The sequence below is a fragment of the Acinonyx jubatus genome, chromosome B2 (assembly GCF_027475565.1).
Source record: "Acinonyx jubatus isolate Ajub_Pintada_27869175 chromosome B2, VMU_Ajub_asm_v1.0, whole genome shotgun sequence".
Classification (NCBI taxonomy): Eukaryota; Metazoa; Chordata; class Mammalia; order Carnivora; family Felidae; genus Acinonyx; species Acinonyx jubatus.
In genome coordinates, this window is record NC_069385.1 from 143,964,384 (window position 1) to 144,080,602 (window position 116,219).

At 42.1% G+C, this 116,219-nt stretch overlaps 1 protein-coding gene and 3 long non-coding RNA genes across 5 annotated transcripts; 1 reads left to right on the top strand and 3 right to left on the bottom strand.

Annotated features, from left to right (window-relative positions):
• Positions 1-50,651: 50,651 nt before the first annotated feature.
• LOC128315712 (uncharacterized) lies at positions 50,652-95,751 on the bottom strand. Its single transcript, XR_008298774.1, has 3 exons — positions 91,884-95,751; positions 57,410-57,533; positions 50,652-53,659 (listed from the first exon to the last, which is right to left on the bottom strand). It is a non-coding gene; the product is annotated as an uncharacterized LOC128315712 (long non-coding RNA).
• On the bottom strand, positions 80,231-89,803 carry LOC128315713 (uncharacterized). Its single transcript, XR_008298775.1, has 3 exons — positions 87,389-89,803; positions 86,740-86,875; positions 80,231-84,934 (listed from the first exon to the last, which is right to left on the bottom strand). It is a non-coding gene; the product is annotated as an uncharacterized LOC128315713 (long non-coding RNA).
• On the top strand, positions 94,798-114,718 carry NRSN1 (neurensin 1). 2 transcript variants are annotated; one of them, XM_027040408.2, is made up of 4 exons: positions 94,798-94,973; positions 96,716-96,794; positions 103,599-103,839; positions 113,267-114,718. In XM_027040408.2, exons 3-4 carry the CDS (start codon positions 103,627-103,629, stop codon positions 113,663-113,665), a joined length of 612 nt encoding a protein of 203 aa, XP_026896209.1. In that variant the 5' UTR covers positions 94,798-94,973; positions 96,716-96,794; positions 103,599-103,626; the 3' UTR covers positions 113,666-114,718. The 2 variants fall into 2 exon arrangements, with proteins under 2 accessions (XP_026896209.1, XP_014920278.1); XM_015064792.3 differs by having other exon boundaries at positions 94,805-94,973; positions 103,642-103,839.
• LOC128315714 (uncharacterized) lies at positions 95,755-103,691 on the bottom strand. Its single transcript, XR_008298776.1, has 3 exons — positions 103,573-103,691; positions 98,694-98,827; positions 95,755-97,924 (listed from the first exon to the last, which is right to left on the bottom strand). It is a non-coding gene; the product is annotated as an uncharacterized LOC128315714 (long non-coding RNA).
• Positions 114,719-116,219: the final 1,501 nt, after the last annotated feature.

Sequence of the window (116,219 nt, forward strand, 5' to 3'; positions counted from 1 at the left end):
TACAGCCTTTAATTTAAAATCTAGTTTGTCTGATATAAGTATGGCTACTCCAGCTTTCTTTGAGCAAAGGTATTTTTAAATGATAATCTAAAACCATTAAAAAAATGTTCTACAGGATAACAAAAAAAGCCATAGTGTGTGACATGGCCCAGCCATGAACACTGTTAATATAGTCATGATAATGTAGATACAGAATAGTTATCTTTCCAGAATTATGGTAAAACTATGTTGGGAGGAGGGGAAATAGGAAGCATGCATGTATTAGGATAGAGCTACTGGCTTATGTATAAAAGAAAACTAAATTTTCATCTTCCCAAGTGCAAAACCAACAGATAATTTTTAAAGATGAAAAATCAAGAAGTAGCAATAATACCATGTTAACTAGAGTTGCATATGTCAAAAAGTGGTTTCCTCTTTCTGTATTCAAGAAACAGAAAAGAATCGTCATATAAGGACTTTAAGAGACAAAACAGATTAACATAAGGGAAGGGAAACAAAAATAATACAAAAACAGGGAGGGGAACAAAACAGAAGAGACTCATAAATATGGAGAACAAACTGAGGGTTGCTGGAGGGGTTGTGGGAGGGGGATGGGCTAAATGGGTAAGGGGCACTAAGGAATCTACTCCTGAAATCCTTGTTGCACTATATGCTAACTAATTTGGATGTAAATTTTAAACAATAAAAAAATAAAATTTTAAAATTTTAAAATTAAAAAAAAAAGTGGTTTCCTGTAAGAAGGGAAGAGGGTTAGGTGACATGGTTTTTACTAACAAGTAATGTAGAAATATTTGATCCTTAAATATATTCATGTATGTAATTTTGATTTAAAAAGTTAAAACTTAAAGAACTTATTTAAAAAGAGTAACATAAACCTATCACTTAGACACATGGAGGTAAGTACTAAAATAACTAACCAAAAGACTTAAAAATGATTATCTCAGGGAAATAAGAAACATGCAAGTCCAGCTTTGACTGAAAAATAATAAAAATATGAATAAGTCCTTCTGGAGACACCTTGGTGTGAAAGTGTCAAGTAAAACTGGATCTGATCAGGAGAGAAAGGGTTTTATCTCATTTCAATGTTAAAGCACAAGCTAATTATTCCTACAACCAAAGTAATGTTTTCCCCTTCAGGGAGAGCCTTGTTATTTCAATTAGACATATATGCACTAACAGGCCCATAAATATTTCTAATTAGCTTGTTTGCTTCCATTTTATGAGACCGCTTTCAAATTAGCACCCACATTCTATAGAAATGGAAGGAGAGTACACGAAGCTTGTAATTTCCCTCTCAAGGAAGGAAGAAGGACAATAGATCACATGTCCAAAAAGACTACTCATTAGACTCAAGCCATTTATAGTGCATGTTATTTGGAGAAACCTACTTGTCAGACTTGAACAAAAGGCTAAAAGTGAATCGCAGTTTCAACCAATTATTTTCAGGTCTTCAAGCAAACATGATAGAAGGGTGTAGGCAGAGCATTAGGAGAGACAAGCATGATGCTCACAGCTCTTCCTCCTCAAGCTGTGATTTCATCTGGCCTTCCCTATTGAAGAAAAACCACAGGGAGCTCTCCCAGGAGCCAAAAATGGTCCCGGAAATCAAGGATTCAGAAGCACGTCAGAGCCTCAAAAGGCAGATGAAGTTAGCATGAGCCACCTTCGACCACAAAGGAAATATGCTTCATGTAGAGATGCCTGTAACCTAAAAATTTCTCAGTAAGTTACTGTCATTGTCACAATTTTGAAACTTGACTGAGTGGATGTGGCTTAAAGAACAGAAAAAGCAAAATAATAATAACATTTTGATCCTACAGGAGGTGAATGGGGCAAACAATCTGAGGTATGTGTCAAAGTAAAGATGAATAAAAGCTTTGATATGGCATGTGATTGTGTGAAAAATAATCCCTGCACTTCACTGAGTGGTAACTCTGTGCCAGGCACAGTCCTTGACATTTGTACACATTATCTTAAACAACTACAACAATTCTGAAGAGGTTGTATCATTCGCCTGAATGAGACTCTGAGGCTCTGAGAGAGGCAATGGTTTCTCCAAAGTCCCTTGAATGGTGTGTAGGGGTCACTGGGTTAGCCCTCTGTCTGGGTCCAAGGCTCTACCCATTTGTAATTCTGCCTCTCCTCCACTTGGGTAACATATGACAAATCATGTCCCTCATGAACTTTTTCAAAAATCATCGTACTGTATCCAGATGGCCATTTAACATAAGGACCCGTTACTTCCAGTCTTTAATTAACAAAATCTTGTGTTGGAAAAGCCAGGCAATTAGCCCAAGACCACACAGCTAATAAAGAGCAGAGCCAGGACCTCCTCCGACTGGTGGGGTTCCTACCAGTCTTCTCAACCATCACACCATCTACAAAAGATTAGGCCCAGCATCTATCCTTCTGTGGAAGTTCTAAAGTGAACCCCCTTTTAGGATTAGAATAAGGTGACCATATACAATTTATCCAAACAGGAAAACTTTTGAGGGTGAAAAGGGGTACATGAGGTATAACGCTGAGCAAAATACATACAGCAGCCTGTCCCAAGCAAACTGGGAACCTGTGGTCACTCCATCTAGACAAAGGGCCCTAACCATTACTCCCATGGAATCGCTCTTCCTTGACAGAGTAGGGAAAATATATCTACTTCAGTTTTATTGCTGTATTTGCTATCGGGTGGGAAGACCTTCTATCTTAGAGAAGTGATGCATGCCTCGTGCTTCATTTGCCTTTACGGGTTGGTGGTTGGCCGTTTTCCAGAGCAGCGGTCAGGAGACACCAGCACACGAGCCACATTCTGTTCACCTGCCACCCGTTTTTTTTATAAATAAAATTTTGTTGGAACACAGCCATGTCCAGTTGTTTATGTATGGCCTCTGGTTGCTTTTGCACGACAGCAGCAGAGTGGAGTAGCTACAAGAAGGACCATATGGCCCAAAAGCCTAAAATGTTTACTATCCGGCTCTTTTTAGAAAGTGCCCCTATTTTAGAAAGTAAAATCCAAAGTCCTCAGCAAACATGTGAGGCCCTCCGTGATCTGCAGCTACTTCTGCCTCAACCTCACCTCTTCAAACGCTCTGCTTTGAACACTGTTCTTGTTCCCGGCACCTGCCAACTTGTTGAACAGCTCCTTGCACACCCTTCTCGCCATGCCTGGAGTACCCACATTCCCACTACCCATGCTGAAGAGCACTCTTTGGGATTGTCATGAGGATCTGATTCTTATGTTTTGCAATACAACCTTAAGTCATCCAACTTCTCCTATTTTTTCATTTTGCAATCCATTAAAAAAAAAGTCTATTGCTGTGTGAAACAGAAAGATTGGCATGTGTTTGTAAACTGTAGAGTGCCAAACAGAGAAGGTTTTAATATTAAAAGACTTAGCTGTTCAGGACCCTCCCCCATCATTTCTTTACCCAACCCAAACCCTGGCTACCCACATGAGAAGACAATAAATCAAGAAGCTCAAACGAGAGCCTGAATGGCTATTTGGGATTATTTCCCACACTGGTTCTGACAATCTCAAATGGAGCCCATTGTAGCTTAAAAGATGGTGCCCTGAAAATGAGAGTGACTTCTTCTACAAACCATTGTAGCATCTTTGTTCCTTACTGAACCCTAGATTTAGGATTGGTTTTTTCTTACCACCTTGTTTTATACTAATTCCAACTTTTCCTTCTATATCTATCTGTACCACTGGATGGAATGTTAGTCATCGAGTTTATGATAGCAGGGGGAAAAAATACATGTTAAAAACACACTCCACGCACACCAAATGGATCTTTAATTTTAGGCTGCCATTCTTTTCATGGCGCTCTTCTCAAGAGTTTCCTGCCCTGTGAATAACAACAGAGCGTCTGGCCCACTTTCCCCTTACGGATGCCTGAACTGGCACAGGAAGCATTTATCAGAAGGGAAAGGTCTTCTCAAAGGGCTCACTGACTTTTTGTCACATAGCTTTTTTAGCTACAAAAACGTGCAAAGGAAATCCTATCGCACAAATGGTTATACCAAACTAGAATTGAGCATGAAACACTAATACTTAACTTTATAGTTTTTGACATGAGACCTAACAACACAGAGAGACATATTCAAAACCAAAATCAAGTTTTTATGCCGAGTTCAACTGTCCAATTTCAAATCCAATCTTGGTCAATATGTATTTGGGGCTGGTAGGGAATCTACCTCCTTAATCCCAGAGTTATGCCGGTAAAACTTAATGCCAGAAAATCTCCCCTGCCCATCCACAGCAGGCAGGGTCACCTGCTACAGACTGGGGCTAAGAGCATGAAGAGTTCATTGTAGAAATGTTTCCATGTATGTGTGTGAGTTTCAATATGTACCACCTTCAGGGTACCATGTTCCCAAGTTCAGAATGGAACAAGATAACTAATCCAGTTCCAACAAAGCCCATGGGGTCTTCCCACAGGAGGCAAATGTGAGACTGCCCTATAGAGATACTTCCAGAGTACTTGGACTCTTACTGCAAACAATTATAAATAAAATTGCAATGGCGGAAAGACTTAACTGTAAGAAATAAAACTACACAAGCATAAGAAGAGTGACAAAGGTTTTTCTGAGTATGATACAAAACCCAGAAGCCATAAAAGAATGAATTTGATTTTATAAATATGCATATTTTTTCTTAAAACATAAACACTATAATTAAAGTCAAAAGACAAATGAAAAATTGGGTCGTGGGAACCAAAGTTTCTAAACTTCTTAAGAACGCAACACAGAGGACCTATTTCCTTAATATGTAAAGATCTCCTAAAAACTCCATAAAGAAGTACACAAAGGATGTGAACAAACATTCACGGAAAAGAAAACACAAGTGTTCTGATCATATGGAAAGATGCTAAATAGAAGTCCAAATGAAAATGATGCTATACCATTTTCTATATGTTACATGGTCAGCAACTTAAATGTTTTGTAATATTTGGTGTATTACTCAATACACCTCCCAAGAGGAATTTGACAATAGGTATCAGAAATTTGAGCACAAGTGTGTATTAGCTTACTTTATAATTTTATTTTATTTGCTAATATTTACTGAGTGCTTACTTCGTGTAAATTAACATATACATTATTGTTATTCTCATTTCTTAAGTGAAGGAAGTGAAATTTTTCCCTAAAATATTAACAACTGTTCGGTGCAGCTCAGGAACTTAGAAAGCACCCAGGCTTCATCACGGAAGCAGATAAAAAATACATTTCAAGAAATAGACACAGAAAGACAAACACTGCACAAACTCACTACTATGTGAAATCTAAAATAGTCAAACCCTGGGCACCTGGGTGACTCAGTTGTTTCAGTGTCCAACTTCAGCTCAGGTCATGATCTCACAGTTCGTGGGTTCAAGTCCCGCGTCGGGCTCTGTGCTGACAGCTCTCAGAGCCTGGAGCCTGCTTGGGATTCTGTGTCTCCCTCTCTCTGTCCCTCCCCCAACTGCACTCTGTCTTTCTCAAAAATAAATGCATTAAGAAACAAATAAATAAAATAAAATAATCAAACCCATTGAAAGACAAAGTAAAAGGGTGGGTGCCAGGGGCTCAGGGGAGGGGGAAACGGGGAGTTTTTGTTTAACTGGTGTAGGGTTTCAGTTTTGCAAGATGAAAAGAATTCTGGAGATCTCATGTACAACAATACAGTATAATAATACTGTTTTGTAGAATTAATTTTGCTAAGAGAGATGTTAAGCATTCTCACCACACACACAGAATAAAGGTAACTATGTGAGATGGATATATTAACTTGATTTGGGGTTTATTTCAGGATCGGTATGTGTATACCAAATCATCAAGTTTTATACCTTAAATACATACAAGTTTTAATCGTCAACTATATCTCACTACAGCTAGGGGTGGGGGCAGGGGGGAAGAGGAGAAGCCTCTGCCATAGACAGAGATAGGACTGCTAATGACAAAACAAATAGCCTAACGGAGGGAGAGCATTGATAGAAGTGAGAACCACTTACCAGTCAGATACTTTTTTGGTTCCAATTTCTTCGGTAAATGTTTACATGCACTATCATGTCCTCCTCGTAAAAACTCCTATGAAGCAGGTGCTATTACCATAAATGTCTGATGAATCAGAATACAGAAGCCTAGAGAGTTAAATGGTTTCAAGTGTGCATGCTCACTAGGTGACAGAGCCAGGATTAGAATCCAGGTGAATCTGATTCCAGAGTCTGAGCACAGAACTGTTACATAGCACTGACCCTGACGGTAATAAGCACTCCAGTGTCACAGAGAATCAGCCAAGGGACATCTGTATGGCCCAGGGTTAAGCAGGAAGACAGATGTATCAGAATATATAATATACCTGCCTTCTCTGGCTTTGAAGTTGGGCCAACCAAAAATGCATTAATTGGAGTAGCCATATGAATGGCTTCTCTGGGCTCATTCCCCAAAGCAGCTGAGCTATTTGAGCGGGTCATAATTTTAGGCACGTCTTCCACCCATACCAATTTTAATCTCATGGTCACTATATGAGGTGGTACTTTCTAATTACAGATAGCAATACAGATATTCAGAGAAATAGGGTAATTCATTCAAAATTACGAAGTCAGCCAATAATAGGGCACCTGGGTCGCTGGGTAGATTGCGCATCCAACTCTTAAATTCTTTTTAATGTTTATTTATTTTTCAGAGACAGAGAGAGACAGAGTGCAAAGTGAGAGAGGGGCAGAGACAGAGGGAGACACAGAATCCGAAGCAGGCTCCAGGTTCTGAGCTGGCAGCACAGAGCCCGATGTGGGGCTGGAACCCATGAACCATGAGATCCAAGACCTGAGCTGAAGTCAGATGCTCAACCGACTGAGTCACCCAGGTGCCCCTAGCATCCAACTCTTGATCTCAGCTCAGGTCTTGATCTCTCAGAGTTCAAGGCCTGCGTTGGGCTCTTCATTGGGCATGAAACCAACTTTAAAAAAAAATAATAAAAATAGATTTAAAATTTTTTAAAAGAAAGTCAGCCAGTAATTAAGCTCAGGTCTTTTGTAAAATAGACATATATCCTCTGGGATGTCAGCAAGGACACACCCAGAGATATAAGACCACCTTGAGAACCCACAGCAGCCAGCACTTTGCTTTACTTAAAACATACAACATAGACTTGTCATTTCTCGCTGTAAAAGTTGTGGCGTTCTTTTTTATTTTTTCAACCCGGACATGGTTAACTGATTTATAACCAAATTAACATAAGGCCAAATTGAAACCAAAGAGATTAAATAATATGTATAAACGTCACACAATCAAATCAGGTTTTCTAATTGCCCAGTGTTATTCTGCTCAAGGCACATCTCTGTGTTACAGAGGTTTCCTATGGTTCTTGACATGCAAAGACAGATGTGTTTGCATGCTCTCACATGCTTAATTGTCCTGGTTTCACCTTGTGTTTCATTTTCCAGCTAAGTATTTTATAAATAAATATCTCCAAGAATTAGAATCACTGAAGTTATATAAATCTCACCAGCAAAAGGAAAGTCAGCTTGCTGGTGACTAGTTAGGATTTTCTCCTGTTTTCTTTTCTGTTTTTTTCTTTCTTTTTTTTATAATGTGGCTTCTGATTGTTCACAAAAGCCACAGCTTGAATCACATTTATAAAAATATCACTGAATTACACCCTCAAGGCAGGAAAATTGGCTTAGTAAGTCATGATCTCAGCCTCTTTTCAGTGCCTGTTAATTCTATAATTTCATCATATTTTTTTTCCTTTTCTTCCCTGCATCTGGGGGAGATAAGGAAAGGAAAAAGGGGAGACAGAGAACACAAACCATGCCATGATTTTCTGAGTAAATTGAACAAAAGTAATGTCACAAAACTGGGTTATATCCCATTATCGGGACTATCCAGAGCAATAACACAGCCTATGAAGAAGCTGAAAAGCTCCTTCATAGTGGTCAAAGGGGAAAACAGGTATTGAACTTGATGGGATTTTATCTCTGAAATGGATTCACAGCTACAAGTAGCCAAAGAGGGTCGGAACAGCCTAAGTGCCAAATCCCGCAATGCTGACAATATAAAACCGCCTTTCGTTTCCTGAGTGTCATTTTCTGAGAGATCTCCCTGTCTGTCCTTCTCTCTTCCTCCATCACACGCACGCACACACACACACACACACGAATACACGCTAACTCAAATGTAATGTTGACTCACCAACATCCAAAATTATTCGGATATTATTTTAGCAATGATTCCACAATATTTAGAATGACATAAAAATCCAGTAGGAATATTGTTTTTACCATTTCTTTATGAATAACTGAAAAAGAAATGTGGAAGGTAACAACACAAGCCCCACATCCTTTTCATGTCCTAGATTTCAGGACACAAAATGCCCCATCTTGAGGTAAGAAATAGGACTGAACGTAAGTGTTGGTACCGATCCTGTTCACGACTTTGTTATTATCTACCCATTAGTTACCTGTAAATTACAGTGGTTGATGAGATTTATCAGCTCTCAGGACTGATTATATTTTAGTTGGAGTCAGGGGAATGCTGCCTCACCCAAATCAATCATCTCAATAAAGTATGTTCCAAAGTATAAACACCGAAAAGCTCTTAAGCAAAAATCTCCATGCAAGACCCATGCGTCAGTCAATTCATCTTAATCTACCAAGAGTGGGAGTTCTTCCTTTCTCTCTGTTTCTCTCTTTTTCCTACTTCTTCTTCTTCTTTTTTTACTTATTTGTTTTTTTTTGAGAGAGAGAGAGAGAGAGAGAGAGAGAGAGAGAGAGAGCGAGCATGTTCCAGTGGGGAGGAGGGGCAGAGAGGGAGAGACAGACAATCTCAAGTAGGCTTCATGTCCAGCACAGAGCCTGACTCAGGGCTGGATCCCACACCCCTGGGATCATGACCTGAGCCAAAATCAAGAGCCAGATGCTCAACCGACTGAGCTACCCAGGCATCCCTCTTTTTTTCAATGCGTATTTATTATTTTTTTAGTGTCTACACCATGCTGGGCATTGAGGATACGAATCTGACGAGATCAACACCAAAGAATTGCAGAACCACCCACTGAATGATTTTTGCTTACGTGAGAAAGGTCCTCTACTCCAATTTCTGGTCATTCTGGTATCATTTAAAGACAAACGATTAAACGTTATCAGCCAGCTACTGTAAATAATGACCTAATAGCTGCTTGCTAGGAAAAACATGTTTACTTAGTTCTGAAAATAAACTTGATACATTTTTGGTTTTCCCATGAAAAATGCTTTGTGTTACAGATTACAAATTCATGATCCTAACAATTTATCAGCTTTATCAGCAGGTGTTTTATTTTCTTCATTCTTCTTTATACAAAGGCAACCCAGGCCGTATCATTCTCTGCAAGTGAGTGACCTGGAAGCAAGTCCTTTCAAATTTCATGCCACCCGCCATTCTGGCTTCACATCTCATGACATCCTTCCCCAGGCCTCCCCCACCTTGCCACCTCACTCTAAACCATCTGTGTTAAAGTCACATAGGACTACCTGTGCAAACAGCTCAAGCACAAGTTCTGCTTCCTGTCTCTTGCCTGTTTACTTTGGGGGAAAAAAAATGCCAGCTTACCCTTTAAGTTTGAAGTCAAATATCACTTCTCTATGATACATTCTCTGACACCCCCTCCCCCCCATATCCTAGCAGAGTCTCTCACACAAACAGGGTGAGGTACTTGATTCCAGAGGGCATCGGCTGGCATGATCCTGAACTGTCATCCAGAGGTCTCCGCATATTTCTGAACCACTGGGTGAGATCTGCATATGGACTTTAAACCAGAGGGGTTTCTTTAACTGTTGTTGTATGTTTTGCTTGCCTGTTTTGGTGCAGCGTGTTGTCTAAGGCTTATAAAGGAAGCAAATCTGCACCTATCCCTGAAAGGACACGATGGGGAAAGCATGGAATTAGCAAATACAACTTGGCAGTAACTTGGAGTAACTTCTTCAGTTTTACAAACAGAGCTTGAGAAAATGGTATCAGACCCTACCACAAGAGAAACTGCAGGCAACATCCAAGGCAACAATCCTGAGGGACGTAGGGGCTAAGAGTGCTGGTTCTATAAGCAAGGTAATCACAGCTACCTAAATATGAACCTTACCATACATCTTCCAAAAAAAACAAACTATACAGATAGACAAATACAAATAAATCCACACGTTTCATACTTTCAACATATATGGATTTTAAAAATCACTACAATTTTAAATTCTCTGTATTTAGAAAAATAGATACCAATTTTCAGCAAAGCTTTCTCTAGAACTCCCACCATGGCCCATTCAAAACAGGGATGGGGGGGGGGTTGAGGGGAGGAGAGCAAAAGCGGAAAAGGAAAATATCCAAAAAAAGTGTGCAGGAGATGTGGGGGGGGGGGGGGAGTTCATTCAGCTGAAGTCACCCTAAGTGATAAAATACCGGTAAAGAGTATGGGAAGATCAAGGAAGCGATTTAAAATTGGAATCTGTGCTGAAGGAGACAGTCTTGGAAAGAAACATTCTGGAGAAAAACAGAGTAAAAGGGAAGGAAAGAGGTGCCCACTGGGGACTGGTGGAAGGAAACAATGAAGGTTACTTTACGATCCATCCAGAGGATGTTCTGAAAGGGGAAAAAAAAAAATGAAAGACACCCTGTTACTTTACTGCCCTTCCTGGCCGCGCCCTCAAGCCTATTAAAGACCCTGCAATCTTCTACTCTGACAGAAGGTGGCAGTCTTGGACAAGAAATCTGGGAAACCACTTTGCTCTACCAAAGCAAACCAACCTATAGATGTGAGCAGTTCGCTTCTATACAAAGCTACTGTAAACAAAAACAAGAGAAAGAAAGAAAAAAAAAAAAAAACAGAAAATGAACATTAAAACTTTCGGCTGGTAAATTTCTCCCAAATAAGTAAGCTTTAATTTAAAGAAAACTAACACAAGCAAAACTGAATCATGTATCCTCAAACATGCTATGGCACATGCGAAAAGATATAAAATTTGAAGTTCGAAACTAAGAATCTACATGGAGAACAAAACAAGAAGAAATGAAATAAAAGTTGGTAGGTTTCAGAAAAGAAACAGAGGAAGATAAAGTCATAGCACAGAGTAAGCTCAGTTATAGGATACTTACGTAATTTTCAAAATAGATTTGAATGAAAATTTAATGAGCAGCATTGGAGAAAAGTAGGAAAACAACAAAAAGAATAAAAAAATGTTTTAAAAAAAAAGAAGCAAAAGGAGTCTGAGAGAAATTGGTTGAAATGGAAATTAGGCAACGAAAAGTCAACATAGGTATAAGTGGAGGCTCCAAAGAAGAAAAACAATGCAGTGAAACAGAAACGGTATTTTGAACTATAATTGAAGCACACGTTCCCTTTCCAAAAATACGAGAAGACCTGAATCTACAAATTATAAGAGTCAACTAAGTACTTGGGAAACTGATAGAGAAAGATCGATTCTAAAACTTATCCTAGTAAATATTCAAATTTAGAAATTTAAAGAAATCCTCAGGGTCTCCCCCAAAAAATAATTTACAAGGGCAAGAGAATTTGGCATCATATTTCTTCAAAATAAATATGTAAAGCAAGGCAAGAAGGAAGATGCCTTTGTAAGGAGGCCAAGAGAAGATAGTGTAAGCCAGTGGATTTTATATTCAACTGTGCTATCTTTTAAGTATCAGGACTACAGAATTAGAGTTTAAATTTGCAAGAACTCAGTGAAAGCTATATCCATGAGCCCTTCTTACAGATAAGTGTCTTCCAAGAAATAACTAAGGAAACTTAGCCCAAAGCCTTCACATTTCTGAAGAGTAAGAATAAGTAATATATTACATACCATACTCTGATTACATTTAAAGGAATAATCAGAGGAAAGTCCATAGCCTAAAATACTTCTACAAATAAAACAGTAAATATAAATTAATTACATTGGTAAAAGGACCATGTAGATTTCATTTCAGTTCTAATAAAGATAGGAACAAGGGTGGCAGAGTAATATAAATGACATATGTTCTGACAAAGCAGAATTTAGCAATTATCATTTTTAAAAAGTAAAACTAGAGGGGAATAGAGTAAAGTGGAAATAGGTCATTGGTCCCACTAAAAAGAGGGAGTTAATGGGTACCATTAAAAACTATCAGGCTACATATCAAAGGTTAAGCAAGAAACAGAGGATTTTTTTATTTTAAAAAGTATACATACAAAAATATGAGAAAATGAAGTTTCCTAAATTTCAAATGAAACTTTAGAAAATGAGCAAAGAAAAAAAAATCATATAGAGAGAATAAAAGATAATATACATACCAAATTAGATGACATACTCAATAACATTTAATGGTCCGAACTTATCTACTAAAAAAGAATTTTCCACTTAGCTCACAACAACAACAACAACAACAACAAAAACACCCAAATATGTGCTAATTACAAAAGACACACCCAAAGCAAATTCAGTAAGTCTAAATGTATAGAGATGAACAAATGTATATCACGGACAGGGAAATAATAAGAAAGCAAAGGATGTAATACTAATATCAGATAAAGCAGAATTCCATCAAATAGCACTAACGTGATCAATCACACTACTGAGTATTTACCCAAAGAATACAAAACACTAATTCAAATGGATACATGCAGCCCTATGTTTATTGCAGCATTACTTACAATAGCCAAATTATGGAAGCAGCCCAAGTGTCCAGCACCTGATGAATGGATAAAATATTCCACACACAGTGGAATATTACTCAGCCATAAAAAGGAATGAAATCTTGGGCGCCTGGGCTGCTCAGTTAGTTAAGCATGCAACTCTTGATTTCAGCTCAGGTCATGATCTCACAATTCCTGAGTTTGAGCCCCACATCAGGCTTCGTGCTGACATTTCAGAGCCTGCTTGGGATTCTCTCTCCCTCTCTCTGGCCCTCCCCTGCTCGCTTGCTCGCTCGCTCTCTCTCTCTCTCTCTCTCTCTCTCAAAATAAATAAATAAATAAACTTAAAAGGAATGAAATCTTGCCACTTGCTACAGCATGGATGTAGCTAGAGAGTACACTGCTAAGCGAAATAAGTCAGAGAAAGACAAATACCAAGTTATTTCACTCATATGTGGAAATTAAGAAACAAAACAAATGAGCAAAGGGGGGAAAAAAGGAAAGAAACAGGCTCTTAACTCTAAAGAACAGACTGATGGTTACCAGAGGGGAGGTGGGTAGGGGGATGGATGAAATCGGGGATGGGGAGTAAAAGTACACTTGCCATGATGAGCACTGACTAATGTTGGAACTGTTGAATCACTACATTGTACTTCTGAAACTAATGTAACAGCGTATGTTAACTCTACTGGAATTAAATTTTTTAATTTAGTAAAATTAAAAGGAAAAACAATATTAACATGACCAAGAAGGTCACTTTTTAGTACTAAAAGACACAGTTCATCCTGAAGAAAAACTGTTTATGAATATTTAAAAGCAACCACTTTGGTAAAACAGAAGCTACAAGAAATGTCAGTAGACATGTGAAGAAACATATGAATAATATGAGACTGTATCACATTATTCTCAGATAAATCAAGAAAACAAAAATAAATATGGGTAGAGAAAAACTAAACATAACCAATTACATAGATCTTATGGCTATATATTGAATTTTATACTCTGACAATAGAAAATGAAACTTTATCTCGAGAGTATACAGGACATTCATAAAAACTGTCATGTATTACATGAAAAAATATAAATATTCTGGAAAGGTTACAGTCAAACTGCAATGAAATTAATAACAAAAATTTTTAAAGCTCCATCACCTGGATTTTTTTCTATTAAATAACTTTTGGCTAAAAGAGGAAACAAAAACTAAAATTACAGAATTTCTAAAGAATACTTTTGTAACAAATAAAAGGATGAAAACAAATGAATTAAATGCCCAACTCAAAAAGTGAAAAAGAACAAAGTATACCAAAACTAATGAAATTAAAGGAAATAATGAATATGAGAGGAGAAATTAAATAACAAAAGAATATCATACCAAATATATTATTTTCGTAATGTAATAAAATATACAACTATTAGCTACCTTAATCAAGAAAAACAAAAGGAAGAAAACATTAATATACAAGTTAACAAGAAATTTATTTATACAAGAAATAAATAAGCACCAAAACAGCCAACATCTTTGAGTACCATAAAGCACTAATTTGTACACTTCTATGCAAATAAATTCACAAAGCTCAATGAGGTATATTATAGGAAAATACAGTCTAATAGATTAGATCTATTAGATTAGACCTTGATAGATCTCATTAATTAATCATTTTCTCTGTTTCTACTCTGCCAACTGGGATGGCTTATTCTTAACTCCAGTTCAGAGAATAAAAGCAGAGAAAATGATCAAGGAAATATCCCATAACAAAGCACCAAATATAGATTGCTTCATAGGGAACTATGTCAAACTTTCTAAGACCCAATGCTGTATTTTTTTTTCACAGAATACAAACTGTGAAGAAGCTTCTGAATTCTATTTATGAAACAGTTACAACACTGACATCTAAATAAACCTAATAAAGATGGAACAAAAGAGAAGTTATAAATATCACTTATGAACACTGGTGAAAATACAAAATGAATTATTAGCCAATCGAAACCTGTCCCACTTTTTTTCCCCAGCTTTATTGAGGTACAACTGACATACCATATTATATAGGTTTAAGATGTATGCATGTTGCTTTCATATATTATGAAATGATCACCACCAGAATATTAGCTAATACCTGCATTCACCTAGTTACTATTTATTTCTTCTATTGAGAACAGTTAAGATTTCCTCTCATAGCAACTGTCAAGTACTTATTACAATATTATTAACTATAATCCCTATGCTGTACTTTGATCCCCAGAAATTATTCATCTTACCACTAGAAGTTTATACTGTATGACCAATATCTCTTCTTCTTTTCCTTTATCCCTCAGCCTCTGGTAACTACCATTCTAGTCACTTTCTATGAATTTGCCTTTTTACGATTCCACATATTAGTGATGTAACACAGTAACTGTCTTTCTTTGTCGGATTTATTTCACTTAGTACAATGCATTCAAGTCCCATCTATGTTCTTGCAAACAGCCCGATGAACTTCTTATGGCTAAAAAAGATTCAGCTGTGTGTGTGTGTGTGTGTGTGTGTGTGTGTGTGTGTGTGTGTGTGTGTTACAATTTCTCTCCCCATCCATCCATTCATTGATAGACACTTAGATGTTCCAACATTTTGGCTATTATGAAGAATGATGCCGTGATCATGGGAGGGCATATAGCTCTTCAAGGTCCTGTTTTCACTTCCTTTGGATATATACCCAGACGTAGGATTGCTGGATCATATGGTGTTTCTATTTTTAATTTTTTGAGGAACCTCCACTCTGTCTTCCACAGTGGCTGCATCAATTTACACTCCCACCAGTAGTGCACAAAGGCTCCCTTTTCTCCAAGTGCCAACACTTGTTAGTTCACCTTTTTGAAGGTAGCCCTTCTGACAGGTGTAAGCTGATAAGCCATTGTGGCTTTGATTTGTGTTTCCCGATGATTAGTGACGTGAAGCACCTTTCCATGTACCAGGTAGCCATCTGTATGTCTTCTTTGGAAAAATGTCTACTCAGTTCCTCTGCCCATTTTTCAATTGGATGGGTTTTTGGTTTTTGGTTTTTGGTCTTTTGGGGTTTGTTTGGTTTTGTTTCTGTTTTCAATTTAGTTGTGTAAGTTCCTTGCTTATTTTGGATATTAACCACTTGCCAGATTTCCAAATATTTTCTTCCATTCCATAGGCTGCTTTTTTCACTTTGCTGATCATTTCCCTTGCTGTGCAGAAGCTTTTTCATTTGAGGTACTCCCACTTGTTCATTTTTGCTTTTCTTGCCTTTGCCTTTGTTGTCAAATACTCATTGCCAACACCCATATCAAGGAGCTTATCCCCTATGTTTAATTCTAGAAATTACATGGTTGCAGGTCTTATGTTCAAGTCTTTACTCCATTTTGAGTTGATTTCTGTGTATGATATAAGGTAGAGGCCCAATTTCATTCTTCTGCATGTGGCTGTCCAGTTTTCCCAAAACCACTTATTGAAGATGCTATCCTTTCCTGATTGTATATTCTTGGCTCCTTTGTCATAACTGAATTGACCATATATGTATAGGTTTATTTCTGGGCTCCTATTCTATTCCATTAATCTGTGTCCATTTTCATGCCAATACCATACTGTTTTCATTTTTCTTTCTGCTATTTCATTGTTAGTATACAGAAATGCAACTGAATTTGTATGTTGATTTTGCATTCTGTAACTTTCCTGGATTTATTAGTTTTAACATTTCTGATGGAGTCTTTAAGGTTTCCACATATATCAGCAAATACAGACCATTTTATTCCCTTTCTGATTTGGATGGCTTTTATTTCTTTTTCTTGTCTAGTTGTCCTGGCTAGGACTTCAAGTATTATGTTGAATAAAAGTGGTAAGAGTGGGTGTCTTGTCTTGTTCCTGATACGAGAAAAAACTCTCTCAGCTACTGAATGTGATGTTAGCTCTGGTCTTCTCTTACATGCTCTTTATTATGTTGAGGTATATTCCCTCCATACTCACTCTGATAATTTTTATCATTAATAGATGTTGAATTTTTTCTTTTTTTTTTTTTAAATTTTTTTTTCAACGTTTATGTATTTTGGGGAGAGAGAGAGACAGAGCATGAACGGGGGAGGGGCAGAGAGAGAGGGAGACACAGAATCGGAAACAGGCTCCAGGCTCTGAGCCGTCAGCCCAGAGCCTGACACGGGGCTCGAACTCACAGACCGCGAGATCGTGACCTGGCTGAAGTCGGACGCTTAACCGACTGCGCCACCCAGACGCCCCTGTTGAATTTTTTCAAATGCTTTCCTGCATCTATTGAGATAATCAGATGAATTTACACCTTGTTTTTTTAATGTGGTATATCACATTTATTGATTTGCATATGTTAAACAATCCTTACATCCTGGAATTAATGCTAGTTCTTCATGGTGTACGATCATTTTAATGTGTTGTTGAATTCAATTTGCTAATATTTTGTTGGGCATTTTGCATTTAAGTTCATCAGGGATATTAACCTATAATTTTCTTTTCCTATAGTGTCTCTGTCTGATTTTGGTATCAAGTTAATGCTGACTTCATTTAATGCATTTTGAAGTAGTCCCTCCTCTTCTATTTTTGAAAGCGTTTGAGAAGAATTGGTTTTAATCTTTCTTTAAGTAATTGGTAGAATTCACCAGTGAAGGCATCTGGTCCTGGACTTCTATTATTGGGAGGTTTTTGATTACTTATTCAACCTCCTTACAGATTTTTCTATTTCTTCATAATTCAGGCTTCGTATTTTCTAGGAATTTATCTATTTCTTCTAGGTTGTCCAACTTGTTGGTGTATAATTGTTCAAAGTAGTCTTTTATGATCCTTCATTCTTCTGCGATATCAATTCCAATGTCTCCTGTTTCATTTATAATTTTATTTGTCTACTATTTTTTTCTTGGTTAGTCTAGCTACAGACTTGTCTATTTTGTTTATACTTTCCAAAAACAATTTTTTTTCAATGATCTATTACCTCTTTAGTCTCTATTTCACTTACTTCCACTCTGATCTTTATGTTTTTTTCCTTTGTTAACTTTGGACTTAGTTTATTCTTATTTTCCTAGTTCCCTGAGGTATAAAGTTAGCTTGTTTATTTGAGATATTGATTTTTTTTTCTTAATGTAGGTATTTATTGCTATAAAATCTTCTCTTACAACTGCTTTTGCTATATCTCAGAATTTTTGGTATATCACATTTCTACGTTCATTTGTCTCAAAATATTTTTTCTTTCATTTTATTTCTTCTTTGACCCACTGGTTGTTCAGGAGCATGATATTTAATCTCCACATATTTGTGAATCTTCCCATTTTCTTCTCATAGGTGATTTCCAGTTTCATACCATAAGGATCAGATATGATGCTTGATATGATTTCAATCTTCCTAAATTTACAGAGACTTGCTTTGTGCCCTAATATGTGATCTAGCCTGATTATGTTCCATGTGCACTTGAGAAAAATACGTATTTTTCTGCTATTGGGTGGAATGTTGTATGAATGTCTGTTAAGAACATCTGGGTACTGTGTAGTTTGGGCCCAGTGCTTCCGTATTAATTTTCTGTCTATATGATCTATCATTGAAAGTGGAGTTTTAAAGTCCTCTACATCTAATGGAGCGCCTCGGTGGCTCAGTTAAGCCTCCATCCAACTCTTCATCTCGGCTCAGGTCATGATCTCACATTTCGTGAGTTTGAGCTCCAGGTTCATGAGTCTGAGCCTCGCATCCACCTCTTCACTGACAGCACAGAGCCTGCTTGGATTCTCTCTCTCCCCTCTCTCCCTGCCTCTACCCTGCTCGCACTCTTTCTCAAAATAAATAACTAAACTTAAAGTAAAATTAACTCCTATTTTATTTTATTTTATTTTATTTTATTTTATTTTATTTTAACTACTACTATTATGTTGTTAATTCTCCCTTTAGGTCTGTTAATATCTGCTTTTTATATATTTATGTGTTTCTATGTTGTGTACATAAATATTTCCAAATGTTATCTTCTCTTGATAAACTGATCCCATTATCATTATATAATGCTCTTGTTTACTTTCTTTGCCATCTTTGATTAAAGTCTATTTTGTCTGATTAGTATAGCTACCACTGCTTTCTTTTACCTTCTATTTGCATAGAATATCCTTCCCTATCCCATCCCATTCAATCTGTTTCTGTAAAGCTGAAGTGAGTCTCTTGTATGCAGCATACCCTTGGGTCTGTTTTTTTTCATCCATTCAGCCATTCCATATCTTTTCATTGGAAAAGTTATTACATTTACATTTAAAGTAATTATTTTTTTAAATTTTTTTTAATGTTTATTTATTTTTGAGACAGAGAGAGACAGAGCATGAATGGGGGAGGGTCAGAGAGAGAGGGAGACACAGAATCTGAAGCAGGCTCCAGGCTCTGAGCTATCAGCACAGAGCCCGACGCGTGGCTCAAACTCATGGACTGTGAGATCATGACCTGAGCCGAAGTCGGATGCTCAACCGACTGAGCCACCCAGGCGCCCCTAAAGTAATTATTGATTGGTATGGACTTACTTTGCCATTTTATTATTTTCTGGCAGATATGTAATTCATTTGCTCCTTTCTTTCTCTCTTGTTCTCTTACTTTGTGATTTGATGGTTTTCTACAGTGGTATGTATAGATTTCTTTATCTTGTGTGTATCTACCATGGGTTTGTATTGTATCGTTACCATGGGTCTTACATAAAACAATTTATATTTTCAACAGTCTGTTTTAAGCTGGTAACAACTTAACTTTGAGTGTATGCAAAAGCTTTACATTGACATTACCATGCCCACATTTTATGTTTTTGATGTAATCATTTATATCTTTTTACACTGTGTCTATTAAAAATTGTATATAGTTATTTTTAATTTTTTTACTTTATTACTATAGTTATAGTTTTTTAATATTGTATAGTTATTTTTAATACTTTTGTTTTAACATTCATACTAAAGTTATAAGTGATTTACTCACCACCAGTATGACATTAGACTTTTCTGAATTTATATATCTACCTTCATTGATGATATTTACACTTTCATGTTTCCCTGTTACTAATTACATCTTTTGTTTCAATTTGAAAACATGCCCTTTAACATTTCCAGTGAGGCCAGTCTAGTGGTGATGAACTCCTTCACTTTTTACTTGTCTGGAAACTATACTTCAATTCTGAAGAACAATTTGCTGGGTAAATTATTCCTTTGGTAGTTGTTGGTTGTTGTTTTCTTTCTTTCTTTCTTTCCTTCCTTCCTTCCTTTTCTTCCTTCCTTCCTTCCTTCCTTCCTTCCTTCCTTCCTTCCTTCCTTCCTTCCTTCCTTCCTTCCTTTTTCTTTCAGTACTTTGAATACATCATGTCATTCTCCTCTGGCCTGCAAAGTTTCCACTGAAAAAATCTGCTGGTAGTCTTAGGGGTGATAAATTACTATTTTCTTGCTGCTTTTAAGATTTTGTCTTTAACTTTCAACAGCATAATTAAAACATGTCATGGTGTGGGCCTCTTTGGATTGGTCTTTTTTGGAACTCGTAGGCCTCCTAGATCTGGATGTCTATTTCTTTCCCCAAATTAGAAAAGTTTTCAGCCATTTGTTATTTCAAATAAATTTTTGCACGCTTTCTCTCTCTCTTCTCCTTCCCAGACCCATTTAATATGAATATTGGTCCACTTACTGTTGTCCTTTAAGTCTTCTAAGCTAATGTCACTCTTTTTTAGTCTTTTTTCTTTTGGTTCATCTGACTGGATGAATTTCACTACCTTGTCCTTGAGTTTGCTGATATTTTCTTCCAGATGATCTATCTGCTGTGGAACCCTTCTAATGAATTTTTCAGTTCAGTTATTATATTTTTCAGCTGTGTGATTTCTATTTGGTACTTTTTTGAATTTTCTATGTCTTTGTTAAAAGTCTCATTGTATTTGTGCATTGTTCTTCTGATCTTGGTGAGCACATTTATGACCATGACTTTGAATTACTTATCTCCATTTCATTTAGGTGAGTTTCTGAAGCTCTATCTTGTTCTTGTTTGGAACTTATTCCTCTGTTTCTTATTTTCCTTGCCACTCTGTGTTGGTTTCTACACATTAGATAAAACTGCCTCTCCCAGTCTTAGAGTAGTCTTGTGTAGATAAACCCTGTGAATCAGCCTGGCCTGAGCTCTTGGTTTTTTTCTTAAGCCTCTGTGATTTTCCAATCATCCTCTTTGTTCTTGGTGCCTCCTAGGACTGGAGGGTATGCCAAGACCAGTCAGTTTCCCAAACAAGAGGATTGCAGTCACCACCTAGATGACTGGAAACCACACCCACAGACAACAGTGGAGAACAATGCAGCAGGGACCCTTCCGTGGAAAAACTGAAAGGTGTCTTTGCCTGCTCCCTCTGCACTTGGGCTGGGTGAACAGCTGTGGAGTGGTTCTCCTGTACCCTTTAAGAACTGCCTCAAAAGCTGAGATGCCAGACATGTACAAGATATTGGTAACTTAAAACAGGCTAGAGAGAATAGACATAGGGCACATCCACTGGCTTCCCTCCCCCACGGAGGATGGAGTTAGCTCCTGGATGCATGCTAAATTTCAAGGAGACCCTCAAGCAGCAACTTTTAGTGTATGCAAATAAACCCCTTTCAGGAAAGGACTAGGAGGTAGGTGTTTTTTGTCTCCTCCCACTGAGGACAACAGCCACTGTGAATCTTCTAGAGCCCATTAAGAACGGTTTCTTTGTTGGCTATAGTATTATCAGTCATGTGGACAGGAGCCCTGTTGGCTTTCACAACTAAGTGTTTTGGGGATACATTCCTTAGGTGGGAGCTTTTGGGGCACTAGCTGTGGGGTCCAAACCCTTCAGTTCTCAGAGAGAAGCTGGTTCCTCAGTATTTCCTACCCTTTTTGATGTGGGTAATTTTCTCATTCACCTAATGTTTAAGAGTTGATCTGTTAGTTTCTCTGGTGAGAGTGGCTAACATTCTGTTACAAAATGATTATGAATTATGTTTTCATTGGCTGGGAAAAACTTCATCACTCACTAGTAGTAGAGAAATCCACCTTGTAAGTGAAAAACTTAAGCAGTTATGAACAGAATACTAAAACAGAATAGCATTCCCAAACTCTGGAAGAACTGATTGATAGTATTTTAAATCAAAACACTCCGAATTTTCAGATAAATTAATCTACTTGGCCTAAATTTTACCCAGAGTCCTAATGATATAAAATCTACATAAAACAAATTCTCATAAACTCTCATAAGTTCTCATAAATTTGTTGCAAAAAAAAAAAAAAAACCTGTGAGTCTTATACTATACTTCTCCACCGACAGACTCCAGATTGTCACATTATGATTAGATCATGTATACATGGAAATGTATACATGGAAATACATGTACACTTAAGATAGAACACTGCAGCTTACTGAAAAGCCAACAGAAGCAAATAACATCTAACCCTAGGTTTCAGAGATTATAATGATGATATCAGGTCTGCATTACTTCCTTCTGAGACTTGTGGATCAAGATTCATAATAGGACAATAGACTTATACCCAGACTTACCACTCATTTGTTTCCTTTTTCTGTGACTGATTGCTATATTCTTTCCATGGGTTTTGTTTGAGGTACTAGACTTTTACAAAGGCTAACCCTTCTTGTGTTTCTCTAGACAGACTTCCTTTCCGTAAACTTTTAAATTCCTTTATTTGCTATTACCAGACAATGGCAATGGCTGACAAAATTTTCATCTGTTTTCATTTCCTAGATCCCACTATTAGAATGAACCTCAATACATCAATATGTCTTAATTGGACCTACGTCTCAACAATTTTCTCCTTCTATTTATTTGTCACAGAGCCTCAAAGAAACTCAGAGCCTGTCAGTGATATAAAGGAACATGGGACTAATAATATAAACTATCATCTAATTATTTCTCATAAATCTATATATACAGAAACAATTACATTAGTTGTTTAATCACACCCAGGGTGAAACCAATTAAATTTTAATAGCAATTTCTAACAACCTCTGTGTCTGCTCAACGTGCATCCTTATGATTATTCTTCTTAGAGGATCACAGGGCTTTCCCATGATAACCCACACCAACATGTGTCCTAGGCTTTAGTGTGGCTCTCCAGCCTTTCCCAGTGCTCAAAATGAACGATTAAAAGTCTGATATAGTTACCACGAGGGATCCAAGACACCAAATTTCATCAGTTCTCGAAAGGATTTCTACCCTCCATGAAAACATATAATCTGCAATTAATCTCCAATTTTGCTCCAAATAACAAATAAAACAGTTGAAATTTTAAAGCCAAAAAAACTCAACATAAATTTATGATCTGGGATATTCTAAAGACAATGAAATCACCTTCAACTATGCAGTCATCAAGCAAAATGGGAGTTTGGAAAATAACTCATACCTAGAGAAACACGTCAGGAAGAGTGGAATAATCAATTAATCAATTGAGCAGCCTCTTTGGTTGACCAAACTGAACTCTGCAGCTTCTTCTCATGGTCAGGTATACACCAGCTAAAGATGTGAACATACTGTGGATTTCAAATTTGCTTATGATGATTGGGATTACCCTCACCCTTGTGGCCTTCTTTCCTATCTTGTATCTCAGCGCTTCTATATTACAATACTGTCATTATCCTAAGCCAGCCCAAGAGTGAAATTTCTGGATCACAGTACATATTTATATACAACAGGTGTAATACCAAAGACTCACCTAAGTGATTTTAGGTATGCATTTTCCCACCTGCAATGATGAGCCTTCCAGTTAGTCATGGTCTTGTTAATATTTAGAAGTGACAGTCTTTAATTTTAACCATTCTGGTGGATACATAATGGTATAGTGCCATGATTTTAATTCACATTTTCCTGATGAAAAAAACGTTGACAACAAATGTTTGCTCACCCTTTGGATAGCCTCTTTGCTAAAGTGTCAGTTCAGGTCTCCAAACATTCCCCCTCCCCCCACCCTCAAGTTACCTTTTCTTATAAATTTGTAGAAGCTCTTTATGTATTCTAATATAAGCCCTTTCCACTTGTTGGTATCATAAATATCCCCTCCCAGTCCGTGACTTGCCTTTCCACTCCCTTAAGGGTATCTTTTGGTGAACAGCAGTTCTTAATTTTAATATAACTTTCTCTTTAGTGATTTTGTGTCCTATTTAAGAAATCTTTGCATATCCCGAAGTGATAAAAATAATCTCTTATTTTTTTCTAAGTACTTTCTTATTTTATATTTCACATTAAGATATGCCTTTCAAATGGTATTAAATTTTGCTGTGATATCAGTGAGGATCAAGTTCCACTTTATTCCCATGTGAATTTCAAATTGGCCCAGCACTATCCAATGCAGAGACCGTCCTCTGGAATATCACTTTTATAATAAATCGAGTGTCCATTGCATATGGGTCTCTTTCTACCAACATAAAATAATAATCACTGTAGCCTCGTAATAAGTTGTGCTGTCTGATAGAGGTGCCCTCCAAAATTGTCTGGGATATTCACAGATGGTCTTTCCATTTCCATAAATATTTTAGAACTAGCTTGTGAATTTCCACAAAGAAACACCTACTGGGGTTCAGACTGAACATATCCTCCAGCTCACTAATCTTGACTTCTGGCGCTTTCAGTCTGCTGTTATACCCATCGGATAAAGTCTCAGTTACAAATACTGCATTTTTATTTTCCAGTTCTAGGATGTTCATTTGTTGCTGTTGTTGTCTATGGGTTCCAATTCTCTGTTGAAAATCTGCATATTTTTTTTCTATTTTGTCCACCTTTTTCTTCATATTCTCAAACATGTCACTCCGCTATCTTAACCGTAGCTGATACCTCTAATCACTTTATCACCCATGTACCATTTTTGCTATCTGTGTTTTACTTCTTGCTTTTTTTGCCCCTGGTGCTTCAGCATGCCTCATCAGTAAGTGTGTATCACCTGCTTGACATTACGGATAAAATCCTGTGTAGGACTTGAGTTCTAGATTCCTCCAAGAAGGCTAGCTTACATTGAGTGTTTGTTTGCTAGGTTTTTGTCTCTTCACTTGTCCACTGCTGTTCTGAGTTGTTCTTGTCTCATTTTGTTTTCCAGGCAGGTGGCATACCAGCGCATCCCCTGATCCCGCCAAGCCTTTGTTTTCAGCATGAGAGCGAACTATTGCAGTGTGCCTTTACTACGGGAGTGCAAACCTCCTAAAACATACGCTGCACTTCTGGAGTGTGGCCATTACTTCCGGAGCCTCTGGAGTCCCAATATTAAGCCCAGAAGACTTACCAAGGCGTTTATCTTGGGGAACATAAACTTCGTGCTCTTTCTTCCAAGTGCCTAATTATGGCTGAAATCTCTACTCAGCTATTTTGACTCCCAGCTGTTGTTTTCTGCTGTCTCTTTGAGACTCACTCTGTACGAGTGCAGTGGAGAAGCTGGGTTGACTACTTAGGGGAAGTTGTGCACAGATTTTTGGGGCTCCTTATCCATAGCTCCCTTCTCAATGAGATTTTCTCTTCTCTAGCATATTGTCCAGCTGCCTTGAGGCCCTGAACCCCAACCTGTATGCCAGCCTACTAAAACTGCCACCTTCTGACTCATGTCCAAATAGAGGGTTTGTAGATGTGATAACTTACCATCCCCCAGTGAGACTTAATGAACTGGTTGACTGACGAGCAACACTGACAACCCGTATCATTTTTGTTCTTCCAGTCATTTTATTAACTGGAACATTGACCTAGAATCATGCAGTGCTAAAACTAGGAAAGATCACACACAGTTCTCATTCCACGACCTTCATTTCAAAATGGGAAAAACAAGCTACACCTAGAGATTAAAAAGGTCAGAAATCTAATATCTTATGAAACAAACAATCTATTTCCAGGACTTTAAATGGACCCTCTTTCATTGGGTTCCATCCATTTAACCGTTTTCTTCTCTCTCCCATTCTGATGAAACTTTTTAAATTGCTCATGAATTTTTCTAGTTACTACCACAAAATGACAATGCTACATTCTCACTGTTCAATCTGGTTATTGCTGAAAGACTTATCTCTAGAAGTATGACGGTTACTTCAGCAAATTTTGGTAATGTTATTCTCACTGCTCTCCTTATCCTTGAAACAACAGTAATAAAGATTTCTTCTCCAGCTGAATCCAGGAAAATGTTTGCCTCATTAGCTCAGGAAACACTATCACAAGCTAATTCATTCAGTATTACAGGCAAGAAAAGGTAGCATATGGCCCCACTTTGCAAATGTGGTCCCAAGACATCAAAAAAAAAAAAAAAAAAAAAAGGAACACATTCATCTATGTTTCTGCCACTGTGGAATTAACGTCCGACAAACAAAATCTATACACAGTAACTGTCACACAAAAGTAACTTTCATTTCTTTCTGAAATAAACAACTTAGCTCACAAATTCATTCACTTTCTCATGAAAATTTGGTTATTGTTAGAACTAGAGCCAGAGTCCTGTGGGAGAATTGGTACAGAGGCAGCCAGGGCTAAGTTTCTATTCCTTCAAAGCATACACAGACAATATATTGTTTTTCTCCCTGATACACAGAGATATCTACCTAATAATGAAATTGTAAACAGAAGCTACATTAAAAACTGCTACATGTAGATCAAAACTCAATTTCTTTCCCTCCTGGCCAAACAGACAGTCGCTGTGTTGCAGTCACTGGAATGTGGTCAATTGCAAGCCTGGCCCATAAAGACCTCCCATCCGTGATCTCACACTCTCTCCCCATCTGTCAGCTGCAAGCAGAAAAAGGCCCTAAAAGGTGGTAAAGCCATACAATGGAAGATACGTACAGCCCAGAGTAATCTGTGGAGAAGGGTTCCAAACCCTTGTCACTGCCTATGCTATTTTTTAAATATCCTATATAATAGCACAGTATAGGAATATAATGGATTTTTACTGTTCTTGTATCAAAAAAACTTGCCAAATCAATTAGTGTAAGTAATCTCACTGTAAGTGCTTAGTATTTTCTATTCATAATCACTCATAATTAATGATCATTTTGTTTCTTAATTCTAATGCTTACAACTTCAGTGTCCTTTCCTTGACGTATCATACTGGCTATGTTCTCCAGTAAAATGCTGAATAGAGGCGGTAATAAGTGGTATCTTTCTTATGCTTAATATACAAAGAAACCTGGCTTATAATTTTTGTTGTAAGCCTTCTCAGGCATGCATTAGATTAAGACATTTCCCTTTATTCATATACTGCTAAGAGATTATTGTGAACAAGTACTGGATTTTTGTCACATACTTTTCTGCAGCTATTTAATTGACTTCATGGGTTTCTCTTTTATTAAATGTAGTGAGTGAGACTGATTGAGTTAATAATATTAAATGAATTTCACCCTCCTGGAATAAAACGAGCTTAGCCTCAGGGCTCCTGGATGGCTCAGTCGGTTGAGTGTCCGACTTCAGCTCAGGTCATGATCTTGGAGTTGACGAGTGCGAGCCCCGCGTCGGGCTCTACGTGGACAGCTCAGAGCCTGGAGCCTGCTTCGGATTCTGTGTCTCCCTCTCTCTCCACCCCTCCACTGCTCATGCTCTGTCCCTCTCTGTCTCAAAATAAATAAAACATTAAAAAAAAAAAAAACAAGCTTAGCCTAATGTATTCTCATTTTATATTTTGTATCAAATTTGGTGTTCTCTGTGTTTTTCAAGATACTTCTTCCATATTTGTCAAGATTTGCTAGTAATTTCCCTTTCTTATAATGTCCCTATAAGGTTTCAGTAGTAAATTTATGTTAGTTTTATTAAATGAGCTGAATAATGATTCTCTTTTTATTTTTCTGGAAGATTTTCTATTAGTGTTTGACTGAATTCATCTTTAAAGTCATGGGTACCTGTAATATTCCTTATAGAAACATTTTAAATTACAGACTGACTATCTTTAATAGGTAGAAGACTATTCAAATTTCGATACCTTCTTATATCAGTTTTATAAAGTTGAAATTTTCTAGATATTTGTTCATATTATCTACATTTTTTATATTATTGGCACAAATAATGTGTTGTTCATCACACCCTTACATTATCATATCTGCAAGATTTGTAGTAATGTCCCCTTTGTTATTTTGACTTTATGACTTCTTTCCTTTTTTGTAAACTCAGTCTCACAAGGAGTTTATCAATTTGACTAGTCCCATCAAAGAACTAGTCTTGGGCTTTGTTGATCTCTAGTGTATGTTTGTTATTTTTATTAATTTATACTGTTAAAATTTTATTTCCTTCCCTCAACTTTCATTGGGTTGATTTTTCTATATTTTCTAAGTTTGTGAAAGAGATGCTTAACTCACTAATATTAAGTCCTTTATCTTCCTTAATCCATGTATTTACACTAAATATATCTAAGAACTTCTTTAATGCCATCTCCCACATTTGATACGTAGTTTTCTTAAATTTGAATCTGATAATACAGATAACTTACAACACTTCTGGTTCTGCTTCTATAGTCCATTGTTTCTGTTGGATTAAGTTTTCTTATCCCCTTATGTAGCTATTTATTTTTTATTGTGTGCTAGTCATTTTGATCTTAAATTTACCTGTAGAAATAATTTTGCTTTGGAAAATTAGGATTAAATAAAGTTCCTCCCCCACAAAGAAGTTTTTTATTTCCTCTTAGCAGATTCCTAGGGATATTAGCAAGCTATGAAGATCTTTATCCGATTTTAGAGATTGTGGGTTTTCTTGAACCACCTAGGTGACTCTAAACTGGGCTGCAGTATATGCAAAAGCTGTTTGAGCTCTAATTTTCTCTTAATCCTAGGGGCAGATCCATCAGGCTCCCACTCCAAACCATAGGGAGTTTACAGAGTGATCTTTGTAAGCCCTTAACTACAACTTAAGACCTCTTAGCCACATGACTATAAAAAGTGTTTCTCAGAATTCACTTGAGTTTCATTCCGTTCTGGATTAACAAATATCCCAAGACCAATAAAAGCCCCTACTGTTAGACTCACTTCTCTGAATTCGTCTTCCCTAAAATATTGCCTTAATATCTCCTTATCTTTCTTTAACCCTCCAGCTCCTTTTTAGAAGATTTTTTTTCTTTTTTACATTTTACCCAGCTTTCTAATTGCTGTCAGTGGAAGAAAGAACACACTGTATATACTGCTTGTTAGCTAACGTGACAATAAATCATATTAAAAAATAAATATATAAATAAAAGTAAAGTTAAAATTAAGTTATTTACATATACATATATTTTAGACTCTTAAACAAGTTATATTTCTTCCCCCAAATTAACAATATATTAAGTTGAATGTTATCTTCAAAATCAATATAAATAAAAGTTGGGCCCTTGGGGTATCCCACGTTCCTCAGGCTAGATCATAAAAATTGTCAAAGTAAGAAAATAACACTCAATGGTTCCACATTCTGATGTTCCATTTATCCTTTTGTTGGAAGCATTTTATATGCTTGTTGTCGTTAGAATGTAAGCTGTATTATGGAGAATTTAGGACTTTATGAATCTTATTTTGTTGGTATAATCAGAACATATGCTCTCTTATGGACAGCCAGTAAATGATCAGATTATTCCTAGAAATAGAGACAAGGATTGCTTACAGGTGGCTTTAATCTACCCTTGTAATATCTATCAACTCTCTGCTTGCCACCGTCCATCATCCTACATAAAGAAGATCTTAGGGGCACCTGGGTGGCTCCATCGGTTAAGCATCTGACTTTAGTTCAGGTCACGATCTTGTGGTCTGTGGGTTCGAGCCCCACATCAAGCTCTGTACAAACAGCGCAGGACCTGGAGCCTGCTTCGGATTCCATCTCCTTTTCCCTCTGCCCCTCCCCTACTTGCATTCTCTCGCTCTCTCAAAAATAAATAAACATTAACACTTTTTAAAAATCAGATCTTAGTGCAAAAATTGTTTTTCTTGACTGCCACCTGGGTGGCTCAGTCAGTTGAGCATCCCACTTTGGCTCAGGTCATGATCTTGCAGTTCATGAGTTCAAGCCCCACATGGGGCTGTTAGCATAGAGAACACTTCAGATTCTCTGTCTCCCTCTCTCTCTGCTCTTCTCCCACTCATGCCCACTTGCACACACACTCTCTCTCTCTCCCTCAAAAATAAACATTTAAAAAATTATGTTTCTTATTCAAATTGAACTTCAAAACAAACTCCCTTGACATAAATTCAAACCATATTATTGTTCTAAACTTTTCTTTTTTTAATTTTTTAATGTTTATTTATTCTTGAGAGAGAAAGAGAGAAAGCATGAGTGGGAGAGGGGTCGGGAAGAGAGGCAGACACAGAATCCAAAGCAGGCTCCAGGTATGAGCTGTAAGCACAGAGCCTGACTCAGGGCTCAAACTCACAAACCGTGAGATCATGACCTGAGCCAAAGTCAGACACCCAATCGACTGAGCCACCCAGGTGCCCCTGTTCTAAACTCTTCTTAAAAATTAAATTCTAGGGGCGCCTGGGTGGCTCAGTTGGTTAAGTGTCCAACTTCGGTTCAGGTCATGATCTCTCAGTCTATGAGTTCAAGCCCTGCATCAGGCTCTGTGCTGACAGCTTGGAGCCTGGAGCCTGCTTTGGATTCTGTGCCCTACCCCCCGCCCCTCTCCTGCTTACATTCTGTCTCTCTCTCTTTCTCAGAGATAAATAAATATTTTTTAAAAATGAAATTCTAGACCATGATTACTATCAGTTCTATGGGGGAACACTTCTACTGTCCATATGTAGCACATTGATTCAGAGCAAATGTCCACTATCATGAAATTTATATCTGACTCAAGTAGAGCTTTTGCATGAGAAACACAAAACTTTTTCAAGTCTTCTGGAACACCTAAACCTAGTTAGGATGTAACAAAGGGTATAGGATAAAAAAATTGTCTTGATAGTACTCTGACATTCTATCACCAACTTCTAGTCCCTATGTCGAGATATTTTCAAATAAATTTCTTTAAAAAAAAAAAAAAAGGCACCATAATGATAAACACATCAGTCACTGACAACCCTAGAGATAAAAATTTACAGACAATGCCATCTTTGTTCAACTAGATTGTGTCCTAGAAGAAATAAGGAATAAACATTTAGTAGCAATAGATGTGCTAAACATCTTACGTATACTATCTCTAGCCTGGAAATAACCTTGCAAAGTAGCTATTATCATCCTCAGATAAGGAAACTGAGGTTCAAAAGTTCAAAGCATTGTCAAGGCAGGCAGAATTCAAGCCAATTCTCCAAGTCACTTCTCTAAGACCTAAAGTCTGTGAGGTCAGAAGATACCCCTTCCAGGATACAACTTCATGCTTCTTCTCAACTACTTTTTCATTAATTTTAAAAAATAATTATTGATAATCTACTATGATTCTGAAATATTCTGAGCATGGGAAAAGCTGTAGAAAACGAGAAAACAAGGTTCTTATGCTCATAAAGCTTACATTATAGTACAGAAGAAAGACAATACTCAAATAAACAAATAATTATTTTGATAAAGATAGATGTTTTGGAGAAGGTGAAATGAGAAGTGAGCTAACTGAAATAAAGGACTTAGACAAGACCTTTCTAAAGGGGCAACTTTTAAGCCAGGTCTAAAATGATGAAATAGGATGCAAACAAAGATTTAAGGAAAAAATGCTCCCAGGAGAGAGAACAATAGGTAGGTGCAAAGGCCCTGAGGCAATGCATCCTCCACCCCAGATGCCTACTTTTTTTTCACATTTTCTCCCTCTTTTATTTCTTTTTAATTTAAATTCAAGTTAGTTAACATAGGGTATAGTCTTGGCTCCCAGAGTAGAACCCAGTGATTCATCTCTTACATATAACACCCAGTATTCATCCCAGCAAGTGTCCTCCTTAATACCTATCACCTATTTAGCCCATCCCCCCACCCGCCTCCCCTCTAACAACCCTCAATTCTCTGTATTTAAGAGGCTCTTATGGTTTACCTCCCTCTCTGTTTTTATCCTATTTTTCCTTCCCTTCCCACATGTTCATCTGTTGTGTTTCATAAATTCCACATATGAGTGAAATCATATGGTATTTGTCTTTCTCTGATTTATTTCACTTAGCATAATATACTCTAGTTCCATCCATGTTGTTGCAAATGGCTAGATTTCATTCTTTTTCATCACCAAGTAGTATTCCAGTGTGTGTGTGTGTGTGTGTGTATACATACATATATACATATATACATATACATATATAATATATATGTATGTATACACATATATATATACATATATATATACATACATACACACACACACACACACACACACACACACACACACCCCATATCTTCTTTATCCATTCATCAGTCAATGGACATTTAGGCTTTTGCCATAATTTGGCTATTGCTTACAGCTGTTGCTATAAACACTGGGGTCCATGTGCCCCTTTGAATCAGCACTCCTGCATCCCTTGGATACACTCCTAGCAGGGCTATTGCTGAGTCATAGGGAAGATCTATTTTTAATTTTTTAAGGAACCTCCATACTCTTTTCCAGAATAACCGCACCAATTTGCATTTCCACTAACAGTGCAAAAGGTTCCCCTTTCCCTTCATCCTTGCCAACATCTGTTGTTTCCTGAGTTGTTAATTTTAAGCCACTCTGACAGGTGTGAAGAAAAACCTCAGGAAAAAGTAACTAAAAAGATCTGAAAATGTTGCCCCTTTCAGAGGCCCTTATGGTTTACTAAGATACAAAGATAATATAAAGGAGAAAACTCCAAAAGTGAAATCCCTCCCAGGGAAGCATTTAAGAGGAAGTTAGCATCACTCTGCACCTACCAAAAAAAAAAAAAAAAAAAAAAAAATCTGACATGGGTTATTGCCCACTCAGCCCTACCTGTGCCTCCTGAAGATTCTCAGTGGAAGACATACTTTGCTGCCAATTTTTCACATCTGAAACAGGAACTGAGAACTTCATAGGCACAATATCCTTTCCCAGCACAGGAAGCACCCAAGGTACCAATCTGCCACATTTCAGTGCTTTGTGAGTTGGACTTTTGGAACAGAGACTACTTTTCCCTGCAATAACAGTATCAGTTGCAAATCAGACTCCTAAGGAAGTCTACCCCAAGTTAAAATGCTGCTGATAGTCTACAAACTAGCAGTGGAAAATAGAGTTATACCGCACAACTAGGGAATAAATGGGGGAAAACATATTGAGTGAGAAGTAGTTTATCTTAAATGGCATGGCATAAAGAAAGCCAGGTTTAGGTTTAAGGATAATTAATTGTGAAGAGTCTTTCAGTCAACCTTTCCATTTCTGGCAGATGACGGAATAGGTTGCTTAGTTACGTCTAATTTTGCTCCATAAACTTTGGCTTTCCTTATTCCTGGTATAGTTGCCATACTGTTTTGTTTTCTGGTTTGGTTTTTTTTTTTTTTTTCTTTTTCTGATGCATAACTACCCATGATTAAAGATGGTTGACTCGGTACTCTTTTCAAGCTTGTGATGGTATTTAGCATTCATGCAGGTTGCAGAGAAAGTGGGGATAAGAGAAGAGAGCAAGCTGCAAAGCAGAAGTCTTCAGAGTTCAGCACAAATCAGAATTCCTGGGAGGAATTCCTGAAACTCCGATTTCTGAGACTCCTTCCTGTCAGACCTGCTGGTCAGTAGGTGTGGGGCGGGGCAGAGAACTGGAGCTTCTAACTACTTCCCAGGTGACACGTGTGCTACTAACCCCGGGATGACACTTTGGAAACCACTATCCAAAACACAAAAGGTCCAAGCTGCAAAGAGAACTGCAATTTGCAGCGGGCACAGCTGCTGACCCTGTGGGTTGAACCTGCCCACGATGGCTAGGGACAGATCACTGACTGACGGCTGATTCTGTGGGTGAATGGCTTGACAAGGACCAGTATGTGAGGCGGCAGCCTTTTCCAGTGCTTTGAAATGCCTGAGAGCAGGTGAAGGAATTAATGGTTCTTCCCCAAGTTTTAGGATTCTCCTTCTTCCGGTATAAAGAACACCTTCGGGGACTATCTGGGGTAATTTTGGCAGCTGACTTAACCCTTTCAGACCCAAAGCACACTACTTGAAGGCTGTGATTTAACAGCTTACTAGCAAACATGGATTAAGTATCTACTGCTTGCAAGACAAGGTAAAAAATCAGAAATGGGGGGGGAGGATTGTTTCATCTAAAGGCAGAGCAGTCCTGTGCATGAACAACTGAAGTCACATCCTCAGAGCGATACAGGTAGAATGCGGTGAGAGTTTAAATGTAGGAAGGATGCTTCTACCAGTGAAACAAGTCAAGCACTCGGACAGACGTAAACCTGAGCAAGACATAAGGATACGAATTTTGGCAATTGGGAGCAAAAGAGGGACATGACGGAAGGAAAATACAAATCCAGGAAGACAGAACAATGTGGAAAAGTGTTAGGCAGGTGAGAGTGGAACATCAGGAAAGCAACCAGGAATTCTGACGGGCTGGAGTGCAGGCCGCCGGAGGAACAGACAAGGAAGATTATCACGAAGCCCTTAAATATCAGGAGACAAGTTTGAAAGCGACTAGCTATCAGGGGAGCTCTGAAACTTTTTAACCACAAGAGTGATCATGTGGAACTCTATTTTAGGATAACTTACTGGGCAGCAGAAGATGTGGATGTGTGAGAAATCTATTATAGTAGCTAGGACTTCCCCAGGGTGGGAAAGAGCAGTGACAGATACCGTAGGTAGAATCATGATTACCAGCAACAGATTCGAGGTCAAGAATAAGAGAGAAAGACAGAAAGGAAGACAAAAAGGACACTGATGTTTTAAACCTCGGTAATCAGCCAGTTGGTAGCATCTCCCAACAGGAACATGGAACAGTCTAAAAAATATTCTAATACTAAGAGAATTGTGGAACTGCAGGTAACATATCCTCACACCATAAGGGAGTCAGACTTGCCTTGAACTGCAACCCTGAAGTCAATGGTCATCAATTTTTACTTCAATCTGCATGTGTGACTCTAAATATGTAACTAAAGTAAAATGTCAAGAAGCAGTATTTAACCTTCCCAAATATAAAGCACTCTGGTACTTTCTATTCTGTTCCATTTCACTTTTTACATATACTTGTAGCCACCACCGGCTTGGTTTCCTGGCTCCCAAATGGGCTGTACCCCAGAGTCTGGAAAACACTGTCCTGAGCTGTAAGATTCAGCAATTATGTAGACAGTATAGAAAAGGAATAGCAACCATTATCAGATGTAAGGGGGAAACACATAGAAGCAATGCATTCTTACTCTCTAGAATGTTGTAGACTACTTCTCCAGAAATGTAAGACACCTATACCTATAAATATCAAACTTTTTTTTTAAGTTTATTTTGTTTTTTATTTTGAGAGAGAGAGTGACAGGGAGTGGACATGGAGGGAGCAGAGAGAGGGAGAGAGAATCCCAAGCAGGCTCCACACTGCCAGCATGGAGCCCGATGCGGGGCCTGAACTCATGAACCATGAGATCATGACCTGAGCTGAAACCAATAGTTAGACGCTCAACCGACTGAGCCACCCAGGCGCCCCTAAATATCAACTTAAAATAACGGACAACTCCTCCGATAAAGAGGAGAGTACACTCTGTGTCTATTTTAGCAAGATGCTCACAATGCTGGACAGAGTTTGTCAGTGCTCCTTATGAAAACTTAGAACTGTGTAGAAGGACCCATATTTATAACCTCATAAATTGAAATGAAGGAAGCTAAGCATTTACATCTCAAAAGCAACCTTTATGGAAGGATCGTTTCACTAATTTTAAACAGAAAGAATTCTAGTAACAAAATTAACCCCTTGACAGAATCACCTAAAGGGAAAGTAGGTTTAATTGTGAATACCATTGGCAATTTCCCTTCAGTCAAAGATAGAACATTTTAACAGGAAAGATGTTCCAAGGAAAGACATCTCCATTTATAAAACTGCTATTTATACCATACTTTTTAATTTTTTTTAATTTTTTTGAGAGAGTGCGTGAGCCAGGGAGGGGGGACGGAGGGAGAAAGAGACAGAGAGAGAGAATCTTAAGCAGGCTCCATGCTCGGCCAGGAACCCAACATGGGGCTCAATCCCACAACCCTGGGATCATGACTTGAGCCAAAACCAAGAGTCAGATGCTCAACCGACTGAGGCACCCAAGCACCCTACACCCAACTTTTTTAAAGTACGGGGACAATGTGAGAATGCTGCAGCCAGCAATGGTACAACATGCCTTGTTCCTCAACTGGGCGTGACTGGAGGGAGAAGAATTGCCCAGAGACACGCTGGGGGTACAGTCTGCATGCTCACCAGCTTTTACTAGCCGTAATACATCACTTTAATGAAATAGGTTCCACATGTGCACTTACTTCCATGAAGAAAGACTTGAGAGAAACAGACAAGTGGATTGGCTTGTCATAACCAACTCCTATACAACTTTATAAGGAGTAGAATAAAACCTGACCCCAAGTAGCCATTAGTATGCACGGTATTGTGCTAAGCACTTTCACACATGTGATCCTCTAAGAACCCAACAAGGTACACTCCAAGAAGTGAAAATAACTCAGCAGAAGCCAAATATCTGAGAAGTGCAGAGCCGAGATGTAAAGATAAGATTCCTTGCTTTTGTAACCTCCTTCGTAAGAAATATAAGGACAGTTGCACAAGAAGCAGGTCAATTGATCTCCAGTGTATCCTTTGTGGAGCTTTATTCAGAAAGGTAACTGGCTTCAGAGAGGATGTTTGAATATACAGTGTACACAGCAGGACAGGCAATCAAGACCTTCAACAATAAATCTTCCCAGATGCTTGGCTGGTGAGATTGTTTTCTGCACTTCTTCCACCCCCTAATCTGTCTACCTCCCTCCACCTTTTGGTTTTCATTTCTTTCCATCAGTAGCCATGGCAACATCCAAAGATAAAACACAGGCAGGAGATTCTCACAAGCATCTGAAAACATGGCCCCTCGCCAGCATTTTTCGTCAGTATAATGCCGGCCCAACACACCGCACAAACACAGCAGCACCCTCCTCCTTTCCCTTTCATTTCCCACCCACGTAGCGGCAGCCAAGGCCATTTGGGAGGCTTATGAGCTGACTGGTGCATTTGTACTCATAAACTTGCAGATCAGTCTTTCACTGTTTCAAAAAAAAAAAAATGTTTGAGCTGGAAACCTGTGGATTCATCTCACTACTCCCATTAACTCTTTCCTAAGAAATAGGCATTCTGTTCGTTGTTTGCCTTAATCGGAGGTGAGTGTTTAAACCACAGCACTCCTTCTGGCTTCCCAAATATGCTGCACATGCAGTGAAATGTTACCACAAACAGGCTCTTCCGAATTTCTCAGCTAGACTGTGACTACAGAAAGATGGGACAAAACAGGTGTGGTCCAACGTGTTTTACTTAACAAACAGCCTTGATTAGATTCATGAATATCCGGTTCACCCAGCCAGAATACCTAATTATTGACTGCATGGTTATAAATCAGAGGAGATTACAAAACAACGGTTGTCTGTCTGGAACACAGTAGAACATGAAGAGTTTGCAGGAATGAATACAGTGTGGATGAGCACACTGTATGTATGCTTGAGGATATGTGTGAAAATAAGTCTTGCTTTAGCTTTATTTTATTTCTAATCGCCTAATTTGGTACTGATGATCGTTATTTAGACTTTTTTTTTTAATTTATTGGCTTTCTTTCCCAAAGTACTAAAGACTGTGTAATGCACAACAACCCTTAAAAACAGTGTACTTCACGGGTGCCTGGGTGGCTCAAACAGTTGAGCATCCAACTTCAGCTCAGGTCTTGATCTCATGGTCTGTGAGTTTGGACCCCGCATCGGGCTCTGTGCTGACAGCTCAGAGCCCGACGTGGGGCTCAAACTCACGAACCGTGAGATCATGACCTGAGCCGAAGTCAGACGCTCAACCGAGACACCCAGGCGCCCCCCCAAAATTTTTTTAATGTTTGTTTATTTTTGAGAGAGAGACAGAGAGAGAGAGAGAGAGAGAGCATGTATTTGTGAGTTCTTATTAAGTTATAGCCTTCAATGCTTTATATACCATATCTCATTCATTCTTCCTGCCATCTTACATGATACTGTTCTGGGTTTGTCTCAGCTCATCAATAGGCAATGCTCTAGTTAGACAAGCCCTGTGTTTCTGATGATAGCAAGATGCCCTTCAGCAATGACCGTCAGGAAACTTTGAAAAATAACGTTTATTTCTTATAAAACCTGGTGATCCCACAGCACACATAGAGCCACACAGTGAGGGCGTGCACACTGATCTGGAGTTCTGCTTTTATCGGTGTCCACGATGGAGGTTCAAGGGTGGTGGGCTTACTCTTCATTGGTGTATTTAAAAGATACGAGAGGGAATTTAAAGTGAGGGAGGAGAAATAACAAATGCCCCAAATGGTCTGTGTATCAATATCAACCAAACTTTCTCAAACAAAGGAGTGTCAGCTGGGGGACATCGCCTGGCTTTTTACTAGTTGTGTGGCCAGGCAATGTGTGTATACACAGCTGTCTTTGAAGGGGATGCCTCTTTGAAATGGATGCCTCAGCAATCAAAGCTGAAATCAGGCACTTACATTGCAAAAAAGAAAAAAAAAACTGTCGGGGCTTACACTGATGGACGCATTTTTATGACAGAGGAAACAGAGGCTCAGAGAGATTAAACCACTTGTCTGAGGCCACACAGCAAAATGGTAGCAAAGTGAGAGGGAGGCCCAGGTCTACCACTGCCCCATACTCTTTCCTCCCATCTTTCTGTCAATTACCCATAACTTCAGTCACCATCAATTGCATAGCTTTTGAAGTATTCCACCAACTGTGAGCCCTCCTTCTGGTGCCATATTTCTTACCTGCATTTCCTCCATTGAGTCCACTGGCCCCTCATCTCCTCTTTTTTCAGAGCCCATCAGCAATGTCAGCACAAAATCCTTCCTAGCTCATCCACTTCAACCGTTAGCTCAGCCGCACCCTTGATTCCTACAAATCTGTTTCCAATTCTTCAACTGTACCCATCATGGCCCTCATCAACCCTTGAGAGACCACCAACCAGTGATGAAGAAAGCCAAGAAAGCTTGTGGACTGTTTGCACACAAAGCAAGGCTAATGAACTCAGTTTTGTTCTCACTGTTCCTTGCTAAGCCTTTAATACATCCCAATTTGATTTACAGTCACTTTCCCAAACATTCTGTCCTCAAACTCCTGGGCAAAGCCCTTCCTAGCCTTATCTCAGCAGTAAGCTCACATTACATTTCACCCAACTGAGGGAAGCCCATTGATGAGACATGCACAGCTTTTCCCTCTTCAGCTCAATCATCTTTTCTCTTTCTTCCATCTTAGGGGGAGAAAAATACTTCATGTATCGCCTTTCCACAGATTAAAGGACACAAAAAGGCAATAATCAGTCAAAGCCAGAATGTGAGACATTCTACAATATAAAGGGCTCAGGAGGTACCTGGGCAACTCAGTCAGTTAAGCGACTCGGTTGGTTAAGTGACTTTTGATCTCAGCTCAGGTCATGATCTCATGGTTCATGGGATTAAGCCCCACATCAGGCTCTCTGTTGACAGCATGGAGCCTGCTTGGTATTCTCTGTCCCCCTCCCTCTCTGCCCCTCCCCTGCTCACATTCTGTCTCTCTCTCTCTCTCTCAAAATAAGTAAATTAAAAAAATAAATAAAGGGCTCAGGTTTTTCAACTAATAAAAGGCATGGGAGAAAAGGGTTATTGGGGAAGGACTATTGCAGATTGAAAGAGATTATTAAAGAAATAATAACCAAATGCAGCATATAGACCTCATGTCGATGCCAATTCAAACAACCTATATGTAAAAAGCCATCTGGAGACAACTGGGGACAATTCAATGTAGGCTGGATTTTAGATAACAGTGAGAAGTTGATATTAATTTTGGAAGTCTGATAATAGCATTACGATTAGGAAAACTAAGGTCTTTATCAGCTTAGAGATGCATACTAAATTATTACCAGTGAAATGATAGATGGTACCTGGAATGAGTTTCAAAATACTTGGACAACGTTTTTTTAAATACATTTATTTTGAGAGAGAGAGAGAGAGTGAGAGAGAGCAAGAGCAAGTGGGGGAGGGGCACAAAGAGAGAGAGAGAGAGAAAGAGAATCTCAACCAGGCTCCTTGCTCAGCACGGAACCGGACACGGGACTCAGTCTCACGATCGTGAGATTATGACCTGAGCCAAAATCAAGAATCAGACACTTAATCAACCGAGCCACCCAAGCGCCTCTGGCAACATTTTCTTCCCAGTGTCGGAGGATAGATGAAACAAATTTTGGAAAATACTGGTAACTATCCAAAGCTGGGTGATGGGTAATTATAGACTGTCTCTATAGATGAATTATAGATTGGGAAATTATAGATTTGTCTCTGCCCTTATGTATGTTTAAAAATATACACACTAAAATTTTTGAAAGTAACAAGGCAACTGAAAAACTTTTAAAAACTGCTATTTAAAAATTATTCTCTTTCTCGAACATGGTAAGTCTACCTCTGTTTGATCATTCCTCCCTCTGTCTTCAAACAAGCCTCTTCTGTCCTGATCTTCTCCGAACGGCACTGTTTCTGAAAGCTGTAATTATCTCCCTCTCTCTCCTGAAACGCTTACATTTCAAGAAAGGAGTCCAGATCACTCTGCCTTTCCAAAATGACATTCACTCCCCTCCCCTCCCTCCCTATCTCCTGTCGCCCCTGGCAATCTGACTGTCCTCACTGTCACTTTTCCAACTCAAGAAAATTGAGGTGCTAAGCCACTATCCAACACACGAACAGAGGTCTGTCTCTCTCAGCCCGCTCCTTCTGCAACCACCCATCCCTTCTCGTCTAGACCATTCTAAAGACTTGGTTTACATTTATCAACTCACATAATCATCCCAACAGTCCTATGAGGGAGGTACTATTATCATCCTCATTATACAAAAGCGGGAAATTGAGGCTGAGGTAAGTCAAATAACCTGTCCACGGTCACACAGCTAGTAACTGGTGGGGCTGCAAGCCCGGACAGCCTGACCTTTGGTCCACGACCTTAGCCACCACACAAATCGTCTCTTTCTGGAGGCTAGCACAGGGTTCTTCTGTTCACGAGCCTGTGTGCACCGTGCACAATGCCACAGGTGATAAAAATATTTGGGACCTGAAGGTTCTTCCGCAGTGTTTTGCTTGCCCAGAAGAATGACCTTTTTGCTCTGTTAACGAGACCATCTAATAATTAGCACGGTCAATAAAATCATGACACAGTTCACTTTATTTTTAATAAGGTCATCAGCAAACTGATCCAAACATGACAAGCTAAGAATGAAATAGACAAAACAGCTTGTCAACGGGCAAGTGCTTTATTCCCTGACGTTTCCTGAATTCAGTATAAACAATTCCATCTGAGATAACAGTGAGGTGAAAGTATTTTAGGTAATGATAACGTGGCCTCTAGAGATACTATTTGTATAAATGTTGGCATTTCAAAAAATTTTTAAAGTTTATGTATTTTTGAGAGAGAGAGACCGAGCGTGAGTGGGGGAGGAGCAGAGAGCGGGGAGACACAGAATCCGAAGCAGGCTCCAGGCTCCGAGCCGTCAGCACAGAGCCTGACGCGGGGCTCAAACTCACAAACCGCGAGATCACGACCTGAGCCAAAGATGAATACTTAACTGACTGAGCCACCATTTTATTTCAAATGGAAGTAGATGAACCATCACCTTCCCCTGATGAATCTACTTTTCTTTTATTTCCAGCAGCTCCCCACGGGAATGAAGTCTGGGTTCCTTCAGGAGGCCCCCTGCCTATGGGACCAGCCTCATCGCTACCAGGGCTTCCTGAAGTCTTCCACACACTCTGTTCGCAGTTTCTCTGTGGGCCTTCTGCGCAGGCTGCTTCCTCACCAGGAGCACCTTAGCCTCCCGTGCCCACCTCTGACCCCATGCTGAATCAGAACCTCCCGGGGCTCTCCCTCTTCACCAGAGCTCTTGCACATGCTCTCACATGTATGTCTGTCACTCCGTTGTGACTCTTTGTATCCACATTTGGGGGAGCTCGGCTGAGCTTAACTAGACTGTGGGAATTTTCACAGTGTCTGAGCTCTGTCAGATGTCAGAGCAGCCTACGAAAACAACAAGACAAAAATGAGGGAGTCCAGCCCTCAATCACTTACTGCAACAGAAGTCAAGAGTCTCACACCAGAGGAAACACCAACTCTTCTCATTCCATTTCACCCCAGGGGACAGAGCTACAGACAAGGGGGTCCCTCTGCTGCTTGGACTCTGAAGCGGGATGCAGGGGGCAACAAGGTGGGCTAGAAGTGAAGTAAGTCATAGTGGGGAAAAGTGTCTTCAAGTTCTTCCCCTCATTCCCTATAAAGAGAGCTCAGCAGGGGTGGGCGTCTGCAGAGGGCTCTGTCCAGGCCTCAGTGAAGGGACCAGGAAAGCAGGGATCACAGCCAGGAATGTAAACATGCGAATGATCGTGACTGCAACTCCTTTGAGACTTGAGCGCACCGGCTGGGACCCAAACCCAGTGCGGCGAGGACAACTTCTCCCTGAGGCTGGTCATGGAAAGCCTTTGTAACAGACTTTAGTGGGGCATGAAAAATCACACCCACGCTTTTAACCTGGAGCTGGACTCCTCACACATCAATCTGTCTGCCCTACTGAATTTTAACTTCTCGAAGGCATCAGCCATGACTTATCTTCCCTTCTCCATACACAGTGGGTGCTTAACCACACGTGAGAGCTTGTGGATGGAGTGGGCATCTCCATGTGGATCCAATTAGAAAACCACTGCAATAGAACATTCTTGGCCTCGTTGTGTTATCTATCAAATCTTAAAAGGTACAAATTTAATAAATTTTTAACAATGTTGTTATGCCAAGATCTACCTGAATCAAATCCATCCAAAAAAATCAATTATAGCATTTTTTTGCCACCCTGAAAAAAAAAATTCTTCTCTGGTTTAGTAGGTCCAGAAATGAATGCACAGAACTGCTATTTACCCTTGCAAGCTCATCTTGTGCTGATTCTGGTGCCTACGACAAAGGTCTCAAAAGGACATCAATCTGGTTTATATTCAGAATGTAAGGTTGACAGTGATAACTGGTTTGCTTGTTTTTGTTTTTTTTTTTTTAACCTTCCCTCCATTCATCATTAATGCCAGGCATCTCAGGAATATCTGATTTTGTTTAGCGGACTTGTTTTCAGTATGATTATCCTTGATAATGCAGATTCTAAATGCTTGGAACCTGCGTGCCTTCAAGACATTTCTCCAGGCAATCTACAAGGAAAGCCATGGTTTCAACACATCTAGAGAAGAGCTGGGCTTACGCCCCGATCTACCTCCAGTATATAATCTGGACCCTGGCATATAAGAAGGACCCAATTTGTCAAACTGAATTGACCTACACTTCATCATGAATGTTTGATATTTAAATAACTGTCCGTTTACTTTGCTTTATTTGGAGGAAGAGTATCTTATTTTAGGGAGCATGATCTTGTAGAGATGGGAAAATGTTCCTCTCATCCCTTCCAGGTTCTTAGGCCAATAAATTGACACAAACTGATTGACAGTAGAAAAAGCAAAATTAATTGTGTGTATTCAGGATCCCCACAAGGACATGGGACTCAAAGGCAATCTGGCAATTGAACCTTGAATGCCATCCTGGGTAAGGAGAAGGAGGCAGGGTTCTAGAGCCAAAAGGAAGGCAGGCAAGTCACAAGAAAAGCAAATGTTTGGTGAACAAATGATTGCCACACTGTGCAGTAAGCCTTTCTGATACAAAAATTACCTCTGGTAATAGTTCTCTTCCTTGTACAGGTCCTCATCTAAATTCTTTCAGGCAGGTAAGGAGGAGTTAAAAAGCGCTTCCTGAGTCTGCTGAGCCTTGATTGCCTTCAAGCCAAAATAACCCATATGCCAAAGTTGTATATTTTGGGGGTCAGGTATTCTGTTACCCCCTAGTCTCTGAATTATGACTCCCTGACTTCTCTATTATTTCTTCACATATATTATTACATTAATAGCGGCTCAGCAAACCACAATAACATTTCAGATTTTGTCATCTCACACTATCAGTCTCACTTTTGACAAAATGGGGAGATATTAACTTTCGACCACACATATTTGCAGAACACTAAGCTTCAGTAAAGTTGAAGATAGTATCATTCGGTTTTATTAATCACCTCCCAGCTGGTGTCCCAAGTATCCTAAAGAGATTGTTACCACTTCTTTTTTGCCGATTAACTTTAAATCATAGAGTTTTTTTCACCCACGTCTGTTTTCTTTTTCATTTGTACATTCCATCAGGTATTAATTAACTTTTGCGGAGACCAGGAAAACAGGGTGTTTGAAAAAGGCTTGAAAAATGTGATATATGTATAAATACACGGCACAAGTAGTAAAAAGTGCCAAATCAAAGTCCTGAACCAAAGCACAAGCCTAGAAACACAATTAATGCCGACTGAACTATGAAAAAGAGCCAATACACAGCTTTTAAACTTTAATTATTGCCTGTGTCACAGAGAAGGGGAAAAAACTGTCTTTAGCACTTTGTGTACCTGCTAAAGACTCTAAATGGAATCAGATATATAGGTATTTCTCTGGTAGTTACAGAGGTTAGTATCCAAGTACTGTGTGAAGACATTAATTAAATCCCAATTTCAATCTGTACTAAGACACTGCTCTCTTGAAGCTGTAAATAAATGAGACCTATTCCAAATAGATTCAGTGCACTGCACAGCAAGGAAAAACAGGAGTTTGGGCATGTGGACAAACGCACTGTGAATTAGCTCTTTCAGGAAAAAGAAAAATGAAAAGGTGGAAAAACAAAACTGAGGTCTTATCACAGTACTAATGAGTCACAGATCACAGTACTAATGGTGTTGGACCTCTCATACACGAACATATATACATAAATAAATATATGTATATATATATTCATTGTCATATTATACATAAATATATATTCATACATAAATATATATATTCATACATATATATATATATACATTTAAGTTTATTTATTTTAAGAGAGACAGAAAGCATGAGCAGGGGAGAGAGAGAGAGAGAGAGAGAGAGAGAGAGAATCCCAAGCAGACTCCACACAGTCCGTGCATAGCCCTAGGTGGGGCTTGAACTCACAAACCATGAGATCATGGCCTGAGCCTAAGTCAGACACTTAACCTATTGAGCCACCCAGGTGCCCCTCACACATAAATATATGTTAAGCCGCTACTATCTGTGTAGCAGAGAAACATATAGTGTCCAAAGGCCTTCATAATCTGGTTGATGAAAAAACACATAAATTCAGAAAAAGGCATTGTCACAACTGTCTACCTACAAGATCAACATACAAAAATCAATCACGCTTGTATACACTTATCACGACCATGAAGAAACTGAAATTTTTAAAACACAGTATTATTTAAAAATCTCTTCGAAGGAGATTAAATACTTAGGCATAAACCTAACAAAATAAGTACAGGATCTATATGGAAAAAAATTACAAAATGTTAATGGAAGAAACCAAAGTCCACATGAAGAGAAATACTGTTCATGAATTAGTAGACTCAACATAGTAATGATGTCAAGTCTCTCTAACTTGATCTATAGATGTAATGTAATTTCCATCTAAATCTCACCAAGATACTTCACAGACACAGACAAGTCTATTCGAAAATTTACATGGAAAGACCCGGAAGAGTGGAAAAAATCTTGAAAACGAATAAAGTGGGAAGAATCACTTTATTTGATGTTAAGGCTTTTACTATATAGCTACAGTAATCAAGAGAGCATGGTACTGACAAAGAGATAAATACATGGATCGATGGAGTAGAGAATCCAGAAACAGACCCACAACATCATGCTTGGCTGATTTTTGGCAAAGGTGCAAAAGCAACTCAACAGAAAAAGGATAGCCTTTTCAACAAATGGTACTGGAGTAATTGGATATCCATCAGTCAAAAATGAATCTCAACTCAAACCTCAGACTTTATGCTAATATTAACTCAAAACCATCACAGGCTTAAATGTGAAACAAAAAAAAAATGTAAAATTTTTAGGAAAAACAGGAGAAAATCCTCAGGACGGAGGGGAGGCAGAGAGAGTTCTTAGACTTGACACCACCAACAAAATTCATTAAAAAAAAATGAATTAACTGAACTTCATGAAAATTTCAAATCATTTGTTTTGTGAAAGACCCTTTTAAATGGATGAAAAGATGAGCAACAACAGACAGGAAGAAAATATGTGCAAATCACATGTCTGACAAAGGACTAGTACTTAGAATATATAAAGAACTCTCAAAATTCAACAACAAAACAAACAATCCAGTTAGAAAAGGGACAAAAGATAATAAAGGAATGTCTTATTATATAGAGAATATACAGATGGCAAATGAGCACATGAAAAAAATGTTCAACATCACCAGCCAATAAAGAAATGCAAATTAAGGCCACGATAGGATATCACTATAATCTACTAGCACCAGCTAATGAAAAATCATGATAACACCAAATGCTGGCAAGGATACAGAGAAAATCAATCTTCTATACACTGATGATGGGAATACAAAATTATGTTTCTGGAATATTTCTGGAATACATTTGGCAATTTCTTATAACAACTAAATATGCAATTACCATATGACGTAGCAATTGAATTCTTGGGCATCTACCCCAGAGAAGTGAAAACTTATGTTTACACAAGAACACACAAACAAATGTTGACAGCAGCTTAATTTATTATATAGTCAAAGGTTGAGGCAACCCAAATATCCTTCAACAGGTGAATGATCAAACAAATCATGAAAAAAGGCAAAAAGTGAGTATGTGAGGTGATGGGTGTGTGTTAATTAACTAGACTGTGGGAATTTTCACAATGTATATGTATATTAAATCATCAAATTGTACGTGTTAAGTATGTTATAATTTTATTTGTCAATTATATCCCAATAGAGCTAAAAAGAAAACTCTGGTGTATACTTATCTTGGAATACTGCTCAGTCATAATTGGGAAAAACTATCAATATTGACAAAAACTTTCATCACATTCCAACTTCAACAGATGTAAAAGAAAATGGATTCTTCCACTAAGATATACTTTCACTGCTTTAAAGGTTTTGGATACGATGGGCTATTGCCGAGTCAACTTCTTCTTTCAACAGATAGGAAACCTGAACTTTGACAGGTAAGAAACGTACCTGAGGCCACACAGCTAGACAGAGGAACAGAGAGCAAGCAGATCAGATATGTCCGACTAACTAGTTGGTAAAATGGAAGTGATTGTAACTTTGGGAGAAACCAAACATATCTTGGAGTCCTTAATGTCCAAAGAGGGGAATTCTGAGCCACATTAGAGACAGACTTGAAATTTTGGAAAAGTTGCCACTCCCCCCCCCCAAAAAAAAATCAGAAAGGCTATCTAAAAGCAGAGCAAGTAAAGGCCCATATTAGGGGAGAGATGATTACACAGATATATGAAGAGATACTTCTTAAAGACTACATACAACAGATAGAATGAGAAAGACTTCATCAATGTTATACACCAAATGAATGACACAATCCTATCATCCTGTAATGTGAGTAAGGTCAGAAGGACTGGACCCCAGAACCACCTGCAAAATGGAAATAAATCAGCAATAAGAATAAATAAAAATTCAAATACAAATAGTTAGCAAAATAAAGCGATTTTTTTAAATTGTCCCATGAGAAAAAAGAACAAGGTTTTTATCCATTTCCAAAAGCAGCTGGTTTTATATTAATTTGACCAGAGAAGCAAAATAGATGATTATTGACAAAATTGGCAGATAATAAGGTCAAAATAAAAAAAAAAGAGAGAGAGAATGTCTGCACTCTTTGTTGAAGACATGCATCTTTAGTCATAAAAGCATACAGCAAACATGTTATAAGGGAACAGGGCCCAATATTCATCTATTCTTCACCCCTTCTCCCCCCTAAAAACTATTCAGGCTCACACAATATGCTAGGTGCTTTTCAAAGAGTGAAAAGTGGCATAAGCATGGCACAGAAGACAAAAATGTGACAAGGATCTAAAAGTGACAAAACCAGGTGGCACCTTCTTCCTTAAAAAGTTCATTGATTTAGTGCAGGAGACATATTAACTTCATTGTCGCCCAAACAAACGTAAAATCAGATTTCCAAAGTGCTATGGAGGAGAAGCATGTGGTGCTCTGACTGCACGCATTGGGAAGATCTGATTGAGAGGAACAAAGGAGTGTGTGAGGAGACGGTTAGGAGAGGCTCCCTTAGACAGGGATGATTGAGCTGAGATCTGAAGTTGACAGTGAGCTGCATTACGAAAGAGCCTGCCTGGCAGGGGGAATTACCAGTGCCAGATCAGGGAAGGAAGCAAGGTGCGCGTGCTCGGGGACAGAAAGAAGACCGGTGTGGTCAGGCATGACGATGCAGGCAGGGTGCAACGTAGCTGAAGAGGTGAGCAGGGTCAGCCTGGACTGTGCTTTCTAAGCCACGGTCAAGATTTTAACTTTTATCCCAGAACAAAGGGAATGTTTTGATGGGATGGTATAATCAGATTCATACCTCAGAAGACCACCACACCTATCAGGAGGAGTCCCAGGGGCCCAATTAGGAAGCTACTGCATTGGCCGAGGTGAAAAATGATGTACTTTGAACTGGTGGGGGAGAAGTGGAGCTAATTAGAAGTGGAAAATGTGAAGAGTATTTTTAGAAAATATAATCCATTGAATTTTCTGATGGATTGGAAATGGAGTAAGATGTTCTTGACTGTTTTCTAGTGTCCCGGTTGGCTGAATTGACCAGATGGTGGTGCCCTTCACCAAGCTAAGACACAGCAAAGAAGACCACAGTTGAGTCTGGAAATCAAGAGTTCAATCCAATTTGAATTACATTTGAGACATCCAAGTGAAGATGTCAAATTGGCGGCTGGATGTGTGATTCTGGCACCTAGAGGCAAGGTTTCAATCATGGAGGAGATTCTAAGAAAGCCTTTTGCTGATCCCAAGATGTTAGTCTCCTACACACAGATAGAGATTAATATAGAGACAGAGATAGAGAGACATACATAGTATATATTCAGGTGTTAAGAGAAACTGTAGATAGAATCTTGGATCTATGGTTCATAATCGTTTAGGAATCATGCATCAAAGGATTAAGTACCAAAAGAATGGAATGGCCAAAAATTTGAAGGGAGAAAGGTTGATTCCACAAAGATAAACTGGTGAGTTCAAAGATAAGCACCAAAGGACTCTGGAACAGATGAGGAACGGTACAATTTGTGGGCTCTTCAAAAGGAAAACCATAATTACCAAGTGCCAAAACAGGTCAAAGATTAGTCAAAGTCATTCTATCTCATTAGCCTAAAATGTTAACGTTAAATTAGCCTAAAATGTTAGCATTAAAAGTTAGCATTAAAATATGTGAGAACTAAGACCTGGATTTCAGCAAGTCACTTGACAAACACTCTCAAAATACCCTTAGGAACAACGTAAGGTGGGTAGTGATAATGTTAGAGGGACTGACAGCTGGCTCCCAAAAGCAGATTTATGGTCCATCAGGAAAAAGGTAATGGTGGTCTGCAGGGCTTTGATGATAGTCCTGTTCTTTTTCTAACATGATTACAACATTCAAATTTTAACATCTGGCTACAGAAAATGATTATTGATAAAAGTGCCAGATAATAAGATCAAAAGAAAAAAGGATACCTCGAATCCTAATGTTTCCACACAAGTCCATATTTTCTCAACTAGTGATTTGGCACCTCTTCCCAAAGACGTTTTCATAATGTCTGAAGGTATTTTTTTGTTTTCATAACTTGGGGAAAGGCAGGGAGGAAGTGATGCTACTAAAATCTAGTAGGTAGAGGCCAGAGATGTTGAGAAATAACCTATAATACAGAGGAAAGCCCATCCATGCCTCCACCAACCAAGAAAGAATGAGACAATCCAAATGTCACTAATGAACCGATTAGAACAAAGGGTCAAATACAGCAAAATTTAATAAAGATCTTTATAGTATTCTATATTTACTTCCTCCCATTATCGACTGTATAAGTCACAGGCAAGGAATTAAGAGTCACTTCTTTCCACTATAATAGAGCCTGGAAGGAGTCTTCTTATTCCAGATATTCATTTTAAGAATATAAACCCATTCCCACAGGCTGACTTATCTCTCAGTGCTTCTGTTTCTTTCTTTGTATGAAAAAGGAGGTTGAACATGGTCGTGTTTTATTATAGGCTGGAAACTGGTCCCACCAAGAGATATCCACACCTGAATCCCTGGAGCCATGTTTGGATAAAGGGCTGTTTGCAGATGTGATCAAATTGAGGATAGTGGTGTGGAGGTCACCCCAGATTATCTGGGTAGGTCCTAAGTGCCATCACAAGGGTCTTAATAAGAAAGAAGCAGAGGGAAATGGCACCACAGAAGAGAAGGAGGCACTGTGCTCAGGGAGGGAGAGATTGGAAGGATGTTGTCACAATCCAGGAATTTGAGCAGCCACGAGAGGCCGGAAGACACGAGGAATGGATTCTCCCCTAGAGCCTCTGGAGGGAGCACACAGCCATGCCAGTGCCTTGATTTGGATCCAGGATTACTAATTCCAAACTTACTAACTCCATGCTTCTACAACCACGAGAGAATACACTGTTTGAAGCCATCGAGTTTATGGTGATTTAGGACAGCAGCCACGGGAAACTAACAGTTTGTTAGGAAGGATCTTGAGAACAGGAACTTATCCTGCATTATCCAGGTGGTCTCTAAATGCAATCGCATTCATAAGGAAGATGCAGAGGGATTCTGGAGACAGACCCACAGAGGTTAAGGCAATATTAAGACGAAGCAGAGACGCAGTCACAAGCCAAGGAATGCCAATGGCCCTGGAGGCAGAAAAAGGCCAGGAGTAGACTTCCCCCTCGAGCCTCTGGAGGAGGTGTAGCCCTGGGACTTCTGGCCTCCAGAGCTATAGGAGAATAAATTTCCAGTTGTGTTAATTAGTCACAGCAGCTACAGGAAACTAACACAATATTCTATGATTCTAAAAATAAAATGGGGAGATATGATGTAATAACAGCAAATAACTTATATAACTAAAGTAACTGAGGTCTTCATGTGACCCCACACTCAGTTACATGGCTGTCGCCTTCCTTAACAAAAGACACAATATGAGGAAGCTGATGTCCCGTTTTCCCCTACAGTGTTCACTCAACAGTGCCATGCCCAGTCCTCCACGGTACAACTTTAAAGACACACTGGCATAATGAAACTTGTTTAAAGGAAAAAGACCAAGAAGAGAAATCAAGCCTATGACGAAGAGCTGAAAAAACTAAGTACTGTCAGTGCATATCCTGAAAACACTTTATAGGAACATGGTAGCTGTCCTCACACCACACAGAAGACCTTGTTGTGGGAAAGGAAAGAGGTGCTATTCTCTGGCTCTAAAGATGGGGACCTGGACCAACGGAGAGGCTGTGTGGATGCAGATTTGGGCTCCACAAATTAAAAGCCTCAAATTTTTGAGTGCTGCAGCATCGCCTGGCACCTGAGGGGTGAATGAATGGATACCTACTGGGGAATGCTATCTGGGGGATTCCTGAAAAAAGTAACAGATAAGAAGCCCAAGGATCCATTCAAATATCATTCTGTGTAATTCTACCGCCATGAGGAGAGTGGAATGAGGCAAACTCCTATCCTACAACATCGGAAGATGTATTCATTTATTGCTCAACCTCCTCTTTTCCAGACCAATAAACGTTGGCTTCTTTTATCCTTACTGGTAGTTTTATCATCTAACATGGCAGCAATCTTGACCTTCTCTGAACACTCCAAACTCCAACTCTTGACTTCCCCGGTTGTGGGGTGTAGCGCAAAACCCAGCCCTGAATCCGGGTGTGACCAACGATAAGCAGAACTAGATAACAGCAGTGTATACTGTGTCCCCGTTAAAGTACCTACCAACCCAAACTCGCATTGGCTTTTCTTTCTTGCTTTGTTTGAACATTCTATTTATTTTTGAGATAGAGGGTGTGAGTGGGGGGCGTGGGGAGGGCAGAGAGAGACGGGGACAGAGGATCTGAAGTAGGTTCCATACTAACAGCAGAGAGACCAATGTGGCTCGAACTCACCAACCGTGAGACTGTGATCTGAGCCAAAATGGATGCTCAACCGACTAGACCACCCAGTCCCTTCACATTTGCTTTTCTAAAATGGCGAAGCAGGGGGACCTGAGTGGCTCAGTAGGTTAAGCGTCCGACTTTGGCTCAGGTCATGATCTCAAGGTTCGTGGGTTCAAGCCCCACATCGGGATGTGTGCCGACAGCTCAGAGCCTGGAGCCCGCTTCAGATTCTCTGTCTCCCTCTCTCTCTGCCCCTCCCCTAATTACACTCTGTCTCCCTGTCTCTCAATAACTAAATGAACATTTTTAAAAATTTTAATAAATAAATAAAATGGTGAACTGTTCAACCTTTGCATCTTCCCTGAGTATTTCTGAACTTCATTTCCTAAAGCTTGCTGATCCTTTCCATATGAATAAGGTAACACTTGGCAGGAACTGAACTTAGTTCTATTTGTTTCTAACCTCAAATGCTAATCGTATCCTCCAGAGGGCTGGTGTCTTCAGCCAACTTACACTGCACTTTCTGTTCCCTTTCTCATGTTCTCCAACCAACTAGATAAATAAGACAGAACCCAAGGGGTAACTCTCAACCTTCCTCTTTGGCTTTACCTATAAAAGAGACAAGTAATCTGGACATCAAAGAACCAGTTATTTCAGAAACAGAAAATCAAACTACTGGTTGCCTAATATTTTAACTGCTTCTGGACCAGCAGAGTAGTTATCATCTCCTTCTAAGCTGAAAGTGCTTCATCAATGACCATTTTGTGGGCATGACCTATCATGACCATGGCTCCAGCCTGTGATATAATTACCCAGGAGAAATCAAATCTTTGCCAGTGGTTTCCAAGTATTCCACAGAAGCCTACAATTCTAATATTGGTTCCCTTTTTTAGAAAGAAATTCTTGAGAGGTACCATTAATATGCATTATCACTTACAATATCCCCATTGTGAAGTTGTGATCTATAATAAAAAAATATGTATCTGGTCTTCATCCACATTTCTGGCACATATCTCTTAAAACTCTTAGAATTTGTAGGGGCACCTGGGTGGCTCAGTTGGTTAAGCTTCCAACTTCAGCTTAGTTCATGATCTCATGGTTCGTGAGTTCAAGCCCCACATCGGGTTCTGTGCTGACAACTCAGAGCCTGGAGCCTGTTTCAGATTCTGTGTCTCCCTCTCTCTCTCTCTGACCCTCCCCTGCTTGCACTCTCTCTCTCAAAAATAAATAAATTTTATACCTATTCTATATCTATATCTATACACACACACACACACACACACACACACACACACACACACTCTTAGAATTCACTAAGTGATGAGAGCATTAAAGGTGTCTTCTGTTATGTCGATGAAGTGACACTTGGAAAGCCCTTGGGTAACCTAAGGAGAGGGGCTGGCTGGTTGCTAGGAGGGAAAACCATGTGATTAGAAGGCGAGAACTTTGAGTCTCAGCTGTGCACCTCAACCTCCAAGGACGAAAGAGGAGCTGCCAGTTGAGTCACAAACAGTCGACGATGTAATCAATTGGGGTGATATAAGGAAGCTTCCATTAAAAAGGACAGGGCTTGAAGCACTTCCAGGTTGGTGAACACATTGGTTGAGATTTGAGGACAGCTGGTACACTCTGAATGGTCGTGGAAGCTCCATGCCTTTTCCCTACACCTTGCCCTATGCGGATGTTCTACCTGGCTGTTCCTGGGTCACATCCTTTTATAATAAACTAGTAATCTGACAAGTAAAGTGTTTCTCCAAGTTCTGTGATCCACTCTAACAAATTCATGGAACGCAAGGTTGCTGTAACCTCCAATCTATAAGCAGCGAGTCAAAAGCATAGGTAATAACTTGCATTTATGATAGGTGCCTGCAGTGGGGAAGGGAGTCTTGTAAGTCTGAGCCCTTACCCTGTGGGACCTGAAACCATCTCCAGGTGGGCGGTGTCAAACTTGAGTTGAATTGCAGGATACTCAGCTGGTATCAGAGAATTGCCTGGTGTGGAGGGTGAGGGGGCACAACACACTGGAACTAGGTACAGAATCAGATCCCTTAAAAACACAAAAGTGGGGACTAAAGGGCACACTACCAAAAAAATTAGATCGACAGCTACTTAGACTTACTTCCACTGAATCAAAAGACCTAAGAATTTGTACATGCAATTTTTAGTTCAGTTGTCCTGGAACAAAATTGATAACCTGTTTTAACGATATGTCAAATGTATTTCTGAAACACACAAATAGCAAAGGTTTATTTGAATCTACTGATTGTAGTATGCAAATGAATTATCAAGTCAAGATATTCAACTTAAATCTAACCTTGCACCTAAAAATTGGACATGAAATGTTCTACCCTAAGGTTGTTTTCTTTTCTTTTACATAGACAGAGCAATCCACTCATCAACCAACATAAATGCACTGAAATCCCAAACGGTACATGATTGTCACTAATAAAAATGATTAGGATACATTTTACTCATTCATATAAAAATACCATGTAAATGCTGAATAATTATAAGTCATTATTTCAAATCTGATTTGAGAGGCAAAGCATCTATATTTGGCAAGATTTATCCTCTACTCCTAATTACTGAGCAAGCATGAAATTAACTATAAACAATGACTGGCATCTTATTTACAAAAGCTTTCATATTTTCATGCTATAACATTTTATGCTAATATTGACAGTTCTTATTTAGTATATCTCATGGAAGAGTCGTAAAAGTTGAGACAATGAAGGGCAAAAATATTTCCTAGGAAGTAGAAAACCAACTTGGTTTCCATCAGCAAGATAAAGAGCCTGCCTTCAAAAGCATGATCAACTGGTATATTAAAGTAAGTTCACTTAAGCCAATTAGGCACAATTTGTTACCACAGAATACATTAAACTCCAATCTCCCCAAAAGCTAAATGGCTACATCTTTCCTTCATAAAGGAACCCTATATTCCATCAAGTACTCCAGTAGTTTTCAAACTATTTTAAGGGTCCTGAGGAGTCCTGCTCTAGGTCAGAATCTTATACATGATCCTTCCAGTACAAACACAGGTTCTGCCTTGTGGCGGGGGGGGGGGGGGGGGGGGGGCTCACATTGAGAAAGCTGCTCTCCTGGGGCGCCCAGGTGGCTCAGTCAGTTGGGCGTCTGATTTTGGCTCAGGTCACGATCTCACGGTTCATGAGTCCAAGCCTCACATCGGGCTCTGGGCTGACAGCTCAGAGCCTGGAGCCTGCTTCAAATTCTGTGTCTCCCTCTCTCTCTGTCCCTACCCGACTTGCTCTCTGTCTCTCTCAAAACATAAACGTTAAAAAAAATCTAAAAAAAAAGAAAGAGAAAACTGCTCTCCTGAGATTTAGCTTGGAGCAAAGCCAGTGCACCGCAGTCTCCAGAGGGAGTGACTATCAGGGGCCCCGCCTGCCTCGCACTCCTACCCGCCAGCCATACTCATACACATTTGCATTCCCAGTCTAGGCACCTCCATTCAGAAGCCTCCTTGTGTGTGCTGGGGAAAGGGGGTGCTCTCCTTTCCCCTAGACCCCCGGTCCATCAAATGGCAGGAGGCTTTAATCTGAGTCTCCCTTAGCAGTGAGACCATCCCCTGCTCCCCTGTGTGCTGATCCGTCTGACTCATAAACTGGGGAATTAACACTGACATCGGGGAATTAACACTGTTTCTTTTTGGTCTCTTGCTTTCACTATCACAGTAAGTGAATAAAGGCTACACCGCTACTTTTCACTGGGCCTGTTTTCCAACTGACCACCATGACACCTGGCAGCTCTCCATCAGGCCCAAGAGTTCCAAGCCTGGAGGATGTTGTGAGAGAGAACAGAAAGGGTAGGTAACAACAATCTTCCGGGCAACCCCCTTCCCAGATCACACCTACTGGTTTCAATGAAATGGTTCTGTGTCCAGCTGTTTTCTATGGTCAGCTGAGAAAAGGATTGTTCAAGGCTCACCATCATGCCTGGCACACAGTAAGAGATCAATCGATTAGCTATGAATACTGCAAATTTGAACATCATTACACTAGTAGTTCTAGCTTCCAGATTCTGAATACTCAGGCCATTTTGGAAAGGAAAGAGCCCAGTATAACTAGGCAGATCGTCACTCATTATGGAGGCCTCTCCCTCAGACCAAGGAGGGCTCAGCCATCACAGTAAAGGGGATCCCACAGTAAAGGAATTTTCCACTCAGAGAGAGGGAAAAGATGGAAACATGCCTTACATGGACTCAGTGATTAAAAGACACAAGAGTTCTTGCTAACACCATGGTCATCATCATACCCCAATGGCTACTGTTCAATAAATACCTACATTGCAAATACACACCAGAGAATTTTCATGTTCTCAAAATTAATCCTTTAACAAAACCCTGAAGTATAATCTGCATTTTATAGACTAAGAAAGTAAAACTTCAAGGGACTGAATAACATTTCCAAGGCCACATAGTAGAGGATGAATTCCAACTATATTCTAACCAGTTTTATTACAAAGGCTGTGCACTTAGCTGCTACTTGATAATGCCCTCTCCACCAATGTTCCAACTTGCACAAAGTGAACAGTGTCTGTTCTATGACTTACCCTTGTATAGGGCACCTTAATAACAGACAAACTAATTCTTTCAAACCACCCACAAAAGAATATTTCCAGAGTCGAAGCAAACTAGCCATGATTGGCTCCGACATATGCAGCTAAACAAAGCCAACAAACAAATAAAAACAAAATCTAATGACCTAAAAAATTTTCAGTCATTGGCCCAATCCACGTGTGATGTCTTTTTAATCTTTCTACCTAACAGTCTCCTCTCCAAGAGTGAACGATGAACATGAATCCCATCAGCAAACTGCACAAACATCAGATTTGACTTTTTCCTTAACTCCCATGATCACTTTCAATTGCTCTAGCTACACTGTCTTGCTTGTCCTGTGATCAAAACCTAGGTCTTCCAGGAGCACCTGGGTGGTGCAGTCTGTTAAGTGTCCGACTCTTGATCTCAGCTGGGGTCGTGATCCCACATTCGTGAGTTCGAGCCCCACATCAGGTTCTGCACTGATGGCATGGAACCTGCTTGAGAGTCTGTCTCTCCTTCTCTCTGCCCCTCCCCCACTTGTGTGTGCATGTGCTCTCTCTCTCTCTCTCTCTCAAAATAAATAAATAACTTTAAAAAATTAGGTCTTCTGATTGTGACGACAAAAAAGAAAGATGTTAAACTAGTGTCTGTGGGTCCTGAACACTTTATCTTAATGTTTTTATTGACCTGTGTTTTAATGAATTCACAGTTAAGATCCAAATCCCATAAAGTACTACATATGACTTCACCTGTTTGTCCCCATCACCACCCTACTACCTTGACACCCATTCCTCACTCCCAGCCTATTATAAAATGCATATATTCCAGGAGAGAATGTAAACTTGAGGCAGCATAATACTTTAAAATTAGCCCACTATCCAGCTATTTCTCTTGAGCTAATTTGCATCCGTGAACAATGAAGCCAACAACGAGTACTTCTGTGTCCTCATAAACACCTTGGCTCTCATTCATCAGTATGACTTCACTGTTACCCACTTCCCAGAAAGTAGATTTCTCCCACTTCTCCATGACTTTCAGGGTCAGTTAAAAGCTCTATCTAGCTGCTAATCCATTCAGCTGACATTCAGTGAACTGTCACTGTAAGTGGTATAAATGGCAAATTTGCTATCTCCTAGGACAGGCGTCACGCAGTCTCTACACTCAACCAAAATACAGATGCTCAGTGCACGGCAGGGCATGGCTGACTCACCCGGTGATGGATGCAGGTGATTCATCGTGAAAGCCAAAGACACTACCAATGCGGACGACCCTGTCTTGCCATGTTTTTTCAACGTGCTAACTCAGTTTTAAGGTTGGTGGCTTCCTGTGTGGCTCTTTTTTTCTGCCTGAAAAGAATAAAGACATCCAAGTCAATTCTAGCCAGACTGGCCTCCATCCTTCCTTATGTTACTCCACGACCATAACAGGCACTGAGTCCAAGCAGGTGCTGCCAGAACCACACACACACCTGGAGCATGGTGACACTCTGTGCTCGTGCCCACCACCTTGTTGAGATGGGATGATAAACGAAAGCACAACCATCTCTGCCCTGTGTCCCCCAGGATCGGAAGGAACAGAGGTCAGTGAAGTAAGAAACGGGACTCCAGACAAGGAATATTTGTATTTTAAAGGGGGGGTCACTAAGATGATGCTGATTGCAGCTCACAAATGTTGGTAACTCTGCAAACTGTGCCACAATTGTTACTATTACTTATGGCGCCCTTACTCTGTGCTAGGCATTACACTCAGTGTTTCATTCACATTATCTCACTTTATCTCACAACCCTATGAAGTGGGAGAGAATCATTCTCTGTTCCTACGTGTGAGGTGGTAGCACAAAACAGCAAGGAGATGGAACCTGGAGCCAAACTGCTAAGAGGCTCTGTCCCCTATTAGCTCTATCACCTTGGACCTGCTCTATGGAGAGGTTTTTGTGATTCAAGGTGTTGACCTGTAGAAAGCATTCAGCAACATGCAGCCTAGCTAGGATTATCGTCACGCCATCGGTGGTTAACTGGGAGCCACAGAGTAGGGATAAGGGAAGCAGCAGGTGATACGATGGCTCCCCTGAGACTGGCCCTGAAGGGGCACTGCTAGTAGGATGGTTACCATTGAGGGGCAGCCCTCATCAGTGGTGTTAACACAGACCCTCAACCTTCATCTGCTTGTTTAGCCATCGACAGACCGAGAAAAGGCAAGAGGAGGAAATTTCTCTAATATCACTAAAACCAGACCCTTGCTTCTGGGAAAAGAATGCACCCACAGCTCCAGTCCTTACATTCAAATTTTGAGGCAGTGGCAACTGTCTCTTCAGTTCTTATTTTATCAACAAGATAGACATAGTTCTTATTTTATCTAGGGTTCCCTAAAAGCAGAGCCTGAGACAAGGATTTGGTGAACATGATTTATTGAGGGGGTGTTCTTCAGGAAAATCCTGAAAGGGAGGGAGGGAGGGAGGGGGAGGGGGAGGGGGAGAGGAGAGAGAGAGAGAGAGAGAGAGAGAGAGAGAGAGAATCAGGCTAGAGAAAGGAAAATAATTGAGCAAGGATGTGGTCTCAGACAAATGGCAACCTCAAACCTGGTCCACAGAGGATTCTAGAATATAAATCACACCACAAAGTTGTCCTTGCCTTGTGGCAAGGGGTCTGGTTGTCTGTACCCTCCTATCAGTGAGCCATTGGCCCTCAGCTACTTCCAGGGTGAATGGCAGCCAAGGGCAGTTCCACAAGAGGGGCAGAGGGGCAGGTGATGAGCCTTAGGCAGCCAATCCCCAGGGTACCTGGGTGATTTGGACAGGGCACCAACAACACCTACTGTAGTCCATCACGCAGTAGAACTATACAAACAAAGTAGTTGCCCCTCACACCCTTTACACAAGTAGATGACTCCATAAAGAAAGACTTTAATCCAAGAGATTAAATGGCCAATTTTCCTTCTTATATTTTAAAACAATCAAAATAAAATCTCTGAATCTCACAGATCAACCCACATCAGGCAGACTCCCCAGGGTTCCTTGTTCTAGCAGGGATGTAATTGGCTAGGGCTGATTTCAACAAGAAGTTCCAGTTAACAGGCTTCTTGCCCACCCCCTGAATAAATCTTTTCTTCTGGCTTAGCTTTGCTGAAATGGACACGGGCAGAAGGAAATCACTTATAACACTTATTGGCAGGCTACCATATTCCCTCCCCCAGAGAAAGTCAGGGTAGGGAAGGGTGGTCCCGACTTTTCTTCTTTGTGGAAATTATAAGAGTGAGACAGTCAGTTACAGGAGTGTAATTAGTGTTATTAAATCACTGTTAGGGGATGATTATGCCTTGAATTTAGAGGTCACCTCCCCATAGGGACTTGCAAAGGAAAAATCCTCACCCCTACATTGTCTTACTCATCCTGACAGCACCTTCTGTGAGACAGGCAGACAATCTGCTGTAGTGTATGTGGTCTTCCTGGGCAAGCACACACTTTTAATTTAGCATCCTCTGCTGTTTCTCCTAGAGGACTTGTCTTCCTGCATCCCTTTCTGGGATGTATGCAGGTCTGGCTGTGTGAACGTGTGACCTACACAGTTGCACAAAGGCAAGTAAGTTGCTTCACACTTAGAAGGGCCTCGGATGTTACTCTCTTAGAACTCAACAATTTCTGAATAAGGAGACACATATTTTCATTTTACACTGGCCCTCATAAATCGTGTAACCATCCATGGGTGTATGTCTTGAGCACAACTTGGGAAGTATGTGAGGGTGGGTCACAGCAAACCGACTGTAACCTCCACAGGGATTGTGTACCCCAGGGATACGGTAGTAGTCATTAATACTGCCGATCAAGAATTTTGGGTTTTCCTTCCAGACATAGGTAGGATGGACTGAAACTTTCTGTTGAAAACATGTGAGCAACAATGATGATGTCACAAAGTACCCAGGCCAGTACTCCACTTGCCACATGCCCTTTCCCCTACCTTGGTAGTTAAGATGGAGCTTCCCTGGGTGAGTCCCTGAGAGAGACAGAGCCCCCAGACAACCTGCAATAAACATGTTCTATGAGCAAGATAAACTGTGGATTGAAGCCACTGAGATTGTAGGGTTATTTTTTCCCATGATGTAACCTATCGTGATGGGCACAGAAGATCATGCACAGATTATTAAGGCATCCTTTGCTATACTCAGAGACTAAGCTGGGGAAAAGGAGCAAGGTGCAAGGCAACAATGTTTCTGATAATGAAGAGGAAGACTCCCACACAAAGATATGAAGGATTGGCAGAAGCCCACAGGCTATGGCTTAATTTATTTAGTCCAACTAGTCACCATGGAACCACAGAAAATACAACATTTTGCAGGGTTCATTTGTAATGGTCTCAACAACAAGTAAATTTGTATCACAGAAAAAAAAATCTGATGTAACTTGTATGTTCTTCCATGCCTGCCATTTTGTTTCTCAAATACTCGGCAAGCGCCAATTGCTTCTTTTTGAAGGATGAGGAAAAGAAAGAAAGATAAAATGACCCTCAAAGACCCCAAAAGTTTCCTGGGGCTGACTGGCGAGGCTCAGCAAATAAAAGCATTTTAATAAAATCTTTGAGCTTTGGAGATGTACCACCTTAAAATAAAAGCCCAACCGATTTGATATTTGTCTCTGTCCTAAGCAAGGAATCAAGGTTACTGTGAATGTACAGTGGCCCCTGGAACAACTCTGTAAAGAAGGGTCTGCAAGCTGGAACAGCAGCAGCGTTCTCTTATTCATGACCAAATGTTTCCAGAGTGATTAAACTAGCATTGTAAATGTATAGTCCGTATCAGCTGAGTGACAAGGATTAAGTGAGATTCAGATTAAAATGCTAAGTGAGTGAGTCCCAAGATCAAGCCAGATATATAGATAACACTAAGAAAATACATGCTGAAAAAGAAGCGTGAAAACAACCACCTAGAGAAAACCTCAGAAATAACAAATTGTACTAGAGCAAGTGTCTTCAATGGCAAGTACGCCAGTGAGGGCTGAAATTACCTTTCTGAAAGTACAACTGTTTAGCAATGTTTAGAAAAAATATGCAGCCAACCAAACAACTTAATCAACATGCATGTTCACAGTGAATTTGGTTCTGAAGGGCATGTGCCACTTTGGCATGTGGATAATTTTAAGCTAAAGACAATCAATGGCCATAAAAGCCAGGAAGAGATTTTAACTTCACTCTCAAGTACCTCTAAGAATTTAGAGGGACTGACCCAGGAAGACAGCTATCATCAGAGACAACCACAGAGAGTCTGGGCCAGGTGTAGTAACCTGTAGGGAGCTTGGAAGGGCCTATATGTTCAAAATACTCTCTGTGTCCTCTTCTCTCCCACTGGCATGGCAAACATTTGTTTACCAAACATTTGCTTTTCCTATCTTCCTGTGAATTGTCTTCCTTCCCTTTGAAGCCCCACACCCCTATCCTGTTCCTTAGTTTAGGATGGCATATAAGCCAACTTGCGCTGCGTTCCACATCTTTGGGGATCCCATATGTAGGAAATTAAATTTGTTTTTCTCCTGTTGCTCTGTCTTGAATGTCAATTTTATTAACAGACCAGCCAAAAGAACTTGAAAGACTAGAGGAGCCAAAAGAACTTGAAAGAGTAGAGGAAAATTTTTCCTCCCCTACGGTTTAGAATAAAAGGTACGATAATAAAATTCTATTTCTTTGACACAATAAACATTGACAAATTTCAGAACAAAATATAAGTTGGAAACCAAAAATTACTATTGGAACTGGTAGATTTGCTACTATAAAAGAATAAAAATGCTTTGAGTCATATAGAGCTTTTCTCCCAAAAAATCTACAATCAAAAGCCAAAATGAAAGTAAATTTATTATTTACCATATACTACGACTATAATAGAATAAAAAATAAGACACCACGAGAAAAAAAATCTGCAGCCACCATATGAATAATGTCTTGCAATTGTTTTTGTATATAATGAATATAGAAATAATATCACATATCCCTTTGCCTTTAATGATGTTTAAAGTGATCTGAGACACTGATGAATAAATACAGTTTTTGAACTGATACCCTCAAACCTCTGTCTGTGACTGTCTCATCTTCTCTAAATCAGCTCACATTCCATGGAACTTAATCCCATTGGTCTGTAGCTCTTTGCTACAACCTGCATTTCCGCCTGGGAAACTTCCCCAAGTGGCTTCACAGAAATAGTCCTTCTCAGACTCATCATACACTGATATGTGCTCCCGGGGGTGAGTACATACACCCTTCACTCCTGAAGCACCGAACAGGAACAACGGAATGGTGGTGGTTCTCTTTACACACTTGGTGCCAAATGAGAACACAGACGTGCCTGGGATAAAAGAAGTCGCAGCACAGTACTTAAGAACAAGGGCTCCGAGTCCATCCAACCTAAGTGAAAACTGCCTATCGCTCTAGTTTCCATATCTGTGCCATGGGAATGGCAGTAACACATATCGCTTCATAAAACAAATAAGCCTTGTACAGAACTTAGGGTTTATCTCACACATAGGAAGTCAGCAACATATGGTTGCCATTGTGATTACAGTGAATTCTCTTTCTGGGAAAAATTTAGAGACACCCCAAGGCTCTTGGCTCCTCCTACCCGCTTTAAGGAACCACAGATCTCTACTTTTGTGCTAAGGATACTGCTATAAAATAGGTGAACAGATGTAGCTGTCCCAAAATTGGACAGAAAGATAAAATATAGACTGTCGAAGAAAGGTCAGAAAGAGGCAGCTGCACAGGAAGGGTAAGATGAAAAGAAGACTTAAGGTCCAACCCCCAATGAGGTGTTAAGTGGCCGGTGGGAGTGATCCCTGCTGTAATCCAATTAACATTTAGCACCTAATTATCACTTCTCAGTGGTGTACAGACTAGATAATTGTGAACTGCAACCTCCCAGCTACACAGGAAATGTTTGGTGCTTAGCCACATATCCAATCATTCAACAGGGCACTGGCTATCTAGGAGCCAGAAACAAGAGATGTAAAATATTACTCTAGTTAACTAGTAAAACATCATCTCTCTTCTGGATCTAGCCTGCAGTTCAGCAGATTCTCACCAAACAAAATGTGGATGATTTAATCCAAGATTTCCTTCTAAACTGTCTTGTATACCAGCAGTCATGAACACTGAAGAAAATACAACCTGAGATTCCAAACCTAGATTTTCCTTCACATGGGGTGCAAAGCCATGCTAGTGATTCACCAACATTTTTTTCTGGGTGGGATGATAAATTCCTCACCCTCCAGTCTTCTGGGAAAAAAATTTTTTTTCCTCAGTATCTAAACGAGACACCTGCTGATGGGGACGTAATGATGACTGAAACAGCTCCTACCCGTGAGAAGCTCTAATATGAAATTCTAACATGGAAGACTAACAGAGAAGGTAAAGATTTTCAATATAAGTTTAACAACAACCAAAAAAAAAAAAAAACATTGTGCAAACACATGAGGCAGAGAAATTAAATCTGCAATGCTATCTATGTCACATCTCAAAAGTAGGAGAAAGAAAAGGAAAGGCATTCTGGGCAGAAAGACAGGAAAATAGAAGACTTTGAAAGGGCGGACCTACGCCGGCCGACTCCATCTTGTTCTGTGTCCTCCACCTTGAGTGACTATGTCCCCGACATGCCCCCTTTCCGGGAAAATTGCAGAAACCTCAGACCACGCCTCCTCCCCTTGAGTAACCTCCCACTCACCCATTCAAATTTCCCGATCAAAACATGCCCAGCGACCTGCGTTAACAGGACTCCGACCCTTCCCCAGCCAATCAGCTGAGGCCACAGCCATTACCTCACCAACTGCCCCCAGACCCCAATAAAACCTTTGTGCTTTTGAAACTCGCTCTCTCTCCCCAGCATCTCACCACTGCGTCGGTGCAGGTAGGGGATTGAGCTCGAGCTAGCTCAAATAAAGGCTCTTTGCTTTTGCATCGGACTCGGGTCCCTGGTGGACTTTGGGGATCACGAATTCTGGGCATAACAATTTGGCACGTGTGAGCAAACTGAGGTTTATTGTGTGTGACGTAGAGTTGGGGGTGTGACGTTGGAGACATAGGCAAGAGATGTTGAGGCAAACATGACATGAGGATTATGATAAAAGAAACCTAGGCATTTGGATTTAATCCTGTAGTTAATGGGAGCCAATCGTGAGTTTTGTGTTTTTCAATTTTGTTTTTTGTTTTCAGGTTGTTGTTTTTTTTTTTTTTTTTACATTTATTTATTTTTGAGAGACAGAGAGAGAGAGAGCATGAGTGGGGGAGGGACAGAGAGAAGGAGACACAGAATCAGAAGCAGGCTCCAGGCTCTGAGCTGTCAGCACAGAGCCCAAAGCAGGGCTCAAAGCCACAAACCGCGAGATCATGACCTGAACCGAAGTTGGACGCTCAGCCGACTGAGCCATCCAGGCGCCCCCAGGTATGTTTTCAAGATAAGGAAGTGCACAAAGAGCTGTTCATTTTGAAACATCACAGTAGGTACAGAGAATGTAGTAGGAAGGAAGGGAACGGAGATGGTGAAGCCAAGCAGGATGTGGTTTTGACAGTCCAGGGAGGAAAGGCTGGGCATGTAGGCAGAGGAGAGGGAACAGAAGACCATTTTAAAAGGCATTTAGGACTTGCAAACCCAAGAAACGAGTGATACTGGAGGTCTAGGATGAGGAAGGGAGTAAGCTAAGAATACATTCCCAGTGATGAGTGGGGGAAAAGCCATCCTGCGGAGCAGGGAGGGATGGAAACAGAAGCCCTCTCAAGTCTTGAGTGAATGCAAGTGAGATGGATGAGGCTTTCCCTCATCTCCTTTATGGAGAAGGTGAGTACCCTCAGGATGACAGTGTGCAAGTCATAGAGTAAAATGGAGTCTACTCATAGCATAAAATGAAGCTAAGTGGGTCACTTTGGGTCCGTAATTCACTAGCTTGGCCTCACCTGAACCACCTCAGTCAACCAGCATCAGGCCAAAAATTTTCAAGTGACACACGTTTACAAAGTGCACATGTTTGTCAGGTAAAGCCAGGAAGCAATTGTTTCCAAGAGCCCTGCCTTAGCCTCAGTTCCCCAGAAAGCAGAGCCTGAGACAGACCCGTGTATAAGAAATTTATCAAGTGGGATTCCAAGAGCAGGAAGGGAAAGCAGGGAAGAGGACCAGTCAGCATGGAGACGTCAGCCACTGCCATGGGCAGCTGGTTGTTCAAACCTCCAAGCATTGGCCCAGGGTGCCAGAGGGCTTCCTTGCCTCTCATTCACCCCTCACCATTATCCCTTTTGATATTCAATCATTGAGTAACTAAAGGTATGCAAAACACATTGGTAACATGCAAAGTACTGTAAAAATATCCATTGTTATGTGTACCTAGATCAACACATGTTAAAGTAGGTCTTATTCTCCAGGTTCAAGAGAGCCGGTCTAGCTGTGGGTGGCCATCTTGTCCTCCTTCCTCTCATAATTTTGCACTCTACAGGGTTGAATAGTGTCTCCCCAAAATTCATGTCCACCCAGAACCTCAGGATGCAAGCTTACTTGAAAATAGGATCTTCGCAGACACCACCGGTTGTGATGAGGTCATCCTAGGTTAAAATGGGGCCCAAACCCAATGACTGGTGTCTTCATGAGAGGGAGGAGGAGATCCAGGATACACAGGAGAACAGAAGGCAACATGAAGAGAGAGACAGAGATTGTAGTGACACATCCGAAATGCAACACACACCCAGGATTTGTTACAACCTGCAGAAGCCAGGACAGAGCACGGGCTGGTTCCCCCCTCCCAGCCTCCAGAGACACCAACAGCGCTGCTAACGTGACTTCGGATTCCAGGTCTCCTGAACTGTGAGAGCTTGTTTTAGAGCCACCCATTTTGTTATGACAGCCCTGAAACACTGACATGGTTTTCCATGACAATTCCTTGGCCAGGGTACGTGAGTAACTAGGGTCCTGTGCTGGGGCTGCCCAACCAGACCTCAGCATCCACACAACGCACTCAATCAGACCTCCACGTCCATAAAATGCATTCGACCAGCGGGTTGCCGTAAATTTTCCAAAACATTCCACCAATCTGTGACCAAACAGAGAGCACGCATCATCCAAAACACACACACACAGGTTTTCACCCTGGAGAGCTGAGTTGAATATTTCTGTGATTGAATGCTACTAACCTTCAGAAAACTTGAAGAAGGACTCACAGACAGTATAATACACACACGCTCCAAAATTGTTGAATTTGTCGGTGTTTTAGAAAAAGAATGGGCATTCAACTTCACATTATAAAACTGTTTGGTTTGGGGCACCTGGGTGGCTCAGTCGGTTAAGCATCCGACTTCAGCTCAGGTCATGATCTCACACTCCATGAGTTCAAGCCCCGCGTCGGGCTCTGTGCTGACAGCTCAGAGCCTGGAGCCTGTTTCAGATTCTGTGTCTCCCTCTCTCTCTGCCACTTCCCTGCTCATGCTCTGTCTCTCTGTGTCTCAAAAATAAATAAAAACATTAAAAAAATTTTTTTAAAAACTGGTTCATATTAGGGTCCCTGAAGAGAGAGGAGAAATAGGGGTGGTGTATGAGACAATGCAAGGAAAAAGAAAGAAAAAGAACAGCATAAACACCCTATTTTATCATTCCTAAGACAAATATTCTTTCACGGATTGTGCTCTGAAAGCAAGAGGCATCACACAATTGGGCAGGTTTTACGATCATGGCGTAGTTTTCCGGTCCAACTGGCTCTCGGTTCATATAATATACATTGCATTGTCACTGTGGGGGGAAAATGCTGATTATGAGAACTCTCACCTCAGGGTCACTGCATACCGTTCCTGTTCAATCCAGAGTAAACTCAAATAAGAATTCAACAGAACTTTTCCAGAGTTCCAGGATGAGTAGCAACATTCACAAATCTTCCACTGCTCTTCAGAGGCATTAAAAAGCCTCTCTGTAATTACTGTGGCTAACAGCAATCCAGGGCTCAGCCCTAGAAACATAAGTCTAGCTTCCACTTCAGGGTTTACACCTGAGGCCCAACGCTTTCCTCCACTCCTGTTTCCAGTCTTCTTTCCTGGACCTCCTTCATTAAGCTTCAGGATCAATACCAAGTGAACACATAGTTTCCCATCCCACTTTCATTCTCACTTGAGATCTCTTCAGTTCCCTTTGCTATTAGAGATACTGAGAATCTCTCTGGAAAATACTCAAAAATGATTCCTTGTTTCAGACTGAAGCACTGGTAACTTGTATGAATGTACACACAGTCAGGAAAGGACGTCTATGAACTGTGCCATTGTCAGCCACGACTCCTGTGGCTTTATTCTGTTTATCAAGTTGAGCCAGCAGTCACTAAACACCGTGCTGATACAGAATCTATACCATGGGTACTCAGAGAAAGCGAGCATGGCTAACCTCAGAGAGCAGGGTTAGAAAATAGTAGAGGATGAGCACTGGGTGGTATATGGAAACCAATTTGACAATAAATTTCACATTAAAAAAAAAAGAAAAGAAAAAAGAAAATACTAGAGGCAAATGAAACACAGTCCTAAAAAGGCTCCAGAAAGAAATTTTCCTTAGTTAGCAATGTGCGTTGAGAACTGACCTCTGAAATAAGTCCCAATCCTTCCCTTTCTCCCTCTTTCACTCTCATTCTCCCTTACACACACACACACACACACACCCACACACACCCACACACACACACACACTCCTACCATTTTAGCTCTGCATTCAGGGAAGAGAAAATATTCCACTTTGTGACACCCATCACTGCTATTGCTATGTGGCTCACAAGCTAATATATGCAAAGCATTTAGAAGTATGCCAGACATATGGTGAGTACTATGTAATTATTACAGAACAATTATTGGCACCACATCCATCCATTTATATATTTCCACACACAATAACAAATTATTGAGAATCCCTTAAATGCCTAGCACTGAAGCAGGTGCTACAGAAATAAAGAGAAACTAAACTGATTGTGAAGCTGTTGGTGTGATGAAAGTACATGAAAACAGGGATGGTGTTCGTTCAAATCCTTCCGTTAATCGTATGAGTTCGGTGTTCTTACCCTCACGACACTCATGAAGAATTCGAGACTCAGAGAAGTGACTTGTGAATCCACAGCTGGTAATTCAGGAAGTTAGGACTTGAGACCAGGTCAGTCCAAAGCCAAACCGGTTCTGTAGCTCAGAGTGCATGATGCATGCTTGCTACAGCCACAGAAGACGCCTGGCTCAATGCTTTGGAAAAGGAAACATAAAAGCAAGATAGGACTAACTCCACCTGGGAAAACCAGTGGAAGCTTCAGAGAGCAGGTGACCCTGGAGCAGAGGGGGATTCATAAAGAAGGAAGGCAGGGGCACAGAGGGCACTTCAGCTTAAGGAGCAATGCCCGCTATCGAGGTTTGGGCGATGGAGGCCAGTGACGTCGACAGCTACTTAAATCCAGTACCTCCCGTTTCCTTGTTTGGGACAGCTGATCTGCTCCCCTCGGGGAGTATTTATCGGGCGTGTACTCTGGAACAGGCACCGTATTAGGCACCGGACTAGGCACGGTTATAGGTACAAACAAGATTCCAAAACAGGCTCCAGCTCCAGGGACCTCGAGTAAGGGGCTGAGCAGGCTAGCTCCTCCTTCAGCGCTCAAATCCACGTGGGGCTCTCCTCCTGCCCCAGCCTGGAAAGCAGGTATAAAAGGTTTCTGATCAAAGCATGTTTCCTGTTACCCCAAGACTCACTATCGAGGTGCCTGCGTGGCTCAGTCGGTCGGCTCTTGATTTCGGTTCAGGTCATGATCCCAGGGTCGTGGGATCAAGTCCTACGCTGGGGTCTGCACTGAGCATAGAGCCTGCCTAAGATTCTCTCTCTCCCTCTGCCCCTCTCCCCACTCACACACACTCTCTCTCTAAAATTAAAAAAAAAAAAAAAACATTATAAAAAAAAAGACTTTACTATCTGGAATACCAGAATACAGGTTACAAAAAATACTTTTTTTTAAGTTTATTTTGAGAGAGAGAGAGCAGGGAGGGACACAGGGACAGGGAGAGAGAGAATCCCAAGCAGGCTCCGAACTGTCAGTGCAGAGCCCAATGCGGGCTCGACCTCATGAACCATGAGCACAAATCAAGAGTCAGACGCTTAACCTACTGAGCCATCCAGGCAGCCCCCAAAATACTTTTGTTTTCAGAAGAGACAGACATTTATCAGTGCCCTAAATAACAAATTGGAAAAATAATTAGGAATCTAGTGTAATCTAGACTATATGTACAAAATGTGATCTGAAACTGAGTTGAGAGTGGGTACAACATTTCCACGGATAGAGCTGACGATGAGAAAAGTCTAAGCTGGAAATAGGAGGTAAGGTCACACCCACCTGCAGGGTAGCAGAGTCAGAACCTTAACACAGGTACAGACCACATGTTAATAAGCCTTTTCCTTTGAGCCTGTTAAACATGATGAAAGGCATCTCCTTGGTTCTGGGGATGGAAGGAAGGTGCCTGGGAAATCTAAGGAGTTTTTAATGAATTTGAAAAACTATTACATCTTCTATGATTCTAGGACACAGCATAATTAAACCAATGGCAGCACATTCTACTTGTCCCGCAGAAAGGTCCCTGGGTGAACAGGATGTGTCCCCATTCCTGCGGGTTCCACAGTGAAGGCTGATGGGCAAGCATCGAAATAAATGCCATAGCTACTACTGATGACAATAGTAATAGCTAACATTTAAGGACTGCCTTTTACACGGCTGGTACTTGATTTCCTCCAGTCCTTACACATATTCTTGCATCAGGTGTGATTAGCCCCATTTCACAGCGAAGCTGAACAAAACGCCAAGAACTTTAGAAACTTTCCCAAAATGACAGCCTCCTAAAAGTCTCAGACTGCTCCGACTTAAGATAAAAGGCATTGAAAAAAAAAAATTTAAAAAAAAATTAAAAAAAAAAAATTAAAAAAAGAAAAAAAAAGGGGGCGCCTGGGTGGCGCAGTCGGTTAAGCATCCGACTTCAGCCAGGTCACGATCTCGCGGTCCGGGAGTTTGAGCCCCGTGTCAGGCTCTGGGCTGATGGCTCAGAGCCTGGAGCCTGTTTCCGATTCTGTGTCTCTCTCTCTCTCTGCCCCTCCCCCGTTCATGCTCTGTCTCTCTCTGTCCCAAAAATAAATAAACGTTGAAAAAAAAATTATTTTTTAAATAAAAAAAGGCATTGATCACAGACCCTGTAACTGGTGGCCAGGCGACATAGCAATGTGCGGGTCCTGGGGTCTTGATTGCACCACCTGCTAACTTTGTGTGTCCTGAGCTAGTCACGAGGCACACGGCCCTTATGTGCGTCATGAAGGTGGTTCTGAAAGAATTCCGTAAGATTACACGACCTGAGCGTGCAATACGAAGCACACAAATTCTCATTTAAAGCGAGCTGAACTGAAACACCAAGAAAACCAAAAGTAAGATGACAAAAATCAGAATTTACCAAACTTATGTTTTCATTTGCATCCCCAAAGAAAAGGATTCTTCTAGGGTATCATTCACAGAATAATATTCCTAATGCACATAAAATGTAATTTGATTTGCAAATATTAGCTTCATACAACTTCTCAGGCATGTTGATTTCATCAAAGTGTACTGAAGCAAAGTCACGGAGAGACTGCATTTTCCTTGCATCTCCAGATTTTAAAAACTGCTTTTGAAACAAGTCATTAGAAACTTTATAAAATGTAATCACTCTGTTGCTTATTATTCAAATCAACGGTGACTTGCAAAGTACATAGAATGCACTCCGCGTCTATCACGTGTTGGCTTTGTTACGAAAGTGTCACCAGGCAGCTGTACTCACAAGGTTCACAAACGCCACGCTTTTGATACTTCCAGACTGTCAATAATCCCAACTCCTGGAGGGATAACTGATCTACCTGCAGAGCTTTCTCTCCTCTGTAAGTACAGTGGCCACAGAATGACCGGGGTTTTCCAGCTGATTTCAAATACTCTTTCTTGTCATCAGACCATGTCTTGCAACGTCAAGTTTGGAAAATTTGTTCATGGTATCTTTAATTTAAAGCCAGTTTAAAGCATGGATTTCTCTGAAAGAAGGAAGGAAAAAAGAGAGGAAGGAAGAAGGAAGGGAAAAGAAAGGGGAGGGAAGGGGGGGAGGGGGGGAGGCAAAGGGAAGAGATGGGGGAGGGGGGGGCTACAAGAGGAGAGGAGAGGAGAGGAGAGGAGAGGAGACCACACAAGGACCACATGAGGCACATAGCACACTCATTTACTCAGGAGACTGATGTGATAGCCACAAGGGAGTCACCTACAAGTGGAAACTTCCAGCCTCAAAGAAGCAAAACACATGAACACATCAAGCATCAAGCACAGCAGCAAAGCTTCATCCGTTTGCAGGCCTATCTCCCCTACACTCCCCCTCCCCACTTTTCTGCTACTCATGGCCACTTGTAGAACTAATCAACTGCTAGATGCGGTGTGAATCTGAGGTTTCTGCTCATCTCCAGAGAGCCTGCTCCTCCACCCAAATTAATTACCCTTGAACACCTCACAGCAGCCCCAGACTTTCTCAGATGAAAGAACAGCGGGTACCTGTGCTCACCGTTTCAAAATGCGAGCATAATAAACGGAGTGATGAAAGCATCAGGCTCCACCGTGGGGCCAAGGACAGAAAGCCTGCTGAGGGTTCTTTCCGACACTGTTTTCATCAGCATCACGTACCACAGAGCACAAATCCCAGCACCCGCCGGCACGATGGACTGAGTGTTGCCACGTGGGAGGAAGGAAGAGTCACGGAGGCAAAGGAGCTGAGCAATCAGGAGGCTCAGCCTGGAAAGTTCTCCAGGGGAGGAAGAGCTTTTCAAAGAGGAGGAGGAAGGAAGCTGCTGTCACGGAGAAGCGCCCTACCTTTGCTGGGGACCCAGGAACGGGCTGCTGTACCTGCGTGGGGTCAGAGCTGGTTCCGGACGCAGCAGCCCATTCTTGGCAGGGGCTTGCTTCCAGTCACCTTGCAATTTCTCCCTAATTGTTCCACCTGGAACAGCCTGGTTTCAAATGCCTCAAGGGCATGAACCCAGATGGTGATTTCATTTATAACTTCCTACAGGGCCCAGGAGCAAAACAGCATTTGTATAAAGCTTTAGACTTTACAAATGGTGTCTTGAGCATTAGTTTACCTGTTCTTCACCATGACCTTGCAAATTGGGGACTATTATCATCCTTATTTTACAAGGTCAGACTTTAGTATACACATGGATGTTGCTTTACCTGTGAATGGCTAGTCCATTTTGTTAAAAGGCTAGTATGTTTTTCTTAATACACTGGGTACCTACAACCTAGATATAGGAGAGAAAAGCATACACAATTCTGTGAGTGGCAAACTATATTACAAGTTAAATCCTTGCAGAATTGGGAATATAGGTTTTAGTTTAGAAAACTCTGCAAGAGGGGCGTCTGGGTGGCTCAGTCAGTTAAGCATCCAACTTCAGCTCAGGTCATGGTCTTGCAGTCTGTGAGTTCAAGCCCCGTGTCATGCTCTGTGCTGACAGCTTGGAGCCTGGAGCCTGCTTCAGATTCTGGGTCTCCCTCTCTCTCTGCCCCTCTTGTGTGTGTGTGTGTGTGTCTTGCTCTGTCTCTCCAGAATAATCATTAAAAAAAAAAACCAGAAACCTCTGCAGAAGTATGAAAGGATGTGACGATAAATGGGATAACATGAAATAGGCTCTTGGTCTTCCAGGAAATCCAGTTGAGAAAGTTCCAGAATGCCCTGGAAGGGAAGCTCCCTACCTTCCAGAATAAGCAGTTCTCCAATCCTTGTGGACGACAAGCACCATCTATCGCTGAAGGAACATGTCTCATCCATATACACCTACTTTGTGAATGATCAAATCACATATAAGAACGACTTCACTGACAGTAGCCTTTTTTTCATCACATGCATTGCTAAACAACAGTCACGAGATGAACACCTGCTTTTGCGGGAGAGCCATCACATTGGAAAGGGGCCCTTCTGTGGTAGCTGGTCTCACTCACAGGGTCAGATCTTGAAATGGACCCTGGGTTCCTGAGTCTCATATGATCCTCAAGAAATGTGTGAGCAGAGAGGTGATGCATCAGAGGACATAACATAGCATAGCTCACTAAAACTACACCTGAGTGATGTGTGACATCCTTAGTTAACGGTCTCCTTGGATATTATCTGCGCTGTGTTCTAAGGAGATTTAACTCAGGGAAAAGCTCTCAGCTAAGGAGGAAAAGATTAAACAGAGAAGATGACTCGACACTATCACCGTAATCTTTGTTGGTCCCAGCTCATCCTGTTTGGAACTCCAAAGAGCACTCCGGCAGAAATCAGAGAGCGATCCTTGTCACCCCCACCGATGGCATACTTATGGTCATTACTTCTCCTGATTAAACCCGTGCACTCAATATGACTTCCACCAAAGCCCAATGAGTTTCTTCACAGAACATTCAAACTGATTCTAGAATTCATTTGGAAGAGCTAATGGGCCAGGATGGCCAAGGTAATTTTATAAAAGAACAGAACTGGGACCAGCCCTCCCAGTGCCAGGTCAGACTAAAAATTATAATAATTACATGGCAGCAGTGTAGGAATAGATTACTTGACAACACTTAAAAACTAAAGTTAATTCATATATAGATACGAATTTAATATTTCACAAAGGTGACACTTCAAATCTATGAAGAAAGAGCGGATTGGTGAATAACTGATACTGGGAATAACAGACTTCCCTTTGAAACAAAATAAAATTTGTTCACATGAAGATTCTACATGGATTGAAGACAGAAATATAAATATATATCTATAGGGGTGCCTGGGTGGCTCAGTTGGTTAAGTGTCTGACTTCAGCACAGGTCACGATCTCACAGTTGGTGAGTTCGAGCCCCAGGTCAGGCTCTGTACTGACAGCTCAGAGCCTGGAGCCTGCTTCAGATTCTGTGTCTCCCTGTCTCTCTGCCCCTCCCCCATTCTCTCTCTCTCTCTCTCTCTCTCTCTCTCTCTCTCTCTCTCAAAAATAGACATTAAAAATTTTTAAATACAATAAAAAATATATATCTATAAAAGTGCTGAAAGAAAATACTAAAGAATATCTCTGTGACATTGAGGGTAGCAAAAGTTCTCCCTAAACAAGATGCTAAAAAAGCAAAAATGATGAAAAGAATGACAATTTAGCTGTATCAAATCTTAACACTTCTGTTTATCAAAAGACACCATAAACAGAATCAAAACATAAGCAAAAAGGGGATAAAATATTTGCAACATAGAAAACAAAGAATTCTCTACCAATAAGAAAAAGTCACACAAGCTAGCAGGAAAATGGGCAACTTATATTACCAGGCAATTATCAGAAAAGGAAATATAAATGGCCAATAAACACACAATAAACATACTCAGTCCCACTGGTAATTAGTGCATCAGACCCACAAATTATATACCTTTTCTTTTTTCACACACAAGATTATCCAAAATTTTTCAAGTGCTGACAAGTTTGACAAGAAACTAAGGAAGACACTCCTCTCACCTGCTGTGGTTGACATTTAAACTGGCATAGCCACGTAGCTGATCATCGACCAGAACTGGTTGAGGCTAAAAATATATGTACTTCACGATCATATATATCTCATTCCAGATAGCTTCCCTAGAGAAATACTTGCAAAGTGAGCTGTAAAGGTGTTTGCTGCAACACAGCTTGTGCAAGTGAAAAAGCAGGACTAATGCAAATATCCATCAATAGGAAAATGGATTTTAATAATACGACGCACACGTAATATGGTACTCAGCCATAATTAAAATTAATGAGGTTATTCAGACCTATTAACTTGGATAAATCTTGAAAACATAGCGAGCGGGGGGGGGGGAAGCCATAGAATAATACTGTACGTATTTTCTAGAGAGAAGTATATATATACGTACATATATATGTGTGTATGTGTGTGTGTATGTATATATATATGTACATATATGTGTGTGTGTGTGTGTGTGTGTATATATATATATATATATATATATATATATATATATATCCAGATAAGGGGCACCTGGGTGGCTCAGTCAGTTGAGCGTCCAACTTCAGCTCAGGTCATGATCTCACAGCACGTGGGTTCAAGCCCTGCAATGGGCTCTGTGCTGACAGCTCGGAGCCTGGATCCTGCTTCGGATTCTGTACCTCCCTCTCTCTCTGCCCCTAACCCACTCGCATTCTGTCTCTGTCTCTCTCAAAAATAAATAAACATAAAAAAAATTGTTTTTAAGTCCAGAGAAAATACAAATACATACACCCACAAACTCAAGTAGCAAGAGCAGTTACCTCTCAAAAGTGGGGTAAGAGTCTTAGAATGAAATTGGGGAGGATGAAGAGCTTCAAGGGCACTTTGGCTGTCTCTATAGTATTTCAGTATTTTTGCAGGAATAACATATTTTTATGTAATTAAAATTTAATTTAAAACTAAAACCATGACTTGATGTTTACTGAAAATGTATGTGTCAAACACTGTGCAAAGACCTTTATGGGCATTATTTCATCTGAAACTCAAAACAAGCCTCCACATATTATTATTTCCATTTTAGAGATGAGAAAGCTGAGTCCAAGAGATAGGAAGTCATGGGTCTGCCTGGCCTCACTATCTACAGTTTGCTGCCTTGGAGTGAGTTTGAAGGGTGCTTAGAAGTAACACGTCTCAGGACACCTGGGTGGCTCAGTCCGTTAAGTGGCCAACTTTGGCTCAGGTCATGATCTCACCGGTTCGTGAGTTCAAGCCCCGCATCAGGCTCTGTGCTGATATCAGGAATGAGAATTTCTGGGTCATAAAGTAGGCCAAGATTCAACTTCAACGCATTTGATCAAACTGACCCCCCAGGGTTGCTGCACCATTTACACTAGGCTAACCCTTTCACTTTCCCAAGGATGATGCTCTGGTCCGGGGACCAGAAGACTAGTCTCGACATCCCAGGTCAGTGTGCTCCCCCACGATGCTACATCCTGTCACGGAACTTCATCCCACTACCAGACTAACGTGTCGCAAACGCTGGAGTCAATGGGGCCGTGGCTACACCCGTCACGGGACAGTGACAGGCCAAACAGTGCTCATCTTCCATTGAAGGGACCCTGGAGCTGCTGGCAGGGGATTTTTCACTGGGGTTTCTATTCAAACAATTTTGTCCTCAGGGATGTATCATAAAGCAATGAAACAATTAAATCTCATTTGGAAAGACTAATGAATTATTTAGCGTGGGCCCAGCAGAAAGAAAACACGAGTGCTGTCAGTCTCATCCGAGGTAGAGAAAGAGCGTCTAGAACACATGCTCTAAGATGGACGGAAGAGGGGAGAGTTGTGGCTCTCCGCATAACCTCCTTCATTCCGTCCCAATCCATCCTGCCCCAATTCACAAGAAAACTCTTGGCAAATTCCATTTCGGCCAACTTGTCCCTGGTCTTCACTAGCCCAGGCAATGACGAAAATGTCCCTCAGCCGGGCATCCCTTTCTGGTCTCTACCCTTATTCTCCCACAGAAACAGGATGCGGCTAAACCTCTGAGCCTTTCAGGTATCTTCTTAAAGAGCCTACCCCGCTGGCACTATGCATCCCATGGCCCCTGCCCAGGAGGCTGAACTGTGGAAACTGGTCTGACCTCACACCAACACCAGCCCAGACGTGCCCGGATCTAAAAGCCCAGCACATGCTCCACAGATCCTAACCGAGCCTGGCAGCAGATTCTGAAGTGGCCACCTGCCACTAAAACGGCTCTCCCAAAACAAACAAACAACAGAAGAACAAAACAAAACAAAAAAACCAGCAAAACAAGAAAACAAAAAACAAAACAAACAACAAAACAAAAAACCACAAACCAAACACCAACAACAGGTTTCTGGCATCTGCTAATTTCTGTGGTGTAAAGACTCCTGCTGTGGCCAATTGCAAGCTACCGAAAGACTCCAAATTCCTGAACATTTAAATTTTTTTTTAACGTTTATTTATTTTTGAGACAGAGGCAGAGCATGAACGGGGGAGGGTCAGAGAGAGGGAGACACAGAATCTGAAACAGGCTCCAGGCTCTGAGCTGTCAGCACAGAGCCCGACACGGGGCTCGAACTCACGGACCGCGAGATCACGACCTGAGCCGGAGTCGGTCGCTTAACCGACTCAGCCAGCCAGGCGCCCCCTTTAAATACTTATTTTTGAGAGAGACACGTATACACACGCACACACGCACACACACACACACACACACACACACACACACACACGACGCGCAAGCTGGGGAGGGTCAGAGAGAGGGAGACACAGAATCCGAAACAGGCTCCGGGCTCTGAGCTGTCAGCACAGAGCCCGACACAGGGCTCAAACTCACGGACCTCGAGATCATGACCTGAGCTGAAGTTGGCCGCTTAACCCACTGAGCCACCCAGGCACTCCTCCTGAACATTTAAAGATCAGCTCTTTCCAGCCAGCCCCGGCAGGCTCCAGCATACAGAGGACTCTAATGGATTCTCCAAATAGGAAAGGTAAGCCCCCAAAGGCAGACAAACAAATAAAAACGAATTCCCTATCTGTTCACTGAAGCTAGCAGCCGGCTCAAGCAACGAAAGCAAGAAGCAGAGGAGTCTGGGGAGAAGAGGCCAATGAGAAGCTCCCGAACAGTGTCCCCTAGAGACATTTTACAGTCCAACAGGATGTGTCCCCTTGATTTAGGTGGTTTGCAATGTTGTAATAGAACTTCCCTCATTAGCTCTAAAGCTTCCATTACAGCGAGGGTCCCTCTCAGTCCCGTGGGGATGGCATTCTTGGGAGCAAGCATTCCCGGACGCATCTAACATGGAATCGTGTCAGGAGAGAGAGCTGCACAGGCTGGGCACCAAGGCTGAGACAATCCCAGGAAACTGGATGATTAGGAGGAAAAGATAAGCAAAGATGATGAAGGGAAAGAGCCCATTTCACGGCATCTCCCAGAAGTCCCCCAGCGAGACTGGGGGCATGTCACTGCTGGAGGAAAGGTTCACGTGGATTCCAGGTGACCTTCAGAAGCCAGCGTGACTCCAGGGGACATCTGAGTATTACAGACTCAAATTGCTTTCCTTCTTGTTTTGCCTTTACGTATCACGTTTCAGACACACGTGCATATCACACACACAGGGGCAGACTTGAAGAGTCAAAGTTCCAGAGTTAGACATAAACCCAGCAGAGAATGAAATTCAGCAGCTATCGGAACAACATCAGATCTGAACCAAAGTCCCACAGGGGAGCATACATCAGGGAGAAAGAGAAGAATTTTCCAAATGGGCAAGTAAGGTTCTGTGCCCAGAAGGTTAATACAGTCGAGCTGGACACAAATTGAGGGAGCCAACAACAGAGGGCGACGCCAGCCAGCCGGTAAATGGCTCAGGAGCTAGAGGGCCAGCTCTCCCCAGGGGGCACCTCAGGAGTGGGCTGCAGTCACAAGGACAGCAGCATGCTTGCGGCCAGGCACAGGGGTCCCCTCCTTCACAGGGTGAGCAAACGCCAGGCTGTGGCCATGCCTGCTGGGAAGAGGCAGAGGTCGTGGCCTGTGGCTACAGCTGATAACCTGCTGATGATTTTAAGGGTCTCTCAGCTCTGCTCTCGGGACACACATCAACACTGCAGGCTACCGACTTTGTTGATTAAACTACAGATGGATAAATTGTGGTTTATATACACAATGGAGTACTACTTGGCAATGAGAAAGAATGAAATACGGCCTTTTGTAGCAATGTAGATGGAACTGAAGAGTGTTATGCTAAGTGAAATAAGTCATACAGAGAAAGACAGATACCGTATGTTTTCACTTTTATGTGGATCCTGAGAAACTTAACAGAAACCCATGGGGGAGGGGAAGGAAAAAAAAGTTAGAGAGGGAGGGAGCCAAAGCATAAGAGACTCTTAAAAACTGAGAATAAACTGAGGGTTGATGGGGGGTGGGGGGGAGGAGTGGGTGGGTGATGGGCATTGAGGAGGGCACCTGTTGGGATGAGCACTGGCTGTTGTACGGAAACCAATTTGACAATAAGTTTTATATTTAAAAAAAAACTAAAGATGGATAAGTTATCATCTGTTGTCTCTTCTCCTTCCACAGGAAGCCAGTTTTCCAAGGAAGCTCCTGACGGTTGGTCAGTTTTATTCATCCCTGCACCATGAGCCTGCTGATTGAAACTGGGCGACTGACCCTCGCCTTCAGAAACCATAAAGGAAAGCGCAACAAAACAAGTTTGGTGAGAGGAGAGGAATATTTTAATGGGCAATTTGATGACCAGATAAACAGAAGCAGGAAGCACCAGCGATCACCAGACACCCAAGGAGCCCACTCACTCTCGGCAGCTCCACTGTAGACCAGGAATATCACCAGGGGGCTCTGGAGGGGGTTCTGTTCCCGACGCACACAGCAAAATGAACTAGGATGCAACAGACTTAGGAGAAAACGGACTGTTCTGGAACACCGGCACATTTTTCTCATAGGGAAGAATTCTGTTGGTCTCTAGCATCGAGGCACTCAGAAAGGGAACGCGGCAATTAGCATGCCGCCTGCACGCTCAGATAACCGCACACAGCCAGATACACCCTGGAATTCATCGTGGTGATTTTATCCAGTCTCTCAATTACTGATTCTGAGCTCAGAAATGGCACCACGGTGGGGGCTGGAAGAGGTCATCTCTCAAAGCCACCACTTCCTCCCAGCCCCAGGTGCGCCTCTCCTGCCAGCTCCTGCAGGGAGTCTTCCTACATCCAGCCTCACCCCTTCCCAACTTCATCCAGCTCACCCCTTCCCAACTTCTACATAGCAACCCAGACAGCCTGCTAGAAAACCAGTCTGACTGTACTCACGCTCTGTTGAGAACCACACAACAGGTTCCTAGCGCCCTTACGATGCAGGACACATCATTAATATGACTCAGAAGGCCCAATGTGCCTTGGCCTCTCCCTCCGTCCCCGGTTCCATCCCTCACCGCTGTCCTGACCACAACGCCCCCACCCCCATGCTCCAGTGACAGCACACTTCATGTCCTGCAGCAACCCCTCTCTCCCCTCTCTCTCCCATCGTATCTGCTGTCCCCTCTGGCTGAAACCGTGATCCTCTTGTCCCTTTGCCTAATTCGATCTCATTCACTCATTCCAGGTTGGACGCAGTTTATTCTGGGAAGCCTGTCCTGACCCTAAGCCCTGAGTGAGGAACTCAACGGCTTTGGCCAGCACCTGCCACAACCCTATCACTCACTCAGTGTGACGCTCTGATTGCTTGTCTGTTGGTCATGGCTACACTGTCTGACCTCCTTCTGCAAAGCCAGGCACAGGGGTTGGGTGGTTCACGGATACCCCTGCAGCACCTGGCATAAAGCCTGCCCACACAAGTTATATCATCGGTAGCTACTGAATAAATGAAAGGAAAGAAGTAGTACTAAGTATAACATACTTTGCATGAGTTATCCCAGGTAAATTAAAGACAGTGACTGTAACGTGTTTCCTCAGTCTCTGATTATTTTTTTTCAAATCTTTGAGCCCCTCCCAACTGTCAGATTAGGGGTTTGACAGGTAGATCTTGGTTCGCAACCTCAGGGATTTCCCGGGTGAAATCCGAAACTGGATCCTCAGAAAGAGGCAGCTCTCTGCAGGTTTGTGGGTGGTGATTTTACTATGCAAAGGAACCTACATAGGAGGTTCGTCACCAGACGAGTAAACCTCCCCATCTGCCCGCAAGAACCTTAGAAGTTTATACAGACACACATATAGTCCAGATGGTCCCAGCAACACCTGGCTTTCAAGACTGTGCCCTTGAGAATGGTCACCACTGTGGGAATAGTAGGCAGAAGATACATTCAAGGGCAGAGAGGGGGCTGCAGAGCCTCCGTTTGCCTGGGGCCAGCTTTCTGGTCTACCTGTGGTCACGTCCTCTTCTTAATGACCTCCTCCAACAGGAAGCCATGAAAAGTGGGAGGTCTGCACCTTGTCCCAAGTCCTGACATAAGGTCTTGCCAAAGCCTGCACTACAGAGTCCCGGCTGAGATGCTCTCCACTATGCCAGGCACCCCCACTACTTTCACGGGGGAAAAAAAGTCTGATTTCTAACAAAGAAAAGAGCTTCGTGGGAGGGATTCTCTGATACAACATTGAGAGAGTGAATGAAGTGATTATGCAATCTGTGACCATCTTCAGAAAAGTTTTACATTACCTGTAGTCTTCTATCTTCTTCAAATTCTTGAAAAAAAATTCACGTTGTGGATAATTTCATTTGTCCATTTCATTTTTTAAATGGGAATATAGTTAGGTCAGAGGACCAAAAAAAAAAAAAACCCTCTAAAAATCAAAAAAAGGAACCATTTTCATGGCACTCTATAGCATCAATCAAGGGGAAAGTGCAGGGAAGAGGCCAACTGAGATAGGAAAGGGAAGCTGACCGATAAGAGATCTCACTCACCTGTTTCTCTGCCTTCTTGAACTTGCTATGGCTGAAGAGCCCTTGACACAGAAAGTTGCCACCTACACCCAGGAGCTACTGAGAAGCCCTGACTAATTACCTGATTGTCAGAGAGAGAGGATGGGACAGGGAGGGGAGAGATTCAGAACCAGTCTCTCCTAAGATACTTGAGAACCGCCTCCAAGGAAACCAACAAGTTGCAAGCATTTGGAAAGCAGTTGGTGGTGTCAGCCCTTCTCATCTGCCTTCCTTACAAAACAGTCTACACGTGTTTCTTAGTAGCAAGAAATCAACCGACAAGAAATCAGGTACCCACTCTGTTCCCTGCCTTGTGTTTGGTGTAGTCCAGAATTTGAGGAACGTATGTTAGGCTGAGCCTCTGCCCTCACAGACTTTCGAATCTCACTGGAGAGCCAACACACATGGAAAAAGGGAAAGGCACACGGGTATGGACAGAGATCTCACCACGGAAACTGACATTAAATCTCAACTTGCCAAACCACAGGGAGCTACCACTGTGGTAGCTAGAAGGACTAGAATCCCACACCCTCTAGAAGGACTAGAATCAGAAAGGCTCAAAACACCAAGTGGGATTCTCTAACGTTGCAGGTGGGACTGTAAAATTGGTGGCAGCACTTCAGAAAACCCGTTGGAAAGATTCCGATGGAACTAAACATATACTTGGCTCAAACAGTCCACTCTAGTACCCAAAATAAATGAAAACATATACCCACCAAAATACTTGTATGAGAATGTTTACAGCAGCCTTACCCATACTAGTCCCAACTGGAAACCACCCAAACATCCCTCAACAAGAGACTGGATAAGTAAATTGTGGTATCCCCCTGCAAAGAAACGCTACTACTCTGTGATTAAAAGGACCAAGATACTGATATATGCAACAGCATGAATGATTCTCAAATCATGTTGAGTGAAAGGATCCGGACACAAATGAACATCTATGGTGTGATTCCATTTATAAAAAATCCAAATATAAGAAAAATGAATACATTGTGATCAACCAGAAAGTTCTCCAGCGTATAAAGGGTAAGAGAATTTTCTGAGGGAGACAGAAGCTTTACATATCTTATTTTGGGTGGTAACTACATATAACTGTCATATAACTGCATATAACTGTCAAAATTCATAAAAAATCTGTAAGTTTTCTTTTACGTTAATCAGTTCTCAATTAAAAAAAAAAAAAACAGAAAAAGCCTAATTTGCCAATTTAGCAAAAGGAGTTCAACATTCCCAGATCTCAGTGGTCTATGCAAGAGGTCTGTCCTTCTGAAACCCTTCACATGCCACAGACCTCTAAGAAGACGGACTTCTAAACGTCTCCAGGCTTTGGGGATAGATATGGTACTCAGAGAAGGCAGATATCTCACAATAAGGAAGCAAAAGCTGACAGAGGTTAAGCAACTCTCCCAAGGTCACCCAGCTAGTAAATGACAGGATCAACACTCAACATCAGACTACTTGTGTCTAAAGTTTATGCTTTTTCCAAAGTCCCGTGGCATCATTCTGTAGGGTAGGTACCTCTCAAAACTTCAGTGCCAAGACTCTGTATCTCCCATGCCAAAAGAAGAAGGGAATCTTATGACCCAAAGAGCTTGTCAGGGAGGGCAGGTTAATACCTATTAACACAAGTATGAGGCAATTTATTCAACAATTCGGAAAGACAAACCCAGGTAATACACTTCACAAACAAATCTTAACATTCAAAACATCTAGAGACCTCCAGTAACGCAGTGAAGAAAAATACCAACACGTAGAAAAATAGCTGATCAGAAAACAGCAATTTACAGAAGAAATAAAAATGCCAAAAAAAAGAAACCACACTCAGTCTTGTTAACAATTAAACACAAAGTAAATAATGAAATATGAACTTTGTCCATAAATCTGTCAAATGTTTTTATAGACCAATAACAGCCTGTGTCGGCAGGAATATGGAGAACTCCTACATACAGCGTAAGATAGTATAATTTGGTACAACCTTTTTGGAAGATAAATGACAGCATCGGACAAAATATAAAACGTAAATTCCCTCCAACTCATAATCTCACTTGCATCTGACAGAGATACAAACACAAATATGTGTACAAAGATTTTCATTAAAGCCTCATTTTCAATGGGGACAGTCAGAAGCAATACACATACCTAAGACTAGGGGACTGATTAAATACAGGATGCTAAACCAGGTAACAAAATACTACGTAACTGTTAAAAAGAATAAAATGGTCTTAGAGTGGCAAAGGAAAGGCTATCCTTGGAAAGGTGTCCTTGAAACACAACTAAGTTGAAAAGGTAAACTGCATAGAATATATAGAAAATGTTGCCATTTTTGCTCTAGAGCAAGGCAGGCAGGAGCCGAACTGGGTCCTGGGCACTGATTCGTCATTCAGTGCACTTTCAGGGATTAAGACTGCGTATTTGAGCCTACTAGGAACTCAAATACTATTTGGGTTTGAATTTCAGGAGCTCTAATGTATTGAATTTCAGGAGCTCCTGAAATTCAGGAGCTCTTGCCATCAGCAAGGAGACTGGATGCTGATTCTTGGCTGGCATCATGGGAGCTGAGACAAGGTCCCATCTTGGTAACACATTAAGATATAAATGAAGCAATGGTTTCTATTGCTTTAGCACTTAGACTTTATGGACTACTTTCACTGTATATTCTCTCATTTAATGCTCTCATCTCTTTCTTGAGGTTGACATTGTCACCTTCAAACCACGAAAAGGGAGTCTTCAGATAGGGTACATGAATAACGCATGTCCTCTCCAGTCTGACCGATTCTCCCAGAGTTCCAGGCTTCTATCCACAGTGCATCACACACCAAGGAAAAAGGGGCCCAAAGATGTATTTAATGAATATGTGAGTGAGTGGGTGGGTGAGTAAGTGACAATGAGGTTTGGTTCCATTTGTAGACAGAACCTCTTTACACTCATCTCCACCACTGCCAGAGATAGGCGGGAAGGGGGTGACCCATAGAGACAAGAAGATCTCAAGAATACAAACCAAAACATACAGCAGCCCCATCCCCAATGTCTACAGTCATGGAACTAGAACTTTCTAGGGCAGCAGCAATGGGACCCAGTACAGACGAGCATCTCTGAGGGCAGACTTACCGGCAGTGCAGCCCAGGAGAGTCCCTGCGAAGGGGCTGTGAGGTCCCTGGGAGGTCTACCCCCTCAGACCCTTGCAAGTCTCTTACATCAAAATACGGTGGAGTGGTACAGAGACCTGACTTCAGAACTCTGCTCAGCCCCTTACTAGCTTCCTGGACTGAGGCCAATCATGTAATTTGTCTAAGCTTCTGTTTCCTCATCTGTAAAGGAGGGATGCTAAGAGTCGCTACCTAGCAAGAATGTGAAGAATTAATGGGTTCATGTAGATAAAGTCCAGCATCTGATAACCTGGCTGACACTCAACAGTTTGCTATTAGTTTCTAATTGTCACACAGTGGGACAAACATCAGAAGTATGACCGTGGAATGGTTGCAGAGAACACCTTCAGCAAAGGTGTGTGCATGCAAATGTGTGTGTGTGTGTGCACGAGTGTGTGCAAGTGTGTTTAAGGACAGTGACAAGCCTGGGTGCTGAGCACAGGCGGTTTCATGTTTTGATTAATAGGGAAGAGGCTACTTCAAGGAAGCGCTGTGAAAAGCACGGGTTCTCAAACTGTGCTCCTGCCCTTTTGGAAAACCATGAGGACAGCACCCAGACCCAGGCCCATACCAAAGACTGGAACCCCGCCAGGAATCCCTCCCCTGCCCAAGCAGCCCTGCCAACGTCCTTCCACACACACGGGTACTACTGCGGAAGCTGTAAGAACGCATTCTAATTGGAAGCCTGCTGCTTCAGCATTCAGGCCCCCCAAGAAGTGATGTTTTGCTATGTGATTATTGTGAGGAATGAAAGCGATACCCAGGTTTCTGTGCTTTTGTGTCCCAATCACATTTATTAATCAATAGGCTCTCTTCCAACATGTTACCAAAGTGTTATGCCTCCAAATTGGAGAGGCCTTCAGCAATTTTGCTCAGAATCCGTAACTCCTGGGGAAATGAAAAGAAATAGCTTTTCTGTCACCATCCTTATCTCCCACCTGAGACCGTTTGCGTTTCTGTTGCTAACAGAGCAGCACCAATACCAGGAACCCAGCCACACTCCTCCTACCGGCCATGTTACCGAGATACTCTATGCAGGCTGCACCAGAGGGCAGAGTCTGGGCTGGGCCATGTTTCCCACCAAAACCATCTAACGCAAGAGCTTAAGAAACATCACTGAGGGGCGTCTGGGTGGCTCAGTCAGTTAAGCATCCAACCCTTGATTTGGGCTCAAATCATGATCTCCCAGTCTGTGGGATTGAGACCCACGTCAGGCTCTATGCTGACAGTGCAGAGCCGGCTTGGGATTCTCTCTCTCCCTTTCTCTCTGCCCCTCCTTCTCTCTCTCAGAATAAATAAATAAAACATTAAAAATAAAAATAAATTTTTAAAAAAAGAAACATCACTGAGTGGCACAGGAAACAAAGAGGAAGGGAAGGCTTTTCCAGAACAATCTGGTGTCTCCACAACTCCACACAAACCCCTGCTCAAAAACTGAGCAATCCTCCGGCAAAACTGCCCATGCTGTTTCTTTCCAGAAGAGCAAAGAGAGCAGTTTTGGTATACTCCCCACCCCAGGCTTCCAAAATTCTGGTAAGCTCCCCTGGGGACAGCCTGCACTGATTGGAGGCTGCCCATCCTTTCCCAGGGATGGTCCAGCCTGGATGTGGGGTCAGGTGGCCATTTGCTTGTTTTAAGGATGCCAGAGACCCTGGGACTCAGAACACACAGCAGAAACACAGAGAACCATAAGATGTGGGAGGCAGTGAGGAGAGAGGGAGGGAGGGTTGGCTATTAGGTAACAGGAACCCTGGGTGGCCCCTTCCAGTGGTCTCTAGATGAGCTGTCTGCTAACCCAGAGTCTCCCAGGAATATTCAAGAAGGGCCAACAAAGAAGTGTCTGATTAGCTCCACTAACATGTAGATCATCCTAACACGGACTCTTCAAAAGTGAGCACAGCACAGGTCTGACCCTTGAGGCACTGGCAAGCTAATGTCAGAAGGTCACCTGTATCCCTTCTGTTCACCTGGTTCAAGCTGGGTTCCAAAGGTCACGCTGTGTGCAACATCCAGTGACAAAGGAGCTGCCAGTCTGGACTCTCAGAGCACCCGGAAAGGGGTGGGCAAGGAGCAAACAGAGGTGCTGCCCAGGGCTGGTGGCGCCTATAAAAGGAATCATCTTCAGACCTAGATGCTCTGACATGGGAGTGGGAATGGACAGGGGGTTACTTACTACTTTGAATAGCTTTCACTCTACTTTCTGGGTAGCTCCGGAGCTGACCGCTCCCCCCTCCCCCCACATCTCCTCTGCTCCACTCAGAGGAAGAACCTAACACACTGAAAGTTAAAATCTGATCCCCTCAGTTGTCCCTTAGTTCCCTTCCAAGGGTTGGTCTGGCCACCAGCCTGAGCTTCCTCTTTGGCAGAGAACAGACTGAATGCAAAATTACTTAGCTTAAATTATGTCCAACGTTTCAAGCACACTTCCTGTTCCAGGACTGTATGATTAACGTAAGTACAATAGCGTAGGAACATTAGATATTGCATAATTGCCTGCCTGGGGCTCTTACTATTGTCAAATTCTTGACTGAGCGTCCCTGGAATTTAAGGCGGGTCCAACAGGGCAGGACACATCTTCCCTCCATGTGCCTTCTCTCCCTCACCCAAACCCTCTACCCTCAAAACTCCAACACTGCAAAGTAGGAATTCATAGGCATGAGACGCTGAAGTCTGCCCTCCTCCCCCAGTTCTCCTCCCCATCGAGAGCAAGCCACAGGCTCTGTCCCTCTCCAGAGGACGCAAGGCTGGTGATGAGAGGGTAGGGCACAGTCATTTTACAGGAGTCACATTATGGCATCAGTCGCTTACTGGGTAACATCAAACCACACACCCTTCTCATATGTAGGGATTTCTAAGTGTAATCTGTAGTTGTAATTTTTCACAAGTAACCTATTATCTGTTTTCAATCTTGAACAAATGATTCTCCAGTGGGACAGTTGTTAAAGCAGCTGAACTAACTCCTCAGGACTGGGTAAATTAGGTTGATAGAATTTCAAAGCATTAAAAAAAAATAAATAAATCACAATAATCTTTCTTCTCTAACTTCCAAAATTCAGTGTCCAAGTTCTGGGCCTGTGAAAACTAGAGTACCCAAGCTAGATCGCGTTATGTATCCACAGTCGTTATTTCTGACAAGCCAAGTTAACAGCACCGTTTCTAACTCGTGCAAATCAAACTGCTCTTCAAATTTGCTGCTTCCAGACAGAGGAAACAGTCCCCCAAAGTTCCATTTCTCCATTATGGGCTTGGTTGTCATACGGGCATCATAATAGTGACACATAAGTCTCCTGTACTGTTTTTATTACATCAGGTTTCAGTCGGCCTTGGGAAAAACATGACTAATGACACCCTCTCCCTCTTCAGTGTGACACAAATGAATCAGACACCACACCAGGAAGCAGTGGAAATAGAACTAGCCTATGAATCAGGAATCGTGGGTCTTAGGTAAAGTCTTCTCTCTAACTAGTGATGAAATCTTACAGATGTCTCTCTAGGCATCACTGATTACCTCCTTTTGAAAATGTGTCCCCATTAAATTTAACAGCCTTGTCTCTTGACTATTCCTCTAAAATCTAATTAAATTGCTATTTATTATGAAATAGGTTTGATATTTTCATTGTCTGAATATTTTGAAGGACCAAGTATTCTATTCAGATATTTGGACACCTGCTTAAAAAAAAAAAAAAAAAAAAAAACCCATCCAGCTTATGCACAAGACTTGTCTCAACAGAAACAATCTAAAGCATTGGCATTGATTCCTCCAGAATTTAGAGAAGCTACTTAGACAAAGTCTGCCATTTTATTAGGTGGACTTTTTTAAGGCGTGTGTGCGCAGCCAGCAAAGCTGGGGCCCTGAGAAAAAGAAGCTATAGCACACATTTAGTCATTTTAAATGATAAAACTATGTTTTGTTTCTCCTGCAAGAGCTCAAAGAATTTATTCATTAGATTGTCAGGTTAATACTGTAAGACAGAACTTAGAAAAAGTCCTTAGTTACTTGTTCCCAAAGAGGTAGGGACATTATCAAGCATTTTGAGCTACACTATTAACACCGTTAAATAGGATAAATAGGATATGGTTGGTACTGACAGTCTTAAATTTACCACAAAAAAAAGACAGAGGAGTTATCTACCTTCAACCCAAAATTTCTTCTCTGGTCCTGTTGATTTTGTGGCCATTCTCTTCAATGATCCCAGACCCTTTATTGACTAACAGATATAAATAATTATCAACCACTCTTAGAGAATTTAACATGAACAAAGCTACATACTAGAAGGAGGATACTTTGGAATATTTGTGAAATTAGGTAGAAGTTGGAGAAAGACTTTTTTGAGCAACGATCTTCCCTAGAGCCCTTGAAATCACAGTATTCCTACATGTCAGCCAATTCTGTGTCCTGTCACATAAAATCCCTTCCAGCAGGCAAGATGCCAAACAGCATCATTTTATGGATCACCAGCAACTTTAAACATGAACCAGTTACTTATAAGTAAGCTCAGGCCCTGTCAGTTTTTCTTAGGGTTCAAAACTGAACACCTAAGTCTGAAATGATTTTAGAAGCTGCCTAAGGCTGTAGGAGTGAGCCTGAGAGATGTGTACCTGGCTCAGGTTATCCTTCATCATAAATCAGAAGACTGCTTGGTTAGCAAAGGTTTAGAACAAAGGGAATGAACACTTTTCTTCCACCCACGAAGCAATGCTGAATTGCTTAGCCATGACCTACCCAGAAGGCAACTGAATGGGTTTTAGCTCTTTGAGAATCAACCTACTTACAAAGTAGGGTCCTACTTACAAAGTATCTCTAACATATCCATACCCACATGCTGCTATGCTTAGTCTATCTATCATCTACCCATTTATTAATTTCTGTCCCAAATAATAACCTCATCCTTGACATTGAAGCCAAAGTATGACAACCTCTCTGTAGTGATCACAAAGCACACCTGAAATTAATTTCCACATTTAAAACCTTGAATCCTTGTGTTCGACATGTGTATATCACACACACACACACACACACTCCAGCCCATTCTCACATCATACCAACTGGTTATAACAGTCTCCAGACGCCTGGGTGGTTCAGTCGGTTGAGTGTCCAATTCTTGAACACTTGATCTCGGCTCAGGTCATGATCTCACAGTCATGGGATAGACCCCTGTGGGCTCTGAGCTGAGACTGGAGCCTGTTTGGGATTCTCTCTCTCTCTCTCTCTCTCTCTCTCTCTCTCTCTCTCTCTCTCTCCCCCTCTCTCCCTCCCTCCCTCCCTCCCTCCCCAACTCGCACACTCTCTCTTTCAAAAAAAAAGATTCAAAAGATTCTCCCTCCAAATATTAGCCATGACTCAAGATTAAGTCTTGACACATCCTGTCTCCACTTTCACGAAGAACATAAAACTTCAGAAGGCAGCTACTACCATGATCACCAAGCATTTATAGTGCACCAACATGTGCCAGGACCAAGAGTTACAAACACTTCAGAAACTTCAAATCTAATTGGAAAATGAAGTAAATTTTTATTGATTTCTAGACCTACAAGGGGGTCCACACTGGGCATTTTTCCAGTCCCATCTCTGCGTTCCCTCCCTATAGTCAAAAGTTTAAAAATCTCACTTGTATTTCAAGATCCAGGTCATTGGACATACTATTTTCAAAGTCTTCTAAGATTTACCTCATTTATCCACACATCAGAAGTAATTTCTCAATTCTTTCAACTCCCACAGCAACTTATGTTTCTCTCCTAGGATACTTATATCATAATTATTTACGAGCATGACTTATTTCCAGGGCCAGATTAGATTAGGAAGCTCTGGGGGACAGAATCTATGTATTTGTGAATCTCAATAAAACCTAGCACAAGGGGCTGGCGAGTGGAGGATATAGGGAGATGTTGGTAAAAAGTTCAAAGTTTCCAGTGATAAGACGAGTAAGTTCTGGGATCTGGTGCACAGCATGATGTTTATAGCTAATAATACTGTACTATATTGTATATGTATATCGAAAGATGCTAAGAGAATAAATGTTAAATGTTCTCACCAGAAAAAGAAATGGTAATTATGTGAAATGACAGAAGTATTAGCTAATGCTCTGGTGGTAATCATTTTGCAGTATGTAAGTGTACAATTTAACACGCTGTACATCTTAAACAATGTAACACATCAATTATATCTCAGTAAAGTTCTGGGGACGGAACACAGGAAAAAAAATTATGGAAATATATTGCTCTGAGATCTTGGGGCAGCTTTTCAGACTCTCAATCTGTATTACCAGCGGACCCCTAAAATCAATCTGTTACAGGAAAGGATCTAATTGACTTGTTCACTAATCACTAAAGTAGCAGCTAATATATTTCCCCTTCCAAAAATAAACTTATAAAAAGAAACTATTTCAAATGCCAAATATTATCTTGTACCAATTGGTTTAGAAGATCTGCAGAAGTCTTCGTTTTACTTCTTGCTGGAGGAAAAGAATACAGAAGAACAAACAAATATCCTTACGGAGAGACAGTGCCTATAACACGCCCCCGCCCACTATCCGTTCCATCTGAGCAAGGCTAGATGAGGCCACCCCTGCCCACCGGGCGCTCAGTCCACATGAATCTGCAAAGATTCCTGCAAAGAAGGAGGCTGGGCCTCAGAACTGGGCTAAACAGGATTTCTCAGCCAAGGCATTTCAGAAAATGTGAAACGGGATCTTGATCATTGGGAACTTGCCATCATCATTAAACAGAAAAAAAGCAGACAGACATCTGCTCTGTCCGGGAACACAGCATACTAATCACAAGCTACTGCCTGGTATGGAACACTCTGGACTCAGCGTGGACAGGCTGCAGTCTTCCCAGGAGCAATGCAGGCCACCACCCCACTGTCCTGCCGCCCCAGACTCCGCCCCCCATCCGTGAGTGCACAAATTATATGGAGCCTCTCCTCCATCGCTGGCCCCTCCTCCTCTTGCAAATCGGGGATTCCAGGGGCAAATCTGGGAACGGAGACTGCATGCTGGATCTTGTGCTCCTCTTTCCCCCAGCCTGCCACAATACCCCCTGCTCTCCTTTTATCCACATCTCATCTCCAGATCCACATCATTCACTCACCCATGGGTTCATTTACCAAAACTGAGTACTTACTTTATACAAAGTGATAGACTCGGCATTGTGTAGAATTCAAAGTGAATTGTGGGTAGATCCTTCCTTGACGATGTTTACAAGCCTGGAGAGTAAATAAATAGATAAATAATGTCAATACAAGGCCAAAAAAAAAAAAAAGCGGTGTTACCGTAAGACAGGTAAGACGAGACACTGTATGGGTTCAAAATAAAGAATGACTCCTATTCAAGCATATCAAAGAAGGCTTAATTGAAAAGCTGGTGCTGATGTTTGGACTTGAAGAATGCACAGCAGTTGGAGACACACATATGGGGGAAACAGCACAAAGCAGCACCAAAGGAAATAAAGGGAAGGAAGAACGTGTGAGTTGTGTTTACAGAACACTGGATACATTCGGTGAGATGAGAAATGAACTTAGAAGGGAATCATGAAGTGTCCACAAAGACAGGGTAAGGCCTAATCATAGCATCCCTTCTGGAAAACAACTCGGGCGGCTACGACCTCTCCTGACCCCTTTTCTCTGTGACTTTCCATAATGCTTCTGCCTGCATCTCACCCTTCGTGCTCTGAACGGCAGCCGTTCCACAAATGTGTGCTGAATAATGAATTAAGACATTCCCTGGTAAATGTTTTTATGTAATACAACCCGGGGAAACGGTGCAGCATGGTTTAAGTGAAAATTTAGTTGCTTCTAAATGATCGTCTTTGTTCCCTAATGTTTGCAAAACTAATAAATAAAAGCTATGGACTTGAGAAAGGCAAGATAATTGTGATAAATCACATTTTAAGGGCGTCTGGGGATGTGTAAAGCATCTTACTTTACCTCAAGCTACTTCAGACTGAGAAGGAACCAAAGGCAGATATGCTAGAAGAACTTGGAAGACCTGGGTTGCCCCCGGGGCTCCTGAATAGGCATACCCACCCCTGGGTCGCTTTATCAGAAATGTCCACAGAGAAGCCAGAGATAGCATCAGTTGGAAATAGGTCTGTTGAGAGGAGATAAGGAAAAGGAGAATGCTTGGGAAATTGAGAAGACTTGAGACTTCCAGCTGAAAATACTCATAAGCTCCCAACATGTTCAACTAAATCACCATCATCATCGCTATAATTTATACCATCAGACCTATAATTTATTGAATACTTAATATGCACCAGTCATTGTGATACATGCTTTATAATTAGAATTTCAATTAATTCTCCTAAATACCATATGAAATAGATACTCCTATAATCATTTTAGAGCTGAGGAAAATGAGGTATACAGTGGCAAAGCCACAGGACCAGCTTAAATAGCAGCAGTTGGCACAGCCAGGATTAAAATCCAGGTTGGTCCAATTCCGAGCCCTCTGAATGTCTAATGGATGATAGATTCTTCATGCATCGCCAAAGGGGACCTGGACACTTAGCAGAAACCAACACCATAGACAACTGGAAGCCAGTCATGCCCTTCCAAAGCCTAAGCTCTGATAGCCATGTAACTGAGAATCCCTGGGTTTTCGTACGTGTGCTGATTCTCACTCACTTTCACGGAAGGAAAACCCAGCAGCCATGTCACAATCTAAGAATAAACAAATTTTCGCCCAATCTACTCACTGAATATGAGAAAAGCAAGCTAAGAAGCAACGTGTCAAAAGTCCTGAAAGGTGTACTTTCTGAAGAGTGGAAAGGGAGAAAGTAAGCAGTGCCTGTCGGTTTGGATAGTGTTGAAAAGTAGTGTTGAAACTTGGGGCAAGAGCTGAGAACCAGAAGAACCAAGGAAACAAGGCCATCCCTGTGGTTGCTTTGCTTCCAAGCATTTGCTCAGCATTTGCTTTGGTCTCTGCTCACCGTTTCATGAAGATGGAGTTGCTTCCTAGTGGTTTTCAGACACCATGTCACGTATACCCTACGTCCCCTCCAGGAGATAAATCTATAGATTCCAGTCCTATCTCCCACTTAGTCGTTGTGTGACCTGTGACAGGTAATTGTGAGTCTGTGTCATGGTGGGTGCAAGTGGCTTCTCTCTATACCTCGGCCTCCTCTTCTGAAAAATGGGAATAACAAAGAATACGCCTCCCCCGTACATAGAGTTGATGTGATGATTTAACGACTTAATATGCATAATTAATATATACCTAATGTGCCTATAGCAATGCCTGCCTGGCACACAGTAAGCACTATATACATGTAACATGTTGTTACTCTATGTGCAGAATGGCTGCACAAGTATTAACTATTTCAGCGATCATTTTCATTAAATGCCACTTACCAGTGGTCTGCAGAGTCTCCGGGAGCAGGGGTCATTGTATTTACATGCTAACCCGCCCACATTTACACACATTTCCCGAGCTATTCACAGGTAATTTCTAGTGTGCTCTTGCTTTCCCGCATCTGTGTGTGGGGTTTTCCTTGAAGAGCATCACTGAATTCACTCTCTTGACCGTTCTTCCATCTCGCCCCATGACCTTGGGGTCAGGGGACCAGGTGAGGGGCTGAATGTGCCCACAGGTGACACTGCCAGAAGGTTCTTTCAAAGGGGCTCCTCACCTCATGTCTCACCAAGGACAAAACTCAAGAGTCCGGAGAAGCCTCTGCACACCCCCAAATGTATCCCAAATGGGGCGGCGGCGCAAGACGCACACATTCACTTTAAAAATAAGCGTGCAGTGCACCTGCTGTGGCCAGGCGCTGTGCTGGGCGGGAGAAGGCACCAGGAGGGCAGGAGGGCACAGCATGCTCCGGGTGCTGCGACGCTTCCCTAGGACACAGCGACCCGCCGCCCAAACGGCCAGCCGCCCCGCCCCCGCTCCCTCCCCGAGCGCGACCAGGCGGGGACCGGACGGCGCACGCGCCCGGCGGGGCCCCGCCCACGCGCCGCCGGAGCGCGCCCGGCGGACGCACGTGGCCCTTCCGGCGGCCGCCGCAGCTGCGCGGGCCTCGGGCGCGCGGGCCGCCCAGCTGTCAATCACCAGCGGGCTGAGCTCCGCAAGGCGGGAGGGAGCTGCGGCGGCGGCGGCGGCGGCGGCGGCGGCGAAGGCGGCGGCGATGATGGGACCCCAGCGAGAGATCTGCGGCTAGCTGGCTGCACTTGCTCCACGGGTCAGGGGATCGGAGGGGACAGGTAAAGCCTTGCGGACCCCAGGAGCGGTTTTCTACGCTCCATTCGCCTTTCTCCGGTTCTCCCTCTCCTCCCTTTCTCTCTCTCCTTCCTCTCTCCTCGCGCACAAATATTCATGTTCTTTCTGTGTCTGTCACACGCACTCCTTACTCATTCACGTCTATTATTTGTGGACACATCTCTATAAAAAGCATGCACATTAAAATCCGTGCACACATGCAAATTAGGGGTCGCCAACTCCATGCTTTGGTGGTTTGTGGTTTGTGTTACGTAAGAAGTGGGGAGGTATACAGGGAAAACTTTCCCGGGAGAAAAGAAAAGTTATATATTAGGTAAGAGTCAAATGTACGTATTTGGAGTTTGCAAAGCTGGTTTGATTTGTTTTCCGAGCTGAATTTAACCCTCGCTTGCCCTCCCCATTCCTTTGCCATATTCAAAGATACGTGAGTGCTTCGATATAATCTCAGGACCTACTTCTTTGTGTTAATTAGAAAGGGGAGTTGGGTGGGGGTGAGACCAAAGCTGATGACCTCAAAGAAAACAGAGCTGGAGTTAAACAGCTGGTGTCTACTTAATTACTGGCTCCTGGCTCTGTAGCAGAAATGTTTTCAGCACGTTGGAGAGATCCCTGGGCTCCAGACCAGGCCAGCCTTTAGTGAAGGGCATGTGTGGAGTCACTTCCTTCAGAGAAAAGGGGAAGGCGACAGATAAAATGAAAGGACGTTTAAATGAGAGAGACAGGCACCGATGAGAGAAAGAGAAAGAGAGAGAGAGAGAAGGAGGGAGGGGGGGGAGGACTTGTTTTCTTTTACTTATCCAGATCCAGGATTCTAATAAAATTTGCCTTTTTCTCACCAAAATCTGCTCACATACCACCTGCAAAACAAAATTTTAGAGCAAAGAAATGAGTCTTGAAGAAGGTTTGACTGTGGTTCGTATCAACTCAAACTGGGAAATACTAAACACAGTTTGTCAGGCCTCACCTAGGTTTGCTCACCTCAAGTCTTTGAGGTTCTCTTGCAAATGGATGGAGAAGTATTCTTCAGAAAGAATTTTTAATGACCTCTTGAAAAACATCACCCAGCTATTATTTTATTTCATGATTAGAGTAATGTAGGAAGCCAATAGTTCTATAGCTGGCAATGGCTTTTTAATTAAATCTTGCGTGGGCACCTGCTTTTCTTAGGCAGATGGAAAGTAAAATGATCCTGATAGGAAGAAATGGATATAGGAGTAAAAATCAACCCAATGAGTAAATCATCTAAAGAACCTTAAGAAGTCTAAAATGCATGTAAACAGATCAGAAAATACAATGGCTATAAGGTTAATGTATTTTATAATATAATGGAACAGGCAATGAATCAGTTCTAGAGTACCCAGGGAGCAAACAAACTTTGTATTTAGAATTTTTAAAATACACATGAATTAGTCTAGTTGGTATTATTGAGTAGTGGAATAGAATTGTACCAAAATAAGAATAGCATGTGTATAGTGTGTTATAGTTTACAAAGCCCTTTCATTTATGTTGTCTCATCTGCCCTGTAAAAGTCTCATGAGAACCCCCTGAAAAGTTATAAAATATGAATACTTTTGTGAAAACAAGTATCTCCCCACTCTTCAACAAGAAGTCCTTTATCAATATGTTTGTCAACATTAAAATGACTCTCTACAGGTCATAAGAATGGCTTATGAAATTTAGATTTTTATCTGTATCGCACTCTGCAGAGATTTTTTTCCTTAAATAGGTTTGAAGGATGTGCCGTTAAGAAAGAAAGGTCAGAGACTAACAAGGAGAAGGAGAAGAGGAAGAGGAAAACTTCAAAGGTGAGACTCAAACCTTGTCACATGTAAATTCATAAGCACCTTCTGGTTTGCATGTAGATAAGAGGTTTAAGGAGATTATAGGTTTGCTCTTCTCCATTTGGTTTTTGACGTTGTATGCCTTACTTAAAAACACATCTTGAAGAAGTAAAGTAATAAGATTATTGCATATCATTATCCCTTTTTAAAAAATTGTCAAAGTGCTACATATCCCCTGACTTAGAAGGTATTAAAAAGTTCATCATAAGGAGCCACAATCCCTACCGGTACTGTTCCAAGACAGTAAAATACCTCTGAAATTATCTGTTGGTAGAAACACATTTTCAAGTTTTAAGGTCATGCCTATGCAATTCCAGAATGCCTGATTTAAAAATGAAAAACCTGTTAGCAGGCTCTCATGCCTTCCTGCGTCCACACTGAGGCTAACTGAGTCCTTTAAGCAAATTGGCTTTTTGGTTTGGTGTTGGATCGATGATCTAAATCAGGTCTGTGCCTATACTTTGCAGCACTGGCTCTGTGGAAAAGTGGCTCTAATGGCAACTTCACTCTCATTATCTCAGAATGATTTTATGGGAGAGAAAAGCAGTATGAAAAATTGAATGATATTTCAAAGAGAATAAATAGAACAGGGCCCGTGCCTGGCCTCACCACTGACTCACACATGGAGCCATGGAAAACACTAATCTCTTTGGCGCCTCAATTTTCTGCCTCTCTTGTCTCAAGGAGACCATGAAGACAAATAAGATAAAGTCTGTGGTGTTCTTGGAGTTTCATGAGACATAAAGACTTATTTCTATTTCCATGGTTATGAACCTTTTCCAAATAAAATAAAAAGTAATTGCATTTACTTGACTGAAATTCAAATTTCCAGCAAATTGGTACTGTAATGTATTGGTAGACATAGAGATCATAATAATACAAATATGGGTTTACTTGCTGACAGAGGAATTGTTCAAGGCATTCTTAGCATTTGCACAGAGAAATCACCAATCACTGCAAATACCTGGTTTGGGTGCCCCCTTTTGTTGCATTTCTTGCTTCAGAAGCGTTTCTCCATCTAATCTAAGTGTCCACTGAGAGCAGACTGCCCCACTCATCTTATTATCCTCTCATGATCTGGCACATAATTAGTGCTGTAAAAACAATGAAGGAAGGGAGGAATGAAAAAGGAAGGACCACTCAGGCCATCATCCGCACCAACCCATGTACAGCTTTGTGCCAAGAAGTTTCAACTCAAAGTGCTTGTCAACAGGACAGGAAAAGCCCCTACCCTCATGAAGCTCACAGTCTATCAAGTACACAGTCTGTCAGACCATTAACAAATAGACCACGTAATGGAGCACCAGATAGTAACAAGCACTATGAAAAGAAAGAAATTTGGACGAGAAGATAAAGAGTAATAGAGGGCTGACATTGAATGTGCTAATTCCAGGAGGCCTCTCAGAAGAGTTTGGGTGGGGAGTGAAGGTCTGATTGTCTCTGCCTGTGGGTCTGGGGGACATGATAGGTGTGCTGTACTGCCAAGAATTGAATACCCATTTTAATGTATAACTGCATACAGTTGAGACAGATACCACAGACAGGTTATAAAAAGAAGAAAACCAAAGGGGCACCCGAGTGACTCAGTCAGTTTTGCTGACAGCCCAGAACCTGGAGCCTGCTTCAGATTCTGTGTCTCCCTCTCTTTCTCTGCCCTTCCTTCACTCGCACTCTGCCTCTGTCTCTTTCAAAAATCAATAAACATTAAAAAAGAAATAAAGAAGGAGAAGAAGAAGAAGAAGAAGAAGAAGAAGGAGAAGAAGGAGAAGAAGAAGAAGAAGAAGAAGAAGAAGAAGAAGAAGAAGAAGAAGAAGAAGAAGAAGAAGAAGAAGAAGAAAAAGAAAACCATGGATGAATCCTCACCTATTAACACCTAGAACGTCCTTCCCGGAGAATGAAAATAACTCTGTCTTCATAGATGACCAAACAGCCAGATGCTAAGGCTGCCTGTTCTCCATCATGATGGCCATGCTGGCATCCAGGACACAACAGGCTCCCTGGGGTGTTTATAAAAGGAATACTCACATGGACTCATTTAAGTACAACCCTGGAGAAGAGTTCCACTCACCACCCACGCCCCCCATTCACACACCTCCTGGGATGTTAAGGCTTTCTCTGAAGAAAAGAGCCCTCCAGAATCCGTCACTCAACGACAGTCACAGATACGACATTACTGTTTTTGCAGCTGCTACTCTAGCTATCCAGATTGCAAACACCAGATTTCTCATGAAAGCTTGCTCACTAAGTACATGCTGAACCAAGCTAAAAAGCCTTTGTACATACCTTCCATTCCTTATCAGCCCAAGTTTATTACATACTAATTACCCAGCTTTTCAAGTGACTTTATGAAGTGACACCATATGATAGTAGAGGTGTCAGTCAACCAAGTAGATTCTAAATAGCCGTAGCATTAGGAACACCTGGGTGGCTCAGTCGGTTAAGCGTCTGACTTCAGCTCAGGTCATGATCTCACGGTTCATGAGTTCGAGCCCCACGTTGGGCTCTGAGGCTCTGTGCTGACAACTCAGAGCCTGGAGCCTGCTTCAGATTCTGTTGTCTTCCTCTCTCTCTCTCTGCCCCTTCCAGGCTCGTGCTCTGTTTCTGCCTCTCAAAAATGAATAAATGTTTTTAAACAAAAATTTTTTTACATACATAAACAAATAGGTGTAACATTTTCTTTATTGGGACAAAAAGTTACTGGCTTCCTTATGAGGAATGTAAGGTTTTTGTACTAAAATCCTCACTGTAACATGATATCTTTTAAAACTCTTGTTCTTTCTCGTGATCATTCTCCTCTAAGAATGAATCCAATAAGTTACATATTTGGAAAGATGTATGGAACCTCTAAGATCCCCAGGGACTTATGGGCACACCTCATTTCATGCGCGCTTTGCTTAAAGGTGCATCGCAGAGAATGTGTTTTTTTTACAAATTGAAGGTTTGTGGGGAAACAAGTCTATCGGCGCCATTTTCCCAACACGTTTGTTCACTCCCTGTCTCTGTGTCACATTTTTGGTTATTCTTGTCAGATTTAATCAAACTTTTTCATTATCGCTCTATTTGTTACAGTGATCTGCAATCAGTGATCTTTGATGCTACTATTCTGTTTTGGGGTGCCAGGAAGTATCCCCATATAAGGCAGCAACTTAACCAATAAATGTCCTGTGTCTTCTAACTCTCCTACTGACAGCCGTCCCTCCATCTGTCTCCCTCTTTTTGGGCCCCCCTATTCCCTGAGACACAACAATATTGAAAGTAGGCCCATCAATACCTCTGGAGAGGTCACTAGAGTTCAACTCAAAGAAAGAGTCCATTGATGTGGAAAACTTCATTGTTGTCTGATTTTAAGAAATTGCCTCAGCCATCCCCACGTTTAAGCAACCACCACCCTCATCAGTCAGCAGCCACCATCATTGAGGCTGAGACCTTCCACCAGCAAAAAGATTATGGCTCGCTGAAAGTTCAGAGGACAGTTAGCATTTTTTAGCAATAAAGTTTTTTTTTTCACTTAAGGTATGTGCATGTTTTTAGACATAATGCTATTGCACCCTTAATAGACGATGGGATCATGTAAAAATAACATTTATATGTACCGGGAAACCAAAACCTTCATTTGACTTGTTTTATACGATGTTTGCTTTCTTCTGGGCATCTGGAGCCTAACCTGTAATACCTGCGATCCACCTGTACCACTTAGGCAACATACGCAATACTGAAGTAAGCTGTTAAACAGACAAACAATACACAGCCATTTAGGCTACTTAATACCAAGTCATTGGCCTTACCAGTAGCTTATACGCTCTTTTAAACTGAAGCTTCACGTGTACTATAATGGTCAAGAATTGGGGACAGTCTGACAATCCATCAGTGAGAGTATGGGAGGAGGTGGGAAAACAGTAGACCCAGGTGTTTATCCCACAAAAATAATTGACTCATTCTGTAAATGCATGACCAAAGACTCCTGGAAAAGTATCTCAAAGGAATTAGAGGTTATCTGGCTCAACCATCTCATTTTAAGGGGGATAAAACCGTAGCCCAGGGAGGTTAATGAGTTTGCCTGCCATATCATGACCAATACATTGTAGATCAAGAACAAGGATTAGAACCCATTCTGTGTCCTGTGTGGTTAGCACAGCATAGGCCATGTTCTTGTGCTCTGTATGTCTGGAGAAGTAAATAAGGCTCATTGGGATTCCTTTCCTGGAATGTATCTAACATCACTGAAAATCCATTCTGACTTAGAGTAGAGCCTTCCATCACTCAAGCCCAAAGAACATTTGTTTTATGACACTTCCTGTCTCTTTTATGATTTTACCCATATTTTGTTTAACAAAGTTGGATTACTGAGTCTTATCCTATAAAGCAGAAACATTCGACCTCGTGTATCGGAAACAGCTGTGCAGGAAGGACTACAATATGTCACAGCCCTGCTCTGCATCGAAGCTCAACTCTGAGGGAATAAATGACTTCAGCATCGAAGGAAAATAACTCCTACTATTGCTATGAGGGATTTCTTTTTGCTCCTGTCCTATTTTTGTCCTTTTTCCATGTTAAAGTCTCTGAGGCTTTGTAGGAAACCTGAAAATACATATTTGGATGAGTTGGTCTGATGATGCAAGTACATGATTCAGTCCATACTCCAGCCTTCGGTAATGTCACATTTCGTCTCCTCCCTGACTCATGGTGTGTGGCCTTTAGCAGATGACTTTCCTGTGCCTCAGTTTCTTCAATGACAAAGCAGAATTAGTAACATATGGCTCCCATCTCATCCCTTGACCGAAATTTTATTACAATGTCTTAAAAGAAAGTGCCTTTAAAATTATCCTACTTATGTATCATTAGTAATAGGCCCTTATTAATCATCTTCATTGTGTAAGCATCAAGTTAAAAGTACTGAAGAGAACATCCTAACATTTAAAATATGGAAACTAGGTTAACAAAAGAATTACATCCATAAGGCTTTGCTGCTCTAATCAGGCAAAGTACATTCTAAAATCTTTATTTTTTATGAAATAATATCCTTCTGAAATGTTTAAAAGTTAGAAAAGAAATTTTTTAATCTCCTCCCCTGCCCTCTCTTCCTGGGTGATTTCTCCTGGCTGCCATATCTGAAACGGAGAAAGTCACTAAACATAGTGACCAACACTTAAAAATATGAGGTCACCATCAGTAGCATATGTCTGCATCATTTTTCTAAGATCGGGGCCATTTTCTTCATGAATTTGACTACATTTTCTAACCAGAACCTGTTTTTGGCTAACAGCACACCTTACAAGATAATCTTATGGATTCACTTTGTGGCCATGGGGCAGGAAAATGCTAACTATCTCTAGCTTCAACTTTGATTTTTGCCCCATAATTCTATCCAACCAAACTAAGTGGCCACACAGGGGCACTTGCCAGAACTTTAGGTTAATTTTTTCCTTGTTGATAGATACATATCACTATGTGGTTTCTTGATAAGTAATTAGAAACATTTAATATGTCTTCTGTTAGCCTGGATTACAAGGCAGGCTCTGAGAGACCCCTTCTACATCGTTCCTCACTTTGTTATTTTGAGACTATGTCCACACAGGGAAAACCATCTGGAGGATAACTGGAAAATCTAAACAAGTATTTCACATTTCCAGCTACATATTTATCTGCCTATATGGAGATAAGGAAACCAAATATCAAACAGAGAATTACTGAGAATTCCCTCACTCACCAAAATTGCTGTCTCTCAACAATTCCTTTTTTTTTCCCCATGAATTAATAACCAAATGCTTCTCTCCAAGGGTATTGATTAGGTCAAATCAGGTAGAAATTACCATCTTTTTTTAATATTTATTTTTGAGAGAGTGAGGGAGGGGCAGAGAGAGAGGCAGACAGAGAATCCAAAGCAGGCTCTGAGCTGTCTGCACAAAGCCTGACGTGGGGCTTGAACTCACAAATCGTGAGATCATGACCTAAGCCAAAGTCAGATGCTCAGCTGGCTAAGCCACACTGGAACCCCAGAAATTGTCATCTTTAAGAAGACAGAGACCCAAACAGCCCACCCAGTATGTACTTTCATTAACAATCCCCTGGCTTCTCGCATATACTAGCCACTTCATGCAACGCAGTGAAAGGCTGGGTCTACCCTGTCCATTATGCTCTATCATCCCACATGGACAGATGTATTCACAAATAACGACTTAAATATCTAGTGTTAGAGTCAGTGAGGTGTAAATTATTGGCTGAGCCATTTGTGATTAATAAAGCATGAAGCGTCGCTGCTCAGCAGCTTTCAAACACAGCTTCTGTACAACCTGACCATTAGCTAAGATGTTAGAACACGATCCGTGAGATCTAAAAGCAAAACTGCAAACTGCTAAGAGTAAACTATGTATTTTCCACAAGGGAACATGGTTAATTATCCGAGAGGACAACCCAAGACAAATTCCATCTGTAGCAAAGGAGAATACCTGCCTAATTCTTTAACATGTGAGTGTAAAGACGACTGGATTCTAAGGGATTAAAGACTTCTTGTCAACACAGTGAAAAATCTCAGCTTCTTGCCTTCATTCGTGTGCTTCATGCTTAAGTTTCTGCATAATTTAAGCGAGCTGTGCTATTATGTCTCATTTCGTTTATGGAGAACCAGTTTCTAGTCATTGAGTGTTTGGGGGTAATTTTGCATTAAGTAGAAAAGCAGAGCAGCTTTTAAGAAAAGCTCAAATAGACTTTCAAGTAGACTAATGTTACTCAGCCTGGTTCGCACCTTTAATATGCCTTTTAATCCTGAAGCCAGAGCTCATAGGGCTGACGGCTGTGGATGTTGTCATTCCAGCTGGGAAGGATGAGTTCTTGCAGCAACATCTGTGGCACCAAGCAAGCACAGGCCGCTCCTGAGGGCGGGCACCAGCGCTACGGAGTCCGGTCCTACCTGCACCAGTTTTATGAGGACTGTACCACCTCGATCTGGGAGTATGAGGATGATTTCCAGATCCAGAGATCACCTAACAGGTGGAGCTCAGTATTCTGGAAGGTAAGGAAAGAGGTTAAACATAAATAGGTATCACTGTCATCATTGTTAACTATTTTTGCTACTGTTATTCATGTGCCGCTAAATTCATCAACCGTGAGGACCTCCATAGGCAAAACATTATACACTTCCAGCCCCCCCCACCCCGCATAGGCTTGGTAATTATCATTTAACAATTTACAGCAATTATGAAAAAGGAATCATTGGGTGCTGCGAGAGAGTTAATGCTGAGACATAATACAGTGGTCAGTATGCCAGCCCTGCCTCTGCCAGACCCGTGCTCATGAGGCTGTGAGCTCCAGCTTCTTTGAATGAAGGTGCCCCACCAGACAGTGCATTCGGTCACTCATCGTGTCATCGGTGAGCACCTGCTCCGTGCCAAGAAGTTGCTAGAGGTTAAAGGGGTAAACAGAAAGGAAAGTCCTTTGCAACCCATTGTGGGGAACAGACCATAAACAAATAAACCACATGAGAGAATGTCAGGTAGTGACAGCTGCTATGGAGAGAAATAAACTGGGACAAGAGGGCAGGGAGTGACGGAGGCCTGGAACTTAGTGTGCTGATCCTAGACAGCCCTTTGGAGGAGACAGCACTTGAGCAAATAACAGCATGAGTGCAGGGAACAGACCTATTACCTGGCTGAAGGCCCTTCTGGGCCAGGAAAATAGCAAGTCCAAAGCTCTGAAATGGGAATAAATTTGATGTTTGAAAAGTAACAAAGAGGTGCAGTCTGGCTGGAGTGGATTGAGAGGGGGGAAAAGGATCCAGAAAAATAACAGGACACAGATGATTTAGAGCCTTGTGGATGATAATGAAAACCTTGGCTTTTACCTTGAGAGATATGGGAAGCCCACCTGAGCATTTTAAGTGGAGGAGTGACATGATCTGACTGATATTTTAACAGGGTCATTGTAACTACAGTATGGAAAATAGGTTATAGGAGGACAAGGGTATATGGGACACTATGAAAAAATCCAGTCACGAGATGATGATGGCTTGGATGGTGGTAGTAGTGATGGGGAGAAGTAGTCCGAATTAGCACGAAGTTTGAAGAGCAAGCCATTAGGACGTGCGGTGAAGTAGACGAAAGTAGAAAGAGTCAAGCATGACTCCAAAGCACGCAACCTGAGCCATTTAGAGAACGGTGTTACAATTTTCCAGGATGAGGAACACAGGAAGAGCAGTGGGGACGGTGGGGAACCAAGAGTTTGACCATGGCCATGATCAGAGCTTCCTGTGGGGATCACATCAGACACATGCGTGGGGCTCTCTGGTGGCACTTGAAATGCAGCTCACGGATTGGGAATCCCTGACATACAGAACTTATAAGAGGCGCCAGACTAGACAAGATGACCCTGGAAGAGAATATGGACATGGAGGAGAAGAGGGCATTGGGATGTCTGAACACTTAGAAATCAAGAAAAGGGAAAGGATTTAGGAAGTGATGCTGAGAAGACACAGCCGTAAGGGCGGAGCTTCTGGTCCCCTCCAGCTCGGGGATCCCGATCATCTTCAACTTTCTCCCAGGAGATCCCAGAGTGTTTTACCTTGATATTGTCCGACACTTACAATGTATTGGCAATACAGTTTAATAAGAGGCAGTGTCACATACTGGTTATGAGCACAGACTCTGTCCCCAGATTACATGGGTTCAAACCTCCGCTCTTCCATTTAATTGGCCGTACCTTTGGGCAAGTTATCTGACCTTATTGGGCCCTCCTGGTGATGCTACTGGGTAAAGTTGTGAGAGGTAATTAAGATAATACTTACAAAGAGCTCAGCACAATGTCTGGTATGCACTCAAGCATTCGTGTATTAGCTACTATTATCAGATGTCATATGGCACACTGGGTCCTGAAATAGAAATAAAATTTGAAATCTAGTTAATAAATAAAGTACTGGGTAACATAGTTGTTAATACGGATTACCCAAGACCTGCGTTAATTTAACATCTCACTACTGTCATGTAGTCTGTATTCAAATTGGTTGAGCCCGCATCCTTGCCCTGTAGAAATGTCATCTCTGATGAATCCTTACTGGCGGGGACAGATGAAATACATAGCCAAGCTTGGCACATCTTGTATTTACCCAGTTAAGTGGGTGGTTGCTTTCCTATGTGTCAAAAAAACAAATATTTGCCTGACAGATCTGTTGTGCCAAGAGCGTAAAATGCCACTGTCATACAGGATATTGAAAGTGTTCTCATGGTTCCAAAGCACTTGCGGTGTGATTGGAGAAGCTGTAAATCTGTCAGACAAGATATAGGTATGGATTTAAAATAAAGAACCTGCAGTAAGTTACCAACCCCAGAACTCGAATTTCAGGACTTTCTCCCTTCTAGTTTACACAAACAAGATTCACGAGTATTTGTTCCCCTGTTGTGCTGGACCTACTTCAGAGTCTAAAAACAGGCAAAAGTCCATGGCCTCCTGGACTTGTGCCGGATGATATTTCAGCATAATCCAAATCCTAGACCCAGATCCTAATCACAAAACACCAGACTGGGCATTCAGAAGCTTGTAGTCAACCTGAATCACCTAAGAATACATGGAATTCACGGTCTTAGAGACTCACCTCTACCAAGGGAATAAACAAACTGGTCTTCTGTTTCCTCCTGGGGAATACGAGTGAATATATTCCAGCGGGTTTATGAAGTGCTTTGTATCAATACAGAGAAAAGCACCGATTGTGCACGTTTCCATTATGATTCTTTTTTATGGTATTTTTCTTTCATTTCAAACTGCATCTGTAGGTGGTTCAAGTTATGGGCTTCCCATTTCCCCCTTCCCAATGACGTGGGGCTAACGTCTTGTTGGTCTCCTGCCAGGGGCTAAGTCCACGGTGCCTCAGCAGGACTCTGCCGCTAAGCCAGCCCCTTAGGAGGCAGCAGCATGGAGGGGTTAATGAGCATGGAGATTGAGTCACATGGGCCCGAGTTAGAATCTTTGCCCTGTCACGTGGATCTACACAACCTGTATCTCACAATGCTATCCTCCCTCCTCCCTCCCTCCCTCCCTTCCCCTTCCTTCCTTTTCCTTCCTTCCCCTCTCTCCCTCCCTTCCTTCCTCTTCCTTCCTTCCTTCCTTTTCCTTCCTTCCCCTTCCTTCCTTCCTTCCTTTAGTTTGCTCCTTCCTTCTTTCCTTCCTTCCTTCCTTTTCCTTCTTTCCTTCCTTCCTTAGGTTGTTCCTTCCTTCCTTCTTTCCTTCCTTCCTTCCTTCTTTCCTTTTCCACGAATATTTATATGTCCACTATGTATAAGGTTACGTGATAGGCTCTGGGATTCATTTGTGAATAAGACCCTACTCTTCACTTGTGAGTTAGATACCGCCTTGACCTGAAGGAGTCCACAGACAAATAAGGAAGGTAGACATGTCCGCAGACAGTTACGATCCAACGTGATAAACATGGCCCTAAAAGCAGTCACGGTACTTACCCAGAGCACAGGGACTTGGGGGCAGGGAGGATCCGATGCAGCCTGGAGAATGGCTCCCCAGAGAGATCACCCGTACACAAGTGGGAACTGGGCATCCTGGTAGGAAGAAATCTATTCCAAAAGCTGTGTCATGAGAGATGATGGCACGATCAGGAAACCACAGACAGCTCAGTACGCCCGGGGCAAACATTCAGAAGTTGGAGGAGAGGGGTCAAGAGGTGAACAGGGGAATGTGTAACTAGGGCCCGATCACAGACGACTTTGAAAGGCTCTGAAATCGAAATCTCTAAATAAAAAATTAAAAAATAGAAATTTCTCCAGAACCTTCCAGCTTGAGTACAGCAAGGGGGCAAGTTCATAAATCTAGGCTTTCTGGATCACCACATGGTTGCCTCAGCCACAACCAATTTATCCCAGTGCCTGCAACACCTGCCGTCTGCAAAAGCCCCTGTGACCTGGTCCCACCTACTCCCTACCACTCACTGTGCTGCCCAGAAATCCATCAGGCTGTGGTGGCACTTTTCTTTCTTACCCTTGCACTTGACCTTGACTAAGGCTGCTGCCACCTGCTTGTGCAGCCAAGCACCTCAGGAAGGCAGGTATAAAGGAATGGGAGCTGTCCACTCACCCCCGATCATGCGTTGCTTACCTCAGGGCCATTCCCCTCCTTACCTTATCCTCAGCCCACGTCAGAAACCTCTCAAAGGGTGCTCCACTCAGCGTGCAGGTGCAAAGTAAGACTGCCACCCCCGCAGCCTCACTGGCCGTGAGGGTGACTCTGGCCCCTCTCTTTTCTCTCAAGACCCTCCTCCCATCTGTCCCAATCACTCCGGTTTCCCCCGAGCTAAGTCAGAGTTGAAACTTCTGTCTTAGATTTTTTCTTCAAAGCTTTGCTAGATATTATGGAGTTGGTTTTACACTAGAAATGAGAGAAGCTCAGGGCTCCTAGGTGGCTCAGTCAGTTAAGCGTCCAACTTCAGCTCAGGTCACGATCTCATTGTTCCTGGGTTCGAGCCCCGTGTCGGGCTCTGTGCTGACAACTCGGAGCTTGGAGCCTGCTTCGGATTCTAGGTCTCCCTCTCTCTCTGCCCCTCCCCCGATCATACTCTGTGTGTGTGTGTGTGTGTGTGTGTGTGTGTGTGTGTGTGTCTCAAAATAAACACTAGAAATAATTTTTTAAAAAATAAAAGAGAAACTCAGGGAATGGGTGGATGGCAGGAGCACGGAGAGAGTGGGAAGGAAGGAACAGAGGGAAGGAGGGAGGAAGGAAGAGAGAAAAGAAAGTAAGGGGTACCATTTTGAATATTTTGGGTCTGAGGAGCCGTTGGGACATTTTTGTGTCAGTCCTCCTATTGGCTGTCAGAAATACAGGGCTAGTGCCCAGGAAGGGAATCCAGACTAGAGCTGGAGATTGGAAGGCATCAGTGTATCAGTAGGAGTTGAAACTACAGCCAGAGACTCGACCCTAGAGAGACCATCTTGAACAAGAGATGTGGGTCAAGGGGGACCCCTGGGGAATGCCAACAATTTAAAAACATCTGGCAAAACCGTTTGAGAGTGAGTAGTTAAAGATGTAGAAACAGGAGACAGTTGTGTCAGGGAAAATAGGTGAAGGTTTTAAGAAGACCCCAGTGCTTAACATCAATGACCACGGAATATTTAAATGGAGTGAGAAAAGAAAAACCGAATTGGCTTTGACAATGAGGAGGTCATTAGTGACTTCGGAGAAACCAGTTTCAGTGGAGTTGTGGGACTGAGCTCGGATATCAAGGGTTGGAAGAGTTCAAGCAGTAGCTAGAGGGAGACTCAAGGATCCGGAATCGCTTTGGAAGATGGAAACAAGTGACTGTGTTCACGGGCTGGAGGGACAGAGCCTCCATAGGGTAGAAGACCACGTGGGTGGCCAGGTAAAGTGTGAGGAAGGACCTGGGCCACAGCCAGGCCGGGGTTGCTGTTCTGTAAAGCCCAGGGTCCCCACAAGCAGGTCAGGCCAGGACATCCCTCGGGGTTGACTTTTGTCTTGTTGTACTTCCCCTGAGCGCTACCTGGAGGCCAGCTGGCTCTTTCCACATTCAGCTCTGTCCGGCTCCTCCCCACTCCTCCTGCCCTGCTAGCTCTGGCTTCCAGTGGTCATTACCACGTTCTCTCTGCCCGAACATCTGCGCCCGCCGCTCTGGCTGCCAGCCTGCTTTGAGGAGTAAACAGAGGTGTGCTCCGACCTCATTGGCTTGCACAGAGACAGTGACGGGGACGTTGGTCGGAGCTCCAGCAGGCTCTGGCTGGTGGCCTCCAGCAGCAGGCTCTTTGGAATCCAGGTCCTCCTCCCTGTCCGTTCCCCCTTTCCAGCCGCAGACACTGGATTTTCACACATCCCCCCCACCTCCCCACAGCCAGGAGTCCCTGTCCTTGTGGCCATCTGTGAGGTCTGTCACAGCTGAGAGAGGCCCTTCTCTCTTGGCCCTGGGCTGAGCTAACCACCAGGTGCACCAGGCTGCCCCGCCAGGTCCCAGGGTCCCCTCGCCCCATGGTGTTCCAGTTCTCTGCATAAAGCCAGGCCCCCAAGAGCCTCTGTGCTGCATTTTTAAAACTCTATTTAATAGAGCCCCCTTCCCTGTAGACCAAGGACCACCTCAACGTGGAACTGTGTCCCGGGACCATTTTCACGGCTCTGTACGGCATCACTCCCCACATCTTTCTTCCTTCCGATGCGTCCCATCATCCCCTGTCACGCTGTCAGACGCTCAGTCAAGACACAGCGTTCTTCAGATCCCATAGCTGCCCCTCCAGTCCTACCATCCCTGGCTCTTCCTGGCGTGTTTTCACAGCGTTGAGGGTCCTCTCTGGCCACATGTCTTGAAGGTCCCCTTTCGACTTGAGTGGACGGCACCTTCCAGACCCTGGGAGTTGGCGTTGGCCACCATCGTGCCCCCCTCCACGGAGAGCAGGCCCCTCTCTGACATTCTGACTCAACAGGGAAAAGGGAGAAGGCTCAGGGAGGCCAGCCACTTTCCAGTTCTGCAAGTGATTAGAGCTCTGCCGTCTGCAAAGCGTGGCTCGCCTTGTAGCTTCTGAGTGAGCTTCCAGGACTGGATTTTAATCGATAGAGCACTGCTCAGCTGGGGAGCAGCACTGCTCTGAGAATCAGTCACCTGGCTCTGCAGTCAGCAGCCTGGAAGTTCAAGCCAGTCAGTTAGGAATATTTATAGCGTTCAAGGCGGGAACGCGAGATGCGGTGATCAAGACAGAAATGGAAGACCTGAGCACTGACCTTAGGTGCTCTTCGGAACCCCAGAACCCAAGACGGATACATTCCTGCAGAGTCCTGAGTGTTTGAGAATTAGTGCCAGTTCTCAAGGAGGAAGGTGATTTAGTGACATATGAAGCATGTCACCATGGATATTTAAGTTAGTTTATGCATTCAGAATTTTCCAATGTGACTCATTTTTCAGGTTATAAATAATGGTTAGTCTTTGGAGGTGAATTTGCCTCCATTTTTAGAAAAATGTAGAAAGCCATCCAAAATATTATATTTTACAACCCAACTTTTCCTATAGTGCTTAAATCTTATGTAGAATAATTTCTGGGTTTTTTTTTTTTTTCAAAAGACATTATATTGATTCTCTAACAGTTTCTTTACAATCATGGAAATCTGTCCCTATATGGTGACTAAAACTCTGTTGTAATTTTAAAAATAATAATAACAGCAGATAATATACAAAATAGTAACTGGTGAACTATGGTGGGGAAAATAGAAGTGGAGCAGGGGACCTGGGTTCGAGCCCAGTCACACCACCTGCTAGCTATAGGACTTTGACCTCCACTTCTTCAACCCTACAAACCCCAGGGTCTTACAGGTGAGGTGGGAAAAAAATACCTACTTTTTGTAAGATGCTGGCGATGATCAAGTGAAAAACATCAAACACTGTGCCTAGGTCTTCATAGACACCCAATAATACTAGCTAGCTCTCCGACAGATTTGTGAATATGTTTTCCTTCTATTATCCAAAGTAATAAAGAATTACTGATGTATCACCCTGAAACTTAATAAATAAGTTAAATAAATATAGTTTAAATTCAAAGCTCTAGATTAAATGGTGTTATGCATTTGGCTAGGAATAGGAGACAATGAAAATGTGTTTAAAAAATAAGTAACTATATTAGCTGTTCTGGGGTCCAAGTGCCCAGAGATTGTTGTAGCTCTGTGGCCAACATTTCACAAGAATGCATTTCCAAGTAGATACCATAATAGCTACTTACTGCTTAGCCAGGCACTGGGCTAAGCGCCTTTGAGCATGGCCTCACTTAGTCCTCGCTAGAACTCCACGAGGCAGTAGGTATGATTATCATTTATCATTTTGTAGATGGGGAGGTTAATGGTGAGAGTGTTTAAGTAAGTTTCCTCATATGACTCAAGTACCGGTTGGCGGTGCTGGAACCCAAGCCTGGATCTGTTCATTCCCAACCTCCAAGCCACCAAACAGCAAACAATACTCTCCCTCTTCAGTGTGTTCCATTCTATTCCAACCTGAGCTGACGCAGTCTCATCTTCCACCTGCTACTCCTAGAGCTTCTCAACATCTGCAAGGGGAGCCCAAATAACTACATGTGAGAGGAGAAAGGACACTGGCCTGGAGCTCACATCTGTGGCTTCTAGCCCTGACTCTGCAACTTGCTAGCTGTCATCCCTCCCTCCCTCCATCCCTCCCCGACTCCATCCATCCATCCATCCCTCCGTCCACTTGCTAGCAGTGACCTACCCTCCTCAAGGCTACATCTCCTGACCTGCAAACTAGCAATCATGGTTCCTTCCCACTAACTTGGGAAATGGGTGAATAGTTATACGATCACCAGTGACCTCCATCCAAATCACCAGAAGATACCTATATGTTGGACGAGTTGAGTTTATCACTCATCACAGTGAGAGAGGTGATACCAGAGGGTCTCCTAGGGTATTTCAGTAAGAGGATGAGGAAGGATGTATTATAGGATGTGGGCCTTGGGTGGGCGATTTGGGGGGAGGGGGTCTACAGGAGCCAGAGTTCCCTCTGGATTGTCAGGGCTGATTCTATGGTTGGATAATAAATAATTAATAAGTATTATCTATAGGGAGGGCAGACCAGGGTGGGACTAAAGCTGTACTTGGTAATGAAGCAGCCGTCATTTATATGAATGGGGGGAAGGGAAGGCATTTGATATTTTGTGGTTTGCACAATGACCTTGTTTTTGTCTGTGCTTAGACAAAATGATGACACAGACTTGTTTTGTGTCACTTCGTCATGGGTACAGAGGGAGCCTGTCTGATGTTGATGTTCTGTGACACAAATCCTGTCAAAGGAGAACAATGTGGCATCACTGGGAGCTCCCAGCCAGCTTCCCACGGCATCAAGGTCTAGTGGATAGAGTTAGGCTAGTTCCTGGATGTCAGGCCTGCTTTAGTCTTCTTCAAAGACCAAAGGAGAGGGGTGCCTGGGCGGCTCAGTCGGTTAAGTGCCCAACTTTGGCTCAGGTCATGATCTCCTAGTTCATGGGTTCAAGCCCCCCGTCAGGCTCTGTGCTGACAGCTCAGACAGAGCCTGGAGGCTGCTTCAGATTCTGTCTCCCTCTCTCTCTGCCCCTCCCCTGCTCACATGCTGTGTGTGTCTCTCTCTCTCAAAAATAAGACCTTAAAAATAATTTTTTTAACCCAGATATTTAAAAAACAAACAAAGACCGAAGAAGACCACGTAAGCCAAAGGTGGCCTTGTCAGCTGCAAAGCATCGTACGAACAGCTCAGAGGGAAAATCAGGGCAGTGCTGCAGATTCCAGTCGGTATTAAAATCAGAAAGGTCCCTCCACCTTCTTTTATAAGTGAGAAGTTATGTAGCCTTCTCCTAAAATTTGGGGTGAGTGGGAATGGAATATTAACTTCCCCCCAACAACGAGGCCTGCCCTGGGAGGGCTCAGGAGAGCCCAAGCACCGAGCTCACCCTGTCCTGCTTGGCTGTGTCTTTCTCCAGGTCGGACTCATCTCCGGCACGGTCTTCGTGATCCTTGGACTGACTGTCCTGGCGGCGGGCTTTCTCGTGCCCCCCAAGATCGAAGCCTTCGGCGAAGCTGATTTTGTGGTGGTCGACACCCATGCTGTCCAGTTTAACAGCGCTCTTGACGTGTGCAAGCTGGCGGGGGCCGTTCTCTTCTGCCTCGGGGGCACGTCCATGGCAGGGTGCCTGCTGATGTCGGTGTTCGCCAAGAGCTACTCCCAAGAAGAAAAGTTCCTTCAGCAGAAGTTTAAAGAGCGAATTGCAGACATCAAGGCCCACGCCCAGCCCATCACAAAAGCTCCGGGCCCGGGGGAAACCAAGATTCCGGTCACTTTGTCCAGGGTTCAAAATGTGCAGCCTGTAGCGGCAACCTGAAAGGCGTCCCACCCCGGGCTCCCCTCTCTGGTCACTCGGTGTTCACAGGGGGCGGGGGCGGGCTTTGAGATGATGGGGCTTGGGCTTCACTGGCCCCCTGCCGGGGCTCGGCCACGGGCGGCCCGGGCTCTGAGCTCACCTGTGCTCCATGCAGGTGGTTCAGGTGGTTCAGGTGGTTCAGGTGGGGGTGAGGCGACCTGTCTGCTTGCACCAAGCTGCCGAAAGGGTGCTTCCGTGTGTCCCCCGGGCGCCCTCGGGAGCTCCCCCAGTTATCGTGACTCTGTCGTCTCCCGCGTTAGTGATTGTCACCCAAACGTTAGTCCTTTAACGACATCTTAACATGAGGTTACTGAGATCAGATGCGAACGTACTGGAGTTCTCCACAAATCTTTTGCTTGTTTGTTTTCTCCAGTTTTTTTCTTTCTTTTTTTGTCTCCGCACTTGGAAAGCTAAAATTGCCAACTTTAGAATCTGGGGGAAGAAATTAACATTAGGGGTATCTATGCAGTGTCCACGGGCCAGGGAACGAGATGCTACGACTGACTAGCTGTGTGACCTTGGGGGATTTAACCTCCCTGCCTCAGTTTCCCCATCTGTGTGACAGAGATTCCGGACTGCGGTGTCAGAGATTCCCCTTTTCCTGTGTGTCCTCGTGTCTCTCCAAGGACATGTCTGCGACGTCCCTGTGGCTCTCTCCTCAGTGGGACCGTTTCAGATCTGCACTCCCAGAAAACTCTGAGTCAGCACCTACTTACCTGTCAGTATCCAACCCCAGCAGTTTACACAGTGCTGTCGTGTTTTTATAAAGACAAAAGTAAGCCATCCTCAAGGTGAGTCGGTATTAACTTTTAAAAGGGTTTTCTCTCTCAAGATGTTTCACGCTGCGGCAAGATGCTCGTCTCGTCCCTCTGCACTTTCACTGGATCTGTGGATCGACACCGGATGGAGGGACGTGCGACCGCGGTATTCTCTCAGAATCTGTGCCACCTTCCAGTTCTGTCTCTCTTTTCTGTCTCCCTTCACTGGATAAATAAAATATGTGAACGAGCGGAATCTGAGGTGCACCTGTCACTCCTTCAGAGTTTCTATCCTGAGGCTGAACAAGCTCAGGTTCCCCCGGTGACATGGAAGAATAAACGAAGCGATTAGCGCTCTGGGGGCACGCTGTTCTTGTGCACAGTCCAGCAGGAAACGCAGGGCGAACCAGATCGTCAACAAGGGGCGCTGGCCAGATAGGGGAGAGATCATCCCGGTTCCTCAGGTTCTCACCTTGCTGTGAACATAGCATTTTACTTTTATTCTTTGAAGCCTTATACAAGCCCCAAGCGTCTGTTCAAGGCAACATCATTTGAAGCCTCGTACCGATGATTCTTGGAGACTTGAGTTGTAAAAGGCTCTAGAAAGAAAAATCATGTCGGTGGGGCTTGGGAAGCAGTAGGTACAAGCATGATAAGAGCCATAAAACAGCAGTTCTGTTCCCCCCCCCCCACCCCCAAAGACCTAAAAGAAACCAGGATACAGAGAGCAGGAGATGAGTCCGAAAACACACGCCCCATCTTTCCTGTCCTGCCCAGGCTTTTGGGGGGCAGGTACTTGCGAGGCCCCTCACGATGCCCTCGGGAGGGATTGCAGGTGTTCTCGGGAAGCAGAAGAATGAGCAGCACAGTTTTATCTTTGAAAAGAGCGTAGACCATGTACTCACGGAGAGCAGCCCGGGTACTTTTTAAAGCCAGAGTGAGCTTAGAGAGCAGAATGGTCTTAGAGCCTTAGTGTGATGCTCTTGCTGGGAGCCAGCCTCTCGTCCCCAGTATTGACGTTTCCACAGCAGTGCGTAAGTGCATGGCCGTTGCTGGGGAGGGAAGCCGGGAAGACCACACTCTGTAACCAGAGGGACCGAATGGATTCTGGCCCAGACGTGTGCAGTGGGTCCAAGCCCTAGATGATACGGGCCCGCCAGCAAGTGCACAGGTGCCCCACTGATGGGCCCTGCGGCCTCGCAGGGCACCCCCTGTGTCTCTACGGTGGCTCTGTGTGGTTAGTAAGCTTACCCTCATTCTTTCGAAAATCTACCTTTCTAAACCTTCCACACATCGGACCAAATCCTGTAGTTCAAAGTTACCTACAAGCTGAACCCCTCTTGCAATGGCCCATTAGTCCATTCTGGACCCCAGCCTGGTCCCAGGCCAGGACAATTGTCATTCAACTGTTTCCATCCCATCCCCTCCCACCTTGTTTTCTGAAGGGAGACACGTGTGTATGTTATTGTTCCTATCTTGTCCGTGCCATCTATGGGGTCCCTACAAGTTTTAGAGTGTATGTAGGTTAGAGACCCCCTGACACTCTATGCACACCAAGACTAGCAGAACTGATGGCAGGAGAATGGAGCCGCACCTCAGCCTGCACTGGGGCCTCCCTGATGCAATCACGCCCCAGAGCCCCGTACCCCAGCCACAGGGACACCCAAGTGCCCTTACTCACTGGGATGACCTTCCCAGCAATAACCATCTGCCCTTGCAGTGGCTATTGAACCCATCAAGGCCACATCAGGAAACAA

Coding starts and splice junctions, on each gene's coding strand:
- NRSN1 (XM_027040408.2), top strand. CDS start 103,627: ATGTTGTCATTCCAGCTGGGAAGGATGAGTTCTTGCAGCAACATCTGT. Junction 103,840..113,266: donor GGAGCTCAGTATTCTGGAAG/GTAAGGAAAGAG, acceptor GTCTTTCTCCAG/GTCGGACTCATCTCCGGCAC.